General features: G+C 40.1%; 2 long non-coding RNA genes across 2 annotated transcripts; one reads left to right on the forward strand and one right to left on the reverse strand.

Annotated features, from left to right (window-relative positions):
* Window positions 1-1595: 1595 nt before the first annotated feature.
* On the reverse strand, window positions 1596-11273 carry LOC123349454. Its single transcript, XR_006573542.1, has 3 exons — window positions 11241-11273; window positions 7088-7178; window positions 1596-2070 (listed from the first exon to the last, which is right to left on the reverse strand). It is a non-coding gene; the product is annotated as an uncharacterized LOC123349454 (long non-coding RNA).
* On the forward strand, window positions 3023-99598 carry LOC123349453. Its single transcript, XR_006573541.1, has 3 exons — window positions 3023-3564; window positions 66298-66407; window positions 99550-99598. It is a non-coding gene; the product is annotated as an uncharacterized LOC123349453 (long non-coding RNA).
* Window positions 99599-144179: the final 44581 nt, after the last annotated feature.

A 144179-nucleotide genomic window follows, 5' to 3' on the forward strand; every position in this document is an offset into this window, starting at 1 on the left:
CTCTAAGGTGCCACAAGGACTCCTCGTTGTTTTTATTAATATTTCAGTAATTCTGAGTTTTGGTATAACCTACCAAAATAAAAGGAAAACACAATATATTAAATACAAGCCCTTAATGATAGGTAAGGAGCCAAACATGTTTTTGCATTCAAACAGCTTGATAACAACGATTTAACAGGGTTAAGAGATCACATCCACAGATCAAAGGGGAAAAATTATGAATAGAAAAAAGAGGTATAGAAAATACACAAGTAAGTATGTTACCTTTTCAAAGGCTTGCATTCAGCCCATGATTGGCATTGTCTTAATACCAGCATCATATTCCTAAACATTTAGTTCCAAACAATGCTTTTTTAGTCCTCTGAATAATTCTATAGATACCTCTTGAAGTTAATGGAGCTAATAATGGGAGTAAGGTGAGCATTATTTGACTCTTGGTCTGGGACTTATTGATTTAACTTCCTGTATATGAAGGATCAAGTCTATTGGATTAAATGTTTTGGGGGTATATTTTTAGCTGTGTTAAGGCCTGGCCTTTCATTTTACAGGCAGAAGCAGCATGCCCAAAATTCATGCAAGTATTTTGATATGGACAGAATGGATTGCTGGTGCAAATCTCAGCATTTGCACCTCTTGCTAGCTGCACAAGGATCGAGATTTCCATTTTAACTCTGGACATGCATTTTGCAGGCATAACTTATGCCCAAAAAAGGGAAGCTGCCCTTCTGATCATGTGCCCCTTTGTATCACTCAATAGTCTATATATTTTTTGCAATTACTTTTGTCACAAATGTCTTATATCAACTCCAAAACTTGTGCCATAAATTGCTTAGGTCCATTCCATTACCACTCAGTGAGCTGCCATAGTTGACTTTTTTGTAAACTATCTGGTTGTCTAAAGACACTTGGCAAATCATGCAGCCATGGGGGAAAAAAATCCTCAAGGAGTATTTTTACTCATTCGCAGAAAACAATATAAAACTATGATGTTGTTATTATTTACTTTAATACAATCCTTATAATAAAAACTAGTTGTTTTCTCAGTTGAAACACTCACCACATACCTGTAACTTAAAGGGGAGGGGGCAGAAATAACCTTTTGGAAGCCACTGGTTAAATGGGATAGTTCAGACTTTAGGAATCAGATTCCCAGTGTGCTTAAATGCATTAACAATTTGGAGTTTCATTTTATAGCTAATTTTACCATTCATAGAACAGGAATGAACTTCTTTTGTAGAAATGTAATTTGAAGCCACAGGCTTATAATTAAACATATATAACCACTTTAATGGTCAGTAAATGACTATATTAATGTTCAAATAGGCAATTGCAACCAATAACAAATGAAATGCAAGTACTAGCTTCACCTCAGGCTGCTGACAACCAAATTAGTTAACTGCTGGTGGTAACCAATTTGTTGAGTATTAGAGCACAGTAAATGTAGAAGAAAGAGACATATTAAAGTTTAACTTATACTTAAGAATATCAAGTATTGTTTCTGGGCAGCTTACTAAAAGTGAGATTAAGCAGGAGATGTAGGATAGGAGCCTGATTCTGAGAAGTGCTATCCATTATAGCCACAATTTTATGCTTGCGTTTTTTGTGCACATATATGCTTTCATCCACCTCATCTCATTTCATATATTTATATGACCCCCTATTGTGATAGGATCTGAGTGCTTCCTTGCTACTTAAAAGTAGACATATCAATTACAATTTCTCTCTTGCTTTCTTCTTTCCCAGTCTTCAGGAGAAATAGCTCAATTCATACATCAGCTTTCTTTCATCCATTTGTTTATGTTTATGTCTGTGAGTGTGTGGATGTTTTGTATAAGGATGTGTATGACTAAATTATTGAGGGAAAGCTAAATCAAGTGATTAAATTTGCATTTAGTCAGACAGTGTTGAGGTATGCAGAGGGTTTTTGTTCTGTTTTAATTGCTTACAGGAGTGAATTCCATAGGCTAGCACCAAGTCAGGAGTAAATTCTGTCTTCAGCACTCATGAGATTCTTCATATTAATTGACGGTTCTATTACTCTGTGGAACATATCTGGTGTGGTTCTCTTATCTGAAAAACATAGAAAGTATTGATTATATTAATATGCTATACTTGTAAGAAAATCAGCAGACTTACAGGCTAACTTTTATTTAGTCAGCTAAGTGTATAGCCATTTGGCCTTCCTCAGGAAAATTATAGTAGTATATATGCAGTCCAACCCTTCAACAGCAGAATATGTGTCTGTGACAGACAGTTGGCAGCTAGCTGGTGAGCCAGCACTCTGATCACTTAGACACCAGTCATTTCCCCTGGAGAAGGCTGATTGGGGATATGCAGATAATTAGCTGATCAGGCTGGGAGGGATGATGAATCAATTTAGCCATCAGATGAGAGTACAAAAGAAGACATAGGAAGGAGGTGAGGAGGTGAGTCTCTGGGCAAGCTGAGGCCAGTATGCATTGAGATCTCAAAAAAGGGAGACCTTTGTTCCTCCCTGGCTATATGGGAAAGGGCTAAAGCGCAAGAAGCTCTGTAAATACTTCATTACATGAGATTGTATTAGTGTTGGTGATGGCAACTCTGGGGGAATTTATTTATGTTCCTACTTACTGGACAGATTCTGAAAGGTTTCTGGGGCATTAGAGAATGGGGATGGAACATGCTGTGTTACAGAACCAAATATATATACACCATGTCCTTGAATTTGGGCACATTTTGTGATTCAATACATTGAGGGGCTCTTTCGTGAATTCCTGTTTGCTTTGATGACTTACTCAAACAGTTCACAAATGGATTTTCAACAGCAACAAAGATTATGGGCATAATGTCAACCTCACCCATACATAGGTGATGTATCATTCTCAGTCCCCTCCATGTCAGACAATCTTCACAGCAAGGTATTCCCTGTCTTCCTGGCAGTTGGGGACAGACCAGATCTTTGCTCTGGGACCAGGCTTAGTGCTGCTGTCTCCCCAACCCCCAAGGAACTCTCTAGAATTCTCTGCCTCCAACAGCACACACAGCAGACTGCAGGTCTCCCTTTGTAGCAGAACTTTTACAGGATTTTAAAAAGATTTGTGACTAAATCTCTGTTTCTTCATTGGTTTCCAGGTTTCTCTCAAAACTGCTAAATTCTGAAAAAAATTCTGTGGCTTTTCTGAGGAGAGTTTGACTCAGAATGACAGACGAATGACAGCAGGAACACAGCTCCTAGCTGGTGTGTGGGCAAGGTGCACACTGAGTGAGTGGACAGGCCACAATGAACCCAGCTCCCAGCCATGAATGGGTGAAGCCCATGCTGAAAGAGTGGAGCAGGCTGCAGTGAATCCAGACTCCCACCTGGCAAGTGGGGAGAGGTCCTTGCTGAGAGGGTGGAAAAGACGGTAGTGAATCCAGCTCTCAGCGAGCATGTGTCTGAGGTCCATGCCGAGAGAGTGGAGAAAGCGGCAATGAACCTAGCTCTCAGCCGGCGTGTGGATGAGGTCCACCCCAAGGTGGTTCAGCATGCCTCAAGGAAGCTGTCTTCACTGAGACCAGGCCAGAATCAGTGGCACAGAACTGCGGGTAAGTAGCAACCTGAAGGAAGAAATTTCTGCTTCTAGCCAGCAAGTGTATAAGGTGTCCATGCTGGGGTGGTTCAGGTTACAAAGCATCCCCCAGTCCCATAACCCTTTTTACCTGAAATGCCTCAGCTGCCATGAAATGTGTCAGCAGCTATGACCTTTCTGATACCAGTCAGACTGGCTCACTCCTCATTCTGTGCACTCAGGCCCCACTCAGCTCAAACCCAGCAGCAAGGAGCATGGGGTGAAGTGATTCAGATCCCTTTCCTTGGGAAAGGATTTCTCTCATCTTCCTTCCCTAATGGTCCCACAGGAAATCATGAAGTGGCTTCTGTTTTCCTTAGGGAGACATGCAAGATACATGTCTGCAGACTGTCCTTTTAGTGTCCCTGGTAATGTACTTGCTCCCTCACAAGACCCCTCCCAACTTCTCTTGGAGATTTGGACCATGGAGGATATTGCTAACAGTTAACTCTTACGGGGCAGCACGAAGTCTTAAGTCTTTTCGTGAGAGTCTCCTCTTTAAATTAACTAAAAAGAAGGGAAAATTTCTAAAGCTTTGAGCAAGATACCTCTGACTCTCAAAATAAGTTTCCCAGAATTAGGCACGAATGAGAGTTTAACTTCACAGGTCTTTGTTTTTAGAAAATGAAACACCAAAAAGGAAGACACCCCCGCCCCAAAGGAAAACAAAATAAAACAACTCCCCCACCTTCTTTCCCCCTACTTCTGCTGGAAATGGTTTGAGTTGAATAACACTTTTAAACTTTTAATTTTCTACTGGCCTATACTAGTAGCAATTTAAAAAACTCCCCCAGTGCTGGAACAACTGGTTGGTGTGTTGGGGATCAAGGGAGTGGAGTGAAAGCTGCCTATTGCTCCTAGGGCTGATATGCCGTATGCATTTTTATTGTAACTAGTGTAACTATGGAATGTAGCAATATAATTCTTCTTTAGATTTCACTGAAGCAGTTTCAGGAGTGTGTGTCTTCAAATTTTAGTGTTCTATAAACCTAAACTTTAACAGATTCCTTTGCCATAACTCATTAATCCTTAGACACATCAACTGATTTCAGCACTTTTCTCAGTGTCTACAGTTACAAACAGAGAGCAGAAAGGGTTCTGATTTCAAATGGTGGACTCAGATAATAAGGCATTTCTTTAGTAACTAATTCAGTGCTTAAAAACATTTGCATTTCATGTAGCAAGAATCTTGTTCATGGCGTGTTTTGTTTCTGTGAGAGGTTAAAAGTACAGCCATGTTTATCCAAAGATCTTTTGGGTCTCATGAAACTTTCTAAACAAGGTCTGGGTGATTGGGAAGCTCTTTGAAGGCGTTTGAAGAGGTCACTAGCTGCATTCCCAGCTCTGGAGAAACTGTCAGAAGGCTTTAAAGGGTCATTTTGTATCTGCCAAAACACTGGGAGATATATCCATGTTTCCTTAACCTGACTTTGGCAAACAGATTTTGCTAATCTATAAAGTGTTGCATTTATGCCATTAACATAATGCAGTATTATTAATAATCCCTTACATTAAAGACCTACATGCCAGTTTGGAGATATGGAACTTTGTTAATCATAATAAAATAGGGGAGGAAAGAGGGATGCAGAGGAGGAGTTGAACTATCTGATGGCACATTTTCTGATGTCCCATATGCACGTCTTGTCTTGCTTACTATCCCTGCAGTTAATATTGCAGCGACCAAAGCTTTAAGCTCATAAATGTGGTTGGAGCAGGAGGAATCTCACTTTCACGAGGACCATGTGTCATCCCATCTTAATCCAAAAAAATTAAAACTGGGCAAACAAAATTCCTAGTAAAAATAGCTGCTATTCCTTTAATAGAAAAGGAACAGGAAGACATCGCTGCTGACCTGTCTCCTTGGAAACTGTGAACACATCAGTTTACTCCCTCTGCCAAGGCAATTGGTAGCTGTGGCCTGGGAGTATACAGGCAAGGCCTTCCACAATGAAAGAAAAACAAGTGTTTGCAGCCACAGACTGGCCACCTGATCACAGTTTAAGTAATCAAATACTGCTGTCAGATCTACCAGTGTTACAGTTGGATTCTCACTCTTGTAGAACATTTTGGCCTGATATATTTATGTCCCTCTGCCCTGGTGGGGATAGATCTAAGAATATTTTTGAAGTTTCATTTTTATAGTTTTTCCTTTTATTTAGTCTATTTTCAGAAATACCTCAGTTCCTATGGGAATCAATATACATAATCATGACAAAGTATTATTCTTTGTAAAGTACACTTCAAAGCAGAAAGTTCAAGGCAAATATTATGTTAAAAGGCAGAAAGACTTGGCTACTTTAGTAACGAGGACAGTATGTGGTTTTAGCAAATTAAGGTGGAAATTAAACTTAAATTGACCTTTTTTTGGCAGCCATTATAGTATAAAGTAACACGAAAATACAATTTACCCTGGAGCTTATGTTGGCTACAGATGAAGAGAGTACATTGGGTCTTAATAATCTCAGTGTATTTTTGCCATTGGACATTGTAAATACAGATGTTGACTCTTCAGTATCAGATAAAGTAGAGTGGAAAGATCAAAATAGTTCTTGGATTAGATGTGTGGAAGCAATGTGATGGGCACTGGATACTACATGACTAGAGTACGACATGAGCAACAGAGCATAACTCTGACAATCAGGAGGATGGATCACCAAGTAGTCGGCAATCTCAATTCCTATATCAATTCTGTAGCAGAGGTGGGGGACCATCTGATAATGTGGATAATGATTTTGTCAAGTCAAGTAAACATGCTGGCTGGGGCTGAATGAGATATCAAGGCTTTGTTAATAATATTCTAGTGATAAGCCATAAATCAAAGTGAAATCATCAATCCATCTGTAGAGGGAGACCCACAATAGTTTAGTAGTAACCTTCTAGTTGTAACACATGTTAATATGAAAAATAAGGAACCTGCCAAGTTAAAGCAGGTTGCCATGGATCAACAAGCTGTTTAAATTTGGGAAGGCTGAATAGTAAAGCCAATTGACAGATTTGTTTGTGACATAAATGATATCCAATCAGTGGTTTAGAAAAATTGGCGATCCCGTGTCAATGATAGCAGGTCAGCATGATAGAAAATATATGTTACTAGCAACAAACCAGTGTAATCATAACAGTTGAGAGAAGGAGATGAGGAAGTGATTGCTGGGGAGAACCAAAGCTGGGGTTAGGCAAGGCTGACATTACAATGGGAAAGGAGTAAACACAAGAGTCAAGAATGGAGGAGCGTGAAGCCCGGCGAAAATCAACAACCATATCAATGGAACACAGGGATCAGAGGGCTGATCACAGACAAGAAGTCATCAGTGCTGATAGACTGGAAGTCACAGAAAGGCCAAGTGAAAAGGTGGAAAGGGCGAGAGCTCAAAAGGAAAACTTAAGCTACCCAAACTATTCTGGAAACTCATCTGTTAAGTCTTGGACTATGGACCATTTCACACTCTATAAGATAGTGGTGAACATTTCCCCACCATGGGGCTGATTCTTCAAACCCTTACCTGTTTTTTCTCATGGAAGTAGCCCCATTGGCTTTACTGGAGTTTGTGCCACTCTGACAATGAGGAAGTGTGATCAAAGGACTCCACAAACCTAATTAAAACAAAACAGGAAGGAACATAGGCGTTGGGAGTTCTGTTCACTGAAAAGTAATTGTTTGCTCCAAAGGGGTTTGTTCCAAATGGTGTAGTGTAGGCAATCTTCTAAAAATAAAAATATGTTGGTGAGGGCAGCAAATAAATACATCCTACAAATAGACTTTTCTTTTAAATTTCTTTTGTTTTTCCTTCCATTTGTTTTTATTATGGAGAACAGATTTCTGTTGCCTGTGAGGTTACTGCATTGAGGAAATTACTAACTAGGCACTATAATTACATTAGGAGAATGCCAAAAAAGACTGTTTCACATTATTTAGACAATTTGATTACTCTTACTCATGATTTGAGAATGTGATAATCTAAGTGTTTCTTTAACTTTAGCGCTCAACCATCCTCCACAGTCATTTATACAAATAAATGAAATGTCAAGTTGAAAAGTCCCAGTTATAGAATTCCTGAAACTCTGTGTTGGTGCCCTTTGTTAGAGATACCGTGTAAACCTCCTTGTCAGCTAATGTATACTATTGCAACTGTGAGTAAACTATAAGGTATCTGTATTGTCTCTAAATTTAAACCAGGATCCTTATATACAACAAAAGAATTCACAGGAAAAGTTGACTTCATCAAACCATGTACAAAACCACCTGCAGCTCTAGTTTATTCTTTAAAAAACCCCAAATCCAAATGAATTTAAATAATAAAATCTCTACTCAGGAGAAAGAGTTCTACAACCTTTCTCTTCCTAAGGAAAATGATCTTAAATCATGGCTGTGAAATAAACAGTTGCATGTCAAAATGTTATAATGAAACATGCAACTAAGAAATTGGGAAAAGGCTGTTCTGCGGTTAAAATATATGAATGAAAAACAAGAAAATGCTTGTGAGCAAAAGAGGCAGTTGTGATGATTTATGGGTGAGGAGGTTACGTGAATCTTTGTGAAACAGTACAATAATCACAATAGAGTAATTCAATGTGCTTTCACAACTATGGAGAATGTTTATGTACCATATACAAGAAGAAGAGGAATTTTATTATTTATTTTTCATTATAACAAGATTCCATATTTGTTGTAAATATGTTCGTGTCAGTACATGAATGTACTTGGTTTCCTGAAGTCAGAGTTTTACACTTCCTTACTTCCATAGTGGAATAAAGCCCTGTCCAAAGGCTAAAAGAATCAGTTTGATTTTTGTTTTTCATTCATGAGTATGGGTCTTGAACTCCTTTTGAACATTTAAAATTGAGAAACAATTGTCAAAAGAGACCCTAAGAAAATGGTTTTGAAATAATTGTAACATTTCATTTTGAAAATTTTGATATGACATTGGGTCATGGAGCCCAAGCTCTGTGGTTCCCAGAGCTTCTAGGCTCTCAGCTCTGGGATAGGGCGCCTGGATGCCCTGGAGTCCCTGGCCCCAAGGCAGTTCACATGACAGGGCTTCCCCAAAGCCATGGACACTGTAAACCTTGGAGTCCCCCAAGTCTGAGGCAGTGTGCATGGCGGGGCTACCTTGGATCTGCACACACTGGAAGCTTGGGCTCCTCAGCAGCTTGTCAGACAAGCTGGTAGGAAATGAGGCAGGTCTCCTGCTTGCGTTTCACGAGAAGTTCATTGAAACTGATAGTTTTCTGTGAAACACTGCAGCTTTTATGAACTGGGATTTTTCTATGAAAAACTTTACTCATTAAGTTCCCGAGCAGCTCTACAGCAGACTTATCAAAGGAAAAAGCAGAGAAGGAGAACCTCAGAGACGTTGGTGAAGTTTGTTCTGATGGAACAAAGAGGATATATGTCAGACTGGGGGCGTCAACAAGGGAGTTGGAGGAGGTTAAGTCAAGGCAGTGGTAATGAGTGCCTTCAAGGTTTTGGGATGAAAGGTAGAAAGGAGAGATGACAGTAGTTTGATAGGCAGTTTGGACTGAGAGAGGCTTTTTCATGATGGGGACATAAACTCATGCTTGCAGACACAGAGAAACAAATCAGTTAAAGATGGAGAGTAAGAGAGGGAGCAAGGGAGAACAGAAGGTGGGAGGGGGATAGGTCAAAGTGAATAGATATCAAGGAGTCAGAACTATAATAAATAGAATAGGGTTCAAGGCAGATGGAAATTGAGAGATCAATAATAATCTAATGACTAATTTCTCCAATCCAATGTAAATATATCCTGCAGAGACCTGTGTATGAGACTTTTCCTTCCAAATTGCCTCTTAGGACAGAGTGTCTGAAACTGAATGGGATTTATCTAACAGTGGTTCAGATACTGTGTGAGATATTAAATGAGTTACCATGTCAGTACTGAGTCTTCCTTTCCAAATTAACAAAGAGCACGTATATTTTTCACCCTACTAATTGAATGTTTAATTTGTTTGTCTAAGGCTACTGATAGGTCAATAAGAGGGTTAGTGGTAGATATTACTTGTTTCCTCCAGGGCCCTGAACCATCTCTTGGTTTCATATTTCCTCAGACTTGACTCATTGCAAAATTATTTTATAGACTGACAGATGAAAGTGTATCTTTCATTATTAGGACAAAAGGGCAAACAAAAGGTTAGGAAACTGATGGGTATATACAAACTTTTCCCTTAGGGTTCAGAAAAAGAGAAATCAATGCATTATAGTCTTCATAGTATAATTAGTGGCTTTAATGTGGGTGGGAAAATTACTGTACATATTTGCTTTAAGCAGATACAAATGAAATGCATTGCTCTAGAATACAGTATTTGCTCTTTATAACATTCTGAGGCCTTGAGCACTTGAACAATGGGAAATGGGTTACGGTTTAGGACAGTTGAAAAACGGTAGTTAAGACATAGCTCTAGGACATTTTGCTTGTGAGCTGGTTGCTAATTACTGTTAGTCTTGTTTACTTGAAGTGTAAATTCTTAAGTAGAAGTGGTTGGGAATTTTTTGACAAAAAAATTTTTCCTTGGAAAATGCTGGAAGCAAAATATTTCACAGACATTTATCAGTTTTGACAAAAATTTTGTCGAGAGTATTTCTCGGGTCCAGAATGGAATTCCTGGTGAAAGAGAAAGACACAACATTCCCAGAATAGCCAATAGCTTGGCTCAATCTTTCTTGTTGCCGTTGTTCAACTTTGTATAAATAATTATATTTGCATTGGGTCAGAGACAGAGACTTACTCTATAGCCCAATGGTTAGGGCATCATCTAGGATGTGTGAGACCCAGTTTCAAGTCCTTCCTCTAAATCAGGCATCCCAGTTTGTGCCCTAACTATCAGGCTACTAGTTATTCTGGGGCCGGAATCTCTCTCCTATTTTTTTGTTGAAGCCTTGGTTTAATTCTGATGAGGAACAAAAACAGATTTTGAAACCATTAAATTTTTCACAATATAGAATTCTTTTTTTTTAGCCAGCCCTAGTATTGAGGATTGTGATTATGGGTAAACATTTCAAAAGGTATTTAGGTGCCTAAAGATGCAGATAGGTGCCTAATGGGATTTTTGTAAGTGCATAGGTGTATAACTCCCATTGAAATCAGTGGGCATTAGGCTTCTAGGCTCTTCTGAATATCCACTAGATACCTAAATGCCTTTAAAAATCTGGCCCGGGGCTCTTAGAAATCTATATCCCATTGATTTTGAGACACATTTGAAAATGTTACTTTATGTCTTTTATATGATTGTATCTAATGAAATGGAGGCACAAGGATTTTTGATTGAGAGAGACAACAGAAGAAAACAAATCAGAGAAAACAGTGAAATATACTATGCTGTATAAAATGCCAACATTTTATTTCTGATCACAATTATTGAGTTTGTGAATAAATCTAACTCCAGACAAGTTCCTTGAAGTTTTGGATAGATTAATTGGACAATCATTTATGGACTCATAGATACTAAACTACAAGGGACCTCCATAGTGCTGATTTCTGCCCGATTGCTGTGAAAAGTGTTTGTAACGAAGCTCCAAAGAATGAGAAATCAATGTGTTTTGGATTTCTTTACAAAATCAAAATGTCTAGCCAGGTTTTTTAATCCCCCGGCCTTGCTCCCATCCCCCAGCCTTGCATCCCATCTTGAGTATTCCCTTACCAAGTTATACCACCCTCAGCTGACTTTAGCATCCTTCACTTCTCATCCAAAGACCCTAAATTGTTTCTGGGGGAGTTCCTTCAGCCTTTACTCCTAGCTCTCAAGTTTTTCCATTCTTGGATCCTCTGGGGTGGCTGGCAGACATGGATTAAAAATAGATTTACTTCCCCATTCCAAAAATGGCTTTGTGGAGTCAAGGCACCTGCTTGCCTGCCTCAGCCCAGCAGCAGTATGCCAGGAAGTGTATTCTTGCTGCTGTTCCCTATACTGACTCTGGAGCTTCAGATGGCCCAAATTTCCCTGCTGTCTGTCTATGCCTATTACCAGTAATGATAATATGAGTTCCACGCAGTAACATCAGGCTGTCTGGGTCATCTGGGCCCCAAGTTTCAGTGCAAGCAGAATCAGCAGTGAGAATAGGACTGTTTCCTAGCTACCGTGCAAGGGGTCCTGGTAAATTTTTCAGGCCTAAAGCCCATAGAGTCTGCTGAAATTTCTCACTTCTGCTGCTGCAAGAGGAGCAGCTGTGACAGGCTGCTGGCTCTCTGAGGACAAGCCCATCAGCATTCCTCATCCTGTGTCAGCCCAGGCATTATAAAGGCGGTAGTTCTCAAGAGGGGATGGGGGAGAGCCCCACCAGCAATGTAACAGTTGCTTATTACTCCTTTTGTTGGGCATAACCTCTGTGTTTGAGCCGCAGGACACACTTCTTTGCTGGACAGACAGCCATATCTGCTGAATAATCTCTGTTAAGAGTTCCAGGTGAAGAGCTTCACAGCGGAATCCATTTATAGTACAAAACAACAAGAGGTGTCACTGCTTTTACAAATCCCAGAATCCATGCTATATACCTACTGCACCTTATCTGTTAACTATTACTGACATAGAGCATTCCTGTAACAACCTTCAAGCCTGCTAACTGCCATTCTGTGAGCTGCTTGCAGAACACTCTGCTTCCTCCTTGGCCAGCTTCTGCTGCTGATCAGAATCCTCTGACTGAGCCCACAGCTTTATCTCCACCTCTTTCTTCAGCTAGGAGATGAAGCTGATGGCAGCTAGCTTCAACTCAAGGAGCTTTTCAGTATCCTTCAGGCCACCTCCGCTTCCTGTTGCCACTGCCTCTTGGCATCTCCAGCAGGGCATGCAGCTGTGCCACCTTCTCTGTAAGCTGTTTGAGATTGCTGGTCTCAGTCTCCATCTCCTCCATCCATCCCAGGCTGCTCTTCAGAAGTCCTGCTTGCCTGCTCACCTTCTGACTGGGGTGCCCTACCTCTAGAAACAACGCTTCCCAGGTCTCTCTTTCTTGTGAGGAAAGGAAGCTTATTTCTATCACACTTCCCAAGGGGGTCTTGCTCTCAGCGAATAGTTCCTATCAGTCCCTCTGGGAACTCCATCTTACATGTCTTATTTCTGGGACGATGTAATAACAGGAGTCCAGGGACTGGGGCCTAACCTTAAAAGGCCAGTGTGCCCTTTTACAGGAGTAGGAGAGCACTAGGGAGTAAAGGGGAAGGATTGTAGCCACACTAGTTTGCTTTACTTGGGAATGTCTCTGCAAGAGTAGACAACCCATCCGAAGAAAAAAACATCAAGGAAAGGGGTTTGCAGGACATTAGACAGCTCCTGAAGGTAAGGAGAAAGGAGGTGGCTCCTAATTACTTACCTGGCTTGTTTTGGTGGTTAAAAATCCTTCTTTGTGCAATGACTAATAGAGAATTCTTTTGTTTCCTCTGTTACTTCCACTGTGGTTACACTTTCTGGAAGTGAAATGTGCCAGAACACACAGGGCAGTACTCTGAAAAAAGGTTCTTTTAAAAGGGTAATCTAGCAAAATGTGAAGGCCAGATATGTTTTACAGGGTTTGATTTATAGGAAATGTAGCATTACTTATGGGGCAGATCCTTGAAAAGGTTCAGTGGCATTTAAATAAACTAATAGATGAAGGGTCAGTCCTCTAACCCCAAAGCAAATGAAAGGCACAATGACAAATGAAAGTTTTGTGCACTACAGTGAGAATAAAGTGAAGATATTTCATAAGAACAGAAGGAAAACCCCAGACATTTCATCACTTAAACAGTGAATCTTTGCATGTTCCTTGCTGTAGGAGAATGGATTTATGACTTAAATTATTTCATCTCAGGAAGAACAATGGTAATCGAGACCTCTTCATATGTTTTATAGTCTGAATACTAATGTAATTAAATGCTTACAATTGAGAATAGATAAAAATTTGATCTGACAGTAATAACTCCGTAAATACAAATTGCAGTGCACATAGCCAGTGTATGAATTTGCTATTAATTTATGCGACTGTTGATAATGCACTGAATAGCAGCATGCTAATTATTATGAAAACAAATTGTGTTTATATTAGCATATCTGAGGTGATTATTGATCGCAAATAACATTATTTGAAGACCAGTAGAGAGCATAATGAATGAATAATATTTATTCCTGGAGCTGTCCAATACGTTTCAAAATGGAAAGTGATACTGGCAAATTTTGGTTTTTATTGATTAAATGGAGAAACAAACAAACAAAAAAGGTCTCCTCAGTTTTGATCAGATGGGTTTTTCTTGTTCTGGTCATAAACAAATAGCCTCTTTTATCAACTAAAAACAAATGTGTTACAAAGGTGTGGGATGGAAAATGAAAGGGAAAATCCTTTTTTGTTCCGAAATGATTTCATTAGCTGCATTCACATTCTTTAGAAAGGAAGAAAAGAGAGGAAGGGAGATTAGTGGATATTCAGGGAACTCCCCTTTAAAAACTACACATTTGCTAAGAAGTGATGATAAATTAAGCACTTAATATACATCTTCTTTGTTGTTCATTATTCCCATTCAAGACACACAAAGTAGTGGGTGTTGCACACTGTTTAAGATTTTATTTTGCTCTTGTTAACTTCTGAGATTCTGTTTCAGTGGTAAATATAGTGAGTGAAGCTGCAATTTACTTTTTATTCTTAAAAAAGAGTAAAATAAAGTGTTATTTTGGAAAGGTCTATAGTTGGCACCTGAACAATATGGGTGGGGTAAACAAGCTGTCAGTGTTGTTTGGCTTATTAAACTGGGAGATGGGCCTGGTATCTTTTGTTCTCTTTTCCTTTTGGTTTAAGTTTCAAGACCTGTTGCTTCACTTTCCCCTCTGTATTTTCAATAAGCAAGACACAGTGGTTTTGTACTGCTGAAGCGCTTAGCTTGGAAGTGAAAAAGCACTTTTTTTGCTCTTGGATTCTTAATGATTATTTTAATTGAAAACTGTCAAGAACTGTACTGAGACTTCAGTGTTTTATCTCTTTCGGTATGGCTGAAGAGATGGGATAAAAGCAACCTGCTATGCAACACAATAAAATATAGAAAATCATAGAGGGAAAAAGACTAAAGCAGTATGCAATAATCAAAGGAGCATGGAAATGCAGTACCACACATAAATATTTCTGAGAAATTTGTTAAACAAACTCCAACCTTTGTATAATTAGATGACAACATTTATTTTAAACTATGAAGTAGAATATGACAGCACTATAATTTATCTTAAATAATTTGTTCACACCCAGCAAGTCAAGATGCAGTCTTTAAAGTTCAATCTTGTTTTGGCTTATTTTATATTTTTGCATCTAAATTAGGAAAGTAAAATCTGAAATGAAGCTTGCTACAAGTCAGATTTGGCATTTCCGTGTGAGATTAAAGAGGTTACTTGATTTTGTGAGATAATTACTCATCTTTTGCTACCTGATTTACATGAATGTAATATGTTAGCAGCTCGTACTATATTTTTCCTTGAGTGGAGGGGATGACTAGTACACGTAGCAGTTCTTCCCTCACTCCTAACGTAACCCATTCCTGTCCATCATAAGTAGTACAAAGTGCAGAATTCCCCCTGTGTAGGGGGAAACTCCGCTCTGATAAAGCTAGCAGAATCCGTGTAGCTGAATCCTACACCAGCTGCTCTCCTCACCTGTGGCATAAGCCAGAGGAGGGGGCATGTTGGGGACAAGAGGGGATTTGGTGCAGCTGAACTCCACTATGACTGATTCCCCACTGGTGTAAGCTCCATTATAGAGCTTATACCAGTGGCAGAAGTTGAAGTAGGCCACCTGCTTCTTTAACTTCCACAAGGGCTGAGTAGCTGGGGATGAGGGAGCTGCTGTCTACCATGTTGTCTCCATCCAGTACTTAAATTTAGTGGAGAACTGAAGCCAATGTAATTGATTGGAGAAAGGTGCTATTGAACATGAACAGTGGTACCAAAATCTGACCCTGGATTCTCAGATCAAGTTTACCATTAATTGTTTCTATTGTTGTTTATTTGTACTGCAGATGTGTCCATATGCCCCAGTCAGGAATGAGACTTATTGTGTTGGGCATGATACATACTTATAAAAAAGACACAGGGACAAATTTTCATGAGAATATCATTATATTTGTGTTTTTTGCTTCTTATAAATTTAAGTGTTTGCATGGTTTGATACTTGTAGTTTCTTCAATTCAAGAACACAAAGTGATATTCAGTTAGTAGATGAACCTATGTAAACCAAAATATGAGATGCCCTTAATGGAAACATACCACATAATTTAATAGAGAATTATATTCTTATGATATAAGTTTGACGGATAATTAAAAATAAAAAAGTAAGGAAGGATCTCACTCTCTACAACACACATAAGATTTTAGAATATTTTTTCTATAACATTACAGGTTTCTATTGTTGCTAAATTCTATAGGATATTGTATAGGATATAGCAAAAATAGATGTGTGTTTTACAGCACAACTCATCACAAAATTACCATAGATTGAATTATTTTTTCAATAATATTTTATTGTAGGATTTTGAAAATGTAATGGTGCTAAAATGAAACAAAAATAAAAAATAGTGTTACTATTTATTCAGATCCAGAATCTCTTGTCTGCTTAGCTGCATACTGCACAGGGCTAGAGATAAGGAGACGCCTATATTATATTTCATACTTTTGATTATTCATACAAGTTGCAAGGCCCTGGTTCTTGACTGTACAAGTTCTTCTAGGCTAAATACCCATGCATACAATTTGAAAGATTTTGTTTTCATGTTTCTGCAATTCACTTTCCATGAACATTCATGCTAGTGAAATTCAGTCTATCAGACATTCATAGATAGATTCACCTTTTGTAGTTGCTATGTGAGCAAAGCAAATTCCTATAAAAATGAGTGAATATAGTAATTTTTGGTACTATTCATCCAGCTCTAATTGCGCCATATGACTATAGATTTCATGATATTGTGGACACTTCTGGTTTGTTTTCTATTGTTTCTATATTTTAAACGAAAATACTCCTTGGCAGCACAAAAAAAGTATACATTTTCAATGATCCATTTGCCATCTAGAATAGTTTATTTAGTTTCAGAGTCTTAGACTCCCTTTTTTGTAAGCCAGTTTTTCCCTGTATAAGCTGCAATGAGCTTTTTCCTTCTCCCTATGCTTTCATTCTTGCCACAGGGTCTTTTAAAAATCCTGCATCCATCACTGATGTGTCATCAGGAATTTGAGATTTCATTGAAATGGAAGATAATCAGCTTTATGTTTTTTGTTTATGTTTTGTGTGCATGTTTTATCCTTACTGGATAGAGCTGTTCTGAACCAGTGCCATCTCCCAGGAAATCATTTTGATTCTCTATGGTGGCATACCTTGTGTAGACTTCCTGACAAAATACAACATTACTGTTCCATACTTCAGCTCTCTGGAGCTGGAATGCATACTCTCAGAGCTAGAGCTGTTCTATATTCATGAGGCTTTGAACCATTCATTAACCATGAATCTGTTGCCTTTTCAAGTCTCTTACTAAGAAATGTTGAAATTCAGCCAGAGGGCAGGTGTTGTGTCATCCTCCTCAGATAACAGAGAAAATCTCCGATCTCCGAATTTGATGATCAATAAAGATCAGTACATATTAAGTCCATTCAAATACCTGACATTCATGGTGGTTTTGCTGAACATAGCTTTCCCACTGAAGTAGTAATAAAGAATTTCTCAGCTGCAACTAGTAAATTTCAGTATGCCAAGAAGGGCTCCATAAATCTCATAACTTGTACAGTGACATGTCCTCCTATTTTTTTAACAGAACCTTTATTGAAGGGGCAGCAAAATTTCAATGACTATGAGATATTACCTTAGGATATTCTACTTCACAATAGGGCTAATGATAGGTTAATCTTCAATCTCCCTTACTCCATGCTCATATTAAACTCCAGACAGACCCTGTAAAGGCAGACTGGGGGATACCTCATTTCAAAAGGCATTTTCAGCATCAATGATGGTGATTGATTCAGCTATTCATTAATCATTTAGAGATCCTACCAATGTACAGAACTTTCAAATAGGATTCCCAATGTTACTAAACTAATCTATACACATCCTTTCAGAAAGCATACCCCAATCACAGCATATTTGAGCAAACATCTACTTTAGATATTATCCTCTTTCATTGTGAAACAGTTATAGTCTCAACTGATTTGTACAGAGAATTCCACATGTGTTAATTTAATGTGAAACAAGCATATAATGTAATGTTACATCCAGAAACAACCAAAACCAAGCAAAATACTATGTTTAAAAGAACATGAAGTTTGCAAAGTCAAACACACAAAAACTAGGAAATGCCAGAATTCAGGTTTCCTGCAGATTAATATACATAATATATAATTAGACTGTAATGCATATGCACAAGGGTCTAAATTAAGTGCAACCTTAATTCTGCCATTTCCTAACTTTGGGTTGCTTGACTTTGCAACCTTTACTTTCTTTTAAAGAGATTTTTTTTAAATGTAATTTCCTAAGTTTTTTTTAAAAAGCAAACTGAAAAAAATCAAGAAAACTCATCCTGTGAGAACCTATTGAAAGCCATATTAGTTATCAGCAGTGTTACAACCTTTAGATCCACCACACAGACCTCTGCCACTTAAGCTGATGGAGTAACTAGTAGTAGCAGGCTGTTAGCCTATATGCGGGCCAACCACTAGAGGAGGATGTGACAAACATTTTGCCAGTGGGTTTCACAGATATTTTCTGACAGCAGAAGAATATCAATACTCGGGATTCTTTGGTTCAGTTCCAGGTTCTGGAGAGGAGTTCGCTATAGTGTTTACAAAGGCTGGAACTGACCCAAAGAATCCACCTTGCCTTCCACCTCCTTAGCTCCCAGTCTCTCCCCCTTCTCCTCCTCCCTGGCTCCAGTCTGTCTCTTCTCACTCTCCCCAGGTCTTTACCCCTCTGCATTCCAGTTAGGCTGCATCTTTCTCCTCTATGGTGCCTGAGCACAAGTAGTGGGGACACTGAGCGCACAAGAGAGGGACCATCTACCTGCTCTCATTTCTGATTCCTGGTGGCTTCCAGTTGCTGGGAGGATTAGTTGCAGAGAAAGCCCTGCAGACCCAGGATTGAGTTTGCTCAGTTGCTTTGGGAGTGGCACATGTGTAGTCGGAGCTACATGGGAGTGGCACAAGTGTAGTCGGAGCTCGGAGGGAGTGGACAGGGCCGGCTCCAGGCCCCAGCACGCCAAGCGCGTGCTTGGGGCGGCATGCTGCGGGGGGCGCTCTGCCGGTCACCGGGAGGGCGGCAGGTGGCTCCGGTGGACCTCCCGCAGGCGTGCCAGCGGATGCTCCACCGGAGCCACGGGACCAGTGGACCCTCTGCAGGCACATCTGCGGGAGGTCCACCAGAGCCGCGGGACTGGCGACCGCCAGAGCGCCCCCCAAGGCGTGCCACCGTGCTTGGGGCGGCGAAATTGCTAGAGCCGTCCCTGGGAGTGGAGCATGATCAGTGCAAGCAGAATCTTCTGACAATGTAGCTACTAAACTATAACATGCCTCCACTGAGCATGTGAATCATGCAGTTTTCAGAGGCTCCTAACTTGGCTAAATTTGGGTGGATTTTCACAAGGGTGGAAAAAGGCACATCCCTGACACAAAGGTCATCCACAGCCAAATTTCCAGTCCCTGTTCCAAAGAATGGAGGTGAAGGAACAGAGAGACTGCAGCCGGGCACAGCAGGGGTTAAAGAATACTTGTGGGTTCAGCTAGTCCTGCCCCATTATACGTGCAGCCAATGCCAGGCCTGGAGGGGGGAGAAAAGAAGGGAGCCAGAAGGCACAGTGCCAATGCAGCCACTGGAGACAGGTAAATCTTCTCCTGCCAACGGCAACCTACAGATAAGTCCCAAGTGTGCGGCAATTGGACTTGCGGGACCATGATCCAAACTAAAAGGAATTGCATAGGGAGCAGGCCAGGAAAACAGGCCCTGAACCACCCCCCCCCAGGGCTGGGAGAAAGATCCATCTCCCCAGTTTAGGGGCTGAGCATAGGGTGACCAGTCAACAAATGTGAAAAATCGGGATAGGGGGTGGGGTAATAGGATCCTATATAAGAAAAAGACCCCAAAATCAGGACAGTCCCAATAAAATTGGGACATCTGATCACCCTGGCTGAGCGACACAGGACCCTGGGCCAGGACCTGAGGGAGAAGGAAAGGTCAAGTCCCCCTACAGCCCCCCTAACTAACGATCTAGCCACTAGTCCCGTCCTCCCCGCCCCCAGCCACTGAAGGCCCTATCACAATTATTTAAGAAGGATACAACAACGTATTTTCCCCTCCTCTTCTTTTAAATGGACAAAACATTTTTGCTGAAACTTTTACATTCTGTCGGTTATTGTATTTTTCCTTAAATTTAGAGAAGAGAGTCTCCAATTTCAAATAGATCAGCCTAAGATTAGTGACTATTGCTACTGCTTTACAAATATGTAGTGGTTGTTCATCCCAACTGATGATCCTGGAAGCCTCACAAGTGTGGAACTTCGTTTGAGATAGACAGGTTGAGCCTATAAACCGATGATGAACCCCAGCTAAAATGCAATGAGTTCTGGATTAAATGTGGCAGCTGTTCAACAGCAACATTATGCAACAGTTTAGGACAGGAAGTGGTAAAATATACTGTGTACAACTTAAAATTTATATGTGGCAGAGGAAGTGGGAGATGGGTAACTAGGCAAAATGATCTAGTTGGGATAGGGCCAAGATGCCATACTTAATGCTCAGTGTTACAGCAGATCTGTAGGATATTTACCACAAGGGATTTGGACCTCTGATTTATGTAAAATCTTAAAAATAATAATAATAAAAAAAATGGGCAAGGCACAATGCTCCTAAGGACCAGGCTGGTTGATTGTGGCATATATTTGACTAATAATAAATATTCTGGAGTAAATTGCTGCAATCTGCTAAGAGAGATTCTCTGAGCACAGAAGGAGGCTATATTCATTGGATATATTCGTTGTGAATTATTTGCTTAGTTCTACTATATATGCAATTTCCTTGTGTGAATCAATATAGGTACAGAGCAAGTTTTATAATATTTATCAAGTTGTTCCTGTATTTTCTGGTTTATAGATATTTTTTTCCATTACAAATATAAAAATGGGAAAAATATCTGGTGAATCTGTAGTGTTTTAAAACTGATTATATATTGCCAGTCGAGGCAGCAATTAGGAGATCTTACAAAAAAGCCTTGTCTCAGCATTAGAAGTGTTGTATTTAAGCTCCCCAAGAAATTGAGTCCATAATTAGTACTCTTTTCAAACCATGCATCTCTCTGTCAGAGAAAAATGTGGCTCTTCATCATACCTGTAATCATATTCTGCGTGAAAGTGGAATCATATTCTGAAGTGGAAACATGACAGGCCAAACAGTTATTCAAAAATATTTAGAAATTGAGTATAATTGTGGGGAGTCCAAGTAAATAAGGCACTTTCTTCACAGATATGATTCCTCCTGCTGTGTAATTATCTCTTTCACTAGTACTGTACCATATACTGAAATAAACCTAGATATTTAATAATTTAAAGATGCTCCCTGCATAAGAGGTGGTAACTGTGTGTGTACTGGCAGAATCAACTCTAGTGCCAAAGTCTGATTTTTTTCTCACTGCTTTCAGTGTTTGGTTTGTCTAGACTAGATAAAAGGTGCTTTTAATGATACTTAGCTATACTGATATATGTTTTAAATGTTGACTGAGTCTTAACTATGTCAGACAGGGATTTGAAAAAAACACACCCCATGTAACATAGGTATGCTGACAAAAAACCCAGTGTAGATGAAGCTATGCCAACAGAAGAGGGCTTCTGTTGGCATAGCTAACACTGTTTGGGGAACTGATGTTACTGTGCTGGCAGATCACCTCCTTCTGTTGGCTTCTAAACTAAGGGGATATGCTGGCATAGGGCCAGTAGTTTAGATGTAGCCTAAATCCAAGTTACAGGAGAACCTGAGAGTTATGAAGATCTTGGGAATGGAGGTTGTTCATAACTCTGAAATATTTGTAACTCTGAACAAAACATTATGATGGTTCTTTAAAAAAATTATAACTGAACATTGACTTAATTCAGCTTTGAAACTTTACTATGCAGAAGAAAAATGTTGCTTCTAACCATCTTAATTTAAATGAAACAAGCAGAGAATCAGATTCCTTGTCTTGTCAAATCTTTTTTTAAACTTTCCCTTTATTTTTTTAGTAGTTTATGTTTGACAGAGTACTGTGCTGTATTAGGTTTTTTGAGGGTTTTTTTTTTTTTGGTCTCCAATGCTGCTTGATTGTGTACTGCCAGTCCCAAATGAGGTGTGGGGTTGACCAGTCAGTTTGTAACTCTGGTATTCCGTAACTGAGGTTCCACTGTAGTTAACAGGATGTGTAACTTCCCTTAGTGCCTAGTTACACAGTTTAATGCTATAATAAACCTGATAGCTTGTGTTGTAGCCTAGGAACTCACCTATGTTCCAACATTGACAGCTAACATGATTGTAGAGGCATTAAACGGTGTCAACACTAGATATTAAATAGTATTCTCATCATGTTAGCTCACTCAGTTTAAAACAGCACCTATTTCCTATTCTGTTCCTATTCTATGGGTATGTCTACACTACCCGCCGGATCAGCGGGTAGTGATTGATCTATCGGGGATTGATTTATCGTGTCTCGTCTAGATGCAATAAATCGATCCCCGAACGTGCTCCCTGTTGACTCCGGAACTCCACTGCTTTGAGAGGCGGAAGCGGAGTCGATGGGGGAGCGACGGCTGTCAATCCTGCGCCATGAGGACGCGAAGTAAGTCAATCTAAGTCGATCTAAGATATGTCGACTTCAGCTACGCTATTCTCATAGCTGAAGTTATGTATCTTAGATTGATTCCTCTCCCCCCCGACGCCCCGAGTGTAGACCAGGCCTATGGCTTGTCTACACAAGGAATGGGGAAGCTATTGCAAAACAAGCTAGGGTGTGAATTTAAAGCTCAATAACTATTCTGCACTAGCTCCCAATGTGGACGCTCTTATTCCACACTGAGTTTCCTTTTTTGAGATTTATTTTAGTGGATTAAGCTAAACTACACAAAACCACTCTTAGTGTGGAATAAGTGTGTCTATACCAGGAGCTATTGTGCAATATCTATTCCGGGTTATTTCCTCTTGGCAAACCCCTTATGCACTCAGTTACATCTGTGCAAATTGAGTTTAAAAATGCTGCAAAAATCAGTCTTTTCCACTCGCACTCTTGTCAGCATTAGAAATCCAGTTTTCATCAATGTAAATTACCACACAAGGTGCAAAGCAGTGTGAAATCAGGCCCAAAATGGTTATAGCAAACTCTGAGACTGGAGGCCAAGATGTTGATCAGCCCCAGTTATTATCAAGTTAATGGAAAGCACATTCAAATTTTTCTTATATGGAAATTAGGAATAAATATTCTAATTTCAAAGAAAAGAGAAGCAAAAAGTACAAAAGAATGGCCAGTCAAACAGACCGACAGTAAGTTGCTGAAAAACTAGTTTAAAAACATTTTTTGGTCTTCCTTTGCTTCTTCATGATTTTCCTCCTTTCTTCTGTCTTTGCACCTCTCTCCCCCACCCCGTTCATACACTGCTCTCCTCAGAGAGTGGCAATATAGACCAGTGGTGCCCACCATTGATATAGATTGTCCGTCTATGCTGGGAGGAGGACAGGATGTGGTTTAATTAGGTCACAATTTAGTAACCACTCTCTGGGAGTACCTGGCAGATAGAAGTGTACAGTGCAGGTAATTCTATGATCATTTCAATATATACCTGGAAGGCTTCTGTCAGCCCTCCCTCTTTCCCATCCTGGTCCCCAGGCTACTCAGTGCTGGGACCTTACCATTCCCCATGGCTGAATGACAGTTGAGGTGGACTATAAAGGAGGGAGGCATTTTGGGTCCCTGCTGTGCCACTCATAGGAGCCCTAGCACCCACTCCCACCCCAGTTTCCAGCTCATTTGATAAATGCTTCCTTTAAATACTTTACCGGTCCATTTATCTGATCACTGTCTCTCTTCCTTATGGAGTATCTACACTGGACATGCACCACAAGGAGACACCAGCAATTAGCTTGTCTGCCTCCTGCCCCTCTCCATACCCGGCGGGTACCCAGATATCTTCTAATGCCCCTTTTAGTATCAGCCAAAAACGTGTCAGCCCCCAAGTCTGTCAGGTGGACTCCATCCTCCCTGAATAGTTCTGGTGCCCCATATGCTATGGCTGGATGTGAAATTGCCAACCCCCTTATAATGCCCATGAATTTGGACACCTCCCTATTCGCATATGTCCTAGCCTTGTCGAGCCAAAGGGGCTTCACAACTACCTCCCACACCTTCAGCATGTCTGATCATACAATTTTTACTCCTGGAAGAAGTTCCAAGATCTGCCACACATCCCTCTTAGCTCTAACAGTTAAGGCTAGCCCTTTATACGTTCCCAAATCACTTTCCTCAGGGTGAACCACAGTTATATCTGGTGTTCACTCACAGGCCCCACAGAAGGGGCATCAGTTGGTCCCATAACATGCCCATCTTCCCATGCCAGCTCAGGAATGTTTCACTGCTGAGGCCCAGCTGTGAACCTCCAGCCAACCTGGAAGCCTGCTTATGCATTCAGTAAACAATACTGTGCACACAGATCCATACCACTGACTGCCTGGCCCATCTGATGGCGTCTGGAATGAAAACACAACAGAAAATGAATCCTGGTTTCTCACCTGGGATCTCACATATGTTCAGTGTGCTTCAGAATGTCAATGCCCAATTGTCTGAATTGCCCTAGACCCTACCGAGCTGAGGGTCCCAACCTCCTCATTCCTCATCTCAACACTGTAACAAACTGGTATGTTGCGAGGGGACCTCTGTCACTTTGAATAAAGAAGGGCCCATCCCTCCGTGGTCTTATCACCATGTATGCTCCCACAGCCTCCACAGGGCAGATCCCAAGTCCACCACCCACCTGTAGAATAACGGATTCACCCTGGCCCCTTTGAGCCTTCCTTGACCTCAAGTTTAATGTAACTTCCTACCCCTCCCAGTGTATATCAGTGAGTTCCAAGGCCCTTCCAGAAGAGTCCCTACATGACCCAGGTACTAGATCGCTGATCCTAAATGCTCCAAAAAATGCTACCAGAAATCCCACCCTGAACCAGCCACCTCCAGTCCATAATGACATATGAAGTCCAGGAGCAGCACCAGAACCCTGAGCATGATAGGATGATGTGTATCCTCCCTGGGGCCAGTGCTTTGCCACCACCCTGCTAGAATCCTTCAAGCTAAACCTTAAAAACTAAAAAAATGCTGCAAGGATCTAGATAACCATTCAGCCTACTGGCAAACGTAAGGGCTGATACTCGACTGGCGATAGTTGACACCAATCGTCTGGTTGCTAAAGACACCATTTACTGCAGCACATATTCCTCTCTAGTGAGCCATATTAGTGACAGACCTTCCATATCCTGAAATTGCACAAAATCATTAAAACTTCTCTCATAGCTCTGCAATATTCATGGAGCCAGTGACCTCTGTGCTACACTGACAACAATCATACACCAAGGTTCCATAGTGCTACTGACATCCATTCAGGTTCCTTGCTGGCTTCTGGTGCCAGCTCCCAAAATCTGTCCATCTGAAAATGGGACAATGCATCTGCTATGCCATTATCAACCCTGGGCGCATGCCTGGCAGAGAAACAGGTGTTTCAAACTTAAACATTGTAGTGCAAATGCCCTTACCAACCTCATAACTCTGTGTGATCTGGAGGCCTGGTGGTTGATCAGACTAAAGAAAATACAACTTGTGGCATTTTCTCTTTTTTACATGGATTATTTTCACACTGGGGATCATGGAAAAATGAGTAGTCACAAGTCAGTGGGTCTTAAGCACATGGCTGGTAAACCCAGGGTTGTGAGTTCAATCCTTGAGGGGGTCATTTAGGGACCTGGGGCAAAAATCTGTCTGGGGATTGATCCTGCTAAGAGCAGGGGGTTGGACTAGATGACCTCCCGAGGTTCCTTCCAACCCTGATATTCTATGATTTAAGTGTTTTGCTCAATCTGGGCCCTAGTTACTATGAAAAAATGAATCTTTTACAAAGTATTGCTCACAAACGAGTCAATCACCAATTATTCTTTACTTTCTTCTAGATGTAATAGATAATGGATTTCTCTTGTATCACAAGTATAATTGCTCATAGAGCCTAGAGTTGGAAAAGTCATATTAGATAATCTAATCCATCCCCAGGACAATTTGAAAACTGTTATATATTATACATTAGTAGGCTTTCTCTTGTCACAGATGAAGGGTCTTCCTCCATTTTCCTGGTGAGACTGTTCCACAATTTAACACAGCCATGTTGGTAAATTAAATACATACGGTAACTCCTCACTTAAAGTCGTGCCGGTTAACGTTGTTACGTTGCTGATCAATTAGGGGACATGCTCGTTTAAAATTGTGCAATGCTCCCTTATAACTAGAGTGACCAGATGTCCTGATTTTATAGGGACAGTCCAGATTTTTTGGGTCTTTTTCTTATATAGGCTCCTATTACTCCCCACCCCATCCTGATTTTTCACATTTCCTGTCTGGTCACCCTACTTATAATGTTGTTTGGCAGCCTCCTGCTTTGTTCACTGCTTGCAGGAAGAGCAGCCCATTGGAGTGAGCTGGTGGGGGCTTGGAACCAGGGTGGACTGGCAGCTCCACATCAGCTCCCCGCTCCCCTAAGTTCCCTGTGCGGCAGCCGCCCAGCAGGCTATCAATTGCGGGCAGTTCAGGTGTCCCTCACCCTACGACCCTGTGCTGCTCCTGCCCTCTGCCTTGGAGCTGCTCCTGGGAGCCTCCTGCTTGCTGTGCAAGAAGGGGGGAAAGAGGGGTGCTAATGTCAGGGTGTCCTCCTCCCCCCTGCTCCTTTACCCCATTGGGCCATCTCCAGAGGGTGGGAGGTGGACACAACAGGGCTCAGGATGGAGGGAGCTTGCTGGCAGCAGCTGCTGTCTCAACTTGCTGATCTACTTAAAAAGACAGTATACTTAGAGTGCGGTCAGCGTACTTAAAGGAGCAATGCATGTCTTTCTCTCTTTCATACTCCGTGTGTGTCTCTGTCTCTCTCTGCCATGCTGTCTCCCCTCCCTCCATTTGTGCTGCCTTGTAGAGTGTGAGGCTACATTAACAACGATGTGTTACCCCTCGAGGGCTCAGCCTAGTGCTAGTTCATCCTTTAGCGGTAAGGCATTCCCTGGGAAATATCCCACCCTCTGACTTCACCACCTCAACCAAGCTTCACAGTTATCACTGTTGTGTACAGTATTACACTGTTTAAAACTTATACTGTGTATATATGCGTGTATATATAAAAATATAGGCTTTTATCTGGCAAAAAAAATTTCCCTGGAACCTAACTCCCCCATTTACATGAATTCTTATGGGGAAATTGGATTCGCTTAACATCATTTTGCTTAAAGTAGCATTTTTCAGGAACATAACTACAATGTTAAGAGAGGGTTACATATTTATTCAGCCTAAATTCCATTTCTTCGTTTCAGTGCATTACTCTTAGTTATAAAATTATTTACTATATTACATAATTTCTCCCCCTCCTTAAAGTTTACAACCTGCAGATACTTGCAGACTCTTATCATATTTCCCCGTAGCCATCACTTTGCCAGGTAACATATTTAATTTCCATAATCTTTCCATTTGTATGGTCTAATGATTAGAGCACGAGACTGCCACTGACCTAATATGTGACCTGGGTAAATCATTTAATAGCTCAGACCCTGAGTTTTCCTACCTGTGAAGTATGTACAGTACTACCTACCCAGTTCCCAGGGGTGTTGTGAGTAGTAATGTTTGTCAATCTTTGATAGCTTTGGAGAAAATGCACTATATATAATGGGTTTTTATGTCCATTTTTGAGCTGGTGTATGTAAGGTCGCTTTGCTGGCTTAATCAGATGCTTAGATTTCCAAATGCCCTTACATGCATTTACAGAATTGCAGATGCAAAAACAGATGCAAGCCTGAAATACAATACAGAATGAAACCTCATCAAATATTTTTCACTAATCACTTATTTTGTTAATATCAATCATATTTAGGTATAATGTGCATTCATGAACCTTAATTTAAAACATGTTATTTAACCCGATGAGTCAGTAGGACTGATGCTGAAGATTTACTGGATAATGATAATGTCATTTTCAAGACATTCCAGATGATATGGAAGATACTTGAACAGATATTAGTTTCCCACTGTGCTGAGTGGGTACACAGCAGCTAATTAAAAGGCATTTGAGAAGCACATAAAACTGAACAGAAAATGTTTGCTGGAGTCCCAAGCAAAATAAATAACAACTCGAGAATGCATTTAGACCCAAACATTTTGATTGTAAATGGTTAATAAGATGTCTGTTGAACAGGCATATTCAGACATATTTCTACATAAAGTAGTACATGGGCAGTTAAACTTTTTCCCTATGTAATAAAATTATACAAATCTAAATTATACACACATTCCCAAGTTCCTAGACTTCATTAAATACTAAAGGATTAAAAACTTGTATAAATTAATCAATGTGCTATAATCCTAAAAATTATAAAATAAGCCCTTGAGGAAGTAATGTAATACTGGCTTTTTAATTAGCATGACACCAGAGATTCATTGTTCTATAATGTAAGTCATATGTTTATGAATTACTTTATCATTTTAGAATAGAAAAACCTACGGCATTTGTACAAGTGGTGAGTAGCTGGTAAATGCATTGGGGCTCCATCCTGCAAACATATCTACATGAGTCGCTTTTACTTAGGTGAGTAGTCCCATGCTCAAATGAGTAAGAGTACTCCCATGGGTAAGTATTTGCAGGATTGTGCCCAGAATGATTCCTTGGACCATGTTCTGAGTTCTTTTTATTGAGCTCAGTCCTGTAATCCTTACGCTGGACTAAATCCATATTGATTTCACTGGAGATTTTATCCTTGTTAAGTACAGATTAAACGTGTCCATTTGTTTTAAGAATAACATGGGATAGTTTTGACTGGGTCAAGTGGTGAACTTGAAATGGGTACAATCTATTTGAGGAGGGTCACAAGTGTAATCTTCTTCCAAAACAAATCACAATAATTCACATAAGACCTAATCCTGTAGGGTGCTCAATATCTTCAGTTTACAATTGACCTGGGAACTGAGGGCAATTAATACTATCACACAGAATTGGGCCTATGTGCAAAACTCATAGAATCCTGGAAATATAACTATGAAAGGGTCCTTAAGAGGTCATCTAGTTGATCCTGTGCTGAAACAGAACTAAGTATACCTAGACCATTGCTGACAGATGTTTGTCTAAGTTGTTCATAAAAATCTCCAGTGAAGGGGATTCCACAACTTCTCTTGGTAACCTCCTCCAGTGCTTAACTATCATTATAGAAAGTTTTTCCTAATATCTATCGTAAATCAGAGATTCCAACCCTCCGTAATATTCCATAATCCTCCCACTTTTGAATGTAATTATGAAATTACTAGATGAGGCTTAAATCTACAAATTTTGCTATTGTGTCACTCACCGCTGGGGATGAACATAGTGCCACATCTGCAGGGGGTGTTATTTTCCATCGCCAACGCCTCTGTTCAGCGGTGTCTGCAGCCCAGCCATATGTACGTCATGCATGGTCCATACCATTTTATTGGTGGGGTTGGGGGAAGCTCATATGGCTTGGTTGCATTGGTGAGATCCATGGCAGTGGGAGCTGGTCCCAGGCAAGTGCATCTTCGTGGGGCTGGAACATGTGGCTGGCTGCTGTGCAGGGAGCAGATGGTTGGGTACAAGAGCACCAGCAGCAAGTGGCAGGGATGATGCCCTGGCTCCCTGCGCCTTCTCCCCCAGCATGGCTGCTGGCATCAGATGCCTCCAGCTCTGGGACATGCCAAACAGTCACCTGCAGCACCACAGTAAGTATCCCTTGCCCCAGCACCACCTGCACCTGTTGTTGCCTGATCTCCCCAAATCCTACCATGAGTTTAGGAGGACCCAGCATGACACCCCACCCCTAAGGCCACATCCAGGAGGACCCAGCACAACTTTCCCCACTCCCTTGAGCCCAAGAGGGATGTGGTGTGACACCCCGCTCTGGCATGACATCTCTGCCTGGGGTCAGAGCTACCCTTCCCTTTCCTAGCATACTGTGAGAGAAATTTCTCGGGATGCCCCTGGAGCACATATGCAGACTGCAGTGAGGGGCACTCTGATAGGGGGTAAACCATGGCAGTTTTGAATGGGTTGGGGTTCTGGATCATTGCCCAAGCCGCAGGCTGCATGTTGCACTCTGACTGCCCCATGTGCACCTGCTGGCAGGCTGTAGGTAACTAGAATGTTTATGTGCTCCAGCAGGGTCCACACAGGGCAGTTAGAGCACAACATATAACCTGATACACACCCCAAGCCCCACTGACAGTCCCTGCTTGCCTCCTGTCAGACCCTCACTGTGCAGCCTTTGGGGCAGGAGAAGCCAGAGGGTGAAGAGGAGGCAGCCACTGAAGAGGAGGTGAAAGGGAACTCTACAGAGGAGGGGAAGATGAGGAGGATCACGCTGGGCAGGAGGTCCAGGCCCAGGACTAGCCAAGGTAATTAAGGGCCCAAGGAGGCAAAGAAAGGCAACTTTCCCAAGGCCAATCCTCCCCTTCTCCCTGTTTAGTTATGTTAGTAATGGGATTCATTGTTGAGCATAACTGGCCAATTTTAGAGAGCAATTATATCTTGAAGCTGCTGAAAAGTCCTTTTCCTGATTCAGGAATCATCAGGAATCATGCATGTGCATGCAGAAAGGCAACACCCATTATCAAATAGATGATAGCATGAACCATATAGCAGAAAGCATGCCTTGTTCATTGTTTAGTCTAGCCACTGATGGCAGCAATGACGGAGGCACCAGCAAGCTGTTCCTGATCATCATTTGACACTTTGATGGATCAGAGTGAAAGTGATAACTTTATTGTTGTTAGGCCCCATTCTGAACAGAATATTTTTCAGCTCCTGAATTAAAAAATGGAGGCCAGGTGGTCAAACTGTTTGGTTATTGGAAGTGACAGTGCTTCTGTGACGATGGACTTGGACAAGGGTGCTGTATCATTTATTCAAGAGCGACATCTATCTGTTTTTCTCATGGGCTGCCCATGTCACCTTGTGCACGTCATGGCTGAGAGACGTGTGATGTGCCTGCCCACTACTGTAGATGAGCTCCTAATTGACATCTACTATTATTTCAACAAGAGCACCGAGCAGCACCAGGAACTCATCATGTCTCAGAATCTGTGCGATGCAGGATTCTGTAAGATATTGAAGCACACCCTGGCTGTCTCTTGGACTACGTTTGACTCAACTCATCCATCGGTGGGAACCACTAATCATATTCTTCTGGGCTGAAGTGGCAAAGGTGGGAGGAGTTAATTCACACAGTACCAAGCACAAATATATGGCTGTTGGCCTGCATGGTCCTCCTTCACAGCAATGTAAAACTGACACACGTGCTGATAAGTCGCAGGTTAAGGTGACAGACAAGCAAGACCAGACCATAAGTGATAACTTAGTGAAAATCAAGATGGGCCAGACAGAGCAGAAACCAGTGACCTCAGCAACAGCCAAAAACGAAACCAGGTGTAGCAGTGACTAACAGCCAGTCATCAGCACTGAAACTGGGCATTGCAGCAAAAACAAACATCATCCAAAAAGCACTGTGACTGCAAGCATACAGTTCAGTTTGCTGATGCCAAGTGTGACAAAGCAACTAATACAACATCGGACATCATCATTTTTCCAAAAGAAGTTGCAGAACCGGTTATTGAAAGTTGTTGTGATTGTAGGAGATGCTTGCTGATTTCTCCACAAACACAACTTTACTGTCTGTTTCTAGACTACATTTTTTGATATTTCGTGAACTGATCACTTCACTGCAAAAAGAGGGGCCTTTGATTCACACATTGAGATGTCAGTTATGCAGTCTTCTGAAATAACTTTTTGTTGGATTTGTCAAGCCATGGGTGATCACAGAAATAAAGGGCCCATCAAAAACAGAGTAGAACCACACTTCCAATTAGAAGGACAACACATGATTGGCGCTAAGATATGTGACTTTATCAAAGACAACTGAGACACTCACCAGTCAGCAAGTCCTGTTTAGGAGAACACAGTGAGGCTGATGGACAGAGACTTTGAAGCCATTCTTCTGTTCAATTTTTTGGTGCTACTGAGAAGAATGCACATACATAGTACAGAAACTGCCACTGTTTGATCCTGTACTACAATGTGCAGAAGTAGCTGATGTTGTACTCAAAGGAACAGCTACATATGATATCATATTTTGTTATGCACCATTTTCCACATCTGCTGAAAGATCAATCAAAACAAAACACTCTACAGGAATAGCTTGCTTGGTACCAGGTCATACAACATGACATCATCTCTTCTGGCATGCACTAGTTGTAATAAATATTATAGCAGATAATGGACATTCATGGCAAACCAGCATACAATTTTCCGGCCTGCATAATGAAAGTTATCCTTGTAACATCTCATGGCAACTCTGACTTATAAAGTGTTTTCTCTCTTGAGCAAGAATCAAACTGAGTTTAGACCAAATCTTGGTGACAGTGGTTTGGAATCACTGATAATCATCAAAGTGGACACACTTGGTTAACCTGGCTGCTCAGAAAATCACAACAAGGCCAAGCAACCTGTGTGGTGCTTGCAGTGGAATGAGGATTTGACCAATATCATTGTTGGACCTGGTCATGGCTATTGATGTTACTACATATACTGTTACTCCAGCTTGTACCACTGTTCTTATCACATGCACAGAAGTGCATCTAAAATGCACTACAAGCATTCAAGGTATTACCCTAGATCCCCTATCTAGATTTATATTCATATCTTTGTCACTTGCTGCTGGTACAGGCAACATCCCTAAAAGTCTCAGAACAAGGTTGACATCTGTGATAAATCTCCCATGCTGCAAACTAACCTGATTACTTCTTGTCCTACCTTTGGTAGAGGTAAAGAACAATTGGTCACAGCCTTCTTTATAACAACCTTTTACATATTTGAAGACTGTTATGTCCTCTCTGTCCCTTTCCTCATCATTTATCATTTTTGTAGCTTTCCTCTGGACTCTCTCCAAGTTGTCCACATCTAAAGTGTGTCACCCAGAACTGGACACAGTACTTCCACTGAGGCCTCACCAATGCCAAGCAGAGTAGAACAGTTACCTCCTGTGTCTTACATCTGACTCTCCTATAAATATACCCCTGAACGATATTCACATTTTTTTCACAAATGCATGTGATTGTTGACTCATATTCAATTTGTGATCCTCTCTAGCCCTCATATCCTTTTCTGTAGTACCACTACCTACCCAATTATTCCCCATATTGTAGTTGTGCATTTGATTTTCCTTCCTAAGTGTATTACTTTGCACTTGTCTTTATTGGATTTCATTTTAAATTCTACTCTGAGCAGCCCCTGCTATCTTGGTGTCACCTACAAATTGTATAGGGGTACTCTTTACTCCACCATTCAAGTTGTTAATGGAAATATTGATTAGTACCAGACCAGCACAGACCCTTGTGCGATCCACTTGATATGTTCTTCCAGTTTGTCAGTGAACCATTGATAACTACTCTTTGAAAATGGTTATTCAACCAGTTGTGCATCCACCTTTAAACTACACTGGGTCACTGTAGCTTTGTTTATTCTCGGCATACCAACTCAGTCAATGAAACAAACAGGTGCATCTGATGTAAGTCAGGCACTCAGACTTCAGCCACCAAAAGCAGAAAAACAGCAAAGCCAAATAGTGTTCATTTTAACTGTGTAAAATTATTTAGATTTTCATAAATCTATTATGTTTATTTACATACAGTAAAAAGCCAATTGATTAAATGTTTTTGTGTAGAGTAGCGCCCATATTGCCAACAGAAAACTGGAGTGAGCTAAACCTCGGGGATGTAAAAGTAGCATCAATACGTATGGATGTTATTAATTTAATAACTGATTTCACTTTTCTCTTTTTATCCAAAATTAGGGCCAAATTTTCAAAATTGGCCTCTAATGTAATCATCCTAGTCCACATTAAATAATTACATGTCTGCGTACTCAATTTTACTTGTGCACTTACCAGATTATTAGGAGCAACTTTAGAGGTTGTGCTAAGGCCTGCTGGGGAGCCAGCCTTCAAACACATAACATAGATATTCATTTTTGGTCTGTTGATATTTGGATGACTACAATTTTGTCTAAATTATAATTATATTTTGCTGATCTATGAGTTCCAGTCCCTAATTGTAATCGGTTTCAGATAGGTTAATCTATAGTTATTTTCTTTATTTGAGCAGGTAGGATGTAGTTCTGTGAACACTGTGAACAAAACGTCAGTTAGCAAAGTACATCAGTGTACCTTAAAGTTAGACAAGTGAGCACTGTCTTAGGTTACCTGTTTCCTCAGGAGAAAAAACAATGGGATGAAAAATTTTCGGAGGATCCCTAGGCCATTTCCTATCCTCATTAACACCATTAGAAGCAAAGCCATAATTATAGAAAGACATATACCATAAACTAATATCCAGTCATAAACAGGTTTCTGACAACATAAAGTCCTATTAAAGTCAGATACTGCTCTGTCCTTTCATTTCAAATAGCATTTGTATCAATCATGAAAAGTGAAAGATTTATAAATTAGTTACATTTTGTGCACAGAAGCTGATTTTCATATTAGACCTTTTGTGTTCAAAATACTGGAGGGGATAAGTCAGTCTCAAATTTTATCTTTGCCTGCAAGACTGCATTTCAAATATAAAAATGAGCCTCTCACAATCTAGTGATTGCTGAAAGAGCACTTGAAGGAAGTTCAAATTATGATTTTTTTTGGTGTTCTGTGCTCAAAAATACCCTAGCTGAACCATTTTTAAAATAAGTACATAAAAGATTGCTTCTAGGCTACCAACTTGTATTTTACATTTCAGTTCAATGCATTTTGAAGCAGATGAGACAGTAAATCATGAAAAATATTGTTTAGAAAAGAAAAGTCAATTTTACTATAAGTATAATGTCTGGTACAGTATATAAACAGGGCACTGGGCATATATGTGGCTGGATTGTGACAAGGTCAGAACCGCTCCATAGCTACTTACTTTCAGTAAGAAAAATACAACCAACTTTGAGCCAAAAGCCACATCCAAGAATTCAGGTGACTCATCTCAGTAGACCTATGTGAATACTATATTTTCCCAAAATATTTGTTTGAATTTTTAAGGAATATTCATGGACTCTTTTGCCTTTAATGTTCATGAAAAATCTAGTGAATTTGCTAGTAGGCATAGAAACATGAGCTATAAAGAAGTAGTGCAGAATGTCTGTGGTAAATGGATTCCAAAGTTGTATTGAATATTTACATCAGAAATATGATTGAGATGCACACTCACTGAGTTCAACTACAGAAACAGACCATGTGACCTCTTTCCGATCAAAATGCCTTGAGTTTCAAATACTGAGTGTTCACCGTGAAGTACTTGCAGATGAGCTACAGACGAATAGATGTTCAGCAAACAATACTGATGACAATTGTTTTCAGAAATAAAAAACAAAGTCGCTGTCTGTTCACAGACAATCTCACGGAGAGAAAAATAAGTGAAATGAATTAACTAAGCTATCCATTGTGAATTTTTCACCACGTGAACCACACAACTCCCTCATCCCTAATTAGCTTACTTATATCACAAGTGACATGGAGAAGTTTCCAACATAGTTTTAAGAGGTGCTTGACCTTTCACTTGCTATATTACTGCTACTTTAATCTTCAACACACCCCCATTAACTAAATACAGACTTATTTCAATTTTTCTATTAATCATATTTGAATATAGCAGCATCCATGTCTTAAAATTTACTTAATATCACTTTTCGGCCACTGATTAAAATTTGAAATCAGGATTAGGTGTGCCTAGAATGTCATTACTGTATAATAGCTGTTGGACAGCCCACAATGATGGTGACATAGTGAGCTCAGACTGACTCCTTGATTATAGAAGTCTGCAGAACAAAAACATCACCTTAATTAGTGGTAATTAGCCCTCTTGGCAGCTCAGCTGAGGAACAAATGGAGAGTGCATTATTCTCTTCTTCCTAGAGGTAATATCTTCAGGTTTAAATGACACTGGTAAGTTAAGGAGAAGTTACCAACAGTGCTGTGTGGCTAAATGGAGGACTTCACATCTCAGTGCCATAAAGCTGTCAATTAGGACAACAGGAGGTAAAGTTTCAGTGTTAACATGTCCCCAGACCTGGCAATAGCCTGTGATTTCTCACTTTATACACTTCATTTTGCTGGCAATTGCATCTGATTCTTTGGCTATCTTCCAAGCCAATATTGCTGACCAAATTATTTTTGTAACATGCAGATGCTAATAAAAGGTTGCCAGGTGTTGTTTTTTTGTAATAAAGATGTGCAAACCTTTGCATCTCACCAGATTATTTACCCACTTAAATCATCAGGATGTTGATCTCCCTGCCTTGCTGTAGTAAATTTTGAATAAGAGGCATCAGCTGTTCTCAGTATGTGCCCTTCATTTTATGGCATAGATATTTTGCTTTGGGCTTATCTGCCCTACTATGACCCATAGGGGCATTTACTGGGACCCCTTTCTGATTTAAACAATTACTGAGTGATTGGAAGTCCAGATGTTTAGTGGCTTATTTGCTAAATGCTGTCCTATAAAAAAAAGTAGGCAATATCCAAATGGAGGTTTTTATTGTGTATAAATCATATTGGTAAATTGGATGTAAAAATGTCACTTAATGTATTTCTTAGGCGTGACCCTTAGGCTATAAGGTTGGAAAACTATCCCCTGCTTTCACATAACATCATTTCCATTGACAGGCTCATAACAGGTGAAATATATTGGTGTAGGTGGACTTTTAGCCACTTGCATAGAGATTATGATGGTGAAAGGAAAACTGGGTTGTTTTGGTAGTCCTATAAATTAGAGTCACTTTAGCAATTATTTACTTGTAGGAGCTCTAGTCCTGGACCAGGACACCGTTGTGCTAGGTGCTGTACAAACAGAACAAAAAGACAGTTCCTGTCCTCAAGGAGCTTACAATTTAAGTAAAAGACAAGACAGAACAAATAGCAGAATACAAGGAAACAATATTGGTCAGCATGATACAGTGGTATGAGTCCACCAGCAACCAAACTATTGTCAAGTTTTTTGTAGGCATCCTGCCAAAGCAGTAATATCCTGTAGATGGCAAGGACTGAAAAAAATCCAGTTTTAAAATCACTAATGTGATATTGTGGCCATTGAAAAGGATAAGGACTTTGATGGGGTCAGGATGATGCTAACCTCTCCTTGCCCATGCTGTCACTGTGGTGTATTCCAAGAGAACATCAATACTAGGCAATGATTCAGCATCAGTCACAGCTCTACAGTAACGGTGGTTTCTTTCTTAGTGGTTTCTTTAATTTAGGTTAAATATACACATGGGAAAATAACCCAAGCAAGCCAGAAATTACCTGCAAAATGGCTAGTCGTGTACATTCAGCATTCAAATATAACTTGTCCTTTGCCTTCTCATTCAATGCCTATTAGAACTGCTAACCTCCCAGTGTTACCTCATTGGGGATTCAAATGCAAGGAATGAAATTTTTGTGAATACTGGTCAGCTCTCAGGAGTTCAGTCAAGTCAACATTTTTACCACTGCTGTCAATAGACACAGCTTTTTCCCAGTGAAATAAATAATGTTCCGCCAGGGAGGCAAACCGTAAATATGTCACAAGTATTGTGTAAGCAAGGAGTGCAGAATCAAGCCCTCTATAAATACAAGTTCAGTATCATAACTGCTGTCCTTCTGTGTCCGTCAATATTAGGATTTTTTTAAACAGTTTGTAAATGTGCCTACCAGTCTCATTTATTTAAACTGATTTTGCTAATATCTTATAGTTACTTGGAGCATAGACCACCTGCAATATTCATTAACTGTGATTCTCTAAAATTGTCCTCATCATGAAACAAACGGTTTCTATTGGTATTATATTAGTTTGCAGAATAAATGACACTTCAGTAGGGCCCTCATGGGAATTCTAAGAGCATGATGTTTCTATCTCAAAAAGATTTGGACAAAGGGTTAATTAATGTCTATAACATTTTTTGCAGACAAGCCAGCCTAACTGAGTCAGGCAGATTGCAAAATCCAATTTAAGCTTTAATGATTATTGTACCTCATGAAATTACAGACTTTCCTGACTTAATGCATGGACTGGTCATCCCTTTTTTCAATCCATCTCTACTCTAATCACTGTCATTGTCCCCCCACCCCACACACACACACACAGAAAGGAAGGCTGAAAGATGACTCATTACTAGTCACAGCACGTTGCTCTCACTGATTGGAAGGCAGTCACACTCCACCAAGCATTTATTCTGTTTACTGAGATGTAACACCCAGGAACAGCAATTCACACCTGCAGTGAAGCTGTTATACTTCCCATTTTTCTTCTTTATTCTATTTTTGTCCTTGTTCATTTATCTTTCTTCCCCCCATCTTCTCCTCTGATGGGTGCCTGAGTCTCATTCATGACACCTTCCTTAAACCTGTAGTAAAGAATACATGGCTTGGTGGCTTTTTATATAAGATGCTGAATATAACTGTCTGCAGCTGACACCCTTTCTCTCTATGCTTTCTGGCCAATGCATGCAGTACTTAGCTCACTTCCAAATCAACTACTTCATACACAGTGATGCCTGTACAAGAGATCTCCCTTTCTAGGCACCATCCCATTGTAGGAAACCACAGTATTCCCTAAAGTACTCTGTACTGTTTGGCTCCACTTTATTGGAAGGCCGACTGCATGAAATAAGGCTTTTGTTGGTCTCTTTAGTGGTTGCTAAGGTTTCCCCATATTCCACTGCACTCTGAACTGGCTAAATGGGAATGTAGATTTGTATTCTCTCTGTTAGGTTAGAGAGAGGCTGTGTGCCATGTGTGTCTTCTAAATTTGACATTATTAAAATTAGCTCAAGTAACGTGGGAACCTTTTAGCCAAATATTACCTGTGAATAATAGTTTTTGTGGAAATAGTTCCATTAAATCATGGGAAGTGTTACTGACAAATGTGAATCTAGTGTAATAACCGTGGGCCTTTTTAAAAGGAGAGTTAAACACTTTGCAGGATTTGGACCCCTTAAGCAACAAGAAGCTGAGAGCTAAAAAGGATTCTGACATTTTTGTAACCATCTTACAAAAACCAGAACAAACAAACAAAACCCACAAAGCATAAAGAAAATTATTCTTGCTTTTATTATCAATATGAATTCATTAGCCCAGTCCTGCTTCCTTTGAGACAACTGGGACTTTTGCACTGACTTTTGCAGGGAAAATAATGGGGATGCAGGGCAGTAGGAAAATAGTATGTTTTAATTGGCCTCAAGTATTAAATAATGGATATCGGTGTGTGGAGTAGTCAAATGTTTGCTGATTTTTTTATGTTGAAGATTAAATTTTCCATTAGTATTCCACCTCTTCAGTTTTGCCCAAGGACTGTTAATTATATTTCTGAAATAGCTACCAAATAATAACTCCACAAAAAAGTAACAACTAGATAAGATAAGTAGCTGATTTCCACCCCCCAAGCAGTTTATCAACTATATACTCCTGGCCTAAAAATATACATGTATTACACATGTAATTCCCACACCCTGCTTCCCCCTCCCCCGCCACACACATTGTTGAGCAGAAAAGCCCAATTCAGTGAGGTGGTGAGCACCTACTTCAAAATTCTGAGGTCGTGTGATGAGCCGATGCTCTAAGTGGTGCTGAGCCATTAGTTTTCATTTCTTTTCAGAAAACTTTCTCTTTACTATGTCACTCTTCTAAAGAAAATGTTTATATTTGTGAGTGTACTTTAAAACCTGATTGACAAGGTAAATAATATCTTTTATAGGACCAACTTCTGTAGGTGAGAGAGAGACAAGCTTATACAGATCTCTTCTTCCGGTGAGAAGAAGCTTGTCTCTCTCTCTCTCTCTGTCACCAACAGAAGTTGGTCCAATAAAAGATATCACTTCACCCACCTTACGTCTCTAGTAAAATTGTTGGAGAAAAATTGTTCTTCTTAACCTCTGAGGATAAGGCAAGAAGCAATGGGCTTAAATTGCAGCAAGGCAGGTTTAGATTGGACATTAGGAAAAACTTCCTAACTGTCAGGGTGACTAAGCACTGGAATAAATTGCCAAGGGAGGTTGTGGAATCTCCATCACTGGAGATTTTAAAGAGCAGGTTAGACAAACACCTGTCAGGGATGGTCTAGATCAGGGGTCAGCAACCTTCAGGATAGAATCATAGGACTGGAAAGGACCTCCAGAGATCATCTAGTCGAATCATGGCAGGATTGGGTATTATCTAGACCAGGGTTGGCAACCTTCAGCACATGGCCCATCAGGGTAATCCACTGGCGGGCCGTGAGACATTTTGCTGACGTTGGCCATCCACAGGCATGGCCCCCTGCAGCTCCCAGTGGCTGCAGTTCGCTGTTTCCAGCCAATGGGAGCTGTGGGAAGCTGCAGGCCACAGGGACATGCTGGCCACCGCTTTCCGCAGCTCCCATTGGCCGGAGATGGTGAACCTCAGCCACTGGGAGCTTCAGGGAGCCGTGCCTGTGTATAGTCAACGTAAACAAAATGTCTCACAGCCTACCAGCGTATTACCCTGATGGGCCGCGTGCTGAAGGTTGCTGACCTCTGGTCTACATAATACTTAATCCTGCCATGACTTGACTAGATGATCTCTGGAGGTCCCTTCCAGTTCTATGATTCTATCCTGGGACTGACATGGCTACAATAACACTGCATATTTTAAAATACAACATTTTAAACAGATAATTGAGGACATTATTTTATCTGAACTTATCTTTAAGAATATCCCAGGCTGGTTAGTGTCTGGAATTCAAGACTTTTTCTTCACTATAAAATGTAGTACCTGTTTTCCAGCATCAATGCGACTGCACCAGTGCAAGGCAACAATGTAAGTGCTAATGTGAACTGGGGCTTGTGACATTATGCCATAAAGTACTAAGCCTGCCCTGCACCTGAAAAATGGTGGGAAATTTTGTGGAGTCATTCAGCCTGGAATGTGGAGTACGGACATAACTTCTCTTTTGGAAGAACTCATAAGAAGGCATTATGGAGTGTGGCAGAGTTAGGCAAAAAAGAAATTCAAATCCAACTAGTTTTCTTAGGTATCGTCTTCTGCTTCTGTTGACAAAGTGGGTCACTGTACAGCCTGGACTTCATAGAGTATTCTGAGCACCAATCAACCCAACTTTGAGCCAAATGATATCTTCATATAATTTAGTCCTTATGGTGCAACACATTGATAGATTCTAATGGTATAATTGCCTAGAACGTTATTATTCCTACAGCAAGTTTAATGGAAATAGTAATCACTGTTTTGAAAAGTTTGGAAAACAGATTACTAAGGGTGGGATTTTCATATAGGCCAGAGGGAATCAGGCACCCAACTCCCTTAAATCCTTTAGAAATCCGAGCCTAAGTGTTTTTTTTTAATCTAATAAAAATACCTGCAGCAAAAATATGCATAAGGGCTGGTGGAGATGACCATGGACCCAGAAATATTACTGGACTTTCTTTGTAGCTAATGCAGTGTTTATCTGCAGTGCATTATGCTGTGATTTCCAGGACCATAGTTGTGCTTTCTGTTTTATTTGGCTACTTTGTGCCTTTATAAATGGGCTGTTTTAATCTCCTTTATTAATATGCCACTGGTTGCCAACCTGAAGCATAATGATTTACCTTTGTTAGTTCACTTTTTATTGATGCTAAGTAACAAAAAACTCTTCGTGATAACACACGTGCCCTTTCAGTTGAATGGGATTTAACATTAACATCATTATGAAACGGAAGAGACAATGTAAGTCTATGGGGAAAACTTTACAGTGTCAAGGTGAAATGAAACAACCTGAGTGCAATTTTCTGGAAATTGTTCAGATTTCAAGGTCTTGTCAAGGTTGTGCATTGTAGATCTTTAAAATCATTACAATGCTTAATTGCAGGATGAAATGAAATTGCTTTAGGGCAGATACATTAATAATCTTAGGCCACCATGATATAACATTAAAACAGTGTCTGTACAAGCTTTTGCAGACAATATTAAAATGAATAGAGCAAACAAATCTTATCCGTGTAGGTTTACAGTAAAATTAATGGTTATATAAAGACACTGGCAAGGCATTATCTGTGCACTTCCCTAGAGGTAACCATCAGATATATACAAAAAAAAAAAAAAAGTCAGGAAGCTGTCAATGTGTTCATAAAATTATTCAGAAACAATAAGTCTGAGGTCCATTGGGGATTTAATCTGCTTTCAGCCACTGATATAGCTGGACCTGGACAAACCCCTAGTGCTATTTGCCCTGGTGGAGGTTTCCTCAGTTTCACATAGGCTGGTTATACTAGAGATTTGCACTGGTGCACTACACTGGTTGCTGGTCACTCATAGCTATTGTTTAATATGTTTTGATTATTCTGAGTTTGTGTGCACTTTGTGTGAAAGGAGTTTAGTGGACCTTGTGATTCTATGATATGTCACCTTTTTCGGTTATCAGCATTATAGCAAGCTAAAGTAGTCCACTGTTATGAACTCTCCTGGATAGACAACATGTAAATAAAATATCTTGAGTTAAGTAAGGGTTGGGAGACAACCTTATCTTAAAAGTGAATTTAATTCTGAACTGGTACATTCAAGTCTCATGCTTCATTTTACTGAGATTTTGCATCTAATATATTTTGGTGTTAGGAATGATCTCAGTACATTCACTAGAAATTATTTTTTCTAGGTTTCACAATGAGTATTTTTAAGTTATAACCTACAATGTAGTGTTGTAGAAATTAATTCAGCATCGAAGCATTCTTGAAATGTCTGACCTTTTTACCTTAGGCAAAGTTTTTTTCCACTGTGGCACAAACAAACTTGGACTCCAGTAATGTGATAGAAGTAAATAATGACTGGTAGTATTATGATGCATGTACCACTTTTCAAATAAATTTGTAGAACAAGGTAAATATTTTTCCCTACAGTCTTTAACAGTATAATTCACTTCACCCATATAAAACTGTGTAGGCAGGCTTTGTGTGTGTGAGGTGTGTGCAGAGGGTAGAATCATTCCTAATCAAGGGCCAAGATTGGGGTTCAGGAAAATTTGTATAGTGGGAGTACTAATGATGACAAGCCGGGGGTGGGGGGGGTGGTTGCACCCTATTCCAGCACCAGTGGCCAGGATGTGGGTTTGACAGTACAGTCCCAAGCAACTTCTCTACCCTATGGATTAGAATAGCACCCACAGGCACTCCATGTCACTTGTGCAGATTGTCAGGGCTCCAGAGGCACCCTGCCCCAGATCTGAGCCCAAACTGCCTCCCACAACAATTTAAATACATCAGCATTTAGACCGCCTCCAGTGTGCCCAAGAGGCCAGATCCTGTGCTAGTAGCTGTCTTCTTTGCACAGCTCTGCTGCTGCAAATGGGCCCCAAAGCAGCTATATTTTTCCCTGCTGGCATTCTCTCAGCATGGGGAAGCATCAGCAGGTGCAGATGCAGATCAGTAGGAGCAGCTCCTGTGCTTTCCCCTCCACAGTTGATGGCATAGAGGACGTATTGGATTTGGGGAAGAGTTGAGGCCAGTGCACACTGCTCTTCAGCTATCCCTGACTGGCACACAGCATCTTGGAGGCTGTTACTAGCTGGTGTAAATCTTAGACCTGTGCCAGAACCACAGCTGTCTCCCTTACTCTCAGTCTGCACTGTTTTCTGTCTTCAGCTGACAGATGGATTAATAATTTTCTTCTATCCATTATTGTGAAGGGGGGAAGTAAATTTGAGTTTCAATTTAAGCTCATACTATCTTAAATTCCTCCTATGCTACATTGACCTTAACTGCTTATCCAGTTTACTGAGACATAAAACAAAAGAACAATTATTTTCACTAGAACACACCTGTGATAATGGCTCACAGAGTTTAATTTTTCCCTTGGTTTCCTGGAAGACTTTGTTTTGACACCTGCAAACCACCTTTTCAAAATCAAAGTGAGCTTTTCTCGTCATGTCATTCTGCCACCCAAGTAGAGCCAACAATAAAATCCAAAGTAAGAAACAGAGCAATTATAAACACGGTTTCCTTCAGTGCTTGTGCTGTTTTTAGCTTTGCTACTCTCCCTAGGAGAAACTTGTATCTAATGTTTGAAGCTTAGCATGCAATAAAAACTGACAATTAGGCGAACAATATAAAATACAACTAAGGGTTCCTTTTCTATGTGATCTGTCTTGAAGACATCAGTTTGTTCTTAAATTACAGACTCCTTGCTCTTGAACTCCATTATTAATTTATTTAACAAGGTAATGGTAAAATATTTAACTATTTACAATAACCAGCTCTGAGCCAGCTTTCCCCCCCCAGAGAAAACAAAAATAGTTTTTATACTTCCAATAAACACATGTTGTACGATGAAACTCCATTAAGTACACAATATTCTGTAGTGAAAGAGAAGCATGAAAGAGACCAAGTTGTATACTGGGGAGAAAAAAAAGCTTTCGTTGTTCTTCTGTATCTAAGTCCACATAGGATCAGACGTTCCAGATGTCAGGACTGGGATGTGGGTGGTCTGGCTTAATGGTTGGAGCCAGAGCAAGTAGGGGACAGGAACTAGAGCTGAAGAGTCAGAGCTGTAGTCTGGAGCCAAGGAACAGAGCCAGAGACAGAAGCCAGAGCTGGTGTAAACTGGGGCAAAACAAGAAATCAGGCTGGGGGCTCAGCAGAACACATCTGGTGCTGGGTTGGAAACAATGTAGGAGCAGGGCAGGCAGAGAGGCGATCACAGCTGCAGGCAGAGACATTGAGCTGCCAGCAAACTATTGGTGGCCATAAGAGCATGCCTGCTGGCTGGCTCCCTTCAGCCAACCAGGTGCTCCTGCTGCATGCCATCTGTGCTCATTAGTCCACCTGGAGACGGAGCTAGCCAGGCCCATGCTTAGCTGCAGGCCCTCATTCTTGACACCAGACATATTGGGGGAAAACTGTGGATTGACTTAAACCCAATGCAGTCTCACAGAAAACAATGGAGTCAGATGAGGTGTAAATCAGCACGTAATTTAGCCCTTAGACTGTTTGAGAATAAATTAAATTTCTCTGGCATTGTTTTGAATGATCCTCTGGTCCCTTTCTTCATTTGCAATGTTAATGTTCACAATGTTCTCAGTTGTTAGCCCAGTATCAGTGGCTTGCTGGTAGCTTGGCATTCATAAGTTAGATTAAGTTCACTGGAAGTGTATTGGTCTGTGGGCACTGCATCAACTGCCTTTACTGTTTCCATAGCAGTGTGCCATTAAAATAGTCCCACAGGGTTAAGTACTTTTCCGGATTAAGAAGTTTCATCAAAGTATAAACATATTCTTTTTTTTGGTTGTTTTTCTTTCTCAAAAGTTACTATGACGCTAACATGATGATAATTCAGATTTAGAGCCTCAGTAGTATTTTTAAACTGGGAATTTCTTACTTACATTTTTGTTCTTTTTACACAAAACAATATTTAACACTCTACAAAAACAGCTGCAGAATTTCACCCAATTTATAGAGTTTTAGGGGTTTTGTTTTAACGTTTAAAGAATGATTTTTGATGCACTAACAGTAGTATTACTGTATTGCTAAAGGTCAAAGAATTGGTCACATGATCACTAATCACATTGTGATTTTATTGCCTTTCCAAGCTATTTGCTATAATCATCAGTAAGCTATTGCTGTTAAAATATGTTTTAAAAAACAGTAAAGAAGAATATAATTAAAAGGAAAAGGAATAGATTTGAGACTATTACAGAACCTTTTCTTCAGAGAAAAATGTATCGAAGAATGATGACAACCTTCCATTAGTTCAATTAACTGATTCTATCCATCTCTTGTTTGTCTTGTTGTAAGAAGATAAAAGCAAGTGTAGATTTCCTTTAAAGCAATTCTTATATCAGTTGTTTCTAAAAGAAGCAGTTGTCCGCTTTGACCAATAACTGTTTGGATGGAGACTGAACAAAGACTAGAAGACAAGAGCAGAATCTTTACGACATCTTAGGAGACTGACTCGGAGTCTTTAACTCTAGGGTAGATGGAGTTCATTCCAATGCCCGCTGCAGCTGATGGAAGTATCTCTGCTGATTTTGGTGAGCACTGGATGAGGTCCATGATGAGCAAGGCCTAAGATGAATGCCACCTTTCCCACATGTGGCTGGTGCTGCGAAACATTAAAAAAATAGGATGGTGAGCCAGAGTGCAGCTGACTTGCTAATGGAAAGGGTGACATTTCTTCTGTTCTTTGTGACTAAACCACAGTTGATTTGATTAGCTTTAGTGTACAGAGTCCCTAATGCAAAGCCTGTTGGTCAAAGCCTGTTGGTCACACTTCTGTGAAGAGCCCTGAGCATTTAGGAAATTTTTTAGTGGAACCCTAGCAAATTTTTGAAATTAATAATATCAAAAGACATTTACTGAAATGTAAAAAACATTTATTAAGTGTTGATTTCAACTGCTCAGACAAAACATAAAAAGAATTATATGGTCAGCTAAGAAACAAATTCATATAAGTAGTTCAAGTAGTTGGAGGCTGAGTCATGCAGTTTACTTTGCAAGCAGTTTACTATGAATGGATGTTCATTTTACTAGAAGGAATTGTTTACACATACACTTATTTCTTGACAAGCTGGCGTGTAAATTTACCCCCCACTAGCCTGCTGTGCACTAGGAGTCCATGCAGACCCTGCTGCTGCACACTAAAATTCCCTTAGAGTGTGCTATGATCTACTTTTGTTTGAAAGTGGTGTAACCCACACACCTTCTGGGTGTGGTGTTCTGTCCCATCTAGTGGCACCAAGATGATTTAGAGGGAGATTAATGAGTCTGCCTTACAGCCTTAGCTAATAGCCATGAGGCTTTGAACTCATGCAATAGAGGCTCATACACTAAGCTGTAATGGTCCCAGGTTCAATTCCACCTGCCAATGACGGGTCTGTCAGTGTTACAAGTGGGGGCTTGTCTTGGTGCCACTAGATGGGACAAAACACCACACACAAAATGTGTGTGGGGTAGATCAAAGTGCACTATGGAACTTTTAGTGTGAAGCAGCTTGGTCCACAGAGACACTTAGGGCTTGTCTACATGGTGGAGTGACGCACATTACAGCCGTGTGATGATTAAAGCACACTAGCTTGTTGTGCATTATTTGGACCATGTAGACTCTGCTGGCATGCATTAAATGTTCCCTAGTGTGCTTTAATGTAGCACTGTGTTAAATTGGGCTAGGGAACATTTACTGTGCATCAGCAGGGTCTACGCGGATAATTAATACTCAACACATTAGTGCAGTGTAGAAATTACACCCTCATAGTGAGCATTACCCCTCCATGTAGACAAGCCCATAGTATGCAGCAGGCTAGCATAGGTTAGATGTATACTCCAGCTAGCCACAAACCAAGGGTTCATGTAGACAAGCCCTAATAAACCAGTCCAACCAAGCCAATCTCAAGCTGTCACCTAGAGGGATTAGCTCAAATCACAACCTTATCTGTAGGTCAGTCCACATACAATTAATACTGGAGAAAGAAGAGACCAGGAGCTCGCGCTAGATGAAGGCAGAGCCAGGGTAATCATTGTCATTCTGGCTTTGTTTGTTTGGGACAATCTGAAGCCATATGGACTTTGAAATGTATCAGGTTTTGTCCAATTGCACTTGTTATGGTTAATGTAGAATGGCAGCCACTGCTAAGTAATAAAAATAGACAATGTTTTGCTGGCTCACCCTGGTATCCTTAACATGTAGTGTGCATTTAGGCACTGCTTGGACCAAATACAAATGGCAACTTTTCCCCAGTAATGTTTTTTCTGGTTAGAAATGTATAGAAGTCTTTTTACTTCTTTGTAATTGCTTTGCCTAGAAGTAGCATATTCCTGTTTCACCTGGAAAATACTTTAACTTGTGACATTACAATATTTTCTCTGCTTGAAAACTTTCCATATTTTTGTCTAGAGTCTGCACACCTGAGGGAGTGGTATATTTCTGAGCAATAGTTTGCTACTAGTAGTTTAAAAGCTGTCACTAATCATCAGACACAAGCATTTGTATCTCTGGGACTGTAACAGTCACTATACTCCAGACATAAATAGTTCTTTGTACATTGCTGAGCTTGTTAGTTTGTTACTCATGGGGGTTGATATGAATATTTGTATATTTGATTTATAAATTCTTTATTAAGAGACTTGTCACTGAGGGAAAGCAATTTTTTCAGTAATGCGGAGAATACAATTTTCTCCCTCTGATATTTAACAAATACCAATGTTCTCAGTTATCCCATCTTACTCCAGTCTTGGATCCTAGCTAAGAATTCATTACAGACTACTAGTAATAGTTGTTTTCACTTATATAGCGCCAATTATTCAAGAATTTCTAAACACTGTACAAATATTTTTGCCAAGTAACAAAACACCCTTGTAAGGTAGATGGAGAAATATAATATATAATGAAGTGTCACTTCATGCATCACTAGGGTGCAATGTAAAAATACTACAAAATAGGTTAGAACAAGAAGTGGAAAAGAAGATGACTACTGCATCTCAATGAAATTTCAATAATTAGCTGCGCTGGAATTTGTCCATGCTGAATGCCTCAGCTCTTATGAAAAATGCTATGAGATCTTTTGTAGCCACACGTGGTCAGGAACTCATTTTTAATATTGTACCTAAAAGACAGTGTCCCTAACAGTGCCGCAGCAAGTATATCCATACTGGGGCACAGGTTCATAGCTGACCATAACCTACGTGTTCTTTTTGGGTCATTAGCTAAATACTCAGCTTGTGAGATCTAATTAGGGTGACCAGATGTCCCGATTTTATAAGGACAGTCCTGATATTTGGGGCTTTTTTTTTATATGGGCTCCTATTAACCCCCACCCCCTGTCCTGATTTTTCACACTTGCTATCTGGTCACCCTAGATCTAACAGGGTGCAATACAGGATGTTATGGTGACCAGTTCCACAAAGTCAGAGTCTCTGGCCCTCTCCTATGTTATTCAAAAGCAAGGGAAGGAAGCACTGGACCCAAGATAAGTCAGACAGTTTGGGTGAAGAAAAGCTACGATGAGTCAGAAAACTGCAAAGTGAGGAAGGGATAGGAGGAATGGAGAAAGAAAGGAGGATTGGTGATAAGATGACTGGAAGCAGAAAGAAAAGGCTTTTTGAGAAGCATTTTAAATGGAATTATTAACATGCAAATATAGCTATAAAGCTTTGAAAATACAGTAATGCTGCAAAACCCCCCAAAACTGATCTAACTTACCCTAAAACAAAGGGGGAGGGGAACCAGAGGTCAGATGCTACTGACTTGGTCTTGTCTACCTTAATAGTGCCATATTTTCCAGTGCACCATCCTGACAGCTGATAGCAGCTGGGATGTTCTTGCTGACAATCCGAAGCCTTAAACTCTGGGGAGGAGTGGGCTAGAGTCAGTGCATTCCCACAGGAGGAACATGACTTTCAAATTTGCTCTGCCTGTTCATTCCACAGAACCTGAGTGGTGATTTTAAAATTTTGTGACTACACCTACAGGTTGTGTTGTGCATATATTGTATATATTAAAAACTCTAAATGGGGCAGAAGTGGGGAGCAGAATTTAAGGGATTGAAAGTTGGTGACTCACATTATTGTAGCCACATCCCTTTTTTCTTCTTATATTGTCACTACACAACTTTTTTTCCCTTTGAGTGCTGGAAAAATAGTTGGTTTTGGTGGTGTTTATTGGGCCTGAACTGACCGCATGATGTTCAGCTTTGAGCTGTGGTGTATTCTGTGGCATGTGTTATACAGAGGTCTGATTAGCAAATCATAGTGATTTCTTTGACCTTGGAATCTATGAATCAGTGTTAGTAGATACAAATTTGTACATTAGAAACATTCTGCTTGGTCTAGTCATTCAATAAATTTTGACTGGAAAAAATATTTTAGAAAATAAGTGTGTCCCCTTTTTGCAAGCTAACATGTACTGGCTCCTATTTTAAATGTACAGTGGAAAGGCACCACGTTATTGTTTAGGTGCAGCATGTTGCTGTTTTGCACAACATAACAACATGCCTGGCCTAGCTCACAAAAACAGGCTCCCTGCTGAAGATTTAAAATAAAATGTACTGTGCATTTATTTTTAGACAGAAAAGAAAAAGTTGATAATTCTTCTCATTCACCAGGTGTTCAATAGAGCAATCTTTTCTGGTAGAAAGATAACAGATACTTTAAGGCAATGGAATGAATGATATATGGGTGGTAAGATTCTGATTTTGAGACGGGAACTACTTAAAGATTGACTGAGATTTTTGAGAGTTCTAAGCACTCACAATGATGACTGGGTTTTTAATAGTTCAGCTCTTATTTAAGTATTTCAAATGAAGTGGCCAGATTTTCAAATTTCATTGAGAATGGGAGTTTCTGGGTGGCATGTTGAGCATTTGTGAGAATCTGGTTGCTTTGTTTAGATGTGAAAATGGGAGCTGAGCTCCTTTAAAAACTTGTTTGCTTATTTAGCTGCTTAAATGTTATTAGATGCTGAGGTCCTTTGAGAATCCGGCCATGTACATCGAGTATTTAAAGACTTAAATAAGGTAGGAGCAGTCTGCCTGTTGATGTACATCTCTTTAGAGTGCTAAAGCTTGACTGGGTTGGAGCATTTGATCATCATCCCAAAGTCCAATCTTTAGGAGATGGTAATCCAAACTTTGGACTGGTTTTCCAGGCAGTCCTAAGGAATTTCTTACTGTCCTGTTCCTGATATCATTTTTTGGTATGGTTACTGAGCATTGTGAGGCTGGTCAGCTGAAGGGGTAGTATACAGATTGGCAGAAGCCCTGGAGGTTTTTCGCCTTCCTCTGCAGCGTGGGGCACGGGTCACTTGCTGGAGGATTCTCTGCAGCTTGAAGTCTTCAAACCACAATTTGAAGACTTCAATAACTCGGACATAGGTTAGGGGTTTGTTATAGAAGTGGATGGGTGAGATTGTGTGGCCTGCATTGTGCAGGAGGTCAGACTAGGTGATCATAATGGTCCCTTCAGACCTTAAAGTCTATGAGTTTATACCCATTAGGTCTAGTATCTGTTTATTCGTCAAAATGACTTTCATACATTTTGTCTTGAGCTTACATTTTGTTAGACGCTGAAGGACCTTTGGGTATGAACACCTTAGTAGTTAAAATATATTGTTTTATAATTAAGAAAGATATAGTGAGAGTGATGGGGAGCATACAGATCAAAGAGCTGTTTGTCCCCATCAGAGCATGTTTTCCCATATGTGCCTTGGTTGAAACGTCTCTTTTTAAGAGCAGTTGGTGAGATGGGCTCTCTCACACACTTGGAGATTCCACTATTTTTTTATCTGAAACAAGGATGTAAAAAGCACCTGAGAATAAAATATAACTGAAGACAAAAGATGCACAGTCGGTTTTCTACAATGTGAAAATAGAGTCTTGTTCATTTGGGGACTGTTTGGCGCTCCAAGTTCTCTTGCAGTCTAACAACAGTTGTATGTGCCAGAAGAGGGCTCAAGGGAGTGAGAATACTACAATTATTTACCACCACTACTTGCCTCACCAGCCTCATTCTCAGAGGTGTAAAGGAGACAAGCAGATGTGTGCTCTGAGATATTGTCTCTCCTTGGTTGGACCTAATGGTGTGAAATGTTTTATAATTCTCAATGGTAATACAAATCCTGATCTATTCTGCAAAGACTGTATTCACCCACTTTAACCATTCTAACATGTATTATATTTTAAGCAACGTGTCATGAAAACATAGTAAACTATGCATAGAGTAATATGTCTCAGTAGATAAGGTTCCACTTTCACAAATGAAAATACTTTGGGCCAATTCTTCTACCTTTCCTCTGTTGCATAGTAACTTATTCTGCAAGTAGTCCCATTAATCTGAATGAGCATCATTGTATACATCGGTGCATATCTAGCACCCAAGTGTTTGGAAAATTATTATAAAATCAGATTAGCTCTACTGTTTACTGAAGCTCTGGCTTGAATCTAGAAATGTGTCAGGAATGCTCATCTTTTCTTACTGCATAGCAAAAAGGAAATGTGGCACACTGATAACTGGGTTTAGTATTAATGTTAATTTGTAGATGTTTCTTTAGGTCAAATATGATTTTTGATCAGGTATAAAAAAGATTTTACAATAATATTTAAAATGTTTAAGTTGACTGTTATCTACTGTCCTCGTCATTAGTTGCAGATTAAATTTAGCCAAACACTGGCAAATCATTCCTAGCCAAAGGATACTAGGATACTTCTTCAGCAAAATTACACTGAATCTATCTTTTAAATGCAGGATGAGACAATGGAAATGTGATGGCAATTTATGTTCATCCTGAAAAACCTTTCCAAAGAGTGGTTTAAAGTTTCCTTTCCCACTTCAGCTAAGACAATCAACACATCATTGGTCCTTGCGACTGAAGGTATTGTACCATACCATGAGTGTAGTGCACATGAATAAAATATCCTTTCCTAGTTTTCTTTCCTGCTTTTGTAAACATAGGATGGAAGCTTGGTTACATTAGAATGAATTTTATGCTTTTTCAAATGAGTTTTACATCATTCCCTTAAATATCTTTGAACAGACAGTATATGGTAAAAGAAATTAGTTAACCATGGCCACCATTTAGACACACAAGTTTACTATTCTATACATTAGATTATCCCCCATCTAACTTTTGTTTTTTGTGTGCATATGACCTATCCTACACTACCTCCTCTTCACCCCATTAATGTGTATTATTCTTTGACTTCTGTTAGCTTTCATAAACTGCCTTTTCCAACTTGCTCTAAAACAAATTTCACACACTGTGTAAACTCAGAAACCCTTCCTTGTTTTATTATTATCAGTGATATAACAGAGTTCAACTCAAACCGTCTTCCTGGGTTTAGTTGCTCTCAAGGTTCCGACAGTCTACCACAGGCTACATCCTCTTTAATAACTCACTCTCATCTCCCTTATATCAGGATAGGTTAAGGACCCACCAGCAAATGAGTCAGAAGAACCCATTTAACCCTTTCCCAGTACAATCAATACCTGCTAACATAAAGGTGTGTTTCAGGCTACAAATATCAGCCTGTTGAAAATACATTTTTATTTTTCTAGTCAAGTTATGTTGCATGGTTTGTAAAATTTGATATTTCTTGTGCTTTGTGGAAAAATAAAATATGCCAATAACAAAACATCATAACAATGAAGCAAGATGGTAAAAATGGCATAAAATTACATTTATGACACTGAAAAAATTCCAAACAGCAGAAATCAACTTGTTAAGAAGTAAATCATGAAACATATCCATCAGCTTATAGGAAAGTCTGACTCATATCTACTAGCTGCAAGCTCTTCATTTGTCCTTCATTTTGCTGCAGTACTGTTGATTTAGAAATTGCTTTTGAGCAATTGTCTTAATTTAACTTTTAAAGTCTCTGGGTTGTAAAAATGACAGTAATAGGTATATATAAAAGTTACATATTTTTGTCTTCTTCTGTGTAACAGACTGCCATCCAAGAACATTTGAAATGACAGCATACAGCTTTATTTTTCCAATGAGCAGTAAAAATGACTAAACAGCAGAACAGTTAACATTATGAGTTGCAGTTAGGTATTGTGGTCCTAAATTGAAAACATGATAATAACTTTTCAGGATGTCCAATCTAGCTCTCAAGCCTGCCATAATACATACTTTCATATAGTTTATTGCTTTAATATTATCCTGCTAGCTAGTTCAAATCATAGTATGATAAAATTCCTTTCAAGAAAATTCCGACAACATCATGAAGAACAATGTTTATATGAAACTTAATGATACATTCATTGGGCCAAAACTGAACATTTGGCTTGTTTACATTTTGTTAGCTGGTGATATACAAAGGCTAATAATTTTGGTCACAAAAAACAGCTTGTAACTTTTTAGTCTATGTGCATGTGCCAGAGGGCAAAACTGAAATTCGTTTCATTTCATTCTAAAATAGTTTAGCAGACTACAAAGAACAATAAAGAGTTTATTTCTGTGGGACTAAGAGATGCACGTGCAAGTTGAAATACCTTAGTGCATAATTGCTGATCTAGATTTTTTTTTCCAGTAATGATGGCAGTGGATTCTTACAACTTGGTAGGCATTCTTCACAGTCCATTCAGGATGCTTGAGAGCAGGTTCAGAAAATTAGAGATGCTACACAACCAAATGCTTCACTTAGTACATTTTAAAATAAATGAAGCTAGAGGGACAATCCAGCGCAGTGGTGAGCTTACAATATTGTTCATCTCTTCATTCATTCAGACACTTCTGCACTCTCTGTACTTTCCGTACATGGCTATTATGAAATCTAAGGAAAACTGCACCCATTTTGCTTAGCCCCACAGTCTAAATGTTCACTAGGGAACTTGTGAAATCTATTTGGCTTAATAAATTTTTTAATTACAGTTGATATTTCTGAGACTGCTGCTGGAAGAAATCATTGTACTGTAAAGAAATGTCTTGGTAAGACAGTGCAGGAGCCCAATGGAACATATTGTAAAACAGTGTCTGCAATTTCAATAATGGGTCCCCCGATAACTGAAATGCAACCAACATTGTTTAAATATCACAGCTCTTATTTTTTTTTATGACCAGTGCTTGGATTGTGGGGAGTGATAGCGCGTTCCAAATGTTTCCCCTGTTTTTCAGCCAGCAGCAGTGAGAAGTGTGGGTATAGGATCAGTGCCATGCTGCCCCCCACTCCCACCTCAAGGGTCCAAGGAAGGGACTGAGTTATTTAGCTCTAGCTTTACACCAATGAGTGGACAGGGCAAAGGATTTTGGCCATTCGTGTATTTACTGAACTTACATTGTTCTTGATATTAGACTGCATGTAGTTGTCATTAGGTTTGAGGAAGATAAATTAAATCAAATCAAATCAAGTCTCTAACAGCTAGTCAATGCGAAAAGAATATTAAATAGCCTCTCAAGCCCTAATCATGTAATCACGTATGCACATGCTTAAACACGCAAAGAGACTCACAGAAGGCAATGGAACTTGTGTTTAAAGTTATGTTTTGCCTAAATGTTTGCACTTTGTTCAAATGCAATTGATTTGTACTCAGCTGCATGTTTTTAGAATTTACCTTTTTCCAGGAGTTACTAATTAGTTTTTAGGATTTACTCAGTTGTTGTTACTCAGCTGTCCTAAGAAAAATATTAATCTTTAGTTCAAATATACGTTATTATTACCCCATACATCATGCTGGCAATTTAGCATTCTTGAACCAGAAAGATGAAATTAGAAACATCTTGAGAAGAGCCTTCTTGTTATCAATCATGTCATCTTGAACATGTTTAGAAGCTTGCTTCTGGCACCAGGAATTGATGTTTTATTCAAAAGAATGTATTTAAAGAAAGTGACAGCGCTTTTCAATTTCAACCTTTCAAAACCAAGAACTCTTTCAAGTCTTCCATGCCATGTGCATTCCAGCATTCCAATGATTAAGAGCATTTTCAATTATACATGCTTTTTTCATTATTTTCTCAGAGCTTTTTGGTAAATTTTCAGCACTCTGCGTGGGAAATTAAACACACAAATCCCTTGCAACTTTGAATTAAAACTGCACAGTCAGTGGAGGAACTGGCACATATCAAGAAGAACCAATACAAACCAGCCAAAACTTGAACAAAACCTATTACAAGCTATAAAAAATGTAGACAGCTCTGTCTTTTTTACGGTTGTGAACCTCATACTTCCTACTTGTAGCCAGGGAAGTGAAATGCCAAAGAATAATGAGAACAGTTATTTTTACAAACAGGAGTTTTGAGAGAGAATTCTCATTAGATTGCTCCACGAATTTCTTGTATCCAAGAATTCCGGAGTTGTGACTGGATTTGGATAAGCACGCAGACTCCTGGATTCTTGGCTGAAGTGAACGCTTCAGTCTTTCCGACTTTGCATTTACCTAGTGCCTGATCTGAAATTCTCCCTCAGCTTCCAGTACTGATTGTCAACACAAAAAAGATTACCATGGTCTTAACATTTGTAAAAACAGATTATCATTAGTAATTGAGAGCTGCTTAACTCATTAAGATTTGATCTAAGTTTCATTTGGGCTTCATTCTTCACAGGAAAATCAATTCACACAAATGGGAAATGTTACTTTTCCCAACCAACTCAAATCTGAGTGTTTGCTCCTCTAACAACCTGATTGCAAGCCTATGTGAAAATATGTTTGCTGTGTTTTGACACCATAATTGTATTTGTTTGTTTGCATGGCTAAAATCTGTAGTTAGCAGCTTTGCTCCTAGGAATGAATTCAATCATATAGATTCAGGCTGAGAAAACAGACTGTATGCTGAGCTTCTATTAAAAAAACAAACGAAAAAAAACAAGCCCTGAACCATAACTGACAATAAACATTTCTCTAAGATCTAAGTAGTTATAAAGCCCATTAAGCAGATCTTAGAATGCTATCTGCAATAGTACCATCTGATGACTCGCCATAATGTGCCACTCATTACACCTTTCCTGGAGAAGAAAAAGAAACATTACCAAGTTTACTGGTACCAAGATATAAAATTTATTCTAAGTATTGAAAACGTTGCCATTTAACTTCAAACCATATTCAGGGCTAAGTTTCTGAGCAAATGTATACAGATTCAACCTCTCAGGTGTTTTTACAATGAGGTCATTGTGGATGTCATAATGATTGCCTATGTCTTTTATTTTTTCTGGGGATTCTCACAGTGAACCTTCAATTCTGGTAAGCAGGTTTTGTAAAGGTCTCCTTGTGAAAAAAATGAACTGGTGTTGTGATCTGGAAATGGAGTTTCTTGAGTCATAATCAGAATTAAACTTGGCTTGCTGCAATTTGAGCCAATGTATTTGATATTGCATTAAAATTGTCTGCTCCAAACAAGCTCTCATTGCAAGTGGGCTCTGATTGTGCCAGGCTGTCATTGCTGGCCAGTGTGATTCTGTATGTGCACTCCACAGATCCACATAACAATGAGATCCAGAGTCAGAGTGGGCAGAGGGCAGAGTGAAAGTCCTCCCAGAGTAGGAAGAAACAACTGTAGGTTGTATGGAGCACCTCTGTTCCCCCATAGAAATAACACATGATAGGCCACAGAGGAGCTCTTTTACCAAGAGATGGAAGACACAGCTGGGAGACATGGAAAGAGAACACCTGAAAAAGGGAATTCTCACTCCCTAACTCAGCAACAGTGAAAGTGGTCCAGCTCAAGGGAGCATCTTCCAAAGGGTGCATGCCACTTCAGCTACCATGTGTGCTTCCCATGAGCCCTTGGAAGCATCCAGAGTAAAGTCCAAGTCAACTAGAATTCTTCCCGGTATGCCCATTATGGTGTGACCCCTCCTCAATGTTCACAAAGCAGATATATCTTAAAGCGAGGTGGGTTAGTTTGCTTTGTGTAGTTAGTTGTGTTCTGCAAAGGAAGATTTTTCCCAGTTGTTTGTACACACATGTCAGTTAGAGAACTGAGGCAGGTACAGATGTTTGAAGGTCAATGTCTGTCTCCTTAAGCAGCTGCACAGCTGGCAAGTTCTACCTGTGAACCAATCTGAATTAACATAATTGTTTTAAAACAATTAAGTTTCAGGAGCAATATGTGGCTGATTAACAGTACTGAAGCTTGGCATGGGAAGGGACTAGCTGCTCAATTTTCATTTAAAAATAAATCAAGCTACACGACACAATGTTAGATTGCTGTATATCAACTCCAGACAATGACATTACTATAAATAGTATTAACAGTCTGACTTAGGAAAAAGCAAGAGAATTTACAGATGAGGTAGCAAATCATAGCTCAGATTTCAGCCTTCACCCATCCTGTTGTCAGAAAACGTAGCTAAATAAGGGGAGAGGAAAGCTCATTAGCATGACATAAAATGGAGCTTCCGGCCCAGATACTTAGCAGGTCCCAACTTTTGACATACCCCTAAAACTGCTTACTGATATCTCATTTAAAATGTTTTCAAGCACTATGATTCCTATCCAGCAGCCCTTACTCAGGTAAGAAGTCCCTTTTCTTTAATGGGGATATTCACCTGAATAAGGATTGGAGGATCAGGCCTTATATTTGGAGAAAATTCTGCCTCTACTTTCTGTTGATGGGAGCGGGAGGGGTGAAAATAGAGGGAAGGAACTTTTCCATAAAAGCCAGATCTATATGATTTATGATCAGCTGCTTTAACTGCACGAACACCCCACTGGAAATCATAGTACCCAAATTGGTGCCATCTATGGTATGTCAATGGCATCGGGCTTTGTCACCATCTTGTAGCTTCTTTCCCCTAGCTCTCTCTAGTCCTTCCAGTTCTCAGCTAGCCAGCAGCTACTGCATTATGAGGCTGAGTGCAGGCTGCCGGCACAGAGAATAGGAGAGAGTGCAGCCTCCTTGTCCCCTACCAAGTTCATGCTACACCCAATGAGTTCTCCCGCTCATCTCTATTGAGCAGTCATACCTGTTGTCATAACTATAAAGGGAAGGGAACAGCCCTCCTGTGTACAATACTATAAAATCTCTCATGGCCAGAGACACCAAAATCCTTTTACCTGTAAAGGATTAAGAAGCTCAAGAAACCTGGCTGACACCTGACCCAAAGGACCAATAAGGGGACAAGATACTTTCTAATCTTGGTGGGGGGAAGTCTTTTGTTTGTGCTCTTTGTTTTGGAGGTTGTTCACTCTTGGGACTAAGAGGGACCAGACATCAATCCAGGCTCTCCAAATCTTTCTGAACCAGTCTCTCATATTTCAAACTTGTAAGTAACAGCCAGGCAAGACGTGTTAGTCTTATTTTTGTTTTCTCAACTTGTAAATGTTCCTTTTTGCTGAGAAGATTTTACCTTTCTTTGCTGTAACTTTGAACCTAAGGTTAGAGGGGGTTCCTCTAGGCTATATGAATCTGATTACCCTGTACAGTATTTTCCATCCTCTGATTTTACAGAGATGATTTTTACCTTTCTTTCTTTAATTAAAAGCTTTCTTTTTAAGAACCTGATTGATATTTCCTTGTTTTAAGATCCAAGGGGATTGGATCTGGACTCACCAGGAATTGGTGGGGGAAAGAAGGGGGGATGGTTAAATTCTCCTTGTGTTAAGATCCAAGGGGTTGGATCGGTGTTCACCAGGAACTTGGTGAAAAAGTCTCTCAAGGCTACCCAGGGTGGGGAAGTTTTGGGAGGAAAGAGGGTGTTCCAGACACGGAGGAATCTGGATGGTGGCAGCAAAACCAGATCTAAGCTGGTAGTTAAGCTTAGAAGTGTTTATGCAGGTCCCCACATCTGTACCCTAACGTTCAGATTGGGGGAGGAACCTTGACACCTGTAGAGGAGGATCCACCACTAGGTAATGAATAGAACCACTACCCCACCAGGTTAGTGGTTAGTAGACACTTAGGCATCAACTTTGTTGCCCTCGCAGGGAGTCATCTCTTGGTGACCTGAACCAAGAGGGGTTACCTCACTAAGCACAACTATCTCAGCCGGCATATGGCTCATCTGAGTACGGAAGCCATATCCCTTGCTGTGTACACTTACACTGTAATGGCCTCAGCCCTACTGACAACCACATGAGATATATGTAGGGCCACCACAGTCCAGGGCCTCACAAAAAGTAAAGGTCTTAAACATGGATGTGAATGATGGAGGCGGCTGTGTCTGGGTCTAGTGAAAAGGAGACGCAGCTGAGTGTCATTAGCGTATTGAGGACATTGTCCAACATATGCATTACAAACTCTTCACAAACATTGACACCACAGCTAAAAGCCCTCAGGGTTGAGGAGCGGTCACCCAGAACCAGTCTCTGGCCTCTGCTCCATCTGAAAGGCATGAGCAAATTAGTGTTTGTCTATTCTTGCATTGACATTTAGGGATGGGGCCTTGTGTGTGTGGCTAGAGGTGTGACCTGCTAATTGTGCCAAGCTTGAGTCTGCTTCACCAGGCATTGGGCTTGATAGAAAGGTGTTCCTGTCCCCAGGTAATTCTTCCTTTGTTTTCACATCTATTTCCCAGATGCTGAGAGTTGGCCATTTTAACATTCTTTTCCTATTAGCAGAGGCAGTAGATGAAATGCTTGCAGTTAGACTTTAAAATTAAGCTGCTCTTCAGAGAAGTACTAGAAAATAAATTCTGCATTAGTCTTATTGAAAAACAATACTTATTTTTCAATTGTAGATAAATAAAATAGATAAATTTGATGGGAATGCTGAAAAGACCTTCACTAGCTTTATGAATCATATCATAAAAGTATGAAAACCAGAACATCTTTAAAAGTAGGATGAGGAGCATCAGACACTTAAAAATGTATACATTACTCAATCCAATTTAAATCAAATAGGCTTTATGCCTCTTCAGGTAGTTGCTTTCTAATTGGAACTGCATCAATTTGAATTATTGCTTTTAGAGGAAAAAGGATGAGAGACCACCTTGATTTGTAGCTTGATTTCCCCCACTGGGTGTATGTAGAAGTGAGAAGCAGTCAATAAAGATAGTACTTTTAAGGCTGAACTGAATATAGAAAGCTAAAGCCAATACTTTGTCACTAATTATGTCTGATATGGATAATTGCTCCCAATATATAACACCCTTGTTTTATTATCACCTTTCTAAAGTGTTACCATAGAAATCAGAAGGTTACACAATATTTATTTGAGACACACTTATAGCTGCAAAAATAAATAAATACATCCACATTTAATTTGTTTTGCAAGTATGTCACATTTCTTGTTTTTATGAAGCTTTTAACTTTCCAAGTTATTGTAATTGAAGTTCCTCTTCTGACATCTGAAATGTATAGTAGTGGCATTGAAATGACTTCAGAGAGACTGTTCATAAATTTAGCATGGAAGTTTTTATCTCTGACCCTAACCACCCAACATCTATCTTTGTTTTGTCCTCAAAGCATTAAAAATAAACACTTTTGATTATATGGGCGGGAAATTGTTAAAGTATGGAATGTGCTGGTTCTTCACGTGCAGCAATTACACTTCTACATACTTAGTTATATAGATGATAAAAATGCATAGGTGCTAGGACTGAAAGGAAGTGCTTGAGTCATCTAGTCTAGCTTTCTACACTGGAATCTTTCTGCCATTCATCTGAAAAGGGCCCATGGATTCACACATGAAGCGCCAACTGCAATCAGTTTGAGCCCCAGGCATTCATCTGAAGGCAGATTTTGGACACAAGTTTTAACTTTCTCTAGAATTCATCCAGTGGTGGTGCGTTACGGTTCTTTCCCTGAGGTCATGACTCTTGTGCCTGAATGAGCTTTCTCTTTAAAATGTGTCCTTGGTTCCTAGTGTGGATTTTTTTTTCTAGCTGCAGTCCATTACTCTTGGGCTTTCCACACCTGAGTACCTTGAGCAATTCTTTCCGTGTGTTGTTTTCATATTTACAGCCCTTTGCCATATCTCCTCTTTGCTGTGTCTTTTCACTGCTACCTCGTTCCTCAAATACAATGGCCTGCATCCTCAGCTGGTGTAAATTAACTTAGCTCCACACTGGCTTGGTGTAAGTCAGTGGAGCTACCACACATGTACAGCATCAGAGGATCTAGCCCAGTATCTTTAATCATTTTTGGAGCACTTCTCCAGGTAATCAAGGACATTACTGTACTGCAGAACCTCAGACTAAGTTGCAGCCTTAGGAGAAAATTCAAACTTTGGTTGCATGGAGCCTCTCATTGATTTAAACAGGTGCTCTGTGCACACATGCAAGGGCACAATGTAGCCATTCCTGAGACGGAACAGAGAAGAATGATCATTTATCTAGGCTTATGAGATATATCAGGATAAGATTTGCTTTTTTTGGCAATAGGTTAATGATATATGTCAGGTTTATTTTTTACTTTCCCTACCCCCAATCAACGTAACTAAGGCAGAAAAATTACAACAGCTAACAGTAAATAAATAGATGAAATGAAATACAGATGAAGGGGTGGAGAGAGAGAGATGCATTAATTTTGTTCTTTAAATGCTACCAGATTGCATCTAGCTTTCAAATGTTTTCTGGGGGAGGATCCTCAGATTTCCCATCTCCAGCTGGGTTTTGGTATTCCAAATCTGTCAAATTAAGCCTGTTTCCTTGGTAACTATCTCACTCTCCCACCCTTCTGTGCAGTGAGGATGGAAGAAGGAAAAAAAAGAGAGGGAACGGGGAGTCCAAGTGGGCAAATACCATATGGCTGAGGGGGGTCTATGGACCTGGAGCTCAGCCTGAGTTAGCTGGAGACAGGAAGCAGCCACTACGTATGGCATGCTTTCCTCCTAGTGGCTATGATGCTGCTCCATCTGGGTGCAGTTTTGCATACACCATAAACTGCAGGCACAAACAAAAGAATATAGATGTCTTATTTTCAGATTTGGGAGCTCAGACAATATTTACTCCATCTGATCTGATGGCCAGACAGGTCTAGAGGTCAAGTGGAGGCTCATTTGAAGATGTGTCCCTTAGAGTTCAAAATTGTTATTTACAACAAGTATACAGCCAATGCTTTCTTCTTTATTGTTCCAGAAGAGTAGAATTAGGCAAGGCTTCAGTGTTCTATACCTCAGTAAACGTCTACACCTCGGCAGACTTTTCCTCCATTTCTCCCCCAAACTTTAGTTAGGGCTTGAGGCCTTTGGGAGCTTTCCATCGCCAGTTAAAATCATCGTTTTCTTTCTCATCTGTCATGACCGATTTAGAATATTGCTCAGAAGACCTTCTCCACCTAAGTCTGGCAGGATAGTCTGAGCTTTACAACACTGACAGCAGTTGCCTGTCTCATATGATGATGTGTATCCTGCACATTATATATCACTTGGTTGCTTTTCTGTGTATAAAGAACCAGTTTGCCCATTTCTAATTCATTGAGATAGGCTCTCTCATGAGTCTCTCTTACTGCAACTGTAATGCCTATAAAAAGTGAGAGTCTATTATAACAGAGAGCCTAAAAACTATTCTTCTCTTCCCAGCAGCTGAAACCTGTCTGATTAACAGATTTATTTATTTAAAGGAAATGGTTATTGTCTTCAACCTTCCCTACCTTCTGAGCTGCAGATTCAGACGCTCCCCAACTTATGCAAGTGGTCCGTTCCGGAACACCTTGCGTAACTCAAATTTTGTGTAAGTCAGAAATGTATACCGGTCCATTACGCAACAAAAACAAAAACAACCCCCTTCCTATTTCTAGCTTATGGAACTTTTTCTGTAAATGTGGATTTGCATAAATCGGGTTTGCGTAACCTGTGGGGCATCTGTAATCTCAGACCTAATTTAGTTATATTTTTGTATATTACGGAAATAGATTTTTGACACCTCTCACATAAGCAGAAAAAAGAGTGGGTATCAGAAATATAAGGTGCAGTAATACAACTGAATGGGGGCAGCATTGGTTATGTGTTAGAGGAAGCATGTGCTGTTATTATAAAAGGTATATCAATGATTTCTTTTTCTGTATTCTTCCTGCTTGGTCCATCTTTCTTCAAGTTCAGTTGTTTCCCCTGGTTGACAGAAATGTTTCATATAATATTATATAAAGCTAGGAAACTGACTTGTCCGCAGACATTTCCCAAATGGATTGCCCCACTTTTCTGATCATTGAAGACTATTGCTTCTGGCCGTGAATCAAGACTGAGGTGCTCAGTGATGGAATCATCAGCGGTGCACTTATAGAAAGAGCAACTCTGTATTCATGAAGCACGGTCAGCCAGACATAAACCTAATGAGATAAATGTTAGTGAACTTGGTCATCAGAGTTTGTGTCTTGGAAGGTTTACTTAAAAGTCACAAACATTTGTTTCTTGAGATCAACTGAATGCTTTATCTATAGCTAAGAAGACAAGCTATAATCCAAAAAACTACATAGAGAGTAAACAGGAGGCTAATGATACCTCCAGTGTGCATATCATGTTTACTTTGACTTTTATAAAGAGGTAATTTGCAAGAGTGGAGATAATCCCACTATACTTTATAATTTAAATGTCAGTCGGAATGTATACTGACATGCAACTGATTAACAGCAAGCTTTGGTGGCAAATTAATTAGTATTTAATCCAGAGGCTGTATTAAGATGCAATGTGATAAAAATAACATTTTTTCTCCCAATAGCTGTTCAATTAAAATTTACAAACTATCTCTAGTCTTTTGGAGTTTTGCATTTATTTAAAAAAATAAATAATCATCTTTAGTTTATATAAAAATAGGCACATACACAACAAACTATTACAATATAACTTGGATTGGAGTATTTTAATGGATTTAGAAATGAAGTTCTGATGACGAAAGAGTAATTGTAATTTTTTAAAAGAAAAACAAATGCCAATAAACATGGCCAAGATCTGGCTTATTATTTGTTGATCTTAGCATCTTTTTGTTTATTATTTATTTTCCCTCTCTCTTCATTTCTTCTTGCCAAGAACAATGTGTGTAGTATTTAGACTATCATTTATCTTTCAACACCTCTTTGTTTCCACTTGGAAGTGTATGTGACTGTAAAAAAGATTTCTGTGCTCCTACATGGATTTTTGTGTAAAAAAATTATTTTATTGCTTTCCTTTCTTCCTTCAACATCCTTCCATCTGGTTCTTTCTTATTGGAACCCATAATGATATTCTTCTTTACTGATAAGGTTTATTCTGCTTCATGCTCCCTGTTGGAAGAGTTGTGCCACCGCGGAAAGAAATTAATGTAGATTTCTAATGACTATGCCTGTATTCAGCAGGAAAGATCCCAAAATTTGGCTTGTGGGAAAAAAGCAACTGAGCAGAAAATGAGGGTGGACAATGGTGCTATTTGTCATCAGTGTCCATAAGTATCTCTCTCTGTAAGAAATTATTCAAAGGCATTTTTTTTATTCAATAGGACCACACATTTCTATATTGATGGCCAGGATCACTAGTATGTTTCCTTGGTAAGCCAATTTGGCAAAAAAAAATTTTTTCAACTACTTAATTTCTTTCTAGTAGCATGCATTCATCAGTTTTTTCAGTTCATTATTGCTGATCTGCTTTGTTATTTCTAAAGCATGTTTCCCAAAATATCAAGGTGCTGCCCACGGAGAACAACAAACACAGCGATGCGCACAACATTGAATCAGAAGCTAGTATAAAAGAGAGAGGTATCACAATAATCCCACCCACCTTAAACTAGGGAAAGGTGCAAGTAATGTAACCTGAACCAAAACTAATGTTTATAACAAACGTTTCCTTTGAAATAATAAGAAGATAGATTGATTTTTGCTGAAAAATAGTCTAGGCTATTTTATATTTTCTGGAAAACTCAGTGGTTAGTTGTAGTAAGCAAGATTGATCCCCAAGAACAATCAAAATTTCATTTACTGTGACTTACTGGGTAGCATAAGATGTGGTAGCATTTTAGGTTGCATACACCTGGATTGAGGGGACTTTTGTGAAATCAGGCCAAGATGATTTGCTTTTCAGAGCACTTGTCTAGATGAGAATGAATCTTATCAAAATGTAATATGGAAACTTAAATGACAGGGTTGGTTTTGGTCCTTAATCTCAAGCATGTGTTTGTAATTGCCTCCATGTACTATTATGACTTGCCATCATAATCTCTGTAGCTGTGTTATAGTGCTTTGTATAATCAGGGGCTATTCTGAAATTAGGTTCATATCAGTATAATTCTTGTAAACAATTATTTCTAATGCTTGGACATTTGTGATTTTTTTTGAAAATCTAATAAAAAGACTAGATCCTTAGCTGTTGTAAATCAGTACAGCTCCATTGAAGTTAACAGGGCTCCACTGATTTACACCGGCTGAAGATCTTGTCTGTACACTGGAGAATAGTAACAAAAAACAACTATGAATAAAAGTATGACCCCGGCCTCCCCACCCCAAATGAAGTTACCCCTTAGAAAGCATGGAGGGATGCCCCATGGTTAATGTTGTCTGTACCTGCTCGCCATTTAAATAGCTAACACTGCATTGCCCTTAATAATATTTGTACTCTGTGACTCTCCTCCTCTTAAAATATTTTTCAGATATTGCAAACTTTCTTCTGAGGCTGCCTGGCCTGTTTTCAACAATCCAAGTCAGACCTACTGTTGCTAAATGTCAGCAATGCAGCCACCCACACTAGGAATCAACACCTCCTCTCTCTCTCTGTCTGTCTCTTTCCTCCACATGGCAAATGGCAAGATTGCAGGAAAAGCACAACAGTGTCTCTCCCTCCCCTCACCCTTACTTCTTGATATTGAATAAATGTGAAATATACACAGCATATCCCTCTTATACCATTTCCAGTGTCAGCCAAGCCAAGTGAGACACATTATTTGAGAAAAGATCATTCAGTCCAAACACAGGCAAAAGCTTGCCCTGAAGTCAATGGACACTTGCCAGAATACGGTGTGAGCTCTCTTTACATGCTTGGTTTCAGTCTGAAGTAAACATTTTAGAATATATTTTTATCTGACTTAATTTGCCCTGATTCCTACCAGGGAAGAACTGTCCTGAACTTTTACTCCAAACTCCAACTAAACCTTTTTGGTCATTGAAGTTTGGTTGATTCCAATTGCTTGTTGTTTTCCATTTTCAGACTGCCCTTGCACCCTCTAGTACAGTTTCCAGCTTGAAGCAGGAGTGTCAAAATACCAGGAGGAAGCCTGTCTTTGTGAGGTCTACTGCCCAATTCTACAGAACCAACAGGTGTGGATAGTTCAGATAAGCATCCAAACCTCCCTAACATATATGTTTTGCCCATTGCTAATTTCTATCATAGTGATGAATGGCAGAACTATTGAAGGTTCTGACTTTTAAGTGTGCTGGTGAAATCCAAGCATGAACTGAACTGTCAGGAGAGCTTAGATAGAAGTAGAAAGTGCTGCCTTATGGTTTATCCCTGCTGCAATTTCATGCATAATGTTCCAAGCTAATTATCCAAAAAGCAAGAAATAGTGTTGTAGCATATACCTTTAAAAACAGCTAGGAAATCTCCACCTAGTTTGAGACTTTGTTCTGATTCAGATTTATGGCATGGAGCAAAACATTCAGAATCACACCAAACTTAATCTGGATGGGAATTTTCAATCTCAGAACGCTGTCAAGATGTTTATTTTACAGGGTCTCAACCTTTCATAGTACGATACTGCTCAATTAAATATTTAATGAACTGATCACTAGTAGGATCTCTTATGAAACAAATAAAACCCTTGGTCAGGTATTCAGTAGGGCTGTCAAGCGATTAAAAAAAATAATCTCAATTAATCACACAATTAAAAAAATTAATCTCAATTAATCATGCTGTTAATAATAGAATACCATTTATTTAAATCTTTGTGGATGTTTTCTACATTTTCAAATATGTTGATTTCAATAACAACACAGAATACAAGGTGCTCACTTTATGTTTATTTTTTATTACAAATATTTGCGCTGTAAAAAATAGTATTTTTCAATTCACCTAATACACGTACTGTAGTGCAATCTCTTTACCATGAAAGTTGAACTTGCAAATGTAGAATTATGTGCAAAAAATAACTGTATTTAAAAATAAAACAATGTAAAACTTTAGAGCCTACAAGTCCACTCAGTCCTTCTTCAGCCAATCACTCACACAAATAAGTTAGGTTACAATTTACAGGAGATAGTGCTGCACACTTCTTGTTTACAATTTCACCTGAAAGTGAGGACAGGCGTTTGAATGGCACTATTGTAGCTGGAGTTGCAAGATATTTACGAGCCAGATATGCTAAAGATTCATATGTCCCTTCATGCGTCAACCACCATTCCAGAGGACATACTTCCATGCTGCTGACAGGTTCTGCTCGATAATGATCCAAAGCATTGTGGACCGACACAGGTTTATTTTCATTATCTGAGTCAGATGCCACCAGCAGAAGTTTGATTTTCTTTTTTGGTGGTTCGGGTTCTATAGTTTCCATATCTGAGTGTTGCTCTTTTAAGACTTCTGAAAGTATGCTCCACACCTCATCCCTTTCAGATTCTTAAACCTTGGGTCAAGTGCTGTATCTATTTTTAGAAATCTCATATTGGTACCTTCTTTGCATTTTGTCAGCTCTCCAGTGAAAAGTGTTCTTAAAATGAACATGTGCTGCATCATCATCCGAGACTGCTATAACATGAATTATATGGCACAATGCGGGTAAAACAGACCAGGAGACATATAGTTCTCCCCCAAGGAGTTCAGTCACAAATTTAATTAACACATTATTTTTTTTAAGAAGCATCATCAGCATGGAAGCATGTCCTCTGGAATGGTGGCCAAAGAATGAAGGGGCATAGAATTATAGAATCATAGGACAGGAAGGGACCTCAAGAGGTCATCTAATCCAGTCCCTTGCACACATATGAATGTTTAGCATTTCTGGCACATAAATACCTTGCAAGGCTGGCTACAAAAGTGCCATGCAAACACCTGTTTTCACTTTCAGGTGACATTGTAAATAAGAAGCAGGCAGCAGTATCTCCTGTAAATGTAAACAAACTTGTTTGGCTTAGCGATTGGCTGAACAAGAAGTAGGACTGAGTGGACTTGTAGGCTCTAAAGCTTTACATTGTTTTGTTTTTGAGTCCAGTTATGTAACAAAAATCCACATTTGTAAGTTACATTTTCACAATAAAGAGAATGTACTACAGTACTTATGAGATGAATTGAAAAAATACTATTTCTTTTATCATTTTTACAGTGCAAATATTTGTAATAAAATAATAATATAAAGTGAGCACTCTACAATTTATATTCTGTGTTGTAATGGAAACCAATATATTTGAAAATGTAGAAAACATCCAAAATATTTAATAAATTTCAATTGGTATTCTATTTTTTTAACAGTTCACTTAAAACTGCAATTAATTGTGATTAATTTTTTGAGTTAATCACATGAGTTAACTGCGATGAATTGACAGCCTTAGTATTCAGATTTTAAATTTCATCCCTATTACTATGCAAATAGGTATCAGGAACATCATTTTATTTAAGCAGGGGTATATTATTCATCAAAGTACAATCTTATAAAAGGATTTCTATTGAGTTGATCAGTTACATTTGACTTTACTGACAGACTGAGTCAAGTGTCTTTTCATTTTGCAGATTGATTGGAATGTGAGATTAATTTAGTGGAGTCAGAGTCACTTTGCTATAAAACCTTTTATCTATATACTTTTTTTCTGGAAAATCTTGAAGACTGATGCTGTCTTTTTATACAGAGTGTATTAGAACAACTGTATGGTTATCCTGTATTACTTTCTGATATAATTATTAAAAACCACAAATTATTATACTACAATTAAATTACCAGTAGATGGAATTGCAAAGCCCCCACAGATAAACATGCTTCATCGACTGCTTATCAGTGAAATCTAAACCAGGAACAGACAGCAGTTCTTCCTTTTATACATTGTTGAGGAACTTTTGTGTGGTGTTCTGTTTTCAGTGCTACCTTAGAGGAGCTGTCCTTTTGTTTTTGGATGGAATCAAATAGTATCTGCTGGAGAATGCAGACAAATAAAGCACAGAACCCATTTAATATGAGTCCGTTAACATTTCACATGGAGCCTCACCTCAAGATATTAGGCTGCAAGCAGATTTATGTCTAAGATCCTGCAGAAGGCAGTATTGCTGACCTGAAGTGTTCAGAATGATGAATCAGGTCTCCTAAAATCAATTGATTGGCTTAAAAATAATGAAACGTACAAAAACCATTTTGAGTTATTTTTATTTTCCTTCTGGTTTCTGAATCTTTAGGCGGTACGTGCTTCATGTTTCCAAGCTTTTCTCTGCAACCATGATTGCTAGAAACTAGTGCTTATGTTGGCAAAACTTTTGTTGTTCCAGGGTGTGAAAAAAACACAGCCCTGCACAACTTAAGTTTCGCTGGCATAAGTGCTCATGTGCACAGCATTATGTTGGTGGGAGATGCTCCCCACCAATGTAGCTCCCACCGCTCGTTGAGTTGGTTTTATCACGTTGATAGGAGAGCTCTTTCCTATCAGCATAAGAGTTACATGAGTGCTTTTAGAGTGGCCCAGCAACTGTACGATTGTGCTGCTGTAAGCTTGTAAGTGTAGACATGGCCTTGCTTTTTGTTTTAAGTGAAAGCTGAGATTCTTCTTCAAGTGGTTGCAGGTGTGTATACCACTCAGGGGTGTGCATGCCTACCTCACTGAAACCAGAGTAAATTGCTTAGCAGTATCTCTCAGGACGATGCTCATGCCCTCTGGCCTTGAGCCCCCTCCCATAGCTATTTAAGGGTGGCAACGTCACAACCCCCCTCAGTTCCTTCTCACTGTTCATGGCTTGAGTCAGAGCATTCTGTGTGATATTTATCTCATGCTTTTCTTGTTAACTCGGTGAGTTTTCTCTCTGTTTTTGTGTGTATAGTTAAGTAGTTATAGTTAGTAGTAGTATCCTTGGTGTAAGATTAGTTAGTTTGATATTTTGTTTTCACTTGGTGTAATGCCTTTCAAGCATTGTCCCCTTGTGTGGGTAGCCATCCCCAGTAGTGATCTCCATACTCGTTGTTTATTGTGCCTGGGAGAGGGGCATATTGAGGAGAAGTGCTCCATTTGCAAGTCCTTCGAAAAGAGGATGCAGATGGCTAGAGACTTAAACCTGAAGCAGCGCCTGATGGAGCAAACCATGAGACCTGCTTCATCATGGGGATTAGATCATCTAGCCCCTCAGAGACCTTTGGCGCTGCTGCGAGACTGTGACTCTTCTCCAAAAAGAGAAGAGAAGACTATTTGTCTTCCTCTCCTCTCCCAAGAAAGAGGACTCATAAAACTGACCATAGTCAATCTAAGACTTGGGGAAGATTCTTTATCCTCTTCTAAGAGGAGTGTTGGCTGGCACTGGGATTCCTCGAGTATTCAGGATAGAGCAGGGCTCTTTACCCACTCTCTAGAACTGAGGAGAGATCATTTAGGCACAGTGCTTTCAACTTTGCTACCATCTGGGGGGCAGCTTTTGAGTCCCATAATGATCATATTGACAAGCTGCTGCAGTTTTACTCTGCATCTCTGTGCTGGACTCACCTATGATCCTGGAGTCCTCAGCTCTGGTGAGATCTTCCACGATCCCTGGGCCAGCTGGGTTGATTGTCTCACAATACGGGCTGTTGCAGGCATTGTCTTGGGCACTGCTTAAAAGTCAGATTGTGGAGAAAAGACTACCCTCCCTGTCAGCACTGAGGGATCCCTTGTTGGTGCCAATTGCATCTTTGGCTCTGGAGATGTTGGCTTCTACAGCTTTGGTATGAACTGGAGCTATGAATTTGGAATCAGCCTCTACTTCAGTACCAACATCTATTCCTGTACTGAGTTTTCATGCTGCCTCTATGAAACTCACAGTTACTCAAGGCACTGACTACTCTGCTTTCTTTGGTACTGCAGAGGCCCATGTTTTGACTTTCTGATGAGTCAGGACATGTATTAGCTCTTCCATATATGGCTCCTCCATTTTCTTCCAACTATTTGGGAGGCTCTCCTGTTTGAGTTCAGAGTCATCTTCCGCCCCGTCTTCTTCATCCAGATACTAAGCTTGAAAGTCCTTGAGACCTTCAGGTCATCACCATGAGCATGGAGATTGCTATAGAGATAGGGGTTTATGGCCCAGTTCCTACTGGCCTCCGATGTCAAATCCCTTTCTTCAGTGGGATTCATGGAACCCTTGTGATGTCCTTCAGTTTCCAAGGTCTTGATCCTTGGCTCATTTCAGGGCACAGTCATTAACCCTCCAACTGTCTTGCCTCTTCACATACTCAGGCTGTGTGAGTACTGAAATTGCTCCCTCTGATCTGGTTTAGTCTGGGCCTTGATTGCAGGAATAAGCAGAATTGCAGCAGGCCCCAGTGATCTCACCTCCCTTTTCATCTTCTTCACTGGATGATTCCAATATATCAGATTGTACATATCTTGTGCCTGAGGATTTTAAATTGTGTCAGGCTTGTCTAAGGTGAATGGCTACAGCTTTGGGCATTCAGGCAGAGTATGTTCAGGAGAATAACCATAAATTGGTAGATATTCTCCAGTCTTCAGCTCCAGGGAGGGTAGTTCTTCCAATAAATGAAGCAGTTTTGAAACCTGCAAAGATTGTATGGCATACCCCATCTTCCTTACTGCCCACAGCAAAATGCTCTGAGAAGCAGTATTTCATCCCTGTGCAGGGTTTAGCTTGTTCTCATATTTACCACTAACTCTCCAGTTGTAAAGAAAGATTGTGACGAGGGAGACTTAAGTTACCAGCAAAAGACAAAGAGTGTAAAAGGTTGGATTTAATGGGGAGAAAAAATTATTCAACTTCCGCTTTACAAATGAACATTGTCATCATCAGGCTCTATTGTTGAAGTAGGATTTTGCGAGTTGAGAGGCTATGTCAGAATTTATGGATAAGCTGCCAGAGGTAAGCGTTTAAAGACTTAATTGTGGAAGGCCATTTAGTGACTAAGACATCATTATAATTATCACCGGATGTGGCAGGTATAGCTTCAGCTGTGACAATAAGAAGAACTTTAGGTCCAACAAAGTATAAAAAGACTAACCATTTGATGGTCTTTTTTCAGGGAAAGCTGACAAGATGCTGCACTCTTTTCAAGACTCTTGAGGTACTTTACATTCACTGGGAGTTTATGCCACAGTGATAGAGGGACATCATTATGGGGGTCAGCACCCAGAGGTATTTCTGGCAGTCAGCTAATCTAACTAGACAGCAAGACTTCTCCAGAAAGAGACATTAATGTCAAAGGAGAAAGTTTTCCAGTTTCAACCAGCAGACCCATCCTCAACCAGCTTTGAGCAAGCAGTACATTTTATCCTCTCTGGTTGGGAGGCAGGGGCTCCCACCTAGTAGTTAGCACCCAAGGTTTCAATGTCACCTAATGGGTGCAGTCCTCAGGCAGTAATTCTGCCTAACGGGTACAGTTCAGGGGCAGTGTAGGAGAACCTGGGCCCAGCTGCTCCACTAGGGCCCTGGGAGGATGGTTTGGCTTCGCTTACCCTGCAGTGTCTTGTGTCAATCTCAGGTCATCTTCCTTGGGTCACTTCCTACTTCTCTTTGCCTCTCTGACATCCATCCCTGTCGGGTGCTGCCTTCTGGGCTCCCTGCTCTGATCCTAGTCCCTGGAGCTGTGGCTCATGCATTCCCTAGCTTGCTATGGGTTCAGATCACACCCTGTCCTGGAGCACCTACTTTTCCCTGGCCTGCCAGCCCCCAAGTGAGCTGTTGGTTTTTCAACCCCACCTTCAGACTAGGCATGGTTGGCACAAGCGGAGGCTTCCTGAGCCCACAGTTGCTTCTTAACCTGTTCCTGTCCAGTGAGGGGTTTGTACACCCCATCAAACTTCCCTATTGAGGACAGCATCTTAGTTGTGATCTTCCCAACAATATCTCCTCCATTTGGGGACAGACTCTGATGTGGCTACAGAACTTGGGAAGCAATAACCACAGACAATGGGATGCTAAACACTGTGGGATTGGATTATGCCATCCAATTCCTGTCTATTCTCCCTTCCCACTCCTTACCCCATCATATTTCAGGGACCCCTCTCACAAGTCACTGCTCCTTCAGCAGATCCAGACTCTTTGCACTTGAACAGCATAGAAGAAGTGCCTCTTGAATATCAGCAAAAGGGATTATATTCCCACAAGTATTTGATCCCCAAATCGAAGGGAGTAGGTTGGGAAGTGCATCTGGGCTAGGGTGACCAGATAGCAAGTGTGAAAAATTGGGACAGGAGGTGGGGGGTAATATGGGCCTATATAAGAAAAAGCCCCAAATATCGGGACTGTCTCTATAAAATCGGGATATCTGGTCACCCTAATCTGGGGACATTAAAAGTGCAGGGTCTGAGAACTGAACAGGAAGCATCTCTTCATATCAATGCTCTGGAGCTTCAAGACATTTACAATACGTGCCACAGCTTTTAGGCACAGATCAAGGGCACAGCAGTTCATATCCTCACAAACAATACGATCAGAATGTATTTTGTAAACAAGGTGGGAGAAGCCTTCTCCAACTAGCTTTGTCAGGAAGCAGTTAAGTTTTGGCAATTGTGCATTATGGAAAACATCATTTCCACAGGGTCTCAGAATCACTTGGCTGATCACCTCAGCAGGAACTTCTCCAAAAATTGTGAGTAGTCTCTGAAAAGCAATGTATTGTGGTCCATTTTTAAGGAATGGGGGCATTCTGACCGCCGACCTAGTTGCAATGAAAGACAACAAGAAATGAAGTCAATATTGCTCTCGAATGGGTCTCAGTCTGAGCTCATTAACTGATGCTTTCTGTTTGAATTGGAGATCAATCCAGATGTATGCCTTCCCCCTGATTTCACTCATCCCTGCTGATTTTCAAACTGAAGCTGGATCATGCCAAGTTGATACTCATTGCATTGGCTTGGCTGAGACAATGTTGGCTCTCTGAATTTCATGGTCTGTCTGTTGCAGGGATGGGCAATAATTTTCGCAGGGGGGCCACTCCTCGAATTTTGGTAAGTCGTCATGGGCCGCACGTTTCTACTATATTAATGGAGGGGATGTGGGCTCTGGGAGGGAATTTGGGTTCAGGATGGCACACTGAGCTGTTACAAAGTGTTGGAGTGCAGGAGAGGGTGAGGGGTGTGGGCTCTGGGAGGGAATTTGGTGCAGGAGGAGGCTCCAGGCGGGGCAGGGGTTTGGGATGCAGGACAAGGTGCAGCGTCTGGGAGGGAATTTGGGTGCAGGAGGGTGTTCTGACCTGGAACAGATATACAGATTCACTATAGCTTTTTTCTTACTAGTGCACATTCAATTTGCTGTTATTTCCATTAGTAAATCATGTTATCTAGACCTATTCATAATGGACCAAATTCTCGGGTTTTGACTGAGCAAAACTCCAGCTTGGCCCAGTGTCTGCAAAAGAGTAACACAACAAAAAGGACATTTTGTAAGACTTTCTTGTAGTTTTCTGCACACTATAATTCTCTAATCTGGTTCCATTGTTTTAGTTCTTTAATTATTTCTGCTAACGCTTATATCCCACATCACCTTTGAGAGGAATGTACCTATATTAAGAAAATACATAAAAGCTGGCAATTAAATTGTCTTATCAATTTTTTGCAGCCAGTTAAGTTGTTCAGTTGTACAGGAAATGATTAGTGTCAATAATGTAGGAAGGAGACTTTGAAACAGGACTCTGTGCTTTACCGCTGTGATATCTTGGAAAATCTTACCTGTTGAATGCGTGTGAAAAAAACATGGAAAACATAAATCAATAGGGAATTTAAAAATGTGACACATTTTAATAAAAAAATGATGCACTAGAGATCTTTGCTGTGGAAGAGAAGACGATTTGGAGGAGAATTGTATTTTTTTGGGGGGGGGGGGAAAGGAGGTTAAATAACAGTCCACTGTTTTGCAAAAGAAGAAACAAGATTGAATTAACAGATAGGAATTGGATTGACTCAACATTGACAGCTCACTCATAAGTTGACCTAAATGCTTGCACAATAAGAAGGTGTAAGGCAATGGTTCTCAGCCAGGGGTCCAGCGCCCCCTGGTGGGGGCGCAAGTGGATTCCAGGGGGTCTGCCAAGTAGGGCCAGCGTTAGACTTGCTGGGGCCCAAGGCAGAAAGCTTCAGCCCCACCACCCGGAGCTGAAGCAGAAGCCTGAGCAATGTAGCTTTTCAGGGACCTCTGTGGCATGGGGCCCCAGGAAGTTGCCCTGCTTGCTACCCCCTAAAGCCAGCCCTGGCTTTTATATGCAACCCCCCCCCCCAGTTATTGTGACACAGGTGGGCCGTGGAGTTTTTATAGCATGTTGGGGGGGGCGCAGGGGGTCTCAGAAAGAAAAAGGTTGAGAACCCGTGGTGTAAGGCACTCCTTACTTCCCTTTGTGGCTACTTGCATCGTGGGTCACAATGAGGGGGTGAGGAGTGTGGCCAATGCAGGACTCTAATCCCCCTCCTGCATAGGTGGGCAGGGCAAGATCAGAAAGTGGGTGGAGTCAATGAAGTGCAGAGTGGGAAGTAAGGGATGCGGGTGGTGCTGCAGCACCTCCCCCCCCCCAGCCTCCTGGCTGTTGACCCCCTACCTGGGGTCCTGGATGCCAGCCCTGTGCACCTGGGGTTCTGGCTGCCGGCCACATGCCCAGGGCTTTGATCCTGGCCTCAACTCTGTGTGTATGTGTGTGTGAACATGGGTATGGGGGCTGGCTTTCAGCACCCATACTATTAAAAATGTTCCAGCGCCACTGGTAAGGTGGGCACATCATACTTCTCTTACAGAGTAAGAGGGAAGCAAGGACTGAACTGTGACTTTCAAGAGTCCACTCCTGCACAACTACTTGCTGTCCCTTTTAAAATACTGCTACCAGCTAATGGAGGTGCTCCATTAACTCAAGTGGTAACAGCCTCTGATTTGCAACTAAAACTTCTAGCTCTGCTAATGATCTGTGGTGAGGGGATCCATTACACTAGCAGTATTTATCTGATAGATTAGAGGTGTTTGCTGTCCCCATTTGATCTGCTTCCAGCCTCTAGTGATTTACTGAACAATCATATCCCAGGGAACCCTGCTTTTTGGGAGCCATAACATTTATTTCCTGTCCCTTCTTCCGCTGCCTTCTTGAGATTATCAGAAGTGTCCTTTTCTTAGCAAAGTTAAATAATTGTGCCTTGGTTGGCACTGTTGCCCTTTAGGAGTTTTATCAGCATCTGGTCTGCTGGGACGTTTTCATCTGCACTGCTCAAGAGTTTTAAAATTCCACTTTTCCTATAGTGGATTTCCTGCTCTGCAGGATGAATTCCATTGAAGAATACTGAAATCCTGTACAGAAAAGACTAACTTCAGGAATATTTGCATTGTTTGTAATGTTCAAGTGGTGGGGTAATAATTAGTAAGGAATTTAGATATATAAGTTGAGCAGCTGTTAATAATCAGCACAGCACATGGGTGCAGCAGCTCTGAGGATGGAATTGTCAGCTGTGAGTAGCTGTTAAGTTCTTCAGGTCTAAAAACTATAAAAAGTTGAGCATTGGTTTTAGATGGATGTTTTCTTTGCCTAAATTAATCTTCCCAGTTGTTTCAACATCATTTAGTGAGAATAAATAATGAACAGAAAGAAGAGATGCTTTTAAAAGCCACTTTACTCTGAGCTGCTTTCAAATGTGTGTGTTTGTTTGTGTATGAACTTAACCAAAGATTGGCGGGCTTCTTCTGGTTTAAGTATATTTCAGTTTTTTTCAGAGAAGTCTTCATTATAATTAATTATTGTCACAGGCTTGCTCAGGAGAAATAGATGGAGTTAGAATAACATATTTTCTAACACATCTGATTTTGCATAGTTTGTAAAAAGTTATTTCTGAACATCACTGTTTTCAACTTATGAACAATCTTGCTTTTTGTTTTTAAATAGCCACCAGCTGTGATATTTTCTTTCATTCAGCTAATTTTTCCATATTTAAATAGCTTGAGAGTTATGTTAAGGTTCTGGTCTGTTCAAAAATCAAATTAAAATTCTGATTTCTGCTGCATCTGGCATTTCTTACTCACATTTAGTGACTAGCTCAGATCTTCTTATCAAAGATTGTACATGATAGTTGCAATTTTAGAAGTAAAAACCAAACCAAAATCAAACAAACAAAAGAAAGAAAAAGACAAGAAAAAAGAATAGATAAAGGCAAACAAACAACCATTTCCCTTTTGCATTTGCAGCATACAACACAAAGTTATTTACTTTTTCATGTTGCTGGTATGGGCATGCAGTTCTTTCTTCTTTTAGGTAATTAGGAAGCATGAGATTTTATGTAATGTTTGAAAAGAAATATATTGTGGTGGGTTTTTTTGTTTGTTATATTGTTCATTGTATATGGTATTTTTTGGAAAATATGGTATATGTCCACTGGAAAGAATCAGTTTTCCTAACTGCTTTCAGTTCAGAAAACAATGGCCGGTTTAATGTGCCTGAATCCCTCACAGTTGTGATTGGTTGCTGTCAAATTACTCAAAGAAACACCAGGCTTTCAAAGTGACGGAAAGCAGCCTAACACAACTCCCACTGAATTCTCTCCATTAACTTCAATGGGACTTGAATCAGGCCAAAAGAGGCCTGAAAATAAAGTGCCTGAAATAGGAAAAATCAATCCGTATCCTGCACATTTGGAAAATTGTTTAAACTACTGAGCCAAAGCAGTGGCTAGAAGCTGTTTTGGATCAGAGTTGACGGTTTAATACTGTAACTCCAACTCTTCCAAACAGTTGCTATAGCAGGATATATTCTTGCCCTAATAAAGGGGAAATGATCGGCTTGCCCAGATATTAGGAAGAAATGATTTCTTTAAAACGACCATTTCTTTCTGGAAGACTGAGAGGTAGTTCAGGTTAAGCGAGGACTACTTGGTTGGGTTAGGCTGGGGATCCACAAGGCAGTAGCCAGAGCTTTTTGTGGATTGCCAGCCTCCATGGACTGGAATGACCCTTTCAAAAAGTTTCATTCGATGTTTGTGCCTCAGTGGCAGAGGAACTCTTGGCCATTTCAACTAGAAGGACAATTCACTAGTTTGTTGCAAGTGGTTGACTTCAGTATAAACACCCTCACAACATTAATGTACCAACCCCAGAGGGAACTAGTTGAATTTCAGCAGCTTTCTTGGTATACACATATTACTAAGATGGAAGATCAATGAATTACAAAGTATGTTTACTGAGGGATGCTGGTACACAGCTGGCAATCACATGGTCACTAAAAGGTCTGTGGGCATGATAAGACTGCCAATCAGCCAGATGACCTTAAGGATTTAGCTTGAGACCAATCCAGGTGGCACTTTATCTGCAAGGAGGCTATGGCCCTTTGAGGCTTGCAGTGATGATGATGGCCTCCTCAGACCCATTCCTTGTGCCTCACTGAGGGATGCTGTGGTGGAGAAAAGGCTATGAGAGCTTTGCATTATTTAAGTAAATTTTTCACTGCTGTGGGTTTCTCCATGAAAGAGCCTGATCTCAGTCTTTGTTATTCATTTTTGGTTAAATATAATATAATTATCCTGGAGTAAGATATTATCATTCTTGTGGCACATCTATCTAGCTTTTAAAAAAGATCTTGGGAAGACTATACTGTTAAGGCCCTACTTAACTTGTGATATTGCGGATTCTGCAATATTAGTCTTCCACTGCACTTTTGACAGTGGGAGCCCCACCATGCATGGGGCTGACAGTGGGAGCCCCAGCTGCCCCAGGGCTGAGAGCAGGAGTCCCCGCTCTCAGCCCCAGGAGGCCACTGTCAGCTCCAGAGCCCTGCTCTCAGCCCTGGGTGGGCGACAGTGAAAGATTGTGGAAAAGCAGTAATGGATGTTACTACTGCAAACAATAAGGTCCATTTTTACTTTTCTACAATTTTCCATGGCTTGTCCGCAACTCAGCCACATTTTTTTCCCACAACAATCCCTCAATTCAAGTAGGGCCTTATATATTGTCTTATTTCAAACCAGTAAAGAAGGTCTGTGTTAGATTTCTCTATTAGCAACAGTCTTGGTATGATGCTTTAAAATTACCCAGAAACAGAAGGGTGTAAATTCACAATGAGGGTCACCTTTAAACTTCCCAACTCCTGACCCCTTCCCATTTCCAGTTCCACATGTGGTAGCTGCATACCTCTGGTAGTTCCCCCGTTCCACTCCTTCCTAACTCTTAGCTGTTTACAGCATCTCCTCTTCCCATCTTCTCCACCTACATCCCAGCTCCTCCTGTATGAAATAACTGATTGTTTCTAACTGGTGTGACTGACTATCATCCTGCATACTAAAAATCCTGTCATGAGAGGTGTTCAGCACCCTCAACTTCCATTGCTGGAGTGTGTTTTTTCTAGTTAATGGTGAAGGATGGTCAAGATAAGGATTGGGGCTCTTTGTTTTTGGCAAATTGCTGGCTACACTTGTTCTTCTCAATCCATGTAATGAGCCCAGCTACCTTGCTGATAATTTACATGACATACATAAAGCAGACTTGTGGTATAGCAAATATAAACTTCCTTAGTCTTAGCTTAGCTAGTCTGAGATGATTTTCCAATTAGAAAGAAGTGGAAAGGACAGAACAAGTGAAGACAGAGACGTTAGCTGATGAAAAAATATTTGAAGCAACTAAAAAAGCAGTTTGGTTCCATTCTTCGGTTGTTGTGCCTGTGTTATTTAACTTGTCCAAAGAAGAGAGAACATTTGGGTGATGGTGCCTGGTAGATTAATCTAAAATATAAACTTTCCATCTTTTATCTCAGGTTTTATTTCCAATATAAACAATGACATTTGTTTTAAGTAAAAGAGGACAGGAACCAGAACATTCTGTATCTCCATGTGTGGACTCAGCTGCGGCTCCAGGCACCAGCGCTCCAAGCGCATGCCTGGGGCAGCAAGCTGCGGGGGGGGGGGGGGGTGCCCTGCCGGTCCCTGCGAGGGTGACAGTCAGGCAGCCTTCGGCGGCTTGCCTGCGGGAGGTCCGCTGGTCCCGCGGATTTGGTGGCAATTTGGCGGCAGGTATGGTGAAGCTGTGGGACCGGCAGACCTCCCTCTGGCATGCCACCAAAGGCAGCCTGCCTGCCGTGCTTGGGGAGGCACAGAAGCTAGAGCTGCCCCTGTGTGGACTTCATGGTTATGTTTTAGTTCTTTCTATTCTTTTTCAGTTAAAGTTTGGCTTGCTGAGGCCCCCCCCGCCCCGTTCTCGGCTTACTAGGCTGGGGGTGGGGGAGCTTGGGGCTTCTGCCCTGTGGTGGGGTGGTGGGATTAGGGGCTTTTACCAGACATGACTGGTGCTTGCTGAAAATGGGGGAGGGGCACTATTTAAAGGTTTGTCCCCCCCAACCGCTTGAGTCATGCTGCCACTCTTACTCTTAGCAGCCCCTCCCAGCCTCTCCCAGGTGTTAGCTCTGTGTGGACAGCTGGGAGCTGCAGGGCGGGACTGCTGCTTTAGCTTCACAGGGACAGGCAGCAGCAAAAGCAGTGGCTGTCCCTGCAGCTCCCAGCTGTTTGTCAAGGCCTCTCCCCACGGCCACAGCTCCCAGTTTGCTGGTTCCAGCAACTGCTATCCAGAGAGGGGACTCGGGAGCACCATGTGACCGAGCAGGGCCACCAAATCCTGGCAAAAATCTGGGTGGGCATGTGACCCTATGCACCACCACACACATTGCCTCTGGCTTCTGCTCAGTGGGGAGGAGGGTGTTGAGGCTTCAGCCCCATGGGCACACTTGCTGGGGCTTGGGGCTTCAGCAGGAGTGGGCCTGAAGCAACGAGCCCTGGCACGTGGGTCCTGGCTCTCAAACTTCTGAAGACTGTCAGATGTGGTTTGGAGGGTCAGTACGTTTGGCCACCCGAGAGGAAATGGGGCTTAAGGGAGGAAAAGTGAGTATTTTGCATATGTTTTCTACCAGCCACCAAGCTTCACTGTCCCTTGAAATCTCACCATATAGACTGCAATTCTTAGTACTGTACACAGGGCACCAAATATTGTAATGCTTCTACATTTTATTTCCAGTTCCTTCTAACTGGCTGAATAATTTTGCAAGAAGCTGTGGAAATGTGTATTTTGCAGATGGGTAAACTGTAGCATGAAGTATTCAAATGACTTGCCTCAGGTCACTGATCCAGAGCCCACTGAAGTCAAAATGTTAAATTTTGATTAAAAATTTCAATTTTCTGTTGGGAAAATCAAAATGACAACTCCTTACCCATCTTTTAAATTTCATCTTCCCTTTGCTTCTCAGCCATGCAAACTCAGCCCAAGCCCCACTGACCACAGGCAGGCAGAAAGAGAAACTGACCAGAGTCTTCTAAACTGGGAGCTGGGAAGCTAAAAAAATTCCATGATGATTCTCCTGAAATGGATTTTTTTTTTCTGGAAATCCCTTCTCAGGACACATTTTGCAATGTTGACTTTTTTGTTCTCATTTGCGACTTCCCTCGCCCCCTCCCCCCAAAACATGAAATATTTTGCAGCAAAGATTTCTGTTTTCTGGCCAGCTCTAATGAGACCCACAAGTAATTCCCTCTTTCAACAGTGGCAAAAGCAAAAGTTGAGACCAGTACCATCACATGCGTTATTTTACTTTCCCTACTGCGATCCATCACTGCTATGGTCAGCATGTTAAGTTCAAATTTTTAAACTCATCTTAGTTTACAAAATAGACTAAGGAAATGTCAAGGTTTGGAACAGCCTTGACAACATGAGCAGCACTAAAAAAAGCATAATCCCTGAGAGTAGTGGAACTTCTAAATACCATGAATAATCTAAGCTTTTGCAGAGAGGGATATATCCCTACCAAGATAGAGGCAATATGCATTTATGCTAATGTTTTTTATTAGCCAAGGTCTTGCAGCAGCTCAGTCTACTTCCAGCATATAAATGCCTATAATTTTGATTCATTTTGACTTGTGCCTTTCTCTAGTTAATTGCAACTCTGTTTTGGTAGTATGGAGTGAATATAAACCAGTTTTTTACCCTCTGAACTTATTTTCCCTCTGAACTCAATATTGTCTGGAAAGGGTTCTTTCCAAGAACTCAGTAGTAGCACAACTGCTAACCACCCATGTCCATCTGTGTCTCTTCCTTGGAGTGCTGCTGTAATGAGAACAAGCAGAATGTAGTTTTGGGTTGCACTGTTCTGCTCTGCTTTATTTCTTGCAGCGAGCTCCTTAGTTAAACAATCAAATATGTTTGTCTTTTTTAAAAAAAGAGATTTCTGAGGCTATAAAGGGTACCATAAGAAATCTACAATAAACAGAGAACTCAAATGATCAAAGTGATTTAGGCCTGATCTAATGAAGCACTTAAGCACATTTTTAACTTTAATTGGAATTCAGTGACACTTAAGTAAGTGCTTAAGTGCTTTTGAAGAATCAGGGCCTCGATACTTAAGTAAATTAAAAGCAAAGAAAATGGAGGTGACCAGTCACAGACTTTTAACCAGAGATTCCCCCCCACCCCCAAATTGCTAATAAAGTAAATAAAGAGATACTCGGCCACTGAACAAAATATTTTAATCCTAATTATCAGGCTGAAAATCGAAAACTGGTGGTACTGTTCCCAGAAGAAGTTAGTGTAGATTGTTTGTTTTTCAATGAAATTTAATCCAAAATATGTCAAAAGAGATGGGCTGAAACTCACAGGTCATTCGCCTTTCTATGATAAAAGGGAATGACTTGGACTCCTATTAGTTAACTAGGCTTTGCAATTTTGAGCATTCATTGCCTTCTGCTCTTGAACTTTTGATTATCAAGCATGGCTTTAAGAGATGCTTGACATACTTATCCTGGCAAGTAAAATTATTGTGATATACAGGTTAAGCAAAAAAGTAATGCTAGGTGTTTAGGTGAAAATCTGGAAGATTATTCACCATGCTACAGTTCCACCTGATAATAGCATTGTGCCATTTTCTGAACCCATGATCGACTATTATTCAACTTTTTAGACAAACAGTTCTTGGTGACTTATTCATATCTTTGTGTTATGGGTCAGGTATGCTTCACTTGACTCAGGTATCCAGGTATTTCGGCATAACAAATTCCACACAGGCTGTATTGGCCTGATCTGGATAGACACATGTAATTTGGAAGTTATACTAATTTGGGGCTTATTTTAAGACATCCCAGACACGGTGTTGTAGTGGGAACTCGACTATGGAGTTAGTCCAGTTTTACCCCTAAGACCAGGATTTGATCCCTGCCCCTTGATGAATTATATGGAGAAAAGGGTAAATGAGATGCTTTTTTTCTGACAATAAGGCATTTATTATGTTTGTAGCTACTTCTTTATTTTTAAAAAAATATTTCTGCCCATCCCCCTCTGGTGCCAACCTCATTTCTGTGTACACGGCCTGGTTATTCCCAATACTTTTTAAACCCTCTTCATATCTTTGTGATTGTTCTGTTTTCCTATATGGATTTTTTTAAATTGTCTCTTCTTTTGCAAAATGGGAATACTATTTGATCCCCCAATACAAACAATCCTTCTGTAAGCAATCCCGTCTAGCATATAAAGGATTCTCTGATATCATATGGTAATATTTTCATTCATATTTTTCAGTACTCTTGTTTAATTCACATCATATCAGAGTTGGAAGGGACCTCAGGAGGTCATCTAATCCAACCTCCTGCTCAAAGCAGGATCAATCCCCAACTGAATTTAGTTATGTTTTCCAACCATTTCTTTAAGAACATCTTCAACATCACACCTTTAATCGGTAGACTCCTACTCAGGTGTTTTCCTTCCTATACTAGACACATTTATCTTTTCCTTTCCATCTGAACAAATTAGTAGGCTGCAAAAATTTGATAAGACAATTTAATTGCCAGCATTTACTTAGTATAGCTACAGTCCTTGTAAAGGTGGGATATAAGTGTTAGGAGAAGCACTTAATTATAGAACTAAACAATGGGAGCAGATTGGAGAACTACGGTATGCAGAAAATGACAAGAAAATCTTTTAGAATTTCCTTCTTATTTGTTAAACTTTAAAAAAATCATTAATAGTGCAAATAATACTATTTATAAACTGAGGGAAAAATAAAGTGAACTTGCCTATGTGGAATAAACATACCAGATTGCACGTATATTAATTGTCAATCAATATTTTGCAGGTACTGTATCTTAAGAATGCCTTAAAAAGTTTATTTATATAATCATTACTATTACTTTCATATGGCAGCCAAGCATGGTCATATGAGCTAGTAATTCAATTTGCTTTATATGAACCTATATACAATATTTATACTATATTTATTTTAAAAATAAATGTTAACATTTGTTAACAACAATATTTGTTAACAAAATAGAAAAATAACATAAAATATAATGATATACACAAAATAATAAAAATCAGCACAACAATCACTTTCTGTAATGGGGAAAAAGTCCCCAAACTATTTTAATTAAAAATATGATCATATTACATAATTCAATTCAAGTTGAAATGCTGAACAGGAAGATTCAATTCATAGAATCATAAAATATCATGGTTGGAAGGTACCTCAGGAGGTCATCTAGTCCAACCCCCTACTCAAAGCAGGACCAATTCCCAACTAAATCATCCCAGCCAGGCCTTTGTCAAGCCTGACCTTAAAAACCTCTAAGGAAGGAGATTTCACCACCTCTCTAGGTAACCCATTCCAGTGCCTCACCACCGTTGTAGTGAAAAAGTTTTTCCTAATATCCAACCTAAACCTCCACCACTGCAACCTGAGACCATTACTCCTTGTTCTGTCATCAGGTACCACTGAGAACAGTCTAGATCCATCCTCTTTGGAACCCCCTTTCAGGTAGTTGAAATCAGCTATCAAATCCCCCCCCCTCATTCTTCTCTTCTGCAGACTAAACAATCCCAGTTCCCTCAGCCTCTCCTCATAAGCAGGGGCGGCTCCAGGCCCCAGCACGCCAAGCACGTGCTTGGGGCGGCATGCCGCGGGGGGCGCTCTGCCGGTCGCCGGGAGGGCGGCAGGCGGCTCCGGTGGACCTCCCGCAGGCGTGCCTGCGGAGGGTCCGCTGGTCCCGCGGCTTCGGTGGAGCAGGCACGTCTGCGGGAGGTCCACCGGAGCCGCGGGACCGGCAACCGGCAGAGTGCCCCCCACGGCATGCTGCCGTGCTTGGGGCGGCGAAATGGCTAGAGCCGCCCCTGCTCATAAGTCATGTGCTCCAGCCCCCTAATCATTTTTGTTGCCCTCTGCTGGACCCTTTCCAATTTTTCCACACCCTTTTGTAGTGTGGGGCCCAAAACTGGACACAGTACTCCAGATGAGTCCTCACCAATGTTGAATAGAGGGGAATGATCACGTCCCTCGATCTGCTGGCAATGCCCCTACTTATACAGCCCAAAATGCCGTTAGCGTTCTTGGCAACAAGGGCACACTGTTGACTCATATCCAGCTTCTTGTCCACTGTAACCCCTAGGTCCTTTTCTGCAGAACTGCTTCCTAGCCATTCGGTCCCTAGTCTGTAACAGTGCATGGGATTCTTCCGTCCTAAGTGCAGGACTCTGCACTTGTCCTTGTTGAACCTCATCAGGTTTCTTTTGGCCCAATCCTCTAATTTGTCTAGGTCCTTCTGTATCCTATCCTAAAAGAGTGCAGTCCATGCCATCCTCCAGATCATTAATCTGAAGATATTGAACAAAACCGGCCCCAGGACCGACCCTTGGGGCACTCCGCTTGAAACCAGCTGCCAATTAGACATGGAGCCATTGATCACTACCCACTGAGCCCGATGATCTAGCCAGCTTCCTCTCTACCTTATAGTCCATTCATCCAGACCATACTTCTTTAGCTTGCTGGAAAGAATACTATGGGAGATCGTATCAAAAGCTTTGCTAAAGTCGAGGAATAACACATCCACTGCTTTCCCCTCATCCACAGACCCAGTTATCTCCTCATAGAAGGCAATTAGGTTAGTCAGGCATGACTTGCCCTTGGTGAATCCATGTTGACTGTTCCTGATCACTTTCCTCTCCTCTACGTGCTTCAGAATTGATTCCTTGAGGACCTGCTCCATCATTTTTCCAGGGATTGAGGTGAGGCTGGCTGGCCTGTAGTTCCCCGGATCCTCCTTCTTCCCTTTTTTAAAGATGGGCACTACGTTAGCATTTTTCCAATCATCCGGGACCTCCCCTGATCACCATGAGTTTTCAAAGATAATGGCCAATGGCTTTGCAATCACATCCGCCAACTCCTTGAGCACCTTCGGATGCAGCGCATCCGGCCCCATGGACTTGTACTTGTCCAGTTTTTCTAAATAGTCCCAAACCACTTCTTTCTCCACAGAGGGCTGGTCACCTGATATTTCTTAAGCAGAAAATGTGGGTGAACTCATAGACATTAACTAGGCCAAACGGGGAAAGAAAGTAAGGTACTTCAAAAAGTAAATGCTGGGTTGGGGGAAGAAACTCTAGAACCCAATCAGAATATCTCTTGAGGCAAAGTACAATCTATGAAGAAATATGCAACAGCATATCCAGTGGCAAGGTTCTGGACTGACACAGCTGGAACTCAGATCCAAATCTGTCATGGTGTCTCTTGATCCAAGATGTGAAATTCTGACTCTAGAGGTCAATGGGAATTTTGCCATTGACTTCAATGGGACCAGGATTTCGCCGAAGGTCTACAAATTAACAGATCAAAATCAACATAATCAGTTCCCACCCACCGGGAACTGGCTGTTCATCAAAAATTGCAGTGGAAATTACTCACATGTTGCTGAAATATTGGTTTGGTATAAAAAAAAACAGTACAGCACAAAGTGGTCATTACAGATGCCCAGCAGTGTACAACTTAGAGCCCTCATCTCACCAGACAGTTCAAAGTCATCGTTGTTTGCAAAACTGTTATTAGTAGAAGACTGAGTGTATTGAAAAAATGTAGAGCAGTTCATGATTTGTTTTTTTCCATTTTTCATTATACAGGTTCGAATATAGAAAACTGCTTCAAAGTGCAATGGCAATCTTTTACAGTCGAATTAATGAGTAATTGAAATTGAGTGCCCTTTGTAGCTACTTTTTATCTGGCTTCATCCAGCTATCAAACACATCTTCCCATTAACTGTTAAATCACAATGTCTTCAGAAAGCATTTCTTACATTACTGTTGATACTCTGATAACCTAATCTCTATAAGCCACTGTGGCTGCATTGAACAAGGCTGTCAATAGTCTTGTCATCTCTGGTGACTCACCGTACTTCTGTAAGTCAGAGATGCACTATTCACACTTGTGTTGAAGGAGCTAACCATTTCTAAAGCATTTCTGCAGGTAAAATTTTAGCAGATACAGTGGATTCTCAATAATATTACAGACACAAATTACTATCTGGGCCAGTCTGTTGTAATGTGTGTAAGTACAATAGGAATGAATCAAGGTTTTATTCTGTATTTTTCATGTGGGAGGTATGGACTAGAAACCACTGGGGACAATGATATATTATAGTAGGTTATTTAGGAATTGTAGCTCATAGGTGGGCAAAGAGGGGGATGATAATCAAACACAATGCAATGCATATGGGAGTGTGGTAAGGATTTAAATGCAGTACTTCTGCGGTGTGTTTAGACTGAATCCTCTGTACTTGCTAACAGAAACACATAGGTAGCAAATGTGCTTCTTGTCAGGATCCTGTATTCTACTAAGATTTGCATATCACACTGTTATGTGACATCTTGGTATATATTAATTTGATGGGATACTTTCATTAAAAATTACATTTGTTTTAACATTCCATTCATGAGTCTGAATTCATTTAGTTAACCCCCCTCTTAAGTACTGCATTCAACAGTGTTTTGACTTTTTTGGTTGAGGGTGTTATTTAAAAAGTAACAAGCAAAAATAAAAACAAATGTGTTTTGGTACAATATATATGATAACAAAGCAGTTGTGTCATTTGGAGAATCTCCCTCTCTATTGCCTACATGAAATACTTTAAGGATCATAGTAAAGTGAACTCTTAAAGGGTGCATCAGCTTGACATTGTCAAGAAAATTATTATAAAGTTTTGTTTGCAATTGTTGCCATGTGAGTGTCTCTCTGGCTGTGCCTCCTTTTCATTTATGACATACAGTCGTGGTGCTTTACTCATGCTGAAAACCCTGAAGATGCAAAAAATCAAGAGATTTTTGAGAGAAAAAATTGCTACTGTTCTGTTCCCTAGGCTCTCTGCATAAGAGCCCTATTCACTTAAAAACATTCCCAGCCTCTGAAACACTTGATTAAAGTCAATTGGGAAAAATATAAGTTCTTAAAAGTGCTAATTTATGGCTCGAAAATTTGAATAAGTCTAAATATGAAATTCTCAGTTACTTTAGATTCGTGATTATGGGGCTTGTTTGGAGAATGTTTTAACATTTCATTGCACAATCTGCATTCCTACTTCTACCATATTTCATGCACTTTTTTATGGCACTCATTACTGTTGTTTTTCAGTTCAGCTGTATACTCCCGCTATCTGTCTTTTGCCTCTTACAGGCTATGGAGCTTTTTAAAATTCTCCTAAAGGTGAGAATTCATATACTCTCTTTCCATTGTCTTTCTTTGGTCCCCCAAACACAAATACATTCTTCCTCAAAAGCCAACCCTTCATCACTCTCTATATAATAACTAATCAGTTAACTCAATATGCTTGTTTGGTTAACATAATTCTACTTACTTCTCAGTAACTTCAGTGCTAAAGCCACCTTCCCTCCCCACTTCCTTTTTTTCCAGCTTCTCTTGCAGGCAGTAAGATGTGTCTGATCAATCCATTCCTAAGATTATTTTTGTGGGAAAAAAATTGCAGCACTTCCCTCCGACAGTCTGTATTGCTCTCTCTCTCTGCCTTCTACATTCAACTCAATTTCTCTCTTGGTGCATTTGTGAAACTCATAATATTAACAGGAGTTACATGTTCACAGTAACAGGAGAATTTACTCTTTCACTGGATACAACTTTCAGTCTGCCCTTGGGCTGCTATCATACTCACATTGTACAATACATATACACTCACACAGATGTCAAATCACATTGAGAAAATTATGATTCATTGACCTTCTTCTGCACATTACTTCACATTTCTGCAAGTCTATTTACTCCCACACTTAGAAAAGTTTATATTTCATATTAGCTCAGAGGTGCAACTTTTCATTTGTTCCTTTGTGTTCTGGTCATTGTGAAACTAATAAATGCATTCAGCTTTGCAGAGAAGATTAAGCACACAAGGTGAACTTCAATAAGCTCTTGAGTACTTGAAAGCTTTTACAAAGGCCCTCCAAATGAATATTTAGTAATTCTTGGCCCCTTCTTCCATCCACACATATATCATACATCATATTAAGGGCTGCCTTTAAAATGGTCACTGCATTGCACTGATTCTGAAAATGGTTTTGCATTTTCCTCATCCAACTGATAATGTCAAGTCTTCTGCTTCAGTGTCAAGGTTAGTTTCAAAGCTGCACTGAAAACCTTGAAACTTTAATTCTTGACTGTGTATCGACATGACACTAATGCAGATGTGTTGACACTCGAGACTACCAACTGAATGGATTAAGAAACTTTCTGAGTCTCTAAAGGTGCTAGTAAACAAATGCATATGGCACCCAAATTTATAAAGGCCTGCAATGCCTTAAGAAGATGATCTCCTCTGTGGAGCTCAAAAACATCTCTCTTCACCAACAGAAGTGGGTCAAATAAAAGATATTATCTCACCCATCTTGTCTCTCTACAATGTCACAAGGGCAGTTTAATGAACCTAGCTGCTTGTCTTTTCTTCTACATTTAAATGTAACCCTTTTTTCTATAAAAAGACCAATGGCATTATTTAGACATACTTGTGAATTAATTACTGTACAGAAACTCAGGGCCCTCTAAAGCTCAGATAGCTTCAAAATGACATTTAAAAGTAAAGAGACTGTTGTTAACATGGGTGTTTCCTACATTACAAATAAATGCAGGGGCAACAAGCCACAGGTGTTCCACATAATATGTGAAAAAATGAAAATGTGGTCTTGATAGATGGTAGAAAAGTTCCGTGTTCATAACAAATTCCAAGGTGCAGTTGGGCATTTGTTTAGGAAAGTCACAATTTTTAAAATAATAGTTACTTAGGCTCTATGCCTACAAGGTTCTCAATTTGGCACAGTCCCGTTGACTAAATATGGGAGAAATGAGCATGCATTTTCTCAGTGGCATGCCTTAATCCTAGCATATACGTTAAGTAGCTGTTGTTGGGGATAGCAAGCACGAGCCATTTCTCCCCCATATGAGTAGCAGGGAGGGTGACATGCCAGAAATGGATAATTTCCTAGGACTCAGGAAATCAAGATGGCTGACTTTGACACATTTCTATTCCTACGATTACACTAGACTCTTCAAAGTGTTGACCTTTGCAGAATATCAGCCCATTTGATATATTATATTAGCTACACGAGGAGAACAATAGTTTAACATCGAAAAGTAATGAGAAAAATAAGCAGAAAATATAATCTAGTAGCAGAGAATCAGAAAACAAGGATATGATCCAAAGGACTGCAATATTTTAAAGAGATCAAATACATCTAAGAAATTACTATGGAAAATGGAAAGGAGATTACAGTTCCTTTGAAAGACAAAGGCTTCCACAAACAAGTACTAAAAACATGGATAGGAGCATGACAGGAAACAAACTAGTGGTAGCAACAACAATAGATGAAATTTACATACATAAAACACTAAGAAATGTTATATTATTGAATTATATCCAAAATACATGTGTATTTATTTCTCTGTGTTTAAAAAAAAAAAGCGTAGGATGATAAACCACACTGAACACACTGTAATGTTTATCGATTTCTTGTGACCTCAGTAAAGACTTTGTCACAAGATTTAACAACATCTGAGCATAGTGACATGGCACTTAGCAAAGTTGTTTAAAGTACATTATAGATTAACAATTTGGCAAAGTGCTGAGAACTCTTAGCTCCCATTTGGGCAAATATGGGGCCTCATGCAGTGTCTTGATGAAGCATTAATCAGAGTGCATGTAAATATCTGGACACTAACTACAGTTCAGCCCCTTTTGTGTAAAGATGGGCTAATCAATTCCAGTGTATCATTGTATTTTATGATAACCTTTTCCCTCCTTTACTGAGAAAAAATTTCCCCACCAAAATAATTGGTACGTATTATCTCTTTCAAATTGCAGCAGCCCTTACTTGTTTTGCCTAGCACTGATGTGAATGAGCCCCATTCTCTGGTCTGCTAAGGCCCCATTGCATAAAGGGCCTGTTTAGAGGATCTCTGCAGGTTTAGCAGTTCCCCTGTGCCTTCTGGCCCCACTGCTGCTATGAGGGGAACGAGAAGGATGGAGAGGGGGCATGCTGGAGTGGAGCTCCATTACACCCAGTCCTCCACTGGCGTGTGGTCCCTTCTGGAAGCGAAGGGTTGGATTTATTGGAAAGACCTTATGCCATGGGGGAAAATTAGAGCTCCTTGTTGGCAGCTCTAACTTGATTTGGAGTTCAGTGGCTCAGAATCAGAGAGCTGTGTACTCACCTCCATCACTCCTCCTCCTGAGCCAAGGTCAGTAGAAATGGGGAACGGAGCCCAATGCGAGTACTTGTGTAAGCACTAATTGATGCAAATTAGGGTTGTAGAACTGTGTGCTTGTAATATTAATACAAATCTGCATTTCCTTTTCAGTAAATCGTTCATTTAGAAAAGTATCAAATTTCATATCTAGGCTTGGAAAGATTTGATTTTTGTCAGTAAAGGTTGATTTTACCATAAAAACAGAAACCTGAAAAATATTTCCATTGACAATAATCAAAATTTACAGATAGGCAAAGAAATAAAAATGCTGGTGGATCTTATTAGAATTTGATATGAGGATATTTAGTTTGTATATTTTGACATGTGATGTTGATAATTTGTGTTTTAATGGTTATACAGCTTTAACTTTTTGAATCTCAACTTCTCCTGTCATTGAATAGTTGTCTGAAATCCGCATAATTTCCTGCAATGGTGAACATTTAAATGGATAAAAATTAGAAAAAAAAATGCTTAAAATGAATATTGATATTATCTGTCAAGATTATAAATACATAAAAATTGAATTCTGCCAAGCCTAATTATATGCATTGCAAAACACTGAAGTCACTAAATAATATAACCAAACTGTAACAAGTATTCTAGTCTAGTCTAGTTCTTATACCACCCCCATCATTGTAGTATCTGAGCATCTTCCAGTAGTACAATAAGGGTATGTCTTCACTAGCAATGTTAAAGTGCTGCCGTGGCACTGCGTTAATGTGGCTTTGTAGCCGCGGTACCAAAAAACCCCACCTCCACGAGGGGAATAGCTACCAGCACTGGTGCACTGTCTACACTGGCATTTTATAGCGCTGAAACTTGCAGTGCTCAGGGGGTGTTTTTTCACACCCTTGAGCAAGAAAGTTGTAGTGCTGTAAAGTGCCAGTGTAGACAAACCCTAAGTGTCACATGCAGTCCATTCTTTCTATCATCCCCAGGGGACAAATGGTGTGTGCAGTGTAGAGTTTTTGTTTTGTTATTAATTTTTGTTATAAATTATACGCACACACCATTGTGTGTTTATGTTAGGGAAGGCACGTAGAAGAAGAGCACTCTGTGCTAGTGCTGAAGGTGGTGAGGTTAATGGTTCTTAGTTCCTGTGGGAGTTCCTTCCACAGTCTTGGACTGGCTCCAGAAAAAAGCTCTGTCTCTTGTACAAATGAGCTTTATTCCCATGGTTGATAACTCCATTCTTTGTGAGGAGTAGAGTGGTTGACCATCTTACAGTTTTAGGAGAACTTTTTAGTATTCTGGGCCCAGCTCATTGATTGCCTTGAAAATAAGGACTGAGGTCCAGGTCCTGAAAGGTATTGAGGTGCCTAACTTCCATTGAACCAATGGGAATTGGGTGCCACAATACCTTTTAGGGCCTGGTCCCAAAATGTTGAACTTCACTCAATATTCTATGGATATTCTATCCAGCTGCTTAGCTTTCTGTAAGGTTTCACTCTTGGAGAATAATATCTCACAGAGATGATTTTTGGCTGGTTTCACCAATTATTATTTTTTTCTCCTTTAGAGAAGCTCAAGGATTAAATGTTCTGTTTTAATATTTAAGAGTAACTGATCCCTCATAATTAGCTGTCCCAGAACTACATTATGAGAAGGCTACAAGAAAAATGTCTCTATTTTCTATCAACAAATAAGGGTACTGGTATAATCACTATAATCTTCCAGAATAGTGCTACTTTATTCAAGGGCTTCCTTTTCTTAAGCAAAGGTAGAAAGATTTATTCCCATATGAATCTAGAAGGATTATTAGCAAGAGACTTCCAGGATGTTTTAAAATGAAGCAGCTAGTTGTAAGAATGCAAATCATCTTCTATGGGAAGAAAAAAAAAGTCAGATCAGTCTAAGAATGCAAATCATATTCAGGGAAAAATTCAGATCAATATAAGAATTTGCCTCATGTGACTGCAATAGCATACAGTTATCTGCTGAGCTTCTATAGAAAAGACAGTTGAGATTGGAAAAAAATCTGGTTTGTGGTCAGCACAATTAGTTTAAATTAGGGCTGTTGATTAATTGCAGTTAACTCACGATTAATCAAAAAAATTAATCACAATTAATCACAGTTTTAATTGCAGTGTTAAACAATAGAATACCAATTCAAATTTATTAAATATTTTGGATGTTTTTCTACATTTTCAAATATATTAATTTAAATTACAACATAGAATACAAAGTGTACAGTGCTCATTTTATATTATTTGTAATAAAATATTTGTACTGTAAGAATGATAAAACAAAAGAAATAGTATTTTTCAATTCACCTCATACAAGTACTGTAGTGCGATCTCTTTATTGTGAAAGTGCAATTTACAAATGTAGATTTTTTTTTGGTTACATATCTGCACTCAAAAACAAAACAATGTAAAACTTTAGAGTCTACAAGTCCGTTCAGTCCTACTACTTGTTTAGCCAATCACCCAGACAAACAAGTTTGTTTACATTTACAGGAAATAATGCTGCCTGCTTGTTATTTACAATGTCACCTGAAAGTGAGAGCAGGTGTTTGCATGGCACTGTTGTAGGGAATTGCAAGGTATTTACATGCTAGATATGCTAAATATTTGTATGTCCCTTCATGCTTCAGCCACCATTCCAGAGGACATGCCACACAAACACCTATTCTGACTTTCAGGTGACATTGTAAACAAAAAGCAGGCAGCATTGTCGCCTGTAAATGTAAACAAACTTGTTTGTCTGGGTGATTGGCTGAACAAGAAGTAGGACTGAGTGGACTTGTAGGCTCTAAAGTTTTACATTGTTTTGTTTTTGAATGCAGGTTTTTCTTACATAATTCTGCATTTGTAAGTTCAACTTCCATGATAAAGAGATTGCACTACTTGTATGAGGTGAATTGAAAAATACAATTTCTTTTGTTTTTACAGTGCAAATATTTGTAATAAAAATACATATAAAGTAAGCACTGTACATTTTGTATTCTGTGTTGTAATAGAAATCGATATATTTGAAAATGTAGAAAACATCCAAAAATATATAAATAAATGGTATTCTATTATTTTTTATCAGTATGATTAATTGTGATTAATTTATTTAATCACTTGACAGCCCTAGTGTAAATCACTAGCAAAAATGGGATAAAAATGTTCATGAAAATTTGAATGCAGAATTTTTTTTATATGTCAGTATATACTTATTATGATGGAAAGGAGGAACATTTCATGTTGAGGGGGAAAATAACTTGATTATTATACTAAACACAGGAAGCCAGATTTACAGAATATCTCAGCTCCTATTTAGGAACCAAAATAAATGGCCTGATTTTCAAAAAAGGTCAGTAGGTGCTCAGCTCTTTTGAAAATCTGGCCATAAATATCGCAATGGGAGTTGCTGGGGGCCAAGCACGTTTGAAAATTTGGCTTATACTTAGGACTCTAAATGGGAAAGGAGGTATTTGGCAAATCTATCCCTAATATAGTAGAAAGACTCTTTCTAGCCAGCTGTATGATATGATTAGAGTTGAGCAAATCATTCATAATGAGTAATATTATTTTTTGAAAATAGCCTTTATTTTTGCTCATTAAATGTCCACAAAGAGGTCATGATTTCCTTGAATTTGAAAATGATTTTAAAATTTGAATTCCACAAATATTCCTGCATGGAAATTGAAAATACTCTTCCATGACCCATCTTGCAAATAAAACATAATGGTTTGCATGTTTGTGGGTTGAGCTAAAAAAATGTTTTTTTTTAAAAATGAGCAAATATTTTCTGAATACGTTTTGCAGTAATTTCCAAGCTATAGAAATAACACAAAAGTCAATGATGAAATATGCACAAAGAGGGAAAGAAAATTAAGAATTCCCAGCACCTTGGCTATTCTGTAATATACCACAATTTGCAAGAACAGTCACCAAACTTGTGCATATAAAATTAGACATATGTTTGACTACATTTTTTTAAAGCAGACCCTTACATTTACAATTGGACTAATGAAAATAAGTTTATTTTGGGGCTAAAATATAATAATAAAAGTTCCATCCAGCAGACTTCACAACATATGCCTCATCTGCTCCTATGCTCCAGAACTCATCATCTCTACAAACTTCATTTTTCCATCACTGTTTCAAGATTATTTCATTTCAAGGTCTCCACCTTTATTCATACCCATCTGTTTCTTCAACTGGAGACAGAATGATGAATGAATTGAAATGTCTACTTCAAGTTGGACTTATTGTACAAATAGACAGTAACTACTCTAGATACATGTATTGTATATGGACACTCAACAGTGATCAGAAGTAGAGGTGAACAAGATGTTAGTGGCCAACAGTGAATTCAGTGGGAATAGATTTAAGTCACTATTTAGTGCTTTTGAAAATCCTACTCCAGGTTTACAGCTGGCCTCCAATTGCCCTCTAAACTTTGCTTGTACATAACTTGCATTTGTGCATTTACATTGAGAAGGTAGATATGCAGTTACACAAAATATGTATGCAAATTTCAGTTTTCATGCACAAATGTGTCTATTTATGCAATTTTTCAGGTTCAGTGAAACCAGCAATTCCTAATTGCACATGGATATAATCAAATATATGATATTCCGTGGCTCTTACAGTACTCAGAGTCTAAGCCATCATGTGTGACACTGTCCCAGAAACATTTCCTCTAAAAACTAATACTTCTGGGAATAATATCACAATACCAGCAAATCAGCATTTCCATGGTGCAATGTCATTTCTAGAGCTACTTGTAACAGATGTGGGTGGGAATAAGAACTATCTGGAATGACTGAAAAACTTGGTGTAAAACTTGATACGTACATATCTGTGTATTTATATACACAAGGGCACGGGCTGCCAAACATCAGCTTCATCTGGTAGCTTTACTAGGATCCTTCTCAGCACACTTCCAGAGCAAGCATGCCTATATGCAAATATAAAAGTCAGTTTCTATGAATACTTATGCATGTGACTTTGAAATATTGTTTCCACAAACATCCATGACAGTGATCCAATGCAAAAGGCATGTGAGCGTGGCTGAAGCAAATCCATTTGTAAATGCAAGCAGCTGCTAAGACCCCAGTCTAAGAAAGCACTTAAGCATGTGCTTAATTTCAAGTACATTAGTACTTCAACTACTCCACGCGCTTAAAGTTAAGCATGTGTTTTGCTGGATCAGGCCCTAATGGACTATTAGTTTATAATATTTACCCAGCTATATAATACATACTATTTAAAAGTTAATTTTGCTTGGCAGATCACTTGCATTCATATTTACAAGAATTACATGTGCTCCATGATTACAAATGAACATCAAAGAATGAACTCTGTGTCTAATTGTTGCAAAGGTAAATGTGGTAAAGACATACACCTTGCAACAAGGACTCTCACATAAAAAATGTACATTGTGTTTTTATAGTCTAACAAGACCTACAAAACTGCCATAGAAATTATGGTCAAGACTGCATATATTACGAATGTTTTAACACTCTGAGTCCTTTACCTAATCCTCTTTGTCACTGAGGGTAAGGACACTTGACAGCATAAAAGTGCACTTCTCTCAGCATTAACACAATTAAGGGAAAGCAGCAAAGAATCCTGTGGCACCTTATAGACTAACAGACGTTTTGCAGCATGAGCTTTCGTGGGTGAATACCCACTTCTTCAGATGCAAGTGGTGGAAATTTCCAGGGGCAGGTTTATATATGCAAGCAAGAAGCAAGCTAGAGATAACGAGGTTAGTTCAATCAGGGAGGATGAGGCCCTGTTCTAGCAGTTGAGTGAAAACCAAGAGAGGAGAAACTGGTTCTGTAGTTGGCAAGCCATTCACAGTCTTTGTTTAATCCTGAGCTGATGGTGTCAAATTTGCAGATGAACTGGAGCTCAGCAGTTTCTCTTTGAAGTCTGGTCCTGAAGTTTTTTTGCTGCAGGATGGCCACCTTAAGATCTGCTATTGTGTGGCCAGGGAGGTTGAAGTGTTCTCCTACAGGTTTTTGTATATTGCCATTCCTAATATCTGATTTGTGTTCATTTATCCTTTTCCTTAGAGACTGTCCAGTTTGGCCGATGTACATAGCAGAGGGGCATTGCTGGCATATGATGGCATATATTACATTGGTGGACGTGCAGGTGAATGAACCGGTGATGGTGTGGCTGATCTGGTTAGGTCCTGTGATGGTGTCGCTGGTGTAGATATGTGGGCAGAGTTGGCATCGAGGTTTGTTGCATGGATTGGTTCCTGAGCTAGAGTTACTATGGTGCGGTGTGCAGTTACTGGTGAGAATATGCTTCAGGTTGGCAGGTTGTCTGTGGGCGAGGACTGGCCTGCCACCCAAGGCCTGTGAAAGTGTGGGATCATTGTCCAGGATGGGTTGTAGATCCCTGATGATGCGCTGGAGGGGTTTTAGCTGGGGACTGTATGTGATGGCCAGTGGAGTCCTGTTGGTTTCTTTCTTGGGTTTGTCTTGCAGTAGGAGGCTTCTGGGTACACGTCTGGCTCTGTTGATCTGTCTCCTTATTTCCTCATGCGGGTACTGTAGTTTTGAGAATGCTTGGTGGAGATTTTGTAGGTGTTGGTCTATGTCTGTGGGGTTAGAGCAGATGCGGTTGTACCTTAGTGCTTGGATGTAGACAATGGATCTTGTGGTGTGCCCAGGATGGAAGCTGGAGGCATGAAGGTAGGCATAGCGGTCGGTAGGTTTTCGGTATAGGGTGGTGTTAATGTGACCATCAATTATTTGCACCTTCCTAGACACTACGGTGCAAATAATTGATGGTCACATTAACACCATCACAGGACCTAACCAGATCAGCCACACCATCACCGGTTCATTCACCTGCACGTCCACCAATGTAATATATGCCATCATATGCCAGCAATGCCCCTCTGCTATGTACATCGGCCAAACTGGACAGTCTCTAAGGAAAAGGATAAATGGACACAAATCAGATATTAGGAATAGCAATATACAAAAACCTGTAGGAGAACACTTCAACCTCCCTGGCCACACAATAGCAGATCTTAAGGTGGCCAACCTGCAGCAAAAAAACTTCAGGACCAGACTTCAAAGAGAAACTGCTGAGCTCCAGTTCATCTGCAAATTTGACACCATCAGCTCAGGATTAAACAAAGACTGTGAATGGCTTGCCAACTACAGAACCAGTTTCTCCTCTCTTGGTTTTCACTCAACTGCTAGAACAGGGCCTCATCCTCCCTGATTGAACTAACCTCGTTATCTCTAGCTTGCTTCTTGCTTGCATATATAAACCTGCCCCTGGAAATTTCCACCACTTGCATCTGAAGAAGTGGGTATTCACCCACGAAAGCTCATGTTGCAAAACGTCTGTTAGTCTATAAGGTGCCACAGGATTCTTTGCTGCTTTTACAGATCCAGACTAACACGGCTACCCCTCTGATACTTGACAATTAAGGGATATACTCTTGGAATGAATGAAAGAAAGGAAGGATAGCTCATCTCTCAAGGTGGTTTGATTCATCAAATGAAGTGAGATGTACAGAGAATAACCTTTCTCCCCCTGATTTATGTACATTTTCTGTTTTAAAAAAAATCATTATTTGTATTGGTTTAATGACAGTCAGATTTAGAGGCCTAAATTATAGGGCAGGTAGGTTATCTGCAACCAGAGACTTGGATTTCATCTACATAAAGTCCATAATAGCTATCATCTGTTTAAATAACATTGATGGGATGGGCGCAAGTCAGCTACCTGCTGAATGAGAGAAAATCCAGCTCTCAGGAGACTTTGAAGGTTTTGTGTTGGAGAGTAACATTTCTTAGTAAGGTATGCATCTTTGTTTTTTGTTTTGTTTTTTAGGTTCCTAAGATCCCAAGATGGATGCAGCTACAGTAGAGAGAAATCAAAGGTACTGAATAATGGCAAAATGCCTAAAACGTCCTAGGTGATGAGTTCTTAGGTTTAAGAAATCACATCTTGTTTATTGATATTTGTATGGTTTGTGGATTTCTTTATTTTTTCATCTGGCCACCAATTTTCCTTTCCTCCTTAAATAATTCTAAAGCTATATTATCTTAGGCAGGATTTGAAATTAGCTAGGCCTATGCTTGGAGTTTGTTGTTGGAGAAGACCGGGGGAGGCAAATGTTATGTTCAAAGCATAAACACAGAGAAGTTAGATAAAAACATAAAATACTCTTGCTGGAAGGTTGCAATGTAACACTACTTTATTTCTCCGTGTTGGAAAGGTAAGCTGCCAGTTACATGTTGCTGCATATTTATGTCACAGGTTGAAGCTGACAAATGTTAACAAATTTTAAATTAAAAAAAAAGTGTTTTCAGGTATAGTCCGTAGTCTCCACTTTCAGCATAAGCATAAGCTTTTGTAGAGCATATCTCCTGAATGGCCATGATGCCATTTAATTTTTCACCCATCTATGTATTGTGGGAGTTCTAGTGAGTGACAATAATATGGACATGTGAAATTGAAATCAAGCATATTAATACAACCTTGTTCTGTGTTAATGGCACAAATAATGCATGTTCGTTGGGGAGGTTCTGATCTGGTTCTGCTAAATTGAAAGCTTCACTGTAGGTTTAAATGTGTATTTTACATAAATGTTCTAGGTTCCATGAGCTTGTCTTGCTCCAGGTTCCATGAGCTTGTCTTGCTGTAGTTGGTCTCCAGTAGACACTTATCCGCATTGGAACTGCTGCACAATTTGGCAGCTTCTCTTCAAGAAAAGTCTTATTTTAGAATAGCCTTGGTGATATAGCCTAGGACCAAATGTATGTTTTCAAGACTGTGTAGCTATGGTAGCTCACCGCTTGGGCTGATTATCAGACAGCCCGGAGATCTAAAATTGATTAGATTGATTCAAAACCATTTCAAAAGCAGTTTCGTGGAAGAGTCACAAAATATGTGGCTGGGAAGAAGATATTTTATATCTCACAATAAACGGGATATGTGAGCAGGAAAATCTCTCAGAATGTAATCTCATTTATTGGGAGAACCAATTACCTTTACTCTTTGTGAACTGAATATGAGTGATATAGAGTGGAGATGGGAGGAAAAGAGGACTGTGGAAGTGACTATAGCTGAATTAATACTCCACTGATCATTTTAAAATATGAGTCAAAACTTACCAGGTGCTCATCACTCTCTGCTCCAACAACACCATGTAGTGCTCTACTGCTTTACTGTCCACTTACTTCTATGCATACATTTAAAAAGATTGACAACACACTCACTTTAGTGCACTTCCCTGATTATAGCTGGTTGTTTATACTAGTGATCTGTTTCATATTTAAATCATGCACAGGGAGCTGAACTTAAGGAGCTACTGTGCCCAGCCTGCATTGACATCTAGGATGGTACAGCATACTCTATCCAGTGCACTCAGCTTGTTATGTGAGTTGGTATGGAAGGGGACAGGGACAAGGTTGCTCCTACCCACTGCTCCCTTTGGAGAATTTATGTGGCCTGTTGGTTCACAGAGTATCTGTGTGCACAGGGACTGTACTGATGCCTGCCCTTAGCTAGACAATAAAGTCAGGAAGATACCTCATGCCCACACCCTGTGCAGTCTGCCTCATGCTGATTGTCTGATTATTTAGGTCACAGTATAGCTAACAGTCCTCTTCCTGGATCCCCAGTGGCTCCAGCTGATAACATATCTCTACAATCAGAAATGAATGTGGGAATGGGGATGAGGTTCAGACTAAAACAATAAAATAATGGAGATGGTGAGGCAGGAAATTTATTAGCAGGTTCCACACAGACCATTGCTAGTAAGGACCCAGGCACATATCTAGGGGTGCTGCCCACTGCGTTCCGTTGTTCATAAAGAAGACTCTGATAAAATAAAAAATCACTACGATATTTCTGAAAACCTAATTGGGTTGGATTCTCCATTCACACCACTGTAAATCAGGAGTACTTCCATTGAAATCCATGGCCTTACTTTGGTATGAAGCTGGTACAAGTGAGATGAGAATTGGGTCCATGATCTCTGGTATCTTTCCATCTAATTTTCCATAAGTATTCAGAGTAGGAAGATTATACTCTGAAAATGTGGACAATTCCCATGATACAAGCCTTAGGTTATTTAAAATCAAGGAGCCACCCTTTCTTTACTAAGAGCATGGTATAATATATTTACAGATGAGGTGTTACTTTGAAGTTAGGATCTTGTCTTTGATCAAAAGCATACAGCCTCCCTCATGTCTCTCACAAAGAGTCAGTAGTTATATTGCACTGGTGTGTTTTTTAATGTTTAGGACAGCAAAAATGACATTTACATGAAACAGCAATCCTGGGAATGTATGAGATAAGACAATTTCAGCTCTGGGGTTTGGAAAATTCTCGCAAGCAGACTTTAAATCAAGAACAAGTAATAGCATGTCATGCACACTTTGCCTCCCTTACCTGCTGTTAATTAAAGCACTGATAAAGGAGGTCTGTCAACATTAATATGATGAAAAGTAAAACATGTTTTAAAAAATTTCCAGATGAAAGTATGGTTAATCAGTATTACAGAAAAAGGTTTCTAGTAGGTGCCTCTAATTTGGCTTGCTTGTTTCAAGAGTGTGGCTTTATAACTCCAGCAGTGTCTGCTCCCACAGAGGATAAAGGAGAGAATCAAGCAGGCCGAATGCTGCTGGAGGCAAAGGCCCTGAGTAGTGGTCCCTACTCCATGCGCTCAGTCCAGCACTGGACTTGGCAGCCAGCCATAGCACTAACCACAACAGCCCCAAGTCTGTTGGGGTGCCAGTGCCGCCAGTGGTCCTGATTTCCCATTGCCTGTGCTCACCACATACATGTTGAATGGCAAATGTCTCTGACAAATAAATATAGGGTGAATTAAAAGCCATGCCTATCCCAGAGGTAGGAAAAACACATCATCAAATATCAAGGCATCATTAAAGAGGACCAGTCATGGGACCATGTTTCACATTCTCACATGACATCAGTGGAAGACAAGTGACATTGATATTGTTACATGAATGGCATTTACTACAATGATAAAACTAACATGCACTATTAACACTAATGAATGGAGCTGCTGTGCTACAGAAGGGGGAACTAACATTTCTATTTACAATGCATCACTGTTTCGTAAGGGCTACAGCAAAGGTAACTTTTAAACAGTTGTAGAGGTACAGTGAGCAGGATTTGTCTCAGAGGAACCAACAAAGATGTAAAAATACATTACTTTTCTCTACAATGTGTGTAATAACTTAGAACCTAAAATGTGCAGAAGCCTATGTATTACAACTTACCTGGAACTTGGAGGGAGGAGCATAGGCTGCAGCTGGGAAGAGGTTGGAGGAATCTTTAGGAAATCAATATGCATGCACATGGTTAGGAATGCTAAGTTGCAGTGGAAAAAGCTCTGTAAATATTTGCTTTAAGAAACAGTTTGTTAATTAATATGTGAGGACTCCATTCTGATTTATTGCTTAGCATGCTGTACATGAAACGTGGTGGATGGGCTGAGTATTTAGACTGCTCCTTCAGCAGATAGATGGATAAAGATTAAACAACAAGCTCTTGTAAATAAAGCCCAGTTCCCTGACATTTTATTTCCAATAATGTCATCCCAGTGTAAAGTGAAGCTATTGCATCATTCTTTGAAGGAACCAAAACTTCTATCACCGAGATACATTATTGTATGCAGTATTGCTGTATCCATGTTGGTCCCAGGATATTAGAGAGACAAGATGGGTGAGAAAAGTTGGTCCAATAAAAGATATTACCTCACCCACCTCATCTCTGGGATACATTATGGTAGGGGTTCTCAAACTCTTTCCTAGGGTGGACCACATTTTAATAGACATTACCAAGTGTATCATGAACGCGTGCAAAGACTGTCTCCCACTTTTAATCCTAAAGCATCTGAGAAGCTCCTATTCACATGGAAAAGCAATATTAGAAGATATTTAATGTATTATAGCAGCTTTCTAATGCAATTTAACAACTTTAAAGAAGGAGGAGCCAACACCCTGTGAACAGCCATTTCTCTGGGGATAACCAGCAAATGCTGCATAGTCCACTAGTTATCAGCAGGATAGTGTGTATGAACATCTGCTCGATGACAGACCCATTCCCCCTTTTCTAGTATACCTGAAGTAAGGAAATTGGGGTGTTTGGTTTGGGGAGCAAATAAATGGTTTTCAGACTCAGCCTCTCTCTGTTACATAATGAACAATGAAGAGGAGGAATAGCCAATCTTGCTCCCATTGGAATCAGTGGAACGACTCTTTTGGCTTGTATGGGGACTGTAATAGGCACTATGTCTTTATAGTGCTGAAGCTGCCACAAGAACGAGTAGCTCTTGCTCCCTTCACTTTTACAATATATTTTATGCCACTGTTTGACTTTTCTCTGGGCACCCAGGGCTGAGTGAGGCTTGCCTTTGCCAAGTGGGTATTAGCTCCCTAATGCAACAAGCCTGTCAGCCACTCAGGCACTTTCCTTTCGGTTATACCAGCCCCGCCTTTCCTCTGCAGGTTGACAATAGATGCATCCCAGCCCCTGAGCCCCTTCAAAGTGTCCCCCCTGATCCCAGCCCCTGATCACTGGCTGCCCATGGAAATCCAGCTCCTCTTTTCCCAAAGGAAGAGTGTACCCCAGTTGTATCTTAGGCCATTGTTCATGTATCACACACAGTTGAGGTCAACTATAGTAAATTAAAAAAGGAAATTTATTTTAGAAAGAATAGCGATTCAAATAGAAACAAGGATGAATAATGAAAATAAATGGTTATGTAGAAAACAAAATAAGATATGAACTAGGGCCTACACTTTTTAATAGTCACCTTTCCTATCTAATAAAGTAGATTCTCATCCCAGGGTGCAGTCTTTTGCAATACTTGCTAGCCCCAAGGAGCTAGGGCCCATTCTTTCTTAAAGCACCCCGACTCATCAAGGCACCTCTCAATGAATGGATCCAAAGTGTCCTCCTTCACCCTGTGATATATTGAATCAATCTTTTGTCTTTATTCTCAGACAGGGTGATCCCCTTGCTGTCATATCCTTCCTTTTCATTTCCAAGTGATTTTGATGTTTTATGGTTTGTCCTCAATGGTTTTCCATTGACTTTTCTGGGTTGGTGAAAAAGTGAACAATTGAACAATAAATTAGATATCAGCCAGCTGGAGTGGGAGGGAGTGTTGAGAATGCGCTCTCGCTTAAATGTGCCATCCCCGAGACATGTTGACTCCCTTTCACTCTAAGACCATAAGGGCATAATTTTCAATATAGTTACATTATTCCTCAAATATTACTCATAAACACATCTTGCAATGATTACGAGTATTGATAAAAATACAAAGTTTCAGGAGAGACCTCACATGCTACCCTTTATGGATAAATACCATGAAAGCAATGTATTACGTGTATTGAATTTATCAGGTCTAAATCAGGAGTTGCTTGTAAAGAACAGTGACCCCTTTGACCACCTGGTCCTCTGTGTAACACACTGGGTTCATGTGTTTTGACATTTGTTTTGACATCTACTTTTGTTATAACCTTTCTCATGAGAACAGTGTTTAAATGCTGTCTATATTCTGGAAAAGACAACAACATATGTCTTTAAATTAATACTGGTTAAACTTGTTCTTCATAATAAAATATTATTGACACAACTTTATTTATATGGCAGTAGTGATAAATTACATGATGTGCTCACAGCATACATTAGTTTGAAGAAAAGCCAAGAAAACAATTACGTGGTTCAAAATTGTGTCCTGGATCGATGGCCCGATTTTTAGAAGTGCTGAGCGCCCATAAATCCCACTGATGTCAACGGGAGCTGTAGGCACTCAGCATCTTTGAAAAATCAGACAAAATATTACCATTTTGTTTTTATTAACAATATGAAATGGTAGAATAATTATGATGCATAATGAACATCTCATTTTTATAAGACATTTTTTAGTTGAAACAAATAAAACCATTATCATTATTTAAAACGTGAAGAACTGTTTTGACCTTTCAGTATTCTGTTTTAGGAATATCTTGCGATTTTATTTTTTCCCCACAGAACATGGACGTTAGCATGGGGAAATGGGAATGTCCATCCATTCAAATGATGATTTATTGAAAAGGTCAAAGTAATACATAATCCTGTAATATTAAAAATAAGCATATGAATATGGCATTAAAGTTCAGATACTATACTTAATTTCTGAGGAAAAAGGCCCTGTCTTGCAAACAGCGTTTGGACCCTTACTTCCACCTGGTGTGTTCAGTGGGACATAGAGGGAGCAAGGGACTGCCCATGCAAATCATGCAGCAGGATTGGGGCCATGCTGCTTTCAAGACCAGGGAAAGGTACATTATAGAACACTGAATAGTACTACTACTCAGCAGCTAAATAAAGCTGCACAGCTGGAACTTACTGAACATTTTAAGGTATTTCAAAATTCACACAAAACCACCTGCTAAATGAATCCGAGCCTTCAAAGGGCTTAGGAAAGACACAGTTTTTATTTAAATAACATAATTGTATGATTACTTGAATGATGAAAGGGACTAGCAGTTATTTTGAGGGACAGGCTGCAAAGCCATGTGACTTTGTCACTGTAAATGATATTCAGGTGGCCTGTAACTGGTTTTTACTTCAAATTGTAGATACTGCACCTCTTCATTTTGGAATGATATCATACAGTATTTTCCATGTTTATCTACTGCAATGTGTGTGTGATATATATTGTGATAAAGTTCTTCCTCTACCTTGGTGGCTCCTGCACTTATTGGCGGATTTTGCTAGCCTCAGAGATCTTCCTGTGTTGGATCAGGAGTTGGGAGGTTTGGGGAGAACCCGGGCCTGCCCTCTACCCCGGGTTCCAGCCCAGGGCCCTGTGGACTGCAGCTGTCTAGAGCTGTCTGGAACAGCTACACGACAGCTAAAATTCCCTGGGCTACTTCCCTATGTCCTCCTCCCAACACCTTCTTTGTCCTCACCACAAGACCTTCCTCCTGATGTTTGTTAATGCTTGTACTCCTCAGTCCTCCAGCAGCACGTCCTCTCACTCCCAGCTCCTTACACACACACCTCACTAACTGGCATGAGAGCCTTTTTATACCAGGTGTCCTGATTAGCTTTAATTAATTCTAGTAACTTCCCAATTGGCTACAGGCGTCCTAATTAGCCTGCCTGCCTTAATTAGTTCTAGAAAGTTCCTGAGTGTTCTGGAATAGTCCCTGTTATCTTACCCAGGGAAAAGGGACCTGCTTAACCTGGAGCTAATGTATCTACCTTCAAAAGCAGCAAAGAATCCTGTGGCACCTTATAGATTAACAGATGTTTTGCAGCATGAGCTTTCGTGGGTGAATACCCACTTCGTCGGATGCAAGTGGGTATTCACCCACGAAAGCTCATGCTGCAAAACGTCTGTTAATCTATAAGGTGCCACAGGATTCTTTGCTGCTTTTACAGATCCAGACTAACACGGCTACCCCTCTGATAGTATCTACCTTCGACCACTCTCTTGTAGCCATCTGGCCTGACCCTGTCACTATATATATAATTTAAGCCACTGCTGTGACCTCTCAGTGATGGTTAGTTTACTATGAGCTAGGGAACAGCAGCACAAGTCTCCTGCAGCATGTGACTCTTCCCTGGAGCCAGCCAACACATACCCTAAAGAGGGGGTCTGGCCAGATGAGTTGAGATAGTACCATATAATAATATGACGGCTTTTGCTCTGGACATTCTCTATGCTGATTGGCTGATGGCTACATCCCTCTCTCTGTCTCTTTACCTCAGCCTCATTTCATCTCTTCTCCATGTCCTTTTTTTTTCTTCCCCCTTTCTTCTTCTCTGCCCTACCTCTTCAATGTTCCCGCTCCCTTACTTTGTCTATGTTCTGCTAATCCATTGCTAACAATCCCATCTAAAGAATTAAAAAACAAACAAACCCTCCAATCCTTCCCAGTTGCAGTTTTTGGCACTAACTCTGCTTGTGTGTTATATCCCTTTCCCTTCCCCTTTGTCTGCCTCAAGGAGTTTACAATCTATCTGTTTGTACAGTGCCTAGCACAATGGAGCCCTGTTCTCTATTGGTCCCTGGATGCTACCCTAATGCAAATAACAACTTCAGTCTTATGACATTTTCAGTCTTAGATCTCAAAGCAGTTTACCAAAAAATAGGTATCATCATCTGCATACTGTAAATTGGGAAACTTAATGTTCTACCTTCTCTGTAAGGATGAAGGGACTACAATGTGGGTCTGCACAGCTTGGGGCAGCTGATGTTCTCACAGTGCCACCATGGAGCAATGTGAGGAAAAAGGTGCCACAGGAAGAAACCACCCAAGGGACCCAAAATGACCTACTCTATGGCCCTCTGATTGTCTAGCCACTCTATTTAGTCCTGGAAGGTGCCACAGGAAGTTTTCTGGGCAACAATACATACTTTGTGCCTGCTGCAGTTCCAGACCTCATGTTGTCTCCTGATCTCCAGCCTGACTAAAACCTTGGCTCTTGCCTCCTGCCTCTATCTCTGACTCTGACCCTGATTCCTGCCTCCCCATTCCAGCCTGGTACTACCACTGATCCCTGGCCTGACTTTGACCCCAACTCTTGCTCATTAAACTTGGTTCTAGCGATTCCTCTGACTTCTGCTCACTGACTACCATCCCTGATGTGTGGATTCCAGCCTAGCTGTGACTACTAGGCCAGACCCTTACACCCTACTACCTTACATTCTCCTTATTATTGCAGAATCAGAAGCCAAAGATTTCAATATTGTGTTTCTTTCCTACATCGTAGCGCCCTCTTAAGGAAGTTTGGGATGCCATGAACCACCTATGAAGCCAGAAATAAAGCTGATTTCTCCTTGAAATCAGAGTGAGTTTTGGCCCTTAGATGCTGATTAGTAATCTGAATAGAAAAAAATGTCACCCCAAATTTTATTCTTCACTAGTAACGATTTGCCTGGAGATTCTGCAGCAAAAGGAAATAGTTTTTGATATTTTCCTTTTCCACATGAATCCTGTCTTTGATTTTCTTTAGATGCTGGTTTCTTTATGCTACTGGTTCCCTTGGAAGTGAAGAATGTGAGAAGGAGATGTTGGAAGTATTTTAACAAAGTAGATTTTGTGTTTCCCAATCTCCCCCTCAACTGTAGCTGACTAGACACAGCAAACTCTTCCCCTTCCACTTTTACATTATATTATCTTATGGAATTTGTAGCATAACTAGACCCTAAAATGAAGATTGAAAGTCAAATTCTGTACTTACCTAACCAAGTATAAATTTCAGTGGAGTCATGGCAGCGGAGTTATTTCTCATTTATACCAGTGCAGAATTTGGTGCTTAATCTGGATTTGGTCCAAACATGAAAATCTTCTGAGGTTTGTTATAACATCAGAATCTTTTAAGGTTTGTCCATCTCTGTATCATATTGGATAATGCCATCTGAAAACCTCCAAATGCCAATGAACCTATGGGTTAGAACTTACGGAGAAGTGTCCTGTAACTGTTTATGGACTAGAGATTCATGATACAACATGCTTTGCATATACTCAGCAGGAACAGCTGCTGCTGTTCTTCTTATGGTTGCATTATAAAGAACAGAAGACATAACTGAGTAGATTCTAGCATGTGAAAGTTTGTAGAAAAGAGATGCTAATGCTCTTTCTACTCTCTCTCTGGCGTGCATCAGATGTCTCTGATGTAATTTGTAGCAAGTATATGGTTACAAGTTGCATGTCTGATAATTCTACTGACCTATGCATACCTTAAAAATTAGTACAAGGCAAATTGCAGTGATTGCCAAGGGCGTTCCTTTTTAAGTGTTTGGAGAACTTATAAAAGGTGTTGAGCATGTGTGTGTATACAAATATGCATTATATATAATACATATACAGCCAGTCAGCATTGTTCTCTTTTAAATCCTGGGTAGTATAGATATATAGTCTCTTCATGTGTACAGAAGCTTTGAAAATTGCCATTTTTATAAAATAAATATAGTTCACGTACTACTTAAATCAACTGTTTTATTTGATTTACATTTCAATATCCAGAAGGTTTAAGCAGAACCAATGTCTGGGCCCTTAGGCATTTCCCTTGACTGCTTAGGAATGCCTACAGCCGAGTACTGACTTGCTTACAAATCTGAAAGCACAGTTCATATGAATACTGCAGGTGCTTTTATTTCTCAAGAATGAGAAGCAATTCCAGAGCTAATTCTCCTAATGCTGAGTTTTTAGAAGAAGTCAGACATGGATGCAACTGGAACATTTTCAAAGGAGCCTTTCACCATTAATGTAGGCTCCTAGATGGGGACACCTGTCCTGAACTGGATTTGAGGAGAATGGCCCTTTTCCTTTGCAAACTTGTACATTCTATATCTTTGGGGAGGGCTACTAGTGGGGAGGGCTGTGTCTCTTAGCACATATTCAGTTATAAGAAGTGCACAGAGAGTTGATTAATCAATGGGAGTTGCTAATAATTGATTCTGGATATTTTCTTCAAATGTTTTTCAGTGATTCATGAAACCCTTATCAAAATTCAAAAGGCACTTCATGAATCAACCAGGAGCTAAAAAAATTAGCAGTAATGAGCTCATTTCCATAGAAATGGGACTAAGCTCACTGATGGGTCAAACTGTTTGCTGTACTTCTACTTCTCCCTCTCTTCTTCATTTCTTATGCTCTTATTTCACGCATCATTATCTTCCATCCTCTCTATATCTAAAGCGTGCCTCTCAACTCTTTATTCTCTAACCAGGAATTGCAACTTGGAGGTATTTTAAAATGGTGGTGGAAAAGCTTAAATATCATTTTCAGCTTTGAAACCCATGATTCAATCCATAACAAACCATAGTGTTAAGCAAAAATTTATAGTGCACAATCCTCCCCATTCCCACTGGATTAGTAATGTGTTCTAATGGTACTGCATTTGTATTCTTTCTTCCACAAGATATCAAAGCTAATTCATAGTGTTTCTCTCATATGCCCCAGCAATTTAGTGTTTTCCATTCCTAGAGATTCACCACTAACAAAGATGAAAGCTGTGGGTCTAGTGAAACAAAACCTGAAGCATCTGAAATGAAATGGTATCTCTTTGAGTTTCTCAGTTTGTGGGAGAGAAGGCATTAGCTTAGTTTTTATATATCATAGGGTGAGACTTTCTCTTTCACATTCCACAGAAGTCATGATGCACTTATGCACATTACAGATTGGTACAGAAGGTCATGCTCCAATGCTGGAGCAACTCAGATTATACTGCTGGTTTCCAAGGGAGGTTGTGGAGGTTTTTAAGGATAGGTTGGATAAACACCTGTCAGGGATGGTCTAAGTATACTTTGTCCTGCCTCAACACAGGGGGCTGGATTTTGTTGACATTTTTAAGTCCTGTCTAGCCCTACATTTCCAAGATTCTGTGCAGAAGCTGAAGAAGGAGCAAGAAAGGACACTATCTAGAAACAGAACATGCAAAGAACATGCATTTTGTCAGGGAGAAACAGCTTATAGCTATAATAATTAGATATAGCACTGTGATAATTAAAAACACTAATGAATTACAGAATTTAGTGTGCTCTCTTTCTCTCTCTCTCTCTGTGTATACATTTTGTGTATATATAAAATGTATACACACATATATGTATGCCTAAGTGAAGCAATACATTTTGCAACAGTAAGTTGGGGGTACAAATGTTGACTTTAAATACAATATTTGTATGCAATATTTGTAATAAGTCTATTTTATATGTACTATATATAAATTAGGAACGCATCACAGAAACATTTTAAAATAGCACATCAACACTTCACAGCAGTTAGATTAGGAAATGAAGACTATCTGAATACCTTATCTATTTGAAACAGCATCTCTTCAAGAAGCACCACTTCTAAAAGGTCATACTTGCTGGACTAATATCTGAAGGAGAATTAATCAAAGGTTGTTGACACTGATGTTGTTCTCAGAACTACCATCTTCAAAGTAATATGTCAATAAAGAAGGTATGCAGGGAAATAAGATATTGAAATATTTCTAGTGGTTTGCTGCTTGGCCTGCCTGCTGTTCAGATTTGGTGTTTGCTAGACTACCTAAAATGAGCATATTATTGCAAAAAGGCTAATAAACTCAAGAGTCTTGCTTGCATGTACATCAAGATCAGAAAACAAATGTTGAGTATTGAGTAGGAAAAACTTGTTTCAGAAAAATCTAACACAGTATTAATTTTACTTTGCTAAAAAGTCAGAATATTTATTGTATGTGACCTCATTATACTTTATGTTATTTATGCTTTAGAAATTTATTGTTATTCAGGAAGGACACTTATGCACTTAAGTGCTTTCCTGAATTTGGGCTTTTATTTTTAAAGACCCAGTTTGCGTCTTCAAATTATCCCATAGATGATCTGAGCATATGGTAAATCTCTTTTTTGTTATACTATTAATACACATGAAATGATCAGGTAGGATACAAGGCCTCTGATGGCTTTTTATTTCATGGACAGAAATGAAATAGCTAACTAAGATAGGAAACGACACACAGGAGCAGTAAAGTTATATTAGAGATGTTACTGGTTACTTCAGGAAAGAGGCAAGGGAGTATTAAAGAGAGAATGGCATCATCGAAATGTAGGTGGAAAGTACACTTAGTGGTTCACTACAGATTGGGGACTGTGGAGGGAATATAAAACAAAAGTGTTACGCATGATTGCAGTGATGGTGGAACAATTTTTATGGTGGGGGTACTGAAGGCAGAAACCATGTATTTGGGTTGTTATTACTACTTCAAGCAGGGGATGTGGCAGCACCCCCAGCACCTCTAGTTCCAGCACCTATGCATGATTGGCAAGGCAGAAATACAGTGCTCAGATCGTTCAGTGTGAGAAGACAGCACTTGGTAGACTACCACTGAACAGCATATATTTATGTTCCTTTGTCTTACAGGGGACAAACTTTGTTTACCAAGTCAGAGAAACATAGTGATGCACTTGGTATTAGAAAGCAATGAAAATTAGGGTTGGGTCTGCTGAAGTACTATGTAACTCATATAATATGGGCCAAAATAATCCTTACTATAACTCTACTGAGGAGATTGAATCTCTCCTCAGACTTACACTGGGATAAATTTGAAATAAGAGCGATGGATTTTTCTCTGTAGTTTTTCATCAGTGATCAAAATACTTGGCATGAAAATAACACTTGTCACCTAATAAAGTATTAAGAGCCAAAAAGGCAAGAAATGAAGAAATAATAATTAGAGATGAGACTATCTTCTCCTCTAAAATATGGCTGAATTAAAAAAAAATCACAAATACTTTTTTAATAAAATCATCAAATTTGATTGAAACTGATGCCCCTGTATCCCAGCTATTGTTGGCTGCCATAATGGCCCTTGGGGCTTTTCGCAACTTTCAGGGTTGGTGCAAAGACTCCGAGGATGGGGGACCCAAAAAGATGGTTTAAATACACTTTTGTACTCCATCTTTCTGAGTTTCACCAAGTGCTCCCCAGTAGGCCCAGTTCAGTTCTGCACTCATTTTACATGTTTGTAATTCCTGGTACAAACATTGATGGAGCTGAACTTTGTTACTAAGGGCAGAATTAGACTTAAAAGTTTTAGGTGACCAGCTAGTTACTTGAAGTCCAGCTATAGCTCAGCTGAACGTGAATTAAACTATAATAAAGAAATGACACTCTCAAGTAGCACATCAAAAGAGAGGACAAGATTAAGCTTTATAAACTTGTCTGTGGACAATAACTGGCATATTAAATCCTTCCTAGTAATTCACTCTACTTACTGTAAAATTTGGCATGTAAGACATAAATGTTACTCATATTTAGATGTCACTCTGAGTCAGACTGTCAGAAATGATTTAATTTTGCTTCTTCACTTTCTCCTTGTATAGTGCCAGAAATTACATATCACAACTCCCTCTTACTTCCTTTGGAGCTCAGGGCACTCAGCATATTACAGATGGAGCTTTGCATCTCACAAGACTGGCCCTCTACTTCTTGTTTTCCTTTTTTCCCTGTTAGCTATTCCATTTGCTGCAAAGTGTCTTTCATGTTATTTTCTACTTTACTGTATAGCTGAGCAAGAAAATGATACTATTCTGCCAAAGTAGAACGCATAAAGCAGTGGTTTTCAACCGTTTTTCATTTGCAGATCCTTACATTTTTTTGAATGGAGGTGTGGATCCCTTTGGAAATCTTAGACATAGTCTCTGTACCTCCAGGGGTCCATGGACCACAGGTTGAAAACCACTGACCTAAAGGATCATTTTATTTTCCTTATGCAGTAACTAGTCCCAACACATTCTTGCTTCTGGAATGGAGGTTGAGACTTGAGGTACTACACTTTTTTACACTTGGTGCTGATGCTGGGGGTGGATGCTATAATATTAGAGGTGGGTTTCTTTGGATAAGATCTTAGACATCCCTTTTGGGGGAATGGAGTTATTTATGACTGCTAAATCAGTTTGCCTAAGTGAAGACCTGTATTTCATTAGGGATGGCTTAACACATTTAGATGTAATAAGATTTGACCTACACTTTCACATAAAACTCTAAAACTAAATGTAATAGCTGATAGTATTTATAAAAGGAAAAATGAAAAGCTTTCAAATAATTCAGGACCATTTTATTATTCTCATTCTCTTTGTCTTTTTCTCTCCTATCATTTGTTATGCTCACTCATGTTTGCCTCAAATTAGATTGTAAACTCTACAGAGCAGGGGCTGCTGTGGGTATTTTTACTGCCCTACAATAACACAGTAGAGATGATCTTGGTTGAGGTCTTGGGAAACCTTCACCAACAAATCACCAACTACTGAGATTAAAAATAATTTGCCTAACTCTCTATAAGCCAATTATTTTTACTCTATTCACTTCCTGGTTTCAACCAGGACAAGCAGGCTGTCAGTTTACTATCTAGATATGCTAGGTTTACGTACTCTGGATAAGATTTGGATACTTGTATTAAGCAGCAGAAGGTTTTTCCAGAGCAAATCTTGCAAAGGGTTATTTGTTTCCATTACATCATAGGTCTGGCAGCTATTTGAGTTATGGAAATAACTTTAATCTCTGTAAACAACATTGAGGAATGAAAAAAAAACCACACACACCAGGTACACGGGCCAGATTATTGGCTCCTCTGCTGCCTGCTTTGCTCTGGCTGCCCAAAGCAGATGGAAAGCTACCCTGAAGAGACAGTCAAAAATTCCCCTAATAGATAAAACGTGCCTGGGGCAGGAGGTGGCAGGATGGAAAATTCAGTGCTCTCTGAGAGACTAGTACAGCTGGCATAATTTAAAGCAGCCCCTGTGTTGGCCCAGGATCAAGGAAGAAGAAAGGTAGTTTACAGCCTTCTTTCTCCTTGCTCTGCTTAGCTGCACAAAATAATAGACACTGCACATCTGATAATCTGGAGCATTGTCTTCTGTATTGCCCTTCCTGTTAGAGCAACAGCGCTGGGACTGATATTGATACATACTTCAAAAGTAATGTGAATTCTGTCTAGGGTAGCGTTCCTTACAGTGATATCACTAATACAGCAGAGTCACGGAGCCAAAGTATCCACTGGTAAATGAAGTATTAATAGGATATATGGGCCATATAACAAGTGAGTTCTTAGGCAAGAAGAAGCTTAGTCTTCATTTCAAGATTTATGTAATTAAAATAATCAAACTTTTGCTGGGGAAGCATAAGAAAAAGAACAAGAGATCTCACAACATAAAGTATGGATAGATGTGATGGGGTGTACTTGCCCCACACTGGACAAGGAGGGGTTAATCCCATGCCCCCTCACCCATACTGGGCATGCTCCAACTGGAGCATCGGTATAAAAAAGGGAGCAGTTCAGCTCAGTCACGGCTGATCACCAAGGAGAGAGGATGCATGTTGCAGGGTCCCGTCTGGGAACTGCTGGAGCCCCAGATTGCAGAAGCCAGTCATGCCAAGACCCAGGCAGATACCAGGCTACCTGTGTATGCCTGAGAGACGTCGGAACAATTTGGAGCTTCACAGGCTGAAGATACCAGAGACTTGTGGACCAAGCCACTGGAAGATGATTTAGTTGGGGATTAGGCCCTGCTTTGAGCAGGGGGTGGGACTGGACAGACCTCCTGAGGTCCCTTCCAACTCTGATATTCTATGATTCTATGATAAGCCGAGGGAGTAGCCATTGATCCAGTTGTAGAACCAAGCAATAAGTCGGTGTGTTTTGGCCAGATCCCAACTGACCCCATGGGCCACCCCCCTCTGGCCAATAGGCCATGAAGTCCAGTTCAGGAGAGCAGTTTTTATATAGACTCTGGCCACTAGGCCACATAGCCCTGTGAGGGAGGGCAGCTGTATTGACTCTGGCTGCTGGGCTGCCTAGCCCTGTGAGGGAGGGTAGCCATATTGACTCTGGCTACTAAGCTGTGCAGCCCTGTGAGAAAGGCAGCCATATTGACTCTGGCCACTGGAATTTACTGCCCTGAGGCTAAGGGTGGTCAGGGGGACTCAGCCATGGGGCTATAATACCCTTTTCTCTGCCCCAAAGGGTGATGGGGTGTGCTTGCCTTGCAACAATAGTATATTAATTAATCGCCATCATGTTCCTATTACACCTCTGGCGTTTAGGGCAGTGACGAAGCTCCTCCACTCCTATCTGTTTCTGGCATGTCTTTCAATGGTTCCCCATCTGTGCCCCAGGTTTTTCAGCTCAGCTTCCACAGCTCTTTGCCATGTTGTTTTTGGGCAGCCTCATTTTCACTTGCCTTCAGGCGTACATCTTATTACTACTCTGGTGATGGAATCAGTTTCCGAAACACATGACTGATCCATCTCCAACACCTCCTGGCAATGATGGTGTTCAGATCCTCTTGGATGCACTGTGTCAATAGATCTTGGTTTGAGATTGTTCTTGGGCAAAAGATATGGAGGATTTTTCTGAGGCAGGTTGTATGGAATGAAGACAGTTTGGACATGTCATACTTTCTCATTCCCCAGCATTCTCCACTATAAAGTAGTGTTGAAAGTACGCAACTCTGATAATCTTGAGTTTGGTTTTGGTATATTAATTACACAGAACATAATTCTGCCACCCTTACGTGTGCTGAGTAGTACCTTAGTTTTGTAAATAGTTTCACTGAAATCAGTGGTGCAATGTGTAGAATAAAGTAATATTGAACATCAGTAGAGGTATCAGAAACTAGCTCATAACATGCATATGGATGTATGTGTAATTTCTGTATGCCAGTTGTTCCCAAACTTGTTCCGCTGCTTGTGCAGGGAAAGCCCCTGGTGGGCCGGGCTGGTTTGTTTACCTGCCGCGTCTGCAGGTTTGGCCGATCACGGCTCCCAGTGGCCATGGTTCGCTGCTCCAGGCCAATGGGAGCAGCTGAAAGCAGCGCGGGCTGAGGGACATACTGGCTGCCACTTCCAGCAGCTCCCATTGGTCTGGAGCAGTGAACCGCGGCCACTGGGAGGCACGATCGGCTGAACCTGCGGACGCGGCAGGTAAACAAGCCGGCTCGGCCCACCGGGGCTTTCCCTGCACAAGCAGCGGAACAAGTTTGGGAACCACTGCTGTATGTGATTCTTGCTGGAAAGGATCCTATACTTGTGAGATGTCCTGAACTGATAGGAGAGGGTGTGCAATAACCTTTTAGCGATGGATTTTAATTGGTCTGCCTTCTCTAAGCTACAATGCAGGCAGTAAAAGGCGTGAGCTAATAACATAATGCCAATAAAATAAATCCAACCCCAAATAATTAGCTTTATTTTTGGTTCATTTTACTTTGTTTCCTCTTGAGAGCAATACAATAGAGACAAAGAGCAATCTTGTAGGCTTGCTGTAGTGCCTGTAGTTAGAATTAAGGCAGGCTCCTCTCCACTACATAACATCCTTGATATTACAAAAGAGAAGGAGAATTCTCCTGTTAAAACCTTTCTGGTGACGATAGTATTTCTGATTAATTGTTAGCCCATTTTCTAACACCAATATAAGATCATTCATCTCTGAGTAAATTGTGATTGAGGATGCCTTCCTGAGCACAGATGAAGGAAAGTTTCCTTAGCAACAGGAATAACATGGGAATGCTAAAAACCTCTCTTGTGACTCTACTTATTTCTGTACAGTACAAAAGGCTTTTTCTGTTGGTTTTTGTACAGAACACAGACTGAGAGGCAACAAGACAACCTGTGAACAGTTTCATTTTTTCAAGCAAGTTAGAGTCAAAAATTAATATTTAATTCTTCCAATTATCCAGAAACCACCACCTAAATAATCCTCAGTGTAGTCTGTGTATCTGATTCCTTCAATAGTTAATTTGCAAAATGCTTATGAGCTAGGAGGCTTTATTTGCCAACAGCCTTAGAATCATAGAATCTTAGGACTGGAAGGAACCTTGAGAGGTCTTCTAGTCCAGTCCCCTGCACTCATGGCAGGACTAAGTATTATCTGACCATCCCTGACAGGTGTTTGTCCAACCTGCTCTTAAAAATCTCCAATGACAAAGTTTCCACAACCTCCCTAGGCAATTTATTCCAGTGCTTAACCATCCTGACAGTTAGGAAGTTTTTCCTAATGTCCAACCTAAACCACCCTTGCTGCAATTTATGCCCATTGCTTCTTGTCCTATCCTCAGAGGTTAAAGAGAACAATTTTTATCCTGCCTACTTCTAACAACCTTTTTGTGTCCTTGAAAACTGTTATCATATACCCCCCCCCTCAGTTTTCTCTTCTCCAGACTAAACAAACCCAATTTTTTCAATCTTCCCTCATAGGCCATCTTTTCTAGACCTTTAATAATTTTGGTTGCTCTTCACTGGACTTCTTCCAATTTGTTCAAATCTTTCCTGAAATGTGGTGCCCAAAATTGACACAATACTCCAGTTGAGGCCTAATCAGCATGGATTAGAGCAGAAAAATTACTTGTAGGGTCTTGCTTGCAGTCCCCTGGTTAATACATCCCAGAATTATATTCGGGTTCTTTTGCAACAGTGTTAACTTGTTGACCCATTTAGCTTATGATCCACCATGACCTCTGTGATAGACCCGGGCCAGATGGGTACAGCAGAGTAGTAGAAGGCAGATATATTGGCCACTGGATAAGCAATTTTCTGTTCCCTTACTGACCAGAGCAGGAGCTGCTCCAGGCTAGGGTGGACACATGACTCCAATTAGCCTGCAAAGAGTCAGTTGAAGCCGTTAGGCTAATGAGAACACCTGACTCCAATTAACCTGCAAAGAGTCAGGTGAGGCTGTTAAGCACCTGATCCTAATTAAGGCCCCTCTGGTATTAAAAAAAAGGGCTCACTCCAGTCAGGCCAAGGAGAGCCAGGGAGCTAGAGGAGAGGAAGTGCAGCTGAAGGGCTGGGTAATGAAGACACCCTCAAACCATGGGCAAGGGAGCCCTAAGGTAAGGGTGAAGAAGGTGTTAAGAGAGAGAAGCGGGGGAGCTGTGGGGAAGTGGCCCAGGGAAATGTAGCCACTCTGGCAGTGAAAGGTCGGCTGCTAACAGCTGCTGCCATTATGGTCCCTGGGCTGGAACCCGGGGTAGAGGGCGAGCCTGGGTTCCCCCCAACCCGCCACTGCAGAAACTCCTCCTGGGAAAGGAAGACAGGCACATGTCAGGACAGGAAGCTCAACTGTTCTTGAATAAGCCCGTAGGGACAACAGAGACTGTGGGAGTTTTCTCACCAACCTCCTTGCTGGCTTATGATGAAAAGGGCTCAGTAGTCTGTACTCTGGCCCTAGAGAGAGAAGGGCTACATGTGTGGGGGAGTGTCGCAGTGAGCCTCTGAGGCTAATATAAACCGCCTGGAAGTGCGGGACCCATGGGGACAAGGTCAGAGCTCTGCCACACCTCCCAGATCCCTTTCTGCAGTACTCCTTCCTAGGCAGTCATTTCCCATTTTGTATGTGTGAAACTAATTGTTCCTTCCTAAGTGAAATACTTTGCATTTTTCCTTCACCCTATTTACTTCAGACCATTTCTCTAGTTTGTCCAGATCATTTTGAGTTTTAATCCTATCTTCCAAAGCACTCACAACCCACTTCCAATTCTCTTGAAGTCCTCAGTCTGATCACATGTGCTCCATATATCTTCTGCTCACTCTAAGTGGACTACACTCTAGGAGACAGCCAGAGGTTCCCAAACATCTTACTTCACACATGACACTGTGAATCTTAGTGCCAGACCTATTTAAAAGCTATGATTCTATGATTCCATTGGCCAATATCTTTGAAAACTCATGGTGATCGAGGGAGGTCCAGGATGACTGGAAAAAAGGCTCATGTAGTGCCCATCTTTAAAAAAGGGAAGGAGGAGGATCCGGGGAACTACAGGCCAGTCAACCTCACCTCAGTCCCTGGAAAAATCATAGAGGGGGTCCTCAAGGAATCAATTCTGAAGCACTTAGAGTTGAGGAACGTGATCAGGAACAGTCAGCATGGATTCACTGAGGGCAAGTCATGCCTGACTAACCTAATTGCCTTCTATGAGGAGATAACTGGCTCTGTGGATGAAGGGAAAGCAGTGGATGTGTTATTCAAAGCTTTTGATATGGTCTCCCACAGTATTCTTGCCAGCAAGTTAAAGAAGTATGGGCTGGATGAATGGACTATAAGGTGGAGAGGAAGCTGGCTAGATCATCGGGCTCAGTGAGTAGTGATCAATGGCTCCATGTCTAGTTGGCAGCCAGTATCAAGAAGAGTGCCCCAAGGGTTGGTCCTGGGGCCAATTTTGTGCAATATCTTCATTAATGATCTGGAAGATGGCGTGGACTGCACCCTCAGCAAGTTTGCAGATGACACTAAACTAGGAGGAGTAGTAGATATGCTGGAGGGTAGGGATAGGATACAGAGGGACCTAGACAAATTAGAGGATTGGGCCAAAAGAAATCTGATGTGATTCAACAAGGATAAGTGCAGTGTCCTGCACTTTGGACAGAAGAATCCCATGCACTGCTACAGACGAGGGACTGAATGGCTAGGAAGCAGTTCTGCAGAAAAGGACCTAGGGGTTACAGTGGACGAGAAGCTGGATATGAGTCAACAGTGTGCCCTTGTTGCCAAGAAGGCTAACAGCATTTTGGGCTGTATAAGTAGGGGCATTGCCAGCAGATCGAGATAGATTGCCAGTGATCATTCCCCTCTATTCGACACTGGCAAGGCCTCCTCTGGAGTACTGTGTCCAGTTTTGGGCCCCACTCTACAAGAAGGATGTGGAAAAAATTGGAAAGAGTCCAGCGGAGGGCAACAAAAATGATTAGGGGGCTGGAGCATATGACCTATGAGGAGCGGCTGAGGGAACTGGGATTGTTTAGTCTGCAGAAGAGAAGAATGGAGGAGGGGGGTGATAGCTGCTTTCAATTACCTAAAAGGGGCTTCCAAAGAGTATGGATCTAGACTGTTCTCAGTGGTACCAGATGATGGAACAAGGAGTAATGGTTGCAAGTGGCAGTGAGGAGGTATTGGTTGGATATTAGGAAAAACTTTTTCACTAGGAAAGTGGTGAAGCACTGGAATGGGTTACCTAGGGAAGAGGTGGAATCTCCTTTTCTTGGAGGTTTTTAAGGTCAGCTTGACACAGCCCTGGCTGCAAGGGCAGCTCCAGGCCCCAGCATGCCAAGCACGTGCTTGGGGCGGCATGCCGCGGGGGGCGCTCTGCCGGTCACCGGGAGGGCAGCAGGCAGGGTGCCTTCGGCAGCATGCCTGCGGAGGGTCCGCTGGTCCCGCGGCTCCACCGATATTCTATGATTCTATGAAACTAGTTGTATTAAGCCTAGCAAAAATTTAAATTACTTCAGTGTGAGTTTTCTCTGAGAAAGGAATTCTGAACCCTGATTCCTCTTGGCTGGATTCCTTGAAACTAACTTTTTTGTGTGTGATCTATTCACTTTAACAATATAATGAAGAAACAAACGAGGTTTGTTTCCCAGCTATGCCAAAAAAGAGAGAAAACCTTTGTAATACACCTCTACCCCAATATAACACGACCCAATATAACACAAATTTAGATATAATCCAGTAAAGCAGTGCTCCGGGGGGGGGGGTAGGGGGGGCTGCGCACTCCTGTGGATCAAAGCAAGTTCGATATAACATGGTTTCACCTATAACTCTGTAAGATTTTTTTTGACTCCCGAGGACAGTGTTATATCGAGGTAGAGGTGTACTTAAAAAGCAATGTTGCCAGATGCAGTGTGAATTTACATATCTTGTTCCTGATTAATTCTGTATATTGGAAAATAAAATGGTTAAGCAATTTAACTAATACAATTATTGCTAAAGCTGAAAATATTTATGGTTTCTAATACCTGAAAATAAGTTGGAATCAGTGAATATTTTATTAAGTGGGAAGCGAAATAGATAAATGAGAGGGGAAAAAATATAAGTCAGCTGTTGGATACTAAATCTTTATTAGTGTCCCACTGTGCTATTTTGCTGCCAATTTCCATTACCAAAAGACAATATTTAAAAGCGTTTAAAACAAATTAGCATCCCTGGTTACATTCTCATATGGAATATACATTTATCTCTACTTTTTACTGTGCAATGATAAAAAAGGCATAACAGGCACAGCATTAGGGTCATGAGATCTAAGAATAATGCAAATTTAATTACTATGGTGACCTACAACCATATTATTAATACAGTGCATTTGATATTTTTACATCCTTACAGTTTATAAGACCATGCTAGTAGCTGACCTAGTGAATTATGGCTCAGAATAGAAGGTGGAGGTATTGCATCTCGTTGTTAGGCAATGGGCATTCAGATGTATAAACCACTGCAAATGAAAGTTAACACATTCTAAATACAATTTCACATGCTGGGCAAGCATTTTTTAAATCTTAATTTCCAAATGACGTTAAGAAAAATAAAGGACTGTACAGTGCAAAAGCTTGGGTAAAGAATAGGGATTAAATCCTGGTTGCATTGAAGTCAATGGGAAAATTCCTATAGGGTTCTTGAAGGGTGACTTTAATATGGTAAAAATATCACCCTAAGAGTCTCAGTTTTTATCTAAGCTTTGTGTATGTCTGAGAAATCCCTCATTCAGTAGCAAGGTACAATCATGGCCCCAGCAAGCCCATGAGTACAGGGGCTACTCCCTCCCAATATCCTGTAACAGGGAGTGCTGGCCCTTTACAGACATGTACATGTTACAGAAAGGTGTATTCTTAACTCAAGTTAGCTAATGTGAGTTAAATGAATAAAGGTAAAAGGCGAGGTAATATGTAGGCTTTTCATGAGTTAGCAGGGCACGTGAAATACCGTGGGGGAGGCTACTCTTTAACTCAACTTGCTAACTTGTGTGAATATGATAAACTTCCTTGTCTTCACTAGGATTTTACCTCGAGTTCGCTAACATAAGAACACATGTTTTTTCCCAGTGAAGACAAGGTCATCAAGTCCAAATTACACCTTTTATAGATGCAGTTAACCACTGCACTTAACTCTTGGTGCCAGTCCTTTTTTGAGGAGGCAACTGATGACCTAAGCTGCTGGTGCCATGTCTATAAGGTACCTATAAGTACAGGTCTCTTTCATGGTGATGGACCCTCTTGGTATGAAAGGTTATCTCCCTTTCATTGATTATGGCTATTAATGAGACTTTGGGCCTGATCCAAAGACTGTTGAAGTTGAAAAACAGACAATTATTGACTTCAATAAGCTTTGAATTGGTACCTTGGTTGCTTCTTCACTTTCTATGTGTTTTTTTTTCCTTCTTCCCTGTTTTCAGTTTTAAGTTCCTGGACAGTCTGAGTATCAGGACCTTGATCCCTTGGGGTACTTAAATGTCAAGAACTTGATAAGGCCATCAATCAAAACAGTGTTTTTTGAGTATTTGTACTGCCCATTTACTTACTTACAATCCAAGCATATATTCAGTATAGCATTAATGCACACAGGCCCTGTTCAAAACTGGAATTAATACTGGAGTTTGTAAATAAAAAAATCATACTATCGTTAGTGGATTATAGTCTGTGCTATTTAAATCTGCAGCAGTAGATATATCAGAAGTGTAATATCTGTGGGGTCATCACTCCTTAGGAATGAATTAGGACACAGCAGAGTCCAGAAATTTTCCATAGCACATAATGTGCATTATGATTCATCATGCATACTCTGATTGATTGGGACACCACACTGGCATAGCCTAGTGTTGTTTTTTTTCAAGTGCTCATTGAAGGCTTTGTGTGCTCAGTGGACATGGGGACAGACCTTGTCACAGTTGTGCTGCTTACATTTCTTTTCATTGTGCTAACCTTTTCCGTCTTCATGTCACTATGTGGTAAGTGTTATTTATTAATTATGCTGACATTGGCAGCAAAACCAGAATGTTTTTGTAGCTTGGAATAGAATGTATGTCTTGGTTCATCATGCATATAAACTGATTCTCAGCTACCCTGCTTTTAAATTTTGTCTGCGCATTTATTTCCTCTAGCTAGTCATAAGTAATACACCCACATGAAGGAAGCATCTATTTAATTGTTTTTAATGTATTTCTTATGAGCCTATCATTTCACTCATTCAGCAAAACACTAATACATGCACATGATCAGCATCTGCTCTGCATAGTCAGGAGGGTGGACTGGATGTTGAGCTGGAATAAAGCATAGGCATCATGGGCTCATGCCTTGGGCCCTACCTCCTGAAGACACATAATGAGATCAGAATCTTGGCTTTCATTAAAAAAGGTGTCTAGCCTTTATGAATGCAAAGAAATGCTTGAAAATGTGATCTGGGTTTGAAGAGCCTGAAACGATAGCTTCAAGAGGTGTGAAATGCCCCATTCATCTTAACTGAAACCTGCGGCCACTAGAATTGAGCAAAATTTGGAATTTCTGTCCCATGGGAAATTGACATTGTTTTCATCCCAAATTGTGACAAAGTTGGAATTTTGATTTTTTTTGTGGAATTGAAATTCTGAAAAATTTCAGTTCAAAAACATTTTTTTGACATTTTCAATCAAAATGAAACATTTCAATATTCCTGAAATCACCACCACTGCTGTTTTGTGTGATCCCAGTCCAGTAGGCAGACTCTGAAAATGTCTACAGGATCATGCCCTCCAGTGAGATAGGCAGGGCAACACTTAGTTTGAGGATGGAAATTTAGGTGCTGAGAGAATTTACGCACCTACAGGGTTGGGGGAGGGATAGCTCAGTGGTTTGAGCATTGGCCTGCTAAACCCACAGTTGTGAGTTCAATCCTTGAGGGGGCCACTTAGGGATCTGGGGCAAAAATTGGTCCTTCTAGGGAAGGTAGGGGGCTGGACTCGATGACCTTTCAAGGTCCCTTCCAGTTCTAGGAGATTGGTATATCTCCAATTGTTGTTGTTTGGGTGAGGATTCTCAGGTGAGGATCAACAGCAATCATATCAGACTCCTGCAACCTGGGTTGAGGAGCACATAGCAAAATTACACCTTATACCATGATGCCAAGCACTATGGCTGGGATACATCTTCTATGATGCACATAAAGTTACATGACTCCCTTGATAATCCATGCAGTTAAATTGGTCCATATTGCATTGTGGGAGATGTAGTCCTCCCAGAAGCATGGCATTAAGACTACAAAGTGTTGTTATTATAGAGAAGATCCAAATCCTAACTATGAAACAGGTTTTCTTTTGTTCTATTTTTCCTCAGTTTAAATTAATAATCCATTGCCTTTAGCTATGTTCTTGCTGCCATTTTAGGGGAAAAATTGTCTTCTAGTGTGAACTCAGGCAGTTCCATGAACTTTAATGAATCTGAGCCAATTTGCACCTGTAGAGAATTATCCCTTGCTAACCATCTTCCAGTTCTAGGCTTTATTCTGTCCAAGTACTTAATTTTTTTAATAGTAGGGCAAGCTCTATCCTTATTATTCCTGATAGCATTTTAAAGATTTCCATCATATCCCTTCTTAACCTTCTTTTCTTCAGTGAGTACAGTCAGGTTTTTGCTGAATTATTATCATGTATTGTACAGCTGTATTACATCCTCTTTCCAGCTAGGAGGAAAAGCTACCTCTTTTGAGATTCCAACTAATGCCATATTGTGAGGTGTACCCCAACTCCTCCTCCCACACCCAATACACATCAGTCTGTCTCATACAGTGACTCTCAAGGTTAATGCCTACTTTTACAAGGCTCAGTGGCTTACTTATTTTTAAGAGGTATTACTTTAAATGAGTAACAATGGATTCCTACTCAGATTATAAACATTGCCAACAGGAATGTTCCAATAAATATATTTAAATGCCTACTACCCTCCCAAAATGATTGTATGATTTTTATCAGGAATGTGTATCAGGAAAGGTATGTATGAAGCTAAAACCTAAAATTATATACACAAGATCACAATGGCTAAAGGTAGTGCTTCTTCTAGAGGATGTAAATGTATTTTAAATTAAACTGTAGGTGACCAACAATTATAAAATGCCATTTTTGAAAAATTGAATTTAAGATTTGCACTATTTCTGTATTGAACCTTTAATCTATCTCTTAATTAGAGGTTAAAGGGTGACTTATGCTATTTTAAAAGGAGGTTATTGCAAAATGAAGATAGAACTATAATTGGGTCTCCTGCTGATGCAAATGAAGAAAAAACAATTAGTGGAACACTTAAAAAGACTAATCTAAAAGAGTGGCTGGATAAAAAGTTCTTTTCATTGGCACGCTGACACTGATAATGCTAATCAAGGCCACTTCTGCTATGACAGTGATTGCAAGAGTAGACAACACTGTATTTACCCCTCGTAAGATTCCACAAGAGACTTCCTAATTGCAACATGCTTTTGTTTGCGTAATTTTGTAGTGCACACATGTCATTGTACAGGACAGTCCAGATATTAACATATCAAATGCAATGTATCAATTCATTAATTAGATCATCATGCACAGTTGTGAGTCTTATGGTTAAAAAATGTGTTGAAGTACCATGATTTCTCACACAAATTGGATACTTGCATACTTAATTTTGATAACTGCACATACTCCTTTCAGCATTTGTCCTCATAGATCACACTGTAGGTATGTTTGCACACCATGCATGCAAGCCCAGAATCTTTTAGCTATCAGTGTCTACTGGGGCTGTGCATGAGGCCTGCACACCATTGTGCCTCGTATAACAAGTATATTAAGGGCGGAGAAGCCCCACCCACCACTCAGGTCCTTCTCACTCCCTGTGATAGCAAGTTAGAGCCCATAGTGTCCTCCTACATATCTGTAGCTCTTAGATAGTTTAGAGTTATAATTAGTTAAAGTATTAGTGTAGCTTTTTATAAGTTTTCTTTAAGTCCTCTGGCTTTTTTTTTTTTTTTTAAAAAGGACATGTTATGGTTTGAGTCTCACCTCACTACCAAGAAGTAGGTGTTATGTCTCAGAATGGATCTCCGGCTTTAAAATTTGCCCCTTACTTTAAGAGAGCTATGTCTACCCATAACACTCTTTTGAAATGCCTGATTTGTTTAGTCTCCTGCCCTGAAAAAGTGCAATTTATAGTTCTTTTTCTAAACACACACAGAGAGCTTGCGATGCCTGTTTAAAGTTATTTTTGATACAAGGACAGTGCCTCTGATATTGACATCCGTCAGAAGCAGTCTGACCCTGCTTCAAAACCAGTTTCAGCAACTGCCCTCCCTATGACAGACTTTGAGGACTAAGAGACTCAAAGGGTACATCTGCATGGGGATAAAAGAGTCACAGCATGGCCACTGCTGGGCTGGGTCAGCTGATTTGGGCTCAGGCTGTGGGGCTAAAAATTGATGTTTAGACGTTTGGGTTTGCAGGGTCCCAGAGCTTGGGTTCCAACCTGAGCCAGAACACTTACATAGGAATTTTTCAGCCCTAGAGCTTGAGCCCTGTGAGCCTAAGTCAGCCAACCCAGGCCAGCAGCCAGCCGCGGGTTTTTTATCCTTGTGTAGACATACCCTGAGAGATCTCATGCACTCTGAGCTGTCTTGCCAGCCTTCATCTGGTCGCTGTTCCCAGGACAGATCAAGGTGGTGGCTAAAAGTCATCATGCTGACTTGCCTAAGATGAATCCTTTGAAACCTCATTGGTACTGTAAGGCTTCAAAGACGGAGAGAGGTCACGTTCTTCAGCTATACATCCTCTATCTGTGATGACTGACATCACTTCCTTAGCACCATTGGCAACAGCACTTCACCACAGAGTCATCAGTACTACATCCTGATAAGACTTCTGGCATCAGTACAGTTGGTTATGCTACCACTGATACTGTTACCACTTCCTTCATCTACTAGGTCTGTTTTTACATCTCCTTCTGACCTTATTATCACTCCAGAACCAGAGTCCCCTTTGTTGGATGTCTCTCATTTGTCTGTATTATCCAAGTATCTGCTGGTACTGTAGCCCAGGGTACTTAAAGTCTTTCTGCATCCAACCTCTATGGTACTGGTTCCTACATCTCATACAGTCAGAACTGAGTATATTTCTATTTCAACACCTCAGGGATCAGAATTCTATTAATCTGCATCACCATCTTGTATGGCAGCTGCTCCCAGACATCATTTTGCAGAACCAGGGCCTGGTGCTCTACACAGACCTGGTATATCTACATGTGACAACTTGGAGGCTATCTGGCTAAGTTCTTTGGATAGAAGCTGTTCAGCAGCTGTGAAAGCAGAAAAGCCTCTTCTAGAGAGGCATATCATGCAAAGTGGTCCATGCAGAGAGATACTCAGGCCTTGGGCTCTTTTATCCCTTCTATATTGTTACAGTTCATCTTGCTGCTATTTCTGCATATTGCCCACCTATTGAAAATCAGTCAGTGTTTTTCATCAGATGAAGAGCCATTCCCTTTCTGGCCCTTGAATGCAGTGCTCTCTCTTTAATGGACTCTCCCTTTCACTCCACATCATGTTCGCTATATCATCTCTCTGTGAAAACAGCCTTTTTGGTAGCAATTCAGGCTTTGCTGGCAAGCTCTCCATACACCATTTTTCTCAAGGACAGGTTACTCCCAGACCACGTCCGACATTTTTAACAAAAGCAGTTTTGGATTTTCATATAAATCAGTTTATACACTTACAGGCATTTTCTCCTCATGACCCTTCTACAGAGGCTAAACTCCAGATACTAGATGTTCTTAAAGGTATGTCCTTTTATCTCGCCAGAACAAAGCTATTTTGTAAAATCATCCAGAATCTGTGTGTCTTTTGGTAATAAGTCTCGAGGGCAGGCTGCTTCTCCTCAAATGCTCTCTAAATGAGTTACAGTCTGCACTAAGATTTCCTACCCATTAAATAAACAACCCTTTCATTTTTGAGTTAGGACACCCTCTACTCTGGTTCAGTCCACATCTGAAGCTTGCTTTAGGGGACCTTTTTGTTTGTTTGTTTGTTTGTTTTTTTGGGACATCTGTAGAGCAGCTACTTGGAGTTCAGTTCGTACATTTACCAATCACTACTCCATTATGGCAGTTTCTAGAATAGACGCCCAGGTTCAAAGGGCTGCCCTATAGTAGTTATTTAGATAGGACTCCTATCACCCACCTTCTTGAGAGGTAACTGCTAGTCACTCATCTACCATGGATCCATGTGGGCAAATCCTCAAAGAGAGGCTTGTGTGTGAGAGAGAGAAACAACAACCAACTGTGTGTGAGAGAGAGAGAGTTGGGGTGGAGGGAAGAGAGACAGAGCACATGCAACCATGAACACTGTTAACTTTATTGTACTTGGAAGGGAAAAATGAAAAATTTTAACTTTTTTCTCAAAATATGTTTAAAACAAAAATTAGTCCATTTTAAACCCTACAAAATGAAAATATGTTTGAAATTTGATTAATTTTTTTACAGTATAATAGTTTGTCCATTTTTCTACCACTCCGACTATTACTACTTTCTTACTGCTCACACCTCCTTTTTGTTCGGCGGTAGTTCTTGGTCCAAGCACTGCTGACCTGGATTAGCTGTGTTCTATCTTCAGTTTTATTTCTTTTACCTAATGCACTGCTGAAACCGGGGAACTACAGCCTCACCTCAGTCCCTGGGTAAACCTCAAGGAATCCATTTTGAAGCACTTGCAGGAGAGGAAGGTGATCAGGAACAGTCAGCATGGATTCCACAAGAACAAGTCATGCCTGACCAACCGATTGCCTTCTGTGATGAGATAACTGGCTCTGTGGATATGGGGAAAGCTGAGGACTTGATATATCTTGATTTTGGCAAACCTTTTGATACAGTCTCCCACAGTATTCTGCCAGCAAGTTAAAAAAGTATGGATTGGACGAATGGACTATAAGGTGGATAGAAAGCTGGCTAGATCATCGGGCTCAATGGGTAGTGATCAACGGCTTGTTGTCTAGTTGGCAGCTGGTATCAAGTGGAGTGCACCCAGGGCTGGTCTTGGGTATGGTTTTGTTCAGTATCTATTAATGATCTGGATGATGAGATGGATTGCACCCCGACAAAGTTTGCGGATGACACTAAGATGCGGGGAGAGGTAGATACACTGGAAGGGTGGGGATAGGGTCCAGAGTGACCTAGATAAATTGGAGGATTGGGCTAAAAGAAATCTGAGGCTCAACAAGGACAAGTGCAGAGTCCTGCACTTAGGACGGAAGAATCCCATGCACTGCTACAGGCTGGGGACTGACTGGCTAAGCAGAAAAGAACCTGGGGATTACGGTGGACGAGAAGCTGGATATGAGTCAACAGTGTGCCCTTGTTGCCAACAAGGCTAACAGCATATTGGGTTGCATTAGTAGGAACATTGCCAGCAGATCAAGGGAAGTGGTTATTCCGCTCTATTGGACACTGCTGAGGCCACATCTGGAATATTGCATCCAGTTTTGGGCCCCCCACTACAGAAAGGATGTGGACAAATTGGAGAGAATCTAGTGGAGGGCAATGAAAATGATTAGGGGGCTGAGGCACATGACTTATGAGGAGAGGCTGAGGGAACAGCGCTTATTCAGTCTGAAGAAGAGAAGAGTGAGGGAGGATTTGATAGCAGCCTTCAGCTATCTGAAGGGGGGTTCCAAAGAGGATGGAGTTAGGCTGTTCTCAGTGGTGGCAGATGATTGAACAAGGAGCAATGGTCTCAAATTGGCGTGGGGGAGGTCTAGGTTGGATATTAGGAAAAACTATTTCACTAGGAGGGTAGTGAAGCATTGGAATGGATTACCTAGGGAAGGGTTGAATCTTCATCCTTAGAGGTTTATAAGGCCTCACTTGACAAAGCCATGGCTGGGATGATTTAATTGGGGTTGGTCCTGTTTTGAGCAGGGGGTTGGACTAGATGACCTTCTGAGATGTCTTCCAACCCTAATCTTCTATGATTCTATGAAATGGAATGCAAAAAAACAAACGAGGAGGAGGAGGCTTGGTCTTGTCAGAAGGATATTTTAAACGTATAATATCCCAAGGAGTTTGAAATTCCCTTGAAGCATATTCCCACCTTGCACACTGGGAAACACTATTCCTGGCTCATAAACAATTTTGATAAGCTTTTTCCTTTGAGTACTTTGGAAACAATTTTTAATATAACCTGAACTTTTGCATGAGCTTTTTGTTGGGTTTTAAGACTGATGGGACATATATTTTAATGTCACTTTTTTCACTAAGTTTTAAATGTATTGCTTTATTTCTCATGTATAGTGTTTGAAGATTATCAGATAAAGCCCACAGTCCCTTTGCAGAAACCAGGGATGATGCACTGTGAACCAAAGTAAAGTTTTAGCAGCTTTTAGCACCTGTATTTCAAAGATGTGTTTTGTTACAATCACAGATCATTCATACATAATGTACAAGTACAGATGCATATGTCACTAGAGCTGTGCAGAGAATGGAAATTCTGTTTCACAGAGGATTTTTAGTTTATTTCTTAAAACATTGACAAAAACATGATTTCATGAAGGATTTTGATGGAACTGGATTTTCCAACAAAAAGTCGTCCTATCAAAGTTTTTCTGACAGCCCTATATGTCATCCTAAATATGAAATAATGCATATTTCATAAAAGTATGAAATATGCATTATTTCATATTTAGGATGACATATTCTTAGGCCATAGTCCTGTGACTTGTTACCTTTGGGTGAATCCCTGCATTGGTGCAGAGCCCTATTGATTTTAATGGGTGCTCCATCCACACTAGTGCAAAGATCTGCCCAAATGCAACACAAGGTGGAAGACTGAAACCCTCACAGACAAAATACTTTGTCAGTTTTTGAAAACTATTTTCTTCAAAGCAGAATGTTTGGAATTATGCCCCTTCAACAAAATGGTCGAATACAATAGCAGAAGTCCATTTTAATATCAATTCTGTGGTAGAATTAAATGTCGGAGCCAGACACATTACGTTGTTTATATAGTCATCCTTTTCTCATACTTTTAAAATAACTAGTAGTTTGCTTTTTGGTATTCAGGTTCTGAGATCATTTTAATGCATTAAATCATTTCTTTGTTCAAATAGCAGCAAAGCAAAGCAAAAGTTAAAACACTATATATTCAGACCTTCAAAATGAAAAAGGTGGTGGTTAGCAGAGCAGTTGTCAAAGCTAATTTTGCTATATTCCTCCTTGGCATCCATTTATTGTGGCTACAACTTACAATATTACTACACTGTGAGGGAATTAAAGGAGAATCTCAGGTAGAAGTAGAGAAGTTTTACTTCTGTATTTGGCACTGTTGCAACTGCTGCTAAATTACTGTGTCTCGGTCAGGTGTTCACAATTCAAGAAAGATGTTAATAAATTTGAGAGGGTTCAAAGAAGAGCCATACAAATGAATAAAGGTTTGGGAAACATGCCTTATAGTGATAGACTCAAGGAGCTCAAGCTATTTAACTTAACAATGAAAAGGTTAAGGGGTGACTTGTTCATAGTTTATAAGTAGCTATTTAAAGAACAAATATTAGATAATGGGCTCTTCAGTCTAAAGGTTTAAACTGATCCAGAGCTAGACGTAGAAGCTAGACAGATTCAGAGGTGTACATTTTTAACAGTGAGGGTAATTAATCATTGGAACAGTTTACCAAGAGGTTGTGGTGAATTCTCCATCACTGGCAATTTTAAAAACAAGATTGGATGTTTTTTTAAAGGTTTGCGCTAAGAATTATTTTGGATAAGTTCTATGGGCTATATTATGCAGGCGTTCAGTCTAAATGATCACAATGGTCCCTTTTGGCCTTGGAATCTCTGAATCCTCAAGGATTTGAGTTAAAACTCTCAAACGCTTAGTATTGTGTTTCTGACCCATTGCATTAAATAAACATAGAGCTGACATGACAAGAATCCTCCGGGACAAGTGTATTAATTTGGCTGTACACCAAGCTTCACATCCTCCACACACATCCTAGATACAGAAGAGACTGGCATTTGTTCCATTATTTAATGCTTCAGTGACAAGCCAGGATAGGATATTTAGGAACAGAATTAAAAAAGGGTTTCTGGGCTCAGACTGGCAGAAGCTAAGCTTGGCTCAGAGATGCTATTCCTTATGGACCAGTGGTTATTACTCTACTACTTATAAGGGATGGACTCAAGAGATGAGATCGAAATCCAGACTTGGAACACCACAGAATGAAGAAAACGGTCACTTTCAGAGTTGGAATCTGGATCTTGGTTTGAATTTTGAGCATACGCAAAATAGAGAAACTATCCCCCAGGGTTATAATAAAATCTTACTGCACTCTGCACTAACCGGGCCCCACATCGTATGGCAAAGTTTATAGATTCATTTTAGTGGGAAGTTTTATTTCTGTGAGAACTTTGGATATACATAAAAAGCAGAAGCTTTTGTAAAATTAAATATAAAAATTAATAATGCAACCAATGTGGTTTTTGAATTTGATATTCTGTTCATTTTATTTTGTTGTTAGCACATTTTCAGTGTTAGTTGTATTGTAGAATATCATCTTTAGTTTCCAGAGTTAACATCCCATTAAGAAGAATGGGCAGCTTGTACTTCTCAGAGCTATTGTTTCAGGCTCTCTGCGAACTCAGGGAGACAGCACTGCATCCCATTGTACTATAGGCCACTTTCTTGAGGGTTTCTTTATAACCATGGATGCTTTCATAGCAAATGGGGGTGCTCAGGAAAGTGAGTCATAACTGGAGAAACAAAAGGGTATAGATGCTAATATACCATAGGATGGTCTAATTTTATGGAGCTGGACTTCTTAACATTATTTTTCTACTTTGCTTTGGATTTCAGGGGATTGAGGATGTTATGGCAGGTTTTGCAAAAGAACTGTTAATCTGATTATTTATTTTTATTATGGTAGTGCCCCTACCTAACTGAGATCAGGGCCCTCTTTTGCTAGATGCTATATGTGCAACTAGTGAGAAATAGTCCTTGCCTGGAAGAGCTTACAGTCTAAATAGACTAAAAACAGATAATGGGAGAAAGGAAATATTATTCCTCTTTTACAGATGGGGACAGGAGACAAAGAAATTAAATGACTTGCCCACATTTACACCCACAGTCTGTGTCAGAGCCAGGAATTGAACCCAAATCTCCATGGTCCTCATCTACTGCCTTAATCACATGCAAAATCTTCCTCTCCCTTTTTAAGGAGTTGAACAAAGAACCAGTTTCTCCTCTCTTGGTTTTCACATCTCAACTGCTAGAAGAGGGCCTCATCCTCCCTGATTGAACTAACCTAGTTATCTCTAGCCTGCTTCTTGCTGGCTTATATATACCTGCCCCTGGAAATTTCCACTACATGCATCCGACGAAGTGGGTATTCACCCACGAAAGCTCATGCTCCCAAACGTCTGTTAGTCTATAAGGTGCCACAAGACTCTTTGCTGCTATCACTATAATGTGCACCATCTATTATAATAATTGGGCCTACACATTTACCCTAATTGTGAGCTCAACTGTAAAAGCTAAATGAAAGTCACAAGAACCAATAACAAATACTGATGGGAAAAGGTGCAAAAGGGAGTATGAATTAGTCCTATTGGTATAGTTTAAAGATCATGCCTGGTAAGCAAGAGAAATGGAGGACTGAAAATTAATAAAACCAAATTGATAGCTCAGATATTAGGCCTAACTGGTGGAAAAAAATTAGGAGATGAGCTTTTCCATCCATCACTCCCTTTCGGGGCCCTTAAGAACGAGACTTGGAGGGTTGGGGGGAGAAAAATTGGCTACTGGAGTGAGCCTCACCATCTTGGCTGCCAACCCTATTGTCCCTGGGGACCCCAGACCAGAAGATGTCCTGACCAGACCAGGCCAGAGAAGGGGAACCAAATGACATTGCTACCTCCACGAACTTCAGCATAATCCTGAACACTGCTAGGAATGTGAGACTTTGTCCCATATCTCCTCCTTGTGTGTTCTTTTTCTTCCCAACTATTTCTTCTCTTTCTTATCTGTCTCCTTTTGCCATCTGAATTTGCCAACCAAGAATGTATATCTTGGTATAATGCTGCTGTAAGTTTGTGACCAGAAAGAGGCAACTAAAAGCAATGCCCTAAACAAACCGATCCTGGTACCAGTTTGCCAGGTCTCAGAATGGCTGATTAGACCATGTGCTGTGCCTGTGTTTTTACAGCAGTGAGGTTGCAAGTCAGAGTCAACACCAGAGATAAAAGGTGAATTTTCTATTTTTGCTGTTCTTTCCTCTTTCCACTTTTGTGTGTGTTTGTCTTGTTTTGTCTTCTAGGAAATGGGATCTGACTTTAACTAACTTCTTCCCTTTTCCCCCAAAAGGACAGCTATTACCATCTTTAATACCATCTAAGAGACTGTCAAACAAGAGGTTTCTTCTTTCTAAAGACTCTCTCCAGCTAAAGGGAAAGGGAACAAAGGGTACTGTTAAAATGAAAGCCTTATTTAATACTTCACATTTCAAAAGCTTAGCTGTTTTTCCATCTTTTCTGTATCTTTTTAATAAAAGGTTAAAGGGATTTTTAATGGTGTGTTTGCCATGGTACTAAGCAGGCTGAGGTCTCTGTATACCAAACTGTTGTTTAACGCTGCTTAATGTAGGATAGTGACTAGGTTGACTTAATGCCTTTGATTCTTTGGGTCCCTTTATTCCTTCTAAATTAATACAACTTGATCCACTTATGCACCACTGAATTAACCTGTGCAATTTTTTGACCACTAACTGGTAGCATGTAAAAGTAAATATGCCTTGGAAGCCTTTATCATTTCATTTTATTTTCATGCTCTAAGTATGATGCTTTTGCTGAAATCCACTCATATTCCCCAGAACAAAAACAGTTTTTCATCTTTCCTTAAGAAAAGCCTTTCTCAAGTTTCCTTTTTTTCTTCATTGAACATGCCAATGCAGACACAAGGGAGACAGGAAAAACACATTTCTTTTAAGAAGAATGCAATAAATCAGACTCTCTAAGGTATAGTGTGCAAGAAAATATCTCAAGGTTCTGTCTGGGTCATGTGGTTAAAAACCACCAGCTGCTCTACTTTTATAACAGTACTAAAATGCTACGCTGTGTTTATTTTAAAATAATTGTGCTTTTACTCTGCATTTTATAATTATATATAAATAACTAAGATTCAGTACGCCCAGCAAAGAGAAATTGAGTGTTTCTTCCCCAATATTCAGCTTTGTAAGGTTGATTTTTATATTTATGCATATGGGGCCAGGTCCTTAGATGGTGTAACTTGTCGTAACTCCATTGACTTCAGTGGTGCTCTGGTGGTTTACATTAGCTGAGGATTTGGTCAGTTAGATTCCTGACCACTTTTGTGCACGTGTGCACTATACGCTGAAGCCAATGGCAGTAAGGACAGAATTAGGTTATCAGGATTTGGCCCAGAGTGCTGGCGGGATCGTATATGAAATGCTCATGAGAGCAGTTTGCAGAAGCCTGAATGATATAAAAGAGGCCAAATCAGATGCTATTAGGGAAAGGAAGACAATAAAGAAATTCCCCAGAAAATAACCAACTATCTTTGGGTCCATAGCCCATAGTTGGGTGCTTGGGAAACAAAGCCCTTATTCAGCAGAGCACTTGAAACATGATAGTAGGTCCCACTGACTTCATGGGACTACTCACATGCTTACAGGTAAACTTGTGCTTAAATGCTTTGCTGGATTGGGACCCAGGTAAGGAAGGGGTTTGTTCATAACAAAAGCATTTCACAGTGGATGAAAACCATGCCCTAGGTTTAATTTCTATGCTTTAGTGAAGATATTCTATATCTCTCAATCAAACATTCTGCTAAATTATGCAGTATAAATCTTTTATGCTTGCCCTTCTAGCTATGCCTTTTAATCCCAGGAACAATCGCTTTATCTTTTCAGGTGTTACAACATCACTTTATAATGTAGCAATCAGCACTGAACATAAATTCGATGTGAGTCATACCAGCTGTTTAACCTTATAATAATTTTCTTAAATTTATCCTATGCTCTTAAATTACCTGTTGCAAGTATGCTAATTTTTATATATATTTTTAAAACACCACCATATTGCCTAGAGATATGTTCAGTGAACACTTTCCATTACCTTAGGGTACTTCTCAGTTAAATTCCATTCATTTTGTACTTGTAGTTTTTGGTGTTGTGCCAACATGTATCACTTTACATTTGTCAGCAATGAAACATTCAGTAGCACTACCTTTGTTAGTACAGTTTGTAGCAGAAGCAAATACAGTAGTTTCTTTTATGCATATGTATATCTTTTTTTCATTTCCTATGGGCTGTGTTGTGTTGCATTATGCCGGGATGCTCAGGTTGTGGCCTGTAATACCCATCTCGGTTTGGTGATGGGCAAATACAGTATGGTTCCATAGCTGAACGGCAGGATGGGGTTTGGAAGGGGACAGATATGGAGTCAGTCTCCAAAGGAATTATCTGTGTAGCACCACATAGGAAGCATTTTGGGGCAGGGCTCGGGTGTTTGTTGCTGTATAGATCCTTCATTGCTAGGCTGCCATCTACTATGCTATAGAATGTGCCATGGGTGAGGAGGTTACTCTAGCAATTACTCTGGAGTAGACTTGAAATTGTAGCTCCCCTAATACTGTGACGTGTATGAGTGTGTGTGAGAGAGATTAGTCTCCTTACCCTCTCCTTCTCCGACCTCACCAGCAGACATACCTTAGCTGATACTATGGATTTGGTTTGCCATTGTATGCTGAAAGGAGCAAACCTTGTCTCACAGCTGGTTTGAACTCTAAAAATTCAGTTTAGTTACATCAACCTGAGACTCAGTAGCATTTAAGTTTCCTTTGCAAATTCCATGCAAGCTCTCATTGATATCAAACAGTCATGTGAGTTTTATATGAAATGCACAGCTCTTCATATCTTTTATCATTATCATGACAGCTCTTCTTTCACACATTGTATCCTTCATTTTATGATAGCTATTAAAGACTTTTAAACAACTCTTGGTTCCTTGAGGAATATTTATGCTTCTTACAGGACTCTTATGAGGTGAAGAAGCAGTTATCAAGAGCGTGCAGGGAAATGCTATATTAAGGACATTTTAGGATGCTGTACCTACATGATAATGACTTTGGTGCTTCATTTTTTACACACTAGTTTATGTACCTGTCTGAGCTGTTTACTTTTGGGAAATGAAGAAAACCTGTAGAATTCGAAATGGAATGGAAAACTGGACTCTACATTAGATCAGGTTAAGTTAGAATTCTCTGTAACATGTAACTGACTGGGAGGCATAATTTGGGGTAGAAGGGGAGATCTTTCCACTCTACAATTTGGCCTCTAGGATTTTAGCACAAGGAATTTTTGAGATAGGGTTTGTGTATAAGGGGGTCTTATTCAAAACAAACTCTGTTGAAAATCAGCACTGCTTTTGTGTGAGAGATGAGAAGAATCAATTTACTTCTGGAGGCTTGTTAAAAATGAAGGCCTAAATGTTTGTGTTAGTCTTCTTCATTTTATTTACTGATCTTTTAGGGCCCATTGAAGTTGGTGGAAATTGAGGGTAAAAACACCTCAAGAGACTGAATTCTTAAACTAAAAAATAAAAAGGGGAAATATTTGAATGAAAAGAACAAGAGAATGTACAGACCAACAACTATGCTAATAAGCTTAAAACAAATATATATTCAAGGTTAAAACTGAATCTTGTTTCATAACATCCTTATGAGCGAGGGAGTTGAGGGATGGGTGGGAGAGGGGAACTAGGCAGATTTCTACCATTAGAGAGTATGACTACTACTCTGTGCCTTATTATCTTGGTTGTCTAGCTTGATGCTTGCACACATGACTTATTACTAAGTCAAAACTCTTTCTGAATGCCTTTGGAGGGAAGAACTTTTTTCCTCAATCAAAGCTAACTTTATGAATAATCAGCAGTGGTTTTGTGCATGACAATCAGGCTGCAGTGAAAAGACAAGGAAGAAGGGAACCTTTCTTTAAACCAGCTCTGTGAAAAACACCCATTTAAAGAAGCCAAACTAATAAGAATACACTTAATATTATTTATAATTTAGTTCATGGTAGCACTTAGAGTGGGGCCCTATTATATTAGGAACTGTATAAATACATAATAAAATAACTGCTGCTCATCCTGAATTGCTTAGAACCTAAATGCACAAGAAGGACAGAGGGTGAGAGGAGAAACAGGGCACAGAGAGGTGAAGCGATGTGAAGGTCGCACAGCAAGTCTGTGGCAGAGCTGGAACACAATCCAGTGCCTAGACAAAGCTACTACTCCTAATAAACTGAAAGGAATAATTTACACAAGGTAGGCTTCATGAAGAAGGGGAAGACATATTCTTGCTAATAAAGAATTAGCTTGTGAATGTTTTATTCACATTGGTGCACATTTACATGAATAGTCCCCATCGATGTCATTGGAACTATTGGTGTGACTTAGTGCTCAGCAGTGTGAGCTTGTACAAACTAGTCCTAAGAAAGCAGATATTATTTAAAAATATTAGGGGGAAAATAATCCTTCCAGAATAATAGTTTTAAGCTATTTGCTCACAGACATCACATGTCATTCCCTCTCTATTTTACTCTAATTGATTTAGAAGTATTAATGGTTTAGTAAGTATGAATTCATCTTTCACTGAAATCAATCTCTTTCTGCAAGCTTGCTTGCCTCTTCTTTAAAGTCAGCTAAGTTCTAGTTCTACAAACTAAATGGCTCCAGGATGAACTAGCATTCAGTTGATTACATAGCACACTAACAGCTCAAAAACATTGCTGGTGTAGATTGATCTCATCTGACCTGGAAATGCCAATCCATTAAAGAAAATAGGGCTTGTTGCTGACAACAAATAAATTTTAACCCCCACACGAGAGTGGAACAGAAGAGAAAAGCAATGAAGTCCTTTCCCATAGTACTAACACTGCAATCTGGGGGAAAACTGTCTTAGAAACATCCTGTGTATTAACCTACTGAGCAATTGTCATTATAGGTTATGTTTAAATAATACCTGTCTCCCACAAAGGAAGACTCCTGTACAGCCTATAGTGTAATTAATGTGGTTTGTTTGCTTTACTGCAGTATATTGCAATTAAAAAGACATTCTGAAAAGACCTTTTTCAACTATATATTTTTTAAAATGTAAATTAATTAAAACATCTTTCTGAGGGTGACAAAATCACTCTCAACTGGTGGTCTACAATTTGTAGCCACATAAATAACTTCTATGGATGGCAAGAAGATCTCAAACACATGGATCACAATTTTCAAAAATAGGAGCCTTAATTGGGGCCTGACTCAAAGTCAATGGATAGATTACTATAGACTTCAGTAGGCTTTGAGTCCTAAATAAGTGGACTGACTATTCAGAGTTCTGTGAGACAATTGATTTTAATGGGAGTTGCTGGGTGCTCAGCACTCTAGAAAGTCAGGTGACTTTTATATCTGAGCCTAAATGTGGCCTTAATAGCCTGTGGGTATGTCTACACAGCCCGCAGAAGTGAGCATCCCAAACTGGGTCTTTTTTTTGCATCCCTTTATTAGGTATGCTGACTAGGTTGGGTAAAAACAGTTCTTTCTAAACATACCCTTGTGATATCTTGAACAAAAGGTAATCTGTGTTCAAAGAGTAGAAAATGAAGGTTTCTTACTTGTAACCAGAGTTCTTTGAGATGAACTCTGCATATTCACAGTCTTTGGACTCATGACAATCAGCGCAGCAGGATGGTAGAACCTTCTAGTAGTGGTGCACATTAGGCACCCATGCTCTCTTCATCTAGTGCTCAAATGTATTCTGAGGGTATTAGTATAAAGGGGGTATGGCACCATTGCTGCTGAAAGTCCTTTCACTGCTCATATGGAAAAACCAAGATACTTTAATTTGGACTCTGCAAGAGCATAGAAAGTGGGTGTGGTGTGTAAGTATGCAGAGCCCATCTCAAAGAACTCTAGTAACAAATGAGTAATGAGAAGAGAGAGATTTTTTTCCCTCTCAGTGCTTTTGCAGGTAACAAATTAGTAACCATCCTGTTCCTCTTTTCTTCCTATAGACAGCACTAACAGTTTCTTCTATGAAGGGTTTTGAGGAAGGGTCCTGTTACCCCCTCACCATTATGCTGTTCATGTAGCAATTTTCCTTCTGACTTTCTTACTAACTGATAAGGCCAGGAGACGTGTCTCCATTACACCAAAAGGAAGTTCTGCCTCCTTGGTATACTGTGTAACATGGTAGCTTACCCCTAAAGGGCATGGCTAGCCAACATTGATTTCAGAATGAGCTACACCTGGGAGAGAGCAGGGTGATTGCCCTATAAAGATCAGCTGGAGAGGGAAAGGAAATAATAGCAAGACTGAAGAGGATATGATAGGTTCCTACAATGAGATCAAAGGAGTTGTGACAGAGAGGAGCGGCAGTGCGCAGGAAGCTCCTGCTTGGGACTCTGACTGACAGAACGGGGGCTTGGAAGCCAGAAGGCTGAGCTCCAGTCAGGTAAAGCCCCAGAGAATTGGGACTTGGGTCTGTGAAGAAGTGCTGAGGACTGCCCAGCTAAAGGGAGAAAGTGACCAAACTGTGGCTTAGAGTGCCAGTAAATAATGGGGACCCAGAACGGGAATGTTTTAATTACCTGTGCGCTGTGAGCTGTTAAGAGATCATGAAGAGGGGATAAATTGGTAGCACAGTCCCTCAGAGGCACATCCCCCATCCCCCCATGAGGGGCGCTCAGGAGTCAGCCAACTATCTTACATACTGTTACGATACTGTGTACTTGCCCTGTTAATTCATCCTGCATAACTCTCCCATCTAGCAAACAGATCTATTCCACACACTTCATCTTATGTATCAGAGGGGTAGCCGTGTTAGTCTGGTTCTGTAGAAGCAGCAAAGAATCCTGTGGCACCTTATAGACTAACAGACGTTTTGCAGCATGAGCTTTCGTGGGTGAATACGTTTTGCATCTGAAGAAGTGGGTATTCACCCACGAAAGCTCATGCTGCAAAACGTCTGTTAGTCTATAAGGTGCCACAGGATTCTTTGCTACTTCATCTTATGTGGAACTTTCTCTCATACTATTTTCCTGAAGTCCCTGTGCCTTCTGAGTAGAGAGGGGTGAAATTTTTCAGTTCAAACTTGGGTTACCAAAACCTTCTGTGAACTTGTGTAGAATTTGCAAAATTGTTTCAGTTAAAGGAAAAAAACCAACAACCCAGAAAAATCAAAAGATTTATGTTTTGACGTGTGAAGTTAAACTTTTCAATTTTTTTATTTGATACTTTTGCATTTCAAACTTTACTTCAGTTTTAGTTTTAAAGACATTTTAAAAGCTCAAAGCATCCAAACCAAAAAATCAGTTGTTCACATAGCCATGTTCTGGAGTGCCAACCCCTCAATAGAGATGTGAATTTGAAGAAAGAAGCAGCATATTTCTTTAGTAAGGAATTCTATCCCTATAAGAAAAAAGTAGTTGAAACAATTGTTGTGAAATCCTGCAAATTGACTTTAAAGGGTGTTTTGACTTAGTGAGGACTGGTGAATCTGGCCTACAAACAATATTGTCTCTACAATACCGTTATGCTTTAGTATGGAGTACAGGATGTGCACAACAGTCCTACTTATTTAGAAGGATGTAGATAAGAAGGCCACATGAGAAGTAAACCTTTATGCTATCATCTGTCTCTGAGGTAACATCAAGTTACATACTGCACTTTAATTTTATGGCCCATCAGATACTATTAAGAAAATATTTGCTTTTCTACCTCATATTTCATTTTGCAAGTGGTCCCAAAAGAAGCTTCAATGTGTCCTGGACAGCCTTGAGTAATTCTTCACATTCCAACCAACCTACCCCTACCCTCTTCTTTCTCAAAGGTGCACTTGGCTTTGACTTTCATTTACCCAAGGAGGAAGAGAACTATTCCACAATTACATTATCGGGTGAGAAACTCCAAGGTTCATATATGTTCCCCAATGAATTTCTCCTGGCAGCATGGACAGCCATTTATCAAGATTAATAAGTGCTACATAGTTTACTTTTAATCATCTCTTCAGTTCAATTCTGCCTCTTAATATTAAATCTCCAAAGAAACATTTCCATTGGCATTTCAATGATATTTCAGTGCAGCCTATGTATTTACATTGCTTTGAAAAATCCCAAACTTTTCTGAATGGTGAAGTATCTGCATTTTAATATATTTTTTTAACAATTCTTTTAATTTCTAATTTGGAGAAAGAAGTGTGTTCTTTTCCCCTTGTATTTATTCTGGCACATGCAAGGCAACCCAGAGCACAAACAGGCCTTTACACTTTAGACAACTGCTAGGCACAGCTATTGTGTGTTTGATGTAAAAATGCCGGTGAACCCCAATGAACAGATGCAAGTGTGAGGATTGCATTGTGCCTACAATGCATTCATTCCAAGATGCATTTCTCTATTCTATGTTTTAGGGCTAGACTGTGCTTGTCTCTTTGTGTGGATGTGCAAGAAGAGGGGAATGAAGCTTTAATCTGCTTGCACCCTTCACCAGTGCAGAAGCTGGGCATAATGGAAGAACCTTGCAGTTGGGACCACAAGGGCTTCAGAGAGCCCGTGCTCCCACCTAGGCAGCCTGTGCAGAGGGGAAGGGATGGAGTGGGGTAATGGGGCTGCTCCCATCTCTTTCTGCCAGTGGGCTGGTTGCCTGTCAAGGGGGATGCATGCTTAACCCACCAGGAGGATTTTGTAGTACTTGTGTACCCTGGGAGATCAGGAGTGCTGGTAACAGACTATGTAATGGTGCTATGAGGTGCAATGCTGCTGGAAGGAGAAGGAACTGCATTTCCTGGCCCTAGGCACTTGACTTGAATCTGGGTTACAAAAAAGGATGATACGAGCAGTAGCCGCTGATTCTAGTGGCCATTCTTACACCACCCACAGCAGCGAGCTGTAGCTAAATGTCATGGACCCAGGTCTTACGAAAGTCATTGGGGGTTTTATCATTGACTTCAATAGGAGCTGGATTGGGCTCCAAACTGTCCATATATTTGTATGTTTCAATCTAGCTGAGTTAGAACAAGGCTCTCAGGACAAAAATCACTGAACTATCAGAGAGGGTGCAGCATTCATTGGCCACAACAGAAAAAGCTGAGCACAGCCCCTTATATTTCTTAGGGTACATCCACACTACACGCCGGATCGGCGGGTAGAGATC

The sequence above is a fragment of the Mauremys mutica genome, chromosome 14 (genome assembly GCF_020497125.1).
Source record: "Mauremys mutica isolate MM-2020 ecotype Southern chromosome 14, ASM2049712v1, whole genome shotgun sequence".
Lineage (NCBI taxonomy): Eukaryota > Metazoa > Chordata > Testudines > Geoemydidae > Mauremys > Mauremys mutica.